At 44.6% G+C, this 143,642-nt stretch overlaps 1 protein-coding gene across 1 annotated transcript; it reads left to right on the top strand.

Annotated features, from left to right (window-relative positions):
- Positions 1-40,239: 40,239 nt before the first annotated feature.
- On the top strand, positions 40,240-121,268 carry LOC115480950 (actin-like). Its single transcript, XM_030219934.1, has 4 exons — positions 40,240-41,274; positions 61,019-61,101; positions 95,835-95,963; positions 121,136-121,268. Exons 1-4 carry the CDS (start codon positions 40,240-40,242, stop codon positions 121,266-121,268), a joined length of 1,380 nt encoding a protein of 459 aa, XP_030075794.1.
- The last annotated feature ends 22,374 nt before the right edge of the window (positions 121,269-143,642 follow it).

Consider the following 143,642-nt stretch of genomic DNA (forward strand, 5'->3'; position numbering starts at 1 on the left):
GCACTTTGTTAGCAATCATTAGGAGTTACCTGTGGATCTGACCTGTGTGCTATTCTATGATATGCTAGTCTAAATTTTATGGTGCACCACCACAGAGGGGGCATCGCCATGGAGGGGCATGGGCAGGTCGGGGGCACTCACAAGATTTAGGCACAATGTTATATAATATTGTCATTTACATGCCTAACTGCCATTAGTTAGGCACCAGAATTTATACCACCTTTCACCTAATGAGTTGAATGGGTAGATGTGAAGCATCTGTTCACACTTTCCAAAAATACTAGGACTAGGGGGCATGCGTTAAAGCTACAACGTAGTAAATTTAAAACGAATTGGAGAAACTTTTTCTTCATTCAATGTGTAATTAAACTCTGGAATTCATTGCCAGAGAATGTGGTAAAGGTGGTTAGCTTAGCGGAGTTTAAAAAAGGTTTGGACGGCTTCCTAAAGGAAAAGTCCATAGACCGTTATTAAATGGACTTGGGGGAAATCCACTATTTCTGGGATAAGCAGTATAAAATGTTTTGTACATTTTTGGGATCTTATCGGGTATTTGTGACCTGGATTGGCCAGTGTTGGAAACAGGATGCTGGGCTCGATGGACCTTTGGTCTTTCCCAGTATGGCAATATTTATGTACTTATGTAGGTATAAGTGCCATGCCCAAAGTTAGGCACGAGATGTGTGCTAAGCTAGAATTCTGGAATGGGCACTCTGCGCAAAGCACCCTTGCAAAATGCTAGCTTAGCACAGATCCTTCCGGCACCTAACTTTGATAATATCCAACAATAACATCACCTTCAATTTTTATCCACAAACCTATACCAAAATTTTATTAAACATAAATAAAACCACAGTCTAATAACATACAAATCCATAATAGTTGGCCCCTTGAGTTTCCCCAGGAGCAGTCAACAACTGTGATTGGCCCCAACATGATCTTCACAAATCTCGTGCAGCAGGTAAAAGGTTACATTTCACCCAAGTCCCTTTAACAAAATGTTCATTGAACATTCACTTCACTGACGATGTCAATGTCTCTCAGTTGTTGCACAATATCCGGACTAAAATCTTCAAGGGTCGCTCTAAGAACTTTCAAATTCAAAGGCCATTCCAAACACTTTCCAATCACCATTGTTCAACAGGAAGGCTCAACTAGAGGCCAAATACGGTATCAGTACTCAATTGACGCTAATCCTGTCCAAACTCTCCAAGCTCAGGTTCTACATGATATCATGTTTCGCACAAAGCATCTTCAGGAGCTGGAGCTCAAAAGTACACTTTAAACCACCTCAGACCATACAGCAGTGGAGCTGTAAGTTGGTGAATGGCACAAAGCCACCCACCAGTAAGCCACCTAACTTTGGGTGCTATTTACTAAATTCCTCCCCAGAATGTGCAAAAGGTACAGTTCCACTATGTCAATAATTTAGCCCAAATTCCCCTCTCTTTGAGAAATACACTTTTACCAGAAAGGTAATGGCAGATTGCCCAGATTTCTAGTCAATGTCCATTAGCACATACATTAACCTGCCCTTTTTATCTTTTATAAGATGCTTGGGGCTGATATTCAGACTTCGGGAGTTAGCCCAGCTAACTCCCGCAGTCACCGCTAAACCCGGATATTCAATGATGGGCCATTTCCGGTGACTGGCATTGAATAGCTGGTTTATTTTTTGACAGTTAAAAGATACCCAGCTATGTTGATATTCAGACTTAGCTGGTTAACTTCTAACCAGCCAAAGATATCCCACATATTCACGCAGACAAATATGGCTGCTAAAGGGGGCTGGAAATCAGCGGATAGCCGGTTATGTCAGCCGATATAACCGATTATCTGCTAGCCGCTAACCAGTGATATTCAGGGGACATTATGGGGCATCTAACTGGCTGATCCTGACCAGTCAAATGCTTTTGAATATTGGGGGGTTTGTGTCATGATCATGATTGTTGAGTTTAACTATCAAAATCTTGGAGGGGGAGGGGCAGCTGCAAGCTATGGACCTACTACTACTTATCATTTTTATAGCTCTACTAGATGTATGATGTGCTGTACACTAAACTCGTATGAGACAGTCCCTGCTCAACAGAGTTTACAATTTATCCAAGACAGGCAAACAGGACAAATAAGGAATTAGGGAATTAGTTATTATGGGAATGATTAAAACAGACATAGGTACTGAAGAGGTGAATAGGAGTTATACATGTTAATTAAGATTGAAGATCCTCCTACAGCGCCAACCACTCCTGCACTGTCTCTTCACGTGTAAGTTGCAAAATCACTGCTTTCATGGGGAAGTACAAGCCACTGGGTTTGTGCTGCTCATTTTTTCCATGTACTTTGTAAATGCCTGTTTGCACTGTGCAGGTTGGCAAATTTAGAACATAAGAGCATAAGAGTAGTCATACTGGGTCAGACCAATGGTCCATCTAGCCCAGTATCCTGTTTTCCAAACAGTGGCCAAGCCAGGTCACAAGAACCTGGCAGAAACTCAGTTAGCAGCAACATTCCATGCTACCAATCCTGGGGCAAACAGTTGCTTCCCATGTCTGTCTTTCAACAGCAGATCATGGACTTTTCCTCCAGGAATTTGTCCAAACCTTTTCTAACCCAGACACACTACATCCTCCGGCAAAGAGTTCTAGAGCTTAACTATTCGTTGAGTGAAAAAATATTTCCTCCTATTTGTTTCAAAAGTACCTCCCTGTAACTTTCTCAAGTGTCCCCTAGTCTTTGTACTTTTGGAACAAGTAAAAAATCAATTTACTTCTATTCGCTCTACAACACTCAGGATCCTGTAAACCTCAATCACATCTCCCCTCATCTGTCTCCTTTCCAAGCTGAAGAGCCCTAACCTCTCCAGCCCTTCCTCACATGACAGGAGTTCCATCCCTTTTATCACTTTGGCCATTCTTCTCTTAACCTTCTCTGATTCTGCTCTCTTTTCAGATACAGTGACCAGAACTGAACGCAACACTTAAGGTGCGGACACACCATGGAGTGATACAAAGGCACCACAGCACCTTTGATCTCATTCACAATCCCTCCCTCCAATAATTCCCAGCATCCTGTTTGCTCCCTTGGGTGCCACCGCACACTGATCAGAAGATTTCAGCGCATTATCCATGATGACACCCAGATCTTTTTCCTGAGTGCTGACCCCCAAGGTAGATCCTAGTATCAGGCAACCATGATTTGGATTACTCTCTCCAGTGTGCATCACCTAGCATTTATCCACATTAAACTTCATCTGCCATTTGGATGCCCAGTCTTCCAATTTCCTAAGGTCTTTCTGCAATATTTCACAGTCCGCTCGTGTTTCAACAACCTTGAATAGTTTTATATCATCTGCAAATTTAATCACCTCACTCATCGTTCTGATTTCCATATCATTTATATATAAGTTAAATAGCACTGGTTCCAGTACAGATCCCTGTGGCACTCCACTCTTCATCCTCCTCCATGTTTTCTGTCCAATAACTAATTCCTAATCCATACCAGAACCTTGCCTCCTATCCTATGACTCTTTTTAATTTTCTCAGGAGTCTCTCATGAGGAGCATTGTCAAAAGCTTTCTGAAAATCTAGATACACTACATCAACCAGCTCACCTTTATCCACATGTTTATTCATGCCTTCAAAGAAGTGAAGCAAATTGGTGAGGCAAGACTTCCCTTGGCTGGACCCATGCTGACTGTGTCCCATTAAACCATGTTTGCCCATGTGTTCTGTAATTTTATTCTTTATACTAGTTTCCACTACTTTGCCCAGCACCGACATCAGGCTTACCAGTCTGTAATTTCCTGGATCACCCCCTAGAACCCTCTTTAAAAATCGGCGTCACATTGGCCACCCTCCAATCTTCAGGTACTACAGATGATTTTAATGACAGGTGTCACACCTGTGGCCGTGACCACCCTCATTCTTACCCTGTTTCTGGGAGTCAGTGGCTGTGCTGGCTTCTGCTTGTCTCTGTGTCTGTCTCTGTCTTAGTTTCTCTCTGGCTCTGTGTGCTGATTGCCCTCCTGAACCTCACCTGTGTGGGCTATGCCTCTTCCAAGATGGCTGCCGACTCCTCTATGCCAGTATCCAAGATGGCTCCCGCTGTTCCTTCCTGTGGGCTGACTTCTCTGTGTGTCAAGCCTCTGTTTGGAGGCAAGGAGATTGCTGCAGCTGTGCCTCTGGTGTTGAAAGGCTTTATTAATCACTTAGAGTCTGCAGCCCTTGCCTTTGCGTTTCGTCTAAGGGCCCTGGTATGTAGAGTGCTCTGTACACTGCTACAGTGTTTGCTCTGTGTGAGTTTCTATGTTTGACTAGCTAGCTTGGGCACAGCTTTGCTTGTTAGCCTGTGTACAGCTTTGCTAGTTCTCTGTGTATGTTCCTAGTGTATGACTTGTTAGCTTGGGCACGGCTTTGTTTGTTAGCTTGTGTACAGCTTTACTAGTTCTCCTGAGTTTGCTCTGTGTAGGTTTCCAGTGTATGACTTGTTAGCTTGGGCACAGCTTTGCTTGTTAGCCTGTGTACAGCTTTACTAGTTCTCCTGAGATTGCTCTGTGTATGTTCCTAGTGTATGACTTGTTAGCTTGGGCACAGCTTTGCTTTGTCAGCCTGTGTACAGCTTTCCTGTGTTTGCTTAGAGTATGTTTCTTGTGTATGACTGGTTTGCTTGGGCATAGCTTTCCTATTAGCTTGTGTACAGTTTACTAGTCTTTTGTGTTTAGCCTGCTGGTTTTCCCGTGTGTGTTTTCTTTTGCTTCTGGAGCTTCAGCCCTTGTTCAGTCTGTTGCCAGTACTCCTTGATACTGAAGTTCCAGCCATAGTCTTGTTCCTTGACCTGACCATTGCTTTGAACCTGCCTGCTGCCGGAACCCGGACATTCTCTGCCTGTCTGCCTTGCTTTCGCCTAGGTGCCTGGGGGCACTTCTGGATCCTGATTCCTGCTGTTCCTGCTTGCAAGTTCCAGTTCCGGTTTTTCCTGTAAGTCCTGCCGGCTGCCCGAACCTGAGGGCTCAACCCTCGGGGAAAGGTGGTTAAGCGTAGGTGAAGCCTAGGTCCAGTGTGTTCCATCCAGCGGGTTTCACTCCTGTATGTTCCAGTCCAGTGGGGCCACTTCAGTGTGTTCCAGTCCAGCGGGCTCCACTCCAGTGCGCACCCGTCCGGTGCGTTCCAGTTTTGTGTATTCCTGTATAGAACTCCAGTTCGGGGTTCCGGTCCAGTCTTGTCTCGTCTCTACCTTGAAGGTGATCTTGCCTGCCACTGCCGCTCCATGGTAGTGGCCCAAGGACTCACGAACCCAGTGCTCCTGGGGAAGAAGCCTGACAGTATGCCAAGGTCCTCGAGAAAGCGACAACAGGTTACATATCACCAACAGCAGATCAGCAATTTCATGCTTGAATTCTTTGAGTACACATGCACTTCTGCATGTCTTCGTACTTATTTTACAAAAAGTTTATTTATTTATTTATTTATTTTATTGCATTTGTACCCCACATTATCCCACCTATTTGCAGGCTCAATGTGGCTTACAGAGAGGGGCATAATCGAACGCGAACGCCTATCTTCATGGGCATCTATGTCCGAAAACGGGTACGTGAAGAGGCGAGACAGATCGTATTTTCGAAAAAATGGACGTTTTTCAGCTGGGCGTTTTGTTTTTTTTAGCGATAATGGAAACTAAAAACGCCCAGCTCAAAAACGTCCTAATCTGAGCCATTTGGTCATGGGAGGGGCCACTATTCGTAGTACACTCGCCCCCCTGACATGCCAGGACACCAACTGGGCACCCTAGAGGTCCGTGCGGTGGACTTCAGACAACGCTCCCACATGCATAGCTCCCTTACCACAGGTGCTGAGCACCCAACCCCCCTCCCCCAAAACCCACTACCCACAAATGTACTACACTACCATAGCTCTTAGGGAAGAAGGGGGCACCTACATGTGGGTACAGTGGGTTTTGGAGACCTCCCATTTACCAGCACAAGTGTTACAGATAGGGGGGGTGGGCCTGGGTCCACCTGGCTGAAGTGCACTGCGGTACCCACTAAAAGTGCTCCAGGGACCTGCATACACGCAGGCCTCTAGGACTTGTTGCTGCTATATAACATTGGCACACCAGTTGACACCTGAAGACTAATCTCTCCAAAAACGTCCTTTATTGGAATAAGCACGCTTACTCACAGTTAACTGCAGATCAGAGGTTGTGCCTCACTGGCAACGAGTCTCCCTGGTACTGAGATTAGCAGTAGGTCAGAGCTGGCAGAATGGTGTACAATGCCCTCTTTCAGGCACATTCAAGGTAAGAACTAAGTTCTGTAACGTGGCTAACACGTGAAAGGGATCTAAAGCTGGCTTACAAAAATGGCCACTACCTCATGGACTACCGGAAACAAAACAGGACACACTCTGACCCAGTAAGCAGAGGGAAAAGCACCATGGGAGTAGAGCCTACCAAATACCAACATCGTGAGCATTTGCCACAAGCTGGTGGAATCACGGAGCCCAATACCCTACACCCACCACAATGATTGCTGATGTGACTCTGCAGTGCACATAACAGAAAAGGTGTCACACTCACCCGAGAGCCACATCAGAACCAGGGAAAGGCTGTCATAGGATAGAACACATTCTGCTGTCATGGAGGCTGGCATAGAGGCTGGAAAAAAAGTTTTTTTAAGTGGGGGTTTTTTTGGTGGGAGGGGGTTAGTGACCACTGGGGGAGTCCAGGGAGGTCATCCCCGATTCCCTCCAGTGGTCATCTGGTCAGTTGGGGCACTTTTTTGGGACTTGTTCGTGAAAAAAAAGGGTCCACAAAAAGTGACCCAAAATCGCGATAAAAACGCTTTTTTTTTTTCGATTATCAGCTAGACACCCATCTCTCCTCGGCCGATAACCACACCCCAGTTCCGCCTTCACCAGGCCTCCAACACGCCCCCGTCAAATTTACCCGTTTCTGCGACGGATTGCAGTTGGAAACGCCCAAAATCAGCTTTTGATTATACCGATTTGGGCGCCCATGGGAGAAAGACGCCCATCTCCTGATTTGGGTCGCAATATAGGCGTTTTTCTCTTTTGATTATAAGCAGGAAAGTGTTGTTATGAGTTTCAATTTCAGCACAGCCTTTTGTAAAATAGCTCCAGAATTGAGCATGTCCCAACCTGGACATCTCAGTTATGATCTCAATGTCTATTAATAAACATATGGATAAAGATGAGCCAGTTGATGTAGTATATCTAGATTTTCAGAAAACCTTTGATATAGTCCCTCATGAAAGACTCCTGAGGAAATTAAAAAGCTATGGTATAGGAGGCAATGTTCTGTCGTAGACTGGGAACTAGTTAAAAGATAGAAGACTGTGAATAGGGTTAAATGGACAATTCTCTGCATGGAGAGGGGTGATTAGAGGAGTAACACAGGGATCTGTATTGGGAGCAGGGTTTCTAAACATATTTATAAATGATCCAGAAATGGGAAAGGAGGAGGTGATCACATTTATAGATGACACGAAAATATTCAAAGTTATTAAATAGCATGCAGACTGTGAGAAATTGCAGGAGGACCCTTAGAGATTGGAAGGCTGGGTATCCAAATTGCAGATGAAATTTAATGTGGACAGGTGCAAAGTGATGCACAATGGGAATACCACCTCAAATTGTAGCTGCTTAATGCCAGATTCCACATTAGGAGTCATGACTGAAGAAGATCTAGCTGCTTTTGTGGAAAATACATTGAAAACATCTACTCAGTGTGTAGTTACATCCAAAAAATAAACAAACAAAATGATAGGAATTATTAGGGAAAAAAGAGAGAATAAAACAAGGAATAATGCTCTTGTATTGCTCCAATGGTGCAACCTCACCTTGACTATTATGTGCAATTCTGGTCATCATGTATGAAAAAGATATAGCATAATAAGTAAAGGTACAGATAAAGGCAACAAAAATGATTAAGAAGAAGATGGAAGAATGTTGATATGAGGTAAGACTAAAGAGATTAGGGCTCTTCAGCTTGGGAAAGAGAAAGATGAAGGGAGATAGAGCTCTACAGAACACAAATTGATTAATCTTTTAAGAAATAGAAAATATAGGGGACACTCTCTGAAGTTACATAGTGATACTTTTAAAACAAATAGGAGAAAGTACTTTTTCACTCAATGCGTAGTTAAGCTCTGCAACGCATTGCTGGAGCAGGTGGTAAAAGTAATTAATTTAGCTGGATTTTAAAAAGGTTGGATAAGCTCTGGTAAAGTCCGTTTTTTAAGGTAGACCAAGAGAAAGTCACTGCTCGTCCCTGGAGGTAGGAGCTACGTTTTGCGATTCTGCAAGCTGTGTTGGGTGGCAACATATTACTGAGTAATACATTACCAGTAATATATTACTTTTAAAAGTAACAAGTAATTGTAATGATTGCTTTCATGCAAATCTAATGAAATAACTCTAATCATTACTTTTTCCACTAACAAGTAATATAATATCTCATTACTTTGTATAGTCACAGTAACTTAACATTACTTTTATTAAACAAGTAAATAGTAAGTGTTATATATTACTTTTACAAAATAACTTGGGCAATGATGTTTTCAAGGTACTTGTGACCTGGATTGTCCACTGTTAGCAGCAGGATACTGGGCTAGATAGACTGACCCAGTATGGAAATTCTTATGGCCTTCTCTCCAAGTGCACAGAGTTTCCAGGTGCTTTTTGGCTAGGATCAGGCGACCCTCAGGGGGAGGAATGCTGGCTTCGGCCTAACCCCTGGTAAGCCTTTCCTCAGCTGAGAGGTGCCCAGCTCTACCACCGGCTGCCTTTCAGGTGCTGTGGAGGACTTGCAGCTCATCTGCATATCCTTACAGCCTTCTCCGGGGTGACACCCAGGTCCACTCCGATCCACTCAGGGCCTCCGCTCTAGGTGCCCAGCGCTCCCACCAGGTGCTGTGGAGGACTTGCAGCCCTTCTGCATTTCCTCACAGCTGTATCCGGGGTGACTCCAGTTCCACCCCGATCTTCCCAGGGCCTTCTCTCCAAGTGCACAGAGTTTCCAGGTGCTTTTTGACTAGGATCAGGCGACCCTCAGGGGGAGGAATGCTGGCTTCGGCCTAACCCCTGGTAAGCTTTTCCTCAGCTGAGAGGTGCCCAGCTCTACCACCGGCTGCCTTTCAGGTGCTGTGGAGGACTTGCAGCTCATCTGCATATCCTTACAGCCTTCTCCGGGGTGACACCCAGGTCCACTCCGATCCACTCAGGGCCTCCGCTCTAGGTGCCCAGCGCTCCCACCAGGTGCTGTGGAGGACTTGCAGCCCTTCTGCATTTCCTCACAGCTGTATCCGGGGTGACTCCAGTTCCACCCCGATCTTCCCAGGGCCTTCTCTCCAAGTGCACAGAGTTTCCAGGTGCTTTTTGGCTAGGATCAGGCGACCCTCAGGGGGAGGAATGCTGGCTTCGGCCTAACCCCTGGTAAGCCTTTCCTCAGCTGAGAGGTGCCCAGCTCTACCACCGGCTGCCTTTCAGGTGCTGTGGAGGACTTGCAGCTCATCTGCATATCCTTACAGCCTTCTCCGGGGTGACACCCAGGTCCACTCCGATCCACTCAGGGCCTCCGCTCTAGGTGCCCAGCGCTCCCACCAGGTGCTGTGGAGGACTTGCAGCCCTTCTGCATTTCCTCACAGCTGTATCCGGGGTGACTCCAGTTCCACCCCGATCTTCCCAGGGCCTTCTCTCCAAGTGCACAGAGTTTCCAGGTGCTTTTTGGCTAGGATCAGGCGACCCTCAGGGGGAGGAATGCTGGCTTCGGCCTAACCCCTGGTAAGCCTTTCCTCAGCTGAGAGGTGCCCAGCTCTACCACCGGCATTTTTCTCTTTGTATCTAATATTTTTCCAGTTGCTAAAGTACCTTAATCGTTTATGGCCCCTATTCACATTCTCTTCCTAGCTCTGTCCCTTCCTAATCTTTTCCCTCACCCCCTACCTCTCTCCGCTACAGGAACTCACTTCCCATCCATTGACTTCATCACCTCACCTTCTCTCCTACCCTCTTCCTCCCTCTTGGCTTTTAATCTCCGTCTCTTTCTTCCCTCCATTTTGCCTTCCCCATTCCACCTAAATACCTCTCGCCTTCGACGCCTTCGTGGCCACACCTCTCCTACTCTCCTTCGCTCTCTTTTACTCCTTCTCTTACTCTCAGCTGGTGACATCAATCCCAATCCTGGCCCTCCTCACCAACTATTATCCAAACTCTACAGATCTCACCGTGACCTCTCTAACCTCATCTCTATTCCTCTACTCCCCTCCTCTTCTCTGCCCTTCTCTTGCGCCCTATGGAATGCCCGCTCTATCTGTAACAAACTCCCCTATATCCAGGACCTCTTTATCTCGCGTCACCTCCATCTGCTCGCCATAACAGAAACCTGGCTCTGCCCTGATGACTCTGCTTCAGTCGCAGCCCTCTGCCATGGCGGTTATCTATTCTCACATACTCCTCGCCCTGCTGGCCGTGGGGGTGGTGTTGGACTACTTCTCTCTCCCTCCTCCAGATTTCAACCCCTTCTTCCACCTCAATCTCACTGTTTTTCCTCCTTTGAAGTCCACTCTTATCTGCCTTTTCTCTCCTCTGCCTCTTCAAATAGCGGTCATTTATCGTCCCCCTGATAAGTCCCTTTCATCCTTTCTCAGTGACTTTGACGCCTGGCTTGCCTTCTTCCATGATCCTTCCTCTCCCTCTCTCATCCTTGGTGACTTTAATATTCCTGCTAATAATCCTTCCAACTCTTATATTTCCAAGTTACTCGCTTTAACGTCCTCCTTTAATCTCCAACTATGCTCCACCTCCCCCACTCATCAAAATGGTCACTGTCTTGATCTCATCTTCTCCTCCAACTGTTCACCCTCTAGTTTCCTTGCCTCTGATCTTCCCTCCTCTGATCACCATCTTATAACTTTCACACTTAAATCTCCTCCCTCCCAGTCCCATCCTATCCTATCTAATTTATCTAGGAATCTTCACGATATTGACCTTTCATCTCTATCCTCCCATGTTTCAAACCTCCTCTCTACTGTGGCACCATCCACGTCTGTCAACGAGGCTGTTCCTTCTTACAACAATACTCTATCCTCTGCCTTAGACACTCTTGCACCTTTGATGACCCGCCCTGTAAGGCGTACAAAACCCCAACCTTGGCTGACTTCTAATATCCACTACCTACGTTCCTGTACCCGCTCCGCCGAACGCCTCTGGCGGAAATCTCGGGCCCTTGCTGATTTCTTACACTTTAAGTTCATGCTGACCTCCTTCCAATCTGCTCTTTTACGTGCCAAACAGGATTATTATATCCAACTGACCAACTTTCTTGGCTCTAATCCTCGACTTCTCTTTACCACATTGAACTCTCTCCTCAAGGTGCCCCCTCCCCCAACTCCCCCTTCATTATCTCCTCAGATCCTTGCTGAATTCTTTCACAACAAGGTTCAAAAGATAAACCTTGCTTTCTCTACCTCACCAGCTCTCCCTCCACTAGTCCGTCCCCCTCTCTCTCCTTCCCCTCATTCCCTTTCCTCCTTTCCTGAAGTTACTATTGAGGAAACTACACTTCTCCTTTCTTCCTCAAAATGTACCACCTGTTCCTCTGATCCCATTCCCACCCACCTTCTTAATGCCATCTCTCCTACTCTTATTCCTTTTATCTGTCACATTCTCAACCTCTCATTTTCCACTGCGACTGTCCCTACTGCCTTTAAACATGCTGTGGTCACACCTCTCCTTAAGAAGCCTTCACTCCACCCTACTTGTCCCTCTAATTACCGACCCATCTCCCCCCTTCCTTTTCTCTCCAAATTACTTGAGCGTGCTGTTCACCGCCGCTGCCTTGATTTTCTCTCCTCACATGCTATTCTTGACCCACTACAATCTGGTTTTCGCCCTCTCCACTCAACCGAAACTGCGCTTACTAAAGTCTCCAATGACCTATTACTGGCTAAATCCAGAGGTCTCTATTCCATCCTCATTCTTCTTGATCTTTCCGCTGCTTTTGACACTGTCGATCACAGCATACTCCTCGATATCCTGTCCTCACTTGGATTCCAGGGCTCTGTCCTTTCCTGGTTCTCTTCCTACCTCTTCCTCCACACCTTTAGTGTTCACTCTGGTGGATCCTCTTCTACTTCTATCCCTCTGCCTGTTGGCGTACCTCAGGGTTCTGTTCTTGGTCCCCTCCTCTTTTCTAACTACACTTCTTCCCTTGGCTCATTAATCTCATCCCATGGCTTTTCCTACCATCTCTATGCTGATGACTCCCAAATCTACCTTTCTACCCCTGATATCTCACCTTGCATCCAAACCAAAGTTTCAGCGTGCTTGTCTGACATCGCTGTCTGGATGTCTCAACGCCACCTGAAATTAAATATGACCAAAACCGAGCTTCTCATTTTCCCCCCCAAACCCACCTCCCCGCTCCCCCAGTTTTCTATTTCTGTTGATGGCTCTCTCATTCTCCCTGTCTCCTCAGCTCGAAACCTTGGGGTCATCTTTGACTCTTCTCTCTCCTTCTCTGCTCATATCTAGCAGATTGCCAAGACCTGTCGTTTCTTTCTTTACAACATCCGTAAAATCCGCCCCTTTCTTTCCGAGCACTCTACCAAAACCCTCATCCACACCCTTGTCACCTCTCATTTAGACTACTGCAATCTGCTTCTTGCTGGCCTCCCACTTAGTCACCTCTCCCCTCTCCAGTCGGTTCAAAACTCTGCTGCCCGTCTCATCTTCCGCCAGGGTCGCTTTACTCATACTACCCCTCTCCTCAAGACCCTTCACTGGCTCCCTATCCGTTTTTGCATCCTGTTCAAACTTCTTCTACTAACCTATAAATGTATTCACTCTGCTGCTCCCCAGTATCTCTCCACACTCGTCCTTCCCTACACCCCTTCCCGTGCACTCCGCTCCATGGATAAATCCTTCTTATCTGTTCCCTTCTCCACTACTGCCAACTCCAGCGCCTTCTGTCTCGCTGCACCCTACGCCTGGAATAAACTTCCTGAGCCCCTACGTCTTGCCCCATCCTTGGCCACCTTTAAATCTAGACTGAAAGCCCACCTCTTTAACATTGCTTTTGACTCGTAACCACTTGTAACCACTCGCCTCCACCTACCCTCCTCTCTTCCTTCCCGTCCACATTAATTGATTTGATTTGCTTACTTTATTTATTTTTTGTCTATTAGATTGTAAGCTCTTTGAGCAGGGACTGTCTTCTATGTTTGTGCAGCGCTGCGTATGCCTTGTAGCGCTATAGAAATGCTAAATAGTAGTAGTAGTAGTATGTTCTTATGTAAAATGGGTCTTTATATACTCTTTGAACACATTTTTATATTCTTTCAAGATGTTATAGTTTCTTGTGTGAGGGGCATTTTCTGACCAAATCTTAGCTTCCTGACTGAGGAGGGAGGTAGGGTAGAACGTGTACAAATTGTGGCTAACACTTCTGTCTATTGTACAGATATGGCTTTACAATGTAGCCATACCCTTTATTTGAACTTTTATTCCTACAATGTGTTGAGCATAAAACTTGGATCATTTCTTGTTGCTGCTAGTTCTTGCATGAAACGTGGGAAAACTGAGAAAGAAGGAAAGGCAACATCATTTTCCACTTTGTATCCTGAACTTCAAGAGATCCATTTCTCCTCAAAGTTGTGCGGCAATTTCACCAAGATTGGCTGCTTCACTCAAAAGACAGTGTCCAAATAGTTGAGGTCCAGGACGTACAGGTTGGCTTTGTCTGCCTCAAGTTCTAATAGCAAGTTTTATGGGTAGTTTTGTTCATGATTTTAGTGAACTATTGATTCACTTAAGAACAGCCTCTTTGATTTTTTTAATGGGCTACCAGAACACAAAGAAACAGAGTGCACTCAATGCGATGACAGAAGCATGGCCTCGCCGAGATGACATCTGCCATGCTCATGATGGGCAGAAAGAAAGAAGCAAACTCATACTGGCACCATTCTGAAATTTCACGGTACTTAGCAAAAATAAAACTCTTTCTCCCTCAAATGTTTTGGCTTTCACTATGAATAAAGTCAAACATCAAACATCAGCCAGTATTGCAGGCTTGTGTACCCTGAGAACGTGCAAAAAGTACAGTTTCACTGAGTCAATAGCCAACATTTTCTTCCCTTTCAGAAATATATATGAGAACATAAGCGTTGCCATACTCAGTATCTTGTTTCCAAAATTGGCCAATCCAAGTCACAAGTACCTGGCAAGATCCCAAAACAGTAAAATAGATTTCATGCTGCTTATCCTAGAAATGAAAAATCAGAGAAAACAAAAAAAAAATTTAATTAAAAGCAAAAAAATTTTTGTCACACAAGGTTCAAAAGTGGATCACACATCGAGGAAGGTTGGGGGTAGTTTATGATTAGATTTGTCACTGAATAGGGGTACACTGTACGGGTGATAAGAGACTAACCCCTATGACTATATGAGACTTTCCCCGAATAACCTATCTTGAAACTTTAAGGTGCTTTTGCCTTTTACTCTACTATTTTTTGTTTTGTATGTATGAGAGTTTTAGTAGATTGACGCCAGTTTAATTTGACAGTATCCTAGAAATAAGCAGTGGATTTTTCCAAGTCCATCTTAATAATGGCTTATGGACTTTTCTTGTAGGAAATTATCCAAACCTTTTAAAAACCCTGCTAAGCTAACTGCTTTTACCTCATTCTCTGGCAACAAATTCCAGAGTTTAATTACACGTTGAGTGAAGAAATATTTTCTCCAGTTAGATTTAAATTTACTACTAAGTAGTAGGTTCATTGCATGCCCCTTAGTCTTAGTATTTTTGGAAAGAGTAAACAAGCGATTCATGTCTACCCATTCCATTCCACTCAGTAATTTATAGACCTCTATCATATCTCCCCTCAGCCATCTCTTCTCCAAAAAGAAGAGCCCTAGCCGCTTTTCCCCAGATTCTATATAGCATGCCTAGAGATCGGCACCGAAATCAGTGCAGATTCTATAACAATGCATGTAATTTAAACTTAACAAGCTAACGAGTGCTGAAAACAGCACTTAACAAGCAATAATGAGCACTAATTGGCACTGATTAGAATTTAGGCACACAACTTGCTAAGTGTATTCTGGAATGATGTGCGCCAAACTTCTAACATGTGCAAGCAAAAAGGGGCATGGTTATGGGTGGGCATACTGAAATGTATGTGTCTAGTTATAGAATATGGCCAGTGCGCCTAAATCTACGCACTGGGATTTACACCACATTTTTGTTGGTGTAAATGGATGCACCTAGATTTAGGCACTGAAATATCAACTAAGCGTATTCTATAATCGTTGCCTAAATCTAGGCACTGAGTATAGAATACGCTTAGCAGGGGCGTAGCAGACTTTGGCGGGAGGGGGTCCAGAGCCGAGGTGAGGGAGCACATTTTAGCCCCCCCCCCCGGTGCTTCCGACACCCCCCACCGCTGCCAGCACCACCAACAACAACTTTGACCCCCCCACACCTGCCGTCGCCTATCTTTGCTGGTGGGGGACCCCCAAGCCCCGCCAGCCGAGGTCCTCTTCTTCCTTCATTTTGTTTCTGAGTCTGACATCCTGCACGTACAATGTACTCACAGAAACAGAACGAAGCCTTGCGATCTGCAGGGCTTCGTTCTGTTTCTGTGAGTCTGACGTCCTGCAAGTTGTACGTGCAGGACGTCAGACTCAGAAACAAAACGAAGGAAGAAGACTTCGGCTGGCGGAGGTTGGGGTCCCCCGCCAGCAAAGGTAGCAGACGGCGACGGCGGGTTGGCAACAGGAGGGGGGGTTGAGAGGGTTGTCGGCAAGGGGGTCCAGGGCCAAATCTACGTGAGCCCAGGCCCCCGTGGCCCCATAGTAGCTACGCCCCTGACGCTTAGTCGGCACTGATTTCAGCACCGATTTTTTAGGTGCCATGTATAGAATCTCCCCCTTTATTCTTTCCTCATAGGGAAGACATCCCATCCCATTTAGCATGTTCCTCGCCCTCCTCTGTACCTTTTATAATCCTGCTATATCTTTTTTTGAGACGCGGTGACCAAAATTGCACACAGTATTCAAGGTGCGGTCGCACCATCACCGATACAAAAGCATTATAGCATTCTTGTTTCTGTTTTCCATTTACCACAAGGGTAACAACAGATCTCCCACAGACATAGTCAAGATCCAGTAGTAATTTTAGCAAAGGGTGGTGAGGTCCCATGTATACAGCATGTAACTGTTACTCTGTTATTGCAGAAAATAGTGTGAAACTGATATTCTGCACATTTTGGATCAAAATGTTGTATTTTATCCATTACTTTTGTTTTTGCCACATGAAATGGTACAATTCACCATTTGGAGTTTTGCCACTGATATTTCTGTACCTTCCTCCCTGGCACACACTGCTTACCTCTTATTCCCCTGTGTGATCCATGTTGACCTCCCAATAGTTTGGGCACACATGATGTCACTCAATTGCCCTCCTTAGTAATTACTTTCCCCTCCTCCAGGCGCTACCTTCCCCTTGTTACAGGCACATGCTTCTAGAACTCCCAGTATTGTCATGGAGACATTGTAAGCTAGGGGTTTGGTGCAAGTGGAAGTTAGCTGACTAGGATTGATATTCAGAGCCATACCCAGACTGCAAACCGAGCATAGTTAGGATTGCACTAAGGGGCCCTTTTACTAAGCCGCATAGGTGCCTACGTGTGCCCAATGCGCGCCAATTTGGAACTACCGCCCGGCTACTGTGTGGCCTGGATGGTAATTTCATTTAGTACGTGCATCCAGTAGGTGTGCCAGAAATTTTCCAGCACGCAGCGCTAACTGGGCAGTAATCGGTATTGTATGCACGCTGACTTGGGGAAAATCCACTGCTTATTTCTAGGATAATCCACTGCTTAATACTACGATAAGCAGCATATAATACATTGTACTATTTTGGGATCTTGCCAGGCATGTGTAACCTGGATTGGCCACTGTTGGAAACAGGATACTGGGCTTGATGGACCTTCGGTCTGTCCCAGTATGGCAATACTTATGTTCTTATGTACTTACTTATGTTCTTATGAGTCAGATGAAAGCTAAGCAGGAGGGGAGAGGAAGGTTATGTTTTTACAGGTCCATTCTCTATAATATGTGACTTCACAACGCATCTCCTCACCTATTATGACCCAGTCTGAAAAAAGAGCATCATCAATGGATCTGAATGATGCATTTCTAGAATGTGCAAGAGTGAGAGAATTGGCCATATCTCAGAGAGTCTACCAGGTAGGTCAATGGCTGCTTTCCAAGGATTAACTGTTTTTGTCTATTTGTAGGCATGACATCCATATTTCCAGGTTCAGGGCCAGCGATTTGATTCCTCCCCCCCCCCCCCCCCACCCCATTTCAGAAATCAAACTTTAAAATTTCTGATGTTCAGACAAAGTTTCATTTTTTGGAGTCAGAGACCTCCTTGTAATTTCACAGTCAACCCAGTTCAGAAGCTAATTTTTTTTATAAAGAATGGACAAGGAAATCAAGCATTTCTATCTTCTTATTTGTCCTTCGTCATTATTTGAGGTTTTATAAGGATATAAACCTCCAGACTGAAGTTAAATGGCCCTCTGTATGCTGTTTCCATTTAGAAATCCCCTTTGTCTTGAGTTCATTAACCCCTTCATTACTGGTACAGAATCTGCCGGACTTCCAGCCTAGTTTGAGTCTCAATCTTTTGAAGAATAGTTTAGAGGGAAAGCCCAACAAACAAGATGTAGATGACACCTTTTCACTGAATTCTAGGGTTGCCAACTGACTTCACTTTTCAGGACAGGCTGATCCAGGTCTGGTTTTACCCCACTGCAAGCAGAGAGTTGTGTAGCTCTAGTGTCTTTATTATTTTTCACAAGGAAAACAAAACTACAAGTCCATGCTGCCAAGAAATTAAAACTAGGTCTGGATCAGCCTGTCTTGAACCTGTGAAGGCGGATGGCATTCCTACCAAATTCACTCAGCACACTGGTGACCAGTTTTGGGGCTTGGTTTACTAACCAGCTTATTTTCGAAAGAGAAAGACGCCCATATTTCGACCCAAATCGGGAGATGGGTGCCTTTCTCTCATGGGCGCCCAAATCGGTATAATCGAAAGCCGATTTTGGGCGCCTCCAACTGCAGTCTGTCGCGGGAACAAACAAAGTTGACGGGGGCGTGTCAGAGGCATGGTGAAGGCGGGACTGGGGCGTGTTTATCGGCAGAGGAGAGATGGGCGTGCTCGGCCGATAATGGAAAAAAGAAGGGCGGCAGAATGAGAATTTGGGCCGTTTTTTTTTTTACCCTTTTTTTTCACGAACAAGTCCCCCAAAAGTTCCCCAACTGCCCAGATGACCACCGGAGGGAATCGGGGATGACCTCCCCTGACTCCCCCAGTGGTCACTAACCCCCTTCCACCAAAAAAAAAAGAACTTTAAAAACTTTTTTTTGCCAGCCTGTATGCCAGCCTCAAATGTCATACCCAGCTCCATCACAGCAGTATGCAGGTCCCTGGAGCAGTTGTTAGTGGGTGCAGTGGACTTCAGGCAGGTGGACCCAGGCCCATCCCCCCCCTACCTGTTACACTTGTGCTGGTAAATGGGAGCCCTCCAAACCGCCCCCTTCACCCATAATTGCTATGGTAATGGTGTAGAGTTGTGGGGAGTGGGTTTTGGGGGGGGGGGTTGGGGGGCTCAGCAACCAAGGTAAGGGAGCTATGGACTTGGGAGGTATTTAAATTTTTTTTGTTACTTTTTACAAGTGCCCCTAGGGTGCCCGGTTGGTGTCCTGGCATGTGAGGGGGACCAGTACACTACGAATCCTGGCCCCTCCCACTACCAAATGCCTGGGAGTTGTTCGTTTTTGAGCTGGGCGCCTTCAGTTTCCATTATCGCTGAAAACCGATACCGCCCAGCTCAAATCTGCACAAATCCGATGCATTTGCCTGGCACCAACCGTATTATCAAAACAAAAGATGGACGCCCATCTTTTTTGAAAAAACGGTCTGTCCCGCCCCTTCCCATACCCGTCCTCGGAGATAGGCGCCCACGGAGATGGGCGTTCGCGTTTGATTATGCCCCTCTAAGGGGTCCTTCTACTAAGCTATGGTAAACATTAATGCATGCTTACTGCAGCAGAAATTGCCTCACCATGGGGCATACTGAGAGGCCCTTTTACAAAGGCGTGTAAGGGCCTACGCGCATTCAGCGTGCGCCAAATCAGCATTACTACCTGGCTACCATGTACCCCAAGCAATAATCCTGAATTTGGTACGTGCCAAAAACACAGGGCACTTACCTGGTGGTAAACGGCATTCGACGTGTGCTGCACGCATGCGGTAGCCCAGATAATGTGTGAGATCCTACCGCCAAGCCAATGGGTGGCAGTAAGGTCTCAGGACGAAAATGGACACACGCTGGTTTTTATTTTGCCGCACATCCATTTTCCGGCTCCTTAAAAGAAAGGCTGTTTTTCCAGGACTCGGCAAAAATTGGCCCAGCACACCCAAAAGATGCGCTCGCACTGCCGCAGGCCACGTTTTGCTGTAGCTTAGTAAAAGAGGCCCCCAGGTTCTTGTGCATGTGCTACCCATGCGGGCAGAGCTATATTGCCACAGGCTGACTGATTAGCGAGAGGTTAGTGCATGAGCCCTCACTGCCTATATAATGGGCAGTGGCAGGAACTCACGGACTAATGGGAAAATTAGCATGTGGCCATTAATGGGGAAAATAGAAAAATCAGTCATTATACCCTGACAGTAAAAATGGCCTTATCATGCGGGAATAACCTGCGTAAGAACTTGCTAAGGCCACTTTTTACCGCAGTTTGGAAAAAAGGCTCCTAAGAATTTTTTCCCCTGTAGACACAAGACTGGGAAAAACCCTTTCATTTATTGGACACAGTAACATAATATAGTAAGTGACAGCAGATAAAGACCTGAATGGTCCATCTAGTATGTCTCATTCATTCTCAATTATAGATTAAATCAACAATGAATATGATATTAAATACTTGATCGTGGCCTTTCTTTGTTGCTTCTGGGACATAGATCGTAGAAGTCCGCCCGGCTCTTTCCTTATGTTTCAGCTACTGGAGTTGCCATCAAAGCCTATCCCGAATCCATCATGTCATTTGCTGGACACAGACCATAAAAGTCTGTCTGGCATTGTCCTGACATTCCAAATTACCAACCCTTTGAGGGTTGACTTAATCTGTTAAAAGGATTACAAAACTCAAACACAGTAAAGAAGTCCAGTAATAAGAAGAATCAACAGGGCCATTGCAAGGGTGTTATAGTATTCCTTTCCATGCTTTATTTTAGACTGTACACTGCATTGGCCCTGTCTTGTCAGTAAAGGTTGTTTAGCAAATTTTAATAAACTATCATCTATTATACAAGACTCAGTCCTCCTTTTTAACTTTCAGATGCTTCTCTCTCCTTCCCCTGAGATTTTGATAATTCAGCTCAACAATCACAATCACCTCAACAGCATCCAACCCAGAATGATCCTATAAAAATGCATAATTGACGAGAATACTTTCAAATATTAAATTTTGTTACACACATAAGTAGGGCAATTTCCAAAATCCAATTACCTGGGTACATAAGCAATTTGAAAACTGCCCACCCTGCCTGTGGGTAAAAGATCATATGGTCAGTTTTTTGAGTGATCAGCTTTGCTTTCTTTTGACAGCAGCTACTCATTACTGCCCCCTTCCCTTAGTAACTGCCAGTCTAGGCAACCACCTAGTTTGCCTAATCATTAAGCCAGCCCTGAGTGTCACCTACAGTTTATTAGTAACCTAATACAGTACTCACTATAAGCTTATTCAATCACTGCCTTAAATCTTGCTTGGTATTGAAGCACTCTAAGAGTTGTTAACCTAATAGTTTTCCTATGGGTGCCTGGTATCCTAACCAGATTGACTATATTTATTTATTTAGATTTTGCTCATACCTTTTTCAGTAGTAGCTCAAGGTGAGTTACATTCAGGTACTCTGGATATTTCTCTGTCCCAGGAGGGCTCACAATCTAAGTTTGTACCGGAGGCAATGGAGGGTTAAGTGACTTGCCCAAGCTCACAATGAGCAGCAGTGGGATTTGAACTGGCCATCTCTGGATTGCATGATGGGTGCTTTAACCACTAGGCCACTCCTCCACTATAGGGAGATATTCAAAGAGCTGCTGTGAGGTGAAGATAACTGGTTAAAATCAATTGGTTAGCTTTGGGTGTTCAGCTGCAGAAAACTAATTAGCGTTGCAGCTGAATATCTGGTTATGTTTAACCATACAAAGAGGGTAAATTTATGTTTAAAAAAATTTGGTGCAGAAATGCCACTTATAAAATTAACCTATCATAAAAGATAAAATCCTTCCCAAATAAGAAAACTGTAGTCCAAAATACCTTACAAATGCATGCATGCTGTCTCTCAGTAACGAAGATAGCAAAACAGCTAACCATAGCGCCATGGTTTAACGACGATCTCAAGGAACTCAAAACCATCACAAGAAGGCTAGAAAGAGCTTGGAGAAAACGAAAGGATGATCAACACTACTGTGCATGGAAGCAGTCACACAGGAAATACAAGAACGCTATTAGACAATCTAAAAAGGCCCGGATTATACAGACCTGAGACAACTTTATTTTTACGTTAATAAAGTAACTGATACCGCTCCGCTCACAACTAGCAGTATAGGCACCCCAACTGCAGCAGATCTGGCAAAATTTTCAAAGACAGTCATAAAGTTGCAGGGCTCTCTACTGCAGAACAATGTAGGAGTAAGTGATTTTCTCAGCGGCCTAGACCCTGGCCCGAGGGAGTATCACTCTTTGCGCCTCTAACAGTTGACTCTGTTAAGCGGGAACTGCGCAGATTTTCTAGTAAATATTGCAAATTAGATAACTGCCCAAACTATTTGCTTAAATGTGCACCTCCCTGCTTCTTTACTGATTTGATGCTGCATCTAAACTTTATGCTTAGTAGGAATCTTTTCTGAGGCCTCTGGAAATATTCTACTCACCCCTATCCCTAAAGACGCCAAGAAGAGTAGCAAGGAACTTACAAACTATCGGCCAATTGCATCGATCCCGCTGCTTGTGAAATTAATGGAGAGCATGGTGAACAAGTAACTCAATGAGTACCTGGAAAAGTTCCACATTTTCCATGAATCGCAGTCAGGATTTTGCACCCTCCATAGTACAGAAACGGTGCTCGTCATGCTCCTCTCAAACTTCAGGCAGGAGATAGCAGTAGGGAAAAGCATTCTACTGTTGCAATTTGACATGTTAAGTGCCTTCGACATGGTGAACTGCACTATTTTACTACAGCTCCTTGATTATTTCGGAGCCAGTGGCAATGTACTAAATTGGTTGAAAGGCTTTCTGACCTCCAGATCCTACTGAGTCAACTCCGGAGGAAATTTATCACCTTCTTGGCCAGCTGAATGTGGTGTACCACAGGGTTCGCCACTTTCTCCAACATTATTTAACTTAATGCTAACTCCTCTAGCCGCAGCTCTTTCAAAACTTGGTCTCAATCCGTTCATTTACGCGGATGACATCACAATCTAAGTTCCTTTCACAAACGACTTAGCTGCCAACATCAGTCTTGGATTACAAACTGTACGTGCATGGGTGAACTCCTTTAAATTAAAGCTCAACACAGAGAAAACTCATTGCCTTCTACTCACGTCACCTTACACCAAATACAATCCTACCACCTTAACTGCACCTGGGCTTGACCTACCAATCTCTGCGTCTCTGAAAATTCTAGGAGTAATGCTTGATTGAAATCTAACTCTGGTAGAGCACACCAATGCAACCGTCAAAAAGGTATTCTTCTCTCTTTGGAAATTGAAGCGTATAAAGCCTTTTTTCCCTAGAGAAGTATTCTGCAATTTAGTGTGGTCTCTTGTTTTGAGTCATCTTGGTTACTGTAATGGTATCTATGCAGGTTGCATGGAACTGCTTCTTAAAAAATTACAAACTGCCCAAAACACCGCTGCTAGATTGATCTTTGGTAAATTGAAGTTCGTCAGCTCCAGACCATTACGAGAAAAACTGCATTGGCTACCTGTCAAGGAACGTATAACATTTAAAATTTGTGCCTTGGTGCATAAAATCCTCAACAGCGAGGCTCCAGCTTATATGGACAATCTCATTATCTTACCACCCAGGAATTCGTGCAAATCTTCTCGAACTTACTTGCATTTCCACTACCCTTCGTGTAGTGGCCTCAAGTATAAAACCAGCCACGCATCTACCGTTCCCTATATCAGCGCACGTTTGTGGAATGGTTTAACCAACTCAGTTAAAGCTACCTCCGAACAACAGGCTTTCAGAATATCACTGAAGACCGCTTTATTCAGGAAAGCCTATGCTACAGCCCTGCACTGCCTTAGTGCTTTCTGACCTATTACTGTTATGTGGCCGTATTGCATTCTTTATCACCTTTCTCTTTTCTTTCCCTCTGTCTTTCCTCACCGACTGCCTCGCCCTTAATGTATCTGTTTATTACTAGATTGATGTGTCTTTCTATACTGATGTTAGTCTAGAGATGCCCATAGAAATATATGAATCAATTTGAAAGGACTTTACAGTACTTTTCAATATGCACAGTCTAGATTCACAATAATCTTCATTTCTTCAAATTAACTTAATATTTAATTTGAAGAAATGAAGATTATTGTGAATCTAGACTGTGCATATTGAAAAGTTTGTGAGCGTTTGGGACAATATTGATGCACAGAAATATATGGGCATCTCTAATGTTTAGCGAGTGCTTATGTTTAGCATACCAAAAATAGTTACGTTCAATAACAAGCTTAACCAGGTCCTCTAAAACTTCTGAAGAAATTCTCTGTGATGCACCATTATGCTGCTGTAAAGTTCTAAGTATAGTGGTCACCACTCCCTCTTGTTGTACATTTGTGTAAAGGGAGGTAACATCCATCGCCACTAACCATGCAGAATTATGAACTTCACCAATTTCTTCTAAAGTTTGAAGCATATAAGATGAATCTTGTATATACAAGTCAATTGACCAAACAGATTCCTTTAAAACACAAGTCAATTGCTTGTAAATTATATTGTATTGCAAATTTTAAATTGGGATCTTGGGAGTTAAGCCATTGACCATATTCCATTAGATCCTCCAGAGATTAAGACAATAAGAAAAATATGCCATCCAAAAAAATGCTTCCATGTCAGAACTGATGCAAATCTTGATGTTTTCTACACAATTATAGACTCAAAGTCTGCCACATACAATGCAGCCACAGATGGAGACAAGGTAGCTCCCATAGCCACCCTATGTATCTGTTCATAATATTTCCTAGCATATCAAAAATAGTTACGTTCAATAACAAGCTTAACCAGGTCCTCTAAAAATTCAGAAGAAATTATCGTTTATTGTTTATTTATTTACTATACCGTTTCTTATTGCATTCGCAAAACAGAACAGTTTACATCATGAAAACTAAAATTTATATTAAAAAAACATAAAGAAATCCATTAATTTGATAGGAAAGCACTGCAAGACACTAACATTCATACTAAAAATATATAGACAATAAACAACCATCCATGCCAAAAATATAATTAAACATATTACTTATTAAAATGTATTCATTCTGTCTTTTTTTTCCCTTTCATCCCTGTGATGTACCATTATGCTGCTGTAAAGTTCTTAGTGGTTACCACTCCTTCTTGTTGTACATTTGTGTAGAGGGAGGTAGCATCCATCGTCACTAACCATGCAGAATTATGAACTTCACCAATTTCTTCAAAAATTTGAAGCATATAAGATGAATCTTGTATATACGAGTCAATTGACAAAACAGACTCCTTTAAAAAACAATCTACAAATTTGGAAAGAGGTTCAAGTATCAAATTCCTTGTTGAAACAATTCGTCATCCTGTAGGCCTCTTCAAATCCTTATAAACTTTGGGAAGAACATATTGTAACCAGGTACCTCTAAGTGCAGCCAAGGATAGAACAATCTCCTCCAGCCAAGGGCTCCTGGTACAGTCCAGAAATAAATGTCCACCAGCAACTTCAATCTTAAGGACTTTATTCCATGCAGGTTTCTAGTAGACCTGATACACAGTTCCAACGGAAACATTCACCTTCAATCTTAAGCACATATAAGCCACCTGAAAGTGTGTGGCAAGTAGTCCCCTTTAAGCAGTAGGCTATTAGCACATATAAGGATTCAATACAGGCTCACAGTCAGCTCCAGTCTGGGCTCTTTATCCAGTGCACAATAAACAGTAGTTCAATTCCAAACAGAAGCAGTTCTTTCAATTCATCATCACAGTTAAATCACAAAGCAGCAGTTTCTACCTCCTACTCTCTTTACCTTCAGGAGAGTTCAATACTTTAGGGACTCCTCATACCCAAGGGATTTCACCCTACATCATCTTCAGTGGTAAATTCAATACTTTAGGGACCTCCCTTACCCAAGGATTTTTAGCCTGCAAATACTTTTGGGACGTCCTCATACCCAAGGGATTTCAGCCTGCTTCAGTACTTTAGAGATCTCTCTTACCCAAGGGTTTTCAGCCTGCAACTGCTTCTCTCCCCTTTGCTTTTCTCCCCTGGGACTCCTTCCCACCTGCCTAATAAATTCCTGGCTTCTGCTCTCACAACCAATCATTCTCCTTCCATTAGCTTCCCCCACACTCATACCAGCTGAGTTGAGCGTTAGACTAATGATGAGCTCTTGCACACAGGGTTTCCTAACTCTCTTCTCCCTAGTGGCAGCCAATCTACACATCCTGCCAGCTTACACCCATGTCTTCCCCTATTGCAGCTAGGAGTCCAGTCCGTGTTTTTCATCTCACCCCCTGGCTTCTTGCCTGCAATGCCTTCTGGGACTTGTATTTCGGACTGACATTGCCTTAACCCAACTATCCTGGATGTGACTTCATCACAACATATATATAAGGAGTTCGTGGCTGTCCTTGTATTAAAAAAGTAGTTTCCTTCAAGGTCAGCATGCCTCTTTCAAAAGCTAGATTCACCAAAGATGCAATAGCTTATCTCAAAGCAGGCACAGGGTCTTCCTTCCACATCCGATAATATCTAGTACAGTGCACTCCATTTAAGTGCACGTTGGATAAGTGCATGCTCTGTTTAACTTCATGCCGTACTTCAGTCCCGTTTTTGGCGCCATCAATTTCTATGGGGACAACCTTCGGTTTAGCGCACCACTGAGAAGTGCAAGATTCGCTTATATGCATGGTTTAAGACCGCTCCCCTGCAGGAAAGACTCCGCATAAGCGCATGCACGGAATATGGAAGCCAGTTGGCACGTGACAAAGGGGTGCTAAATTTGAAATCTCGTTGGTTAACTGCCACAGGCAGAATAAGCGAAAGAAAGATGTTAGAGTGTACACTGGAGTCATCATCAGCATCGCACAACTGTAAGACTTTAACACTGGCTGAACAAATAGAAGTTCTTAAAAATTAGAAAACAAACAAAGTCAAGCATCTATTGCTAAAGAATATGGTGTCAATCCCAGTCAAATTTCACGTATCTTGAAGCAAAAGATCAGCTTCTGGAAGACTAGCAAAACAATACAAATCCACACTGAAAACGAAAACAGGTGGGAAAAGCTGAGGATGTAGAAGATGCACTTCTTTGGTGATTTTCTCAAGTCAGGAGCAGACAGTTTCCTGTCAGTGGTCCACTGCTTATGGAGAAAGCTAACCAGCTAGCTGAAAGTCTTGGACTAACTGAATTCAAAGCCACTGCTGGATGGTTGGAAAGATGGAAGGAGAGGAACAACATAAAATTCAAGAAACAGCATGGTGAAAAACAAGACGCTGATGACTTTGGTGTTGAAAATTAGGTTATTTCAGTTCTTCCTACCATCTTGAACAAGTTTGCACCTTGTGACATTTTCCATGCTGACGAAAACGGTCTCTACTGGCGAGCAATTCCTGATGGAACACTTGCATTCAAACAAGCCGAAACTACAGGAAGTAAAACGTCGAAAGAATGACTGACGATCCTCCTTTGCTGCTATATGGATGGGAGTGAGAAGTTGGAACCCCTCGTCAATGGAAAGAGCAAACAGCCCCGTTGCTTCAAGAATGTTAAGCGACTTCCTGTGTCATACGAGGCTAATGCAAATTCATGGATGACTGGGGAAATTTGGAAGCAGTGGCTAAAGAAGTTAGACACTAGAATGCGGGCACAAAAGCGTCAGATTTTGTTGCTTTGTGATAATTGTGCTGCACACAGTGATGATGTCAGGCTGTCTAACATCAAGGTGGTCTTCCTGCCACAAAACACTATCTCTATGATCCAACCGAAGGATCAGGGCATAATAGCCAATTTCAAACAACATTATCGGGCTCTTGTGCTACGTCGTCTGATGAGCATTATGGATGACCAGACTGGCAAGGATAAACGTGCTGTTGAACTGGCTCGTAATCTATCACTGTTGGATTCCCTACATATGCAGAAAGAAGCCTGGAACCGTGTTACACAAGCAACCATTGTGAACTGCTACAAGCGGGCAAGCTTTGTTAAGGATGTGGAGAGGGATGAAACTGATGCAGCTGTTGCAAGCGTGTCAGATGAACAGGCTATTGACATCCCAGCTGGTGTTACTGAAGAGCAATTTCATCACTATGAAGCTGTTGATTACGATCTACAAACAGCTGACGACAGCACTGATGTCGAGATATGCGCCTACACACAGGCAACGGCTGATGATGAAACAGATGATGAAATGAGCAGCGAGGCACATGTTGACAAAATTCAACAACCTCCTGTCACTTTTGCAAGAGCACTGGAGAGTCTCAACACCGTGCGGGCCTATCTGGAGGCCACTGGATGTCAGTGCTATGACAGTTTTTACCTTCTGGCAGACGTAGTCTATTGAACTCACAGACACAAGAGTGTACAGAGGACTATCACTGACTACTTCAAGTAAGCCTAAAGTCAGTTAACGGAGACTGTATAACGTCAGTTAATGGAAACTGTATACTATACGTATAATAAACAGTACTGTACATATGTTTATCAGATGTCAAGCTTCTTCGGGTCACAACGGTTAAGTGCACGCTCCAGTTAACTGCATGTATTTCTTTGGTCCCAGACCCTTGCACTTAAGCAGATTGCACTGTATTTGACAGCTAGCGAATTGCCTCTGTATCATATTGTTGTCTAGTCTGTAATACAGTGGCACCTCCCTTGTCAGCTCGAACAACCAAATGATCATTTTCTCATAATGAACATAAAGCACACTGTTCAGCTCTAGACATGTTATGCTTCATTTTAGAAATACAATTATCTTCTTCCAAAATCTGTAAATCTATTAGGACCAGATCTCTACATGTAGCGATTATTGGGTCCATCACCTCCAATGGATACCATTTTGAGACCGGTCTGCAGACAGAAATATCAACTGTAGCAGGATAATCTGCAAAATACATTCTCAACTGAAATTTCTTCAAATAATGAAAACAGCCACTTGTAGATTAAACGGATCATATCTCACGGCTGGTACAAAGTCTAATCCTAAATCTAGGACCATCCTTTGATTTTCAGATAGCTTAAGTAGAGTGGTGTGGTAGCCGTGTTAGTCCACTTTTAAAGGTAATCAATAGAAATCAAACAAAATAAAACATGGAAAAAAAATAAGATGATACCTTTTTTATTGGACATAACGTATCAAGAAATGTATTAAGTTATGTCCAATAAAAAAGGTATCATCTTATTTTCTTTTCCATGTTTTATTTTGTTTGATTTCTATTGATTACAGATAGCTTAAAAAAGAGACATTAATTACTGTCGATTCTGAGTATTCCAAGTTCTTACTATTGGTCCTCCTGTGGAAGGAGGGAGGGAGATGATTTAAAGTGAGTTTATTATTATCTTCCTGATGTTTTGAAGTAAGAGTGCTGGCTATTTTATATTGATAACTTATAAAATGAAGCCAAACTGGTGCATACATGTAGAGTAGGCATGTTAAGAGGAAGAGTTTGGGCAGGGCATGCGTGAAATCACGATTTACTTTAATACATTACACACTAATCCGAAGGATACAGAGAGGCAAAGCCAAGCCGCAGTAAAGTTGGAGAAATCAGAAAAAAGCAGGTAGAAGAATCAACAAGTGGCTGATAAGTAAGGAATTTATTTAAGAAGTAATCTTTAATAATGAGGTGTGTTGCATGTTGTCCTACCGCATAGGTGTTTTAATCATCGCCCAGCATGTTTCAGCGGATGAACTGCCTGCATCAGAGGGCACATTCAATCTTTGTAATAGGAACAAATTAAATCAATCAGAAATATATACATAATAAAATTAATCAAAACATAAATCAATAAATTTATTATTAATATATACACAGAATGGACACATGCACATTGAAAGTAACACTACTAAAGTGTAACACACATGCAAATTAGATTAAAATAAGGTAGATAAAAATAATAAGGGGGAAGGAAAGGATATTACCTTGAGACAGGTACTTCAATACACAAAAATGACCTACACTGGACTCCATTAGGCAGGTGTGAACTGCTACAAAGGAATTGCAAATCTCAGTCACTGCTGTTTCCACAGATTTTAGCTGGGCAAGTTGGTGGGGAGAAATTCCCAACCAGTAAAATTATGGAGTTATAATCCATTTTTACCTGCTTACATCTTTTGAATGTTGACCCTTATTGGGGGAGGGTAATTCTACACAAAGGTGCCAAGAACATGCATAGAACACTGCCATATACAAATGTAAGTGTTCATGCCTAACAAATGTCTTATACTCACCTCACAACATAACACTAGCAAATTCACCACAATAAACACACCAAACCTGTCCCTTCCCGTCTCAGACACCCTGAAAATTCTTGGAGTTACCATTGATCGAAATCTTACTCTTGAAAGTCATGTGAAAAATACAACCAAGAAGATGTTCCACTCAATGTGGAAACTTAAAAGAGTAAGACCTTTCTTCCCAAGGACCATCTTTTGCAACCTAGTACAGTCAATGGTGCTGAGTCACCTAGACTACTGCAATTCACCCTACGCTGGTTGTAAAGAGCAAATCATCAAGAAACTTCAAACTGCCCAGAATACTGCAGCCAGACTCATATTTGGAAAAACAAAATATGAAAGTGCAAAACCCCTAAGAGAAAAGCTACACTGGCTTCCACTCAAAGAACGTATTGCATTCAAGGTATACACTCTCATTCATAAAATCATTCACGGAGATGCCCCAACCTCCATGTTAGACCTAGTAGACCTGCCCCCCAGGAATGCTAAAAGATCAACCCGCACATTCCTGAATCTTCACTTCCCCAGCTGTAAAGGTTTAACCAAACTAACAGAAGGGATGGTAACCAAACAACTCACAAACTACTTAAACAAATTCTCAATACTACACGACTCCCAGTCAGGATTCCGGTCTAACCACAGTACGGAAACGGTACTAGTTACTCTCATGAATAAATTTAAACAAATGATTGCAACTGGCAAGAACATAATACTTCTACAATTTGATATGTCTAGCGCCTTCGACATGGTTGATCATGGAATTCTACTACATATCCTCGAGTACTTCGGAATTGGAGGCAACGTTCTCAATTGGTTCATGGGGTTCCTAATCACACGATCATACCAAGTGATATCTAATTCGACAACATCAGCTACATGGATACCTGAATGCGGAGTCCCACAGGGATCCCCCCTCTCACCGACCTTATTCAACTTAATGATGATACCCTGGCGAAACTACTATCAAACCAAAACCTTAACCCATACATATACGCAGATGATGTAACGATCTACATCCCATTTAAACAAGATTTAAAGGAAATCTCCAATGACATTAACCAAAGCCTACATATCATGCACACATGGGCAGATGCATTTCAGCTGAAACTCAATGCAGAAAAAACCCAATGCCTAATACTTACCTCGCAACATAACACGAACAAATTCACCACCATTAACACACCAAAACTGAATCTTCCTATCTCGGACACCCTAAAAATTCTTGCAGTTACCATTGATCGACACCTAACACTTGAGAGTCACGCGAAAAACACAACCAAGAAGATGTTCCACTCAATGTGGAAATTAAAAAGAGTAAGACCTTTCTTCCCAAGGACCGTCTTCCGCAACCTGGTACAATCAATGGTACTCAGTCATCTAGATTACTGCAATGCAATCTACACTGGCTGCAAAGAGCAAATAATCAAGAAACTTCAGACAGCTCAGAACACTGCAGCTAGACTCATATTTGGTAAGACTAAATATGAAAGTGCAAACCCCTGCGAGAAAAGCTACACTGGCTCCCACTCAAAGAACGCATCATGTTCAAAATATGCACCCTAGTTCACAAAGAGGCATATTTTCAAAGCACTTTGGGAGGCTAAGTTCCATAGGTTTCTATGGAACTTTGGGAGGCTAAGTGCTTTGAAAATATGCCTCAAAATCATTCATGGAGACGCCCTAGCCTACATGTCAGACCTGATAGACTTACCACCCAGGAATGCTAAAAAAATCATCCCGCACATTCCTTAATCTTCACTTCCCCAACTGTAAAGGTCTAAAATACAAACTAACGCATGCGTCAACCTTTTCCTACCTGAGCACACAATTCTGGAATGCGCTACCGTGCAACTTAAAAACGTTCTATGAACTAACTAACTTCCGCAAACTACTGAAGACCCATCTCTTTAACAAGGCATACAACAAAAGATCAACAAATATAAACTCCTATACATACATCCAGAACTGCCTTCCAATATTTGCTTGTCAAACTACTATCATGTTTTATCATTATCATGTTACCCAAGATCCTTCTACTATACTAAATGTATATTTTCTTATATATTTCCATTATTCATGATGTATTGTAAGCCACATTGAGCCTGCAAAGAGGTGGTAAAATGTGGGATACAAATGCAATAAATAAATAAATAAATACAGACTAACGCATGCATCAAGTTTTTCCTACCTGAGCACACAGCAATGGAATGCATTGCCGCTTAACCTAAAAACTATTCACGAACTAACCAACTTTCGTAAATATCTGAAGACCTATCTCTTCAACAAGGCATACCACAATGATCAATAACTGTAAATGTAACACTTCTCCACTTTACCTATACTTGGAATTGTTTTCCTCTCATATCTGTTTGCTTAATCTTACATGTTCTCTATGTAATACCAACTGTTATCTAATCTGGTATGTCGAATGCCATAACGATACATTGTAAGCCACATTGAGCCTGCAAATAGGTGGGAAAATGTGGGATACAAATGCAACAAATAAATAAATAAATATATGAACACATACATCCAGTTACACTAAGCACCAGTTTGCATGTCAAGTGATTCTTAAATGGCAACTCTCGCTGTATCAGCCAAGGTCGGTGCTGGGCTGGCTTGTACGGTCTGAGTCCCGCATATAGCAATCCGGTTTAGGATGGGCTGTAGAAAGCATCAACAGAAACTCCAGTTATTTGTAATGTGAGGACAGTGCCGGGCAGACTTTTATGGTCTGTGTTCCGCAAATGACAAGATGGATTTGGATAGGCTGGCATGGGCTTTGATGACAACTCCAGTAGTTGGAACATAAGGACAGAGCCGGGCGTATTTCTATGGTCTATGTCCCAGAAACAGCAAAGAAAGACCATGATCAAGTATATAATATCATGTTCATTGTTGATTTAATCTTGAATTGAGAATGAATGTGACTGTTGGGCAGACTGGATGGACCATTCAGGTCTTTATCTGCTGTCACTTACTATGTTACTAGCATTTTGTACAGGAAAGTAGGTGCCTACTTTCCTTTATAGAATAAGCTTCAGATATGCAACTGTTTATCAAAATTGCCCTCTATATGCTGCAGTTTTTGGAGCACTCTTTCTACACTTGAATACCTTACGTCAAACTAAGTGCTCCTTTTACAAAGCCACATTAGCGATTTTGGCTCAACTTTGTAACAGGAGCCCTAAATAATAACAGACTGTCAAGGAAAAGAAAGAAGTAATAGTTAGACCATACAAACCATCTATGAGCTCTGTTTTCTTATTTTAGCCAAAACAACAAAAAGAAGAGAAGGGAACCCTGAACCAAGATCAGAATTGGCTTTGTCTTATTACAGTCCAAATGTTTTTCCAAGATCAGATGACAACACCTTCTCACACATCTCCAAAACAGGCTGAGAGCGATCAGCTTTTAAACATAGACAAAAAATGGAAGAAAGTTGTTCACTCTGCAGTTCCAAAGGAGGGGGCGCAAGCTGCCTCCACATCAAATAACCAGATATCAGCCTTTCCAGTAAAAAAAACTGTAGCAGTTGTGATAGATACTGGTACTGGAATAACCAAAGTTGGGATGGCTGGTGAACCAACACCAAGTTCCCTTGTCTCAACAGTAGTGGGGTATCCATTGAAGAAGTCATTAAAGTGTGGGAATATTCGGGAGCCATTTTATGTAGGAAAGCTAGCTTTTGCTCAGCCTGATGTCAAGATTATAGAACCAGTGAGAAATGGTATTATCATAGACTGGGAAGCAATAGAAACTATTTGGAGGTATATTTTCTACCATGACTTAAAGACATCTCCTGAAGAGCATGCCATCTTGCTCTCAGATCCACCTCTCAGTCCCACCACAAACAGGGAGAAGCTGGTGGAGGTCTTATTCGAGTCCATGAATAGCCTTGCTATGTATGTGGCCTATCAGTCTGTATTGTCCACTTATTCTTATGGGAAAGTCAGTGGTTTGGTCGTGGAATCAGGCTATGGAGTTAGCCATACAGTACCAGTTTTTCAAGGTTATATTCTTCCCCATGCCACTGAGAGGATGGACATTGCAGGGACAGACTTGACCACTCACTTGATGAGACTTCTGCAAGAAACTGTATGTATGTTCAATGAGAAAACCAGGCACATTGTTGAAGACATAAAGCAAAAATGTTGTTACGTTGCTTTTGACTATGAACATGAATTAAGTCTCCCAGAGAATGACTATTTGGTGGACTACAAACTACCTGATGGCCAAGTTATCACCATAGGAAAGGAGAGATTCCAATGCCCAGAGATTTTATTCAGGCCTCCTCAAATGGAGGGGCTTTCTCTAGATGGTATCCACAATATGGCACAAAGGAGCCTACAGAAAGTTCCAGTGGAGTCCATGAAAGAGATCCATGAAAACATTTTTTTGTGTGGAGGATCAACCCTCTTTGAAGGATTCACCGAGAGGTTCAGTAAAGAGTTCCTTCAGCATCAATCACAGCACAAATCAACTGTCCTCTCTGTACCTGAACGAGAGTATTCCACTTGGCTTGGAGGCTCTATCTTAGCATCTCTAACATCCTTCCAGTCTTGTTGGGTTTATGCACAACAATACAAGGAGCATGGTCCACATATTGTGTATCGCAAGTGCTATTGAAAAATCAAAATCATAATGATTGCTAAAGGGAAAAAAAGTATATTTCTCCATTAGATGTCCAAGAAATAAAGAAAATTGCATTTATGATAACTTATAATTCTGACTATTTGTTGTGAATGGACTGAATATTCTTTATCTAAAGATAGAACTGTAGTACTACCTATCTTCTCAGCTTGTCTCTTTCTTAGCTTTTTTGTTCCTTTAACTTTATTTGCATATACGATCACTAATTCTCATTTATGTTTTTCTTCAAAGATAATATATTTCCTAAATTATTGCATCTCTTTTAGCAGCAGGGGACAGGAAAATTATTCAGTGTTATTCTTATTTTCTGAATGTGGTAGTCTTTGTCATAATCATCTGCTTTTGTTCTGATTTTTTTGGACTTCATAATCTCTCCTCCCTAATGTTTCTCCAAACATGCCCTGTCTGATTAAAGTCTTCCCTTTTATCTTTTTCCTGCTTTATGGTTTATCTACTCACTTTCATAACAAATGAACTTCTTATGCTGCTTTTGTGCAAATAACAGGCCAGTCTTTTGGTTGCTTGCTGCCATCACTGACTCTTCCCTTAGCTTTGCCAGACTACCTGCCTTCTCCTTTTGGATAAGTGGTTTCAGGGCCGGTGCAACCCGGTAAATGCGGTAAGCATGGCGGGGGGGGGGGGGGGGGGCGCCGACCTCTGGAGGGTGCCACAAGCCATGCTTACCGCTGCTGGGTGGCTCGGGGTCCCCACATACCCGCCCTCAGCTCCCCAACAGCCCTACTTTTGTTCCTGCTGCCCTGCTTTTAAATCTTTTATTTTACCTCAAGTTGCAGCAGGAATTAAAAGCACAAAAGTACATAAGTATTGCAACACTGGGACAGACCAAGGGTCCATCAAGCCCAGCATCCTGTTTCCAACAGTGGCCAATCCAGGTCACAAATTCCTGGCAAGATCCCAAAAAAGTTCAATACAAATCATGCTGCTTATCCCAGAAATAAGCAGTGTATTTTCCCCAAGTCATTTTAATAATGGTCTATGGACTTTTCCTTTAGGAAGCCAGCCAAACCTTTTTTAAACCCTGCTAAGCTAACTGCCTTTACCACATTCTCTGGCAACGAATTCCAGAGTTTAATTATATGTTGAGTGAAGAAAAAGTTTATCCAATTCATTTTAGATTTATTACTGTGTAGCTTCATTGCATGCCCCCTAGTTCTAGTATTTTTGGAAAGAGTAAACAAATGATTCACGTCTACCCGTTCCATTCCACTCATTATTTTATAGATCTCTATCATATCTCCCCTCAGCCATCTTTTCTCCAACCTGAAGAGCCCTAGCCACTTCATCCTTTCCTTATAGGGAAGTCGTCCCATCCCCTTTATCATTATCGTCACCCTTCTCTGTACCTTTTCTAATTCCACTATATCTTTTTTGAGGATGGATGTTGCGGAGAAGAGGATGGGCAGGTGGGGCTGGGTTTGGAACTGGTACTTGGGGGGCTGAAAAGGGGGGCAGGTGGGGGCTCAGGCAAGTCACTGGACAGGGAGAGAAATATAGGGGGCAAAGGAGAGTTGCTGGACATGGATGAGAGAGGAGGGCAGGGGAGAAAGGAGAAATCGCTGACATGGTGGGGAGGATAGGGGCAAAGGAGAAACACTGGACATGGATGGGAGGGGAGGATAGGGCAAAGGAGAAACACTGGACATGGATGGGAGGGGTGGACAGAGGAGAATCGCTGGACATGGATGGGAGGCGATGGCAGGGGAAAGAGGAGAAATCACTGGACATGGAAGGGAAGGCAGAGGAGAGAGAATTGCTGGACATGGAGGGATGGAAGGGGGCAGGGGATAGAGGAGAATTGCTGGATATGGATGGAGAGGAGGGAAGACAGAGATGGAGTTGCATATGGATGGAGGGGAGAGAGGAGAAATTCTGGATATGGATTGAGGGGGAAAAATGCTGGACGTGGATGGAGGAGAGGGAAGATAGAGGAAGGAGATACTTATGGATAGCAGGGAGGGAAGAGAGAAGAAGGAGATGTATACTGATGTAGATGAGGATAAGGGAAGAGAGGAGAAAACTGCACATGGAGAAAATACGCAAAAGCTGGATCCACTCTATACCTCCTCCAGTCAAGTCTGCAGAGGATCCAGCTTTTACTTATGGATGTAGGGCAAGAAATGAAGAAGAAAGGAGGAAAGTAAAGAAATAAATGGAAAGGAAGCCCTGGAAACGGAGTTAAGAGAACAGTTAGAGAGCAGCAGAATTAGAGACTGGGACCAACATGATCAGAAAAACAAAGTCACCAGACAACAAAGGTAGAAAAAAATCATTTTATTTTCATTTTAGTGTTTGGAATATGTCCAATTTAAGAACTTACATCTGCTGTCTTATTTTGCAATGTTTAGCAATGTGTTTCTTTCTGTTTTTCTGGTATTATGCTGCATGCAGAAACTGGCTTATTAGGATTTCAGGTTAATTTTTGAAGAATTTGAAGTAGGGCTATCTCTGCTCTGCATATGTGACTGCAAGGCCAAGTGTCTGAATAGGAATCTGTTTGTTAGGTTCTGAGATTTTGATAACATATTGTTTCAGATTTGGCAAGACTGTTCTCCTAATTCCTGGTCTGTATGCTAATTTGGTTTGTGTCATTTTGAGTATACTGGAGCTGTAACAGCTTACAGACATTATTTATAATGAAGAGAAACCCACAAGTTATTTTTCTTTTCCTATACTGTAATATTTTCAGTGATGTCTGTTTATGTGCGCCATGGCTAGTAAAAAGGATGTAGCTACTGTGGGTGTGGCTACTGTAGGGGCAGAGCCATAGTGATCCTGCCCCTGGATGGGTAGGGGACGCCGACTAATAGGCTGCAGAAGGGCGCCAGAAACCCTAGCACCGGCCCTGAGTGGTTTCTACCTGAATCTAAGCAGAGAAAAACTGCACTTTTCCTTAGCTTTTGTCTCATTCTGTCCATATAATTATTTCAATATACCCTACCAATTTATACTCTGGAATCCACTTCCTAGGCAAGTAGACACAGTTACCTTTTATCATTTCCTTCCAATATTTTTAAATACCAGAACGCTGTCATTTCAAAAACAGAAAACATAGTAGATGATAACAGGAAAAGATTAATTGGCCTACTTGACTTGCCCATTTCATTCTGGTCTACACTCCTAAGGAGGTATCTCAGCTACCACAGCACCTTGTTCACATATAGGATATTGCTTCTTATTGAAGCCAGTTTTTTTCCATCTTTCTCTTTGGATCCCTACCATCCTGTATTGATGGGCATTCAGTGCTAATCAGTAAACTTTTTAGCGGTCAAAATAGGTCTGCTATTTATGCAGCCTATTTTAACAGCTAAACATAGCTGGCTTGGTATGGAATATCCAAGTCTAACCAGTTATGTTGTGCGATATAGCTGGTAAGCGGCTAGCCACTAACTGCAGATATTCAGCGGAAGCTAACTGGTTATCTTTTGCTGAATATTATCAGTTAGGCATTAAGGGGCCCTTTTACTAAGGTGCGCTGAACAATGGCCTGCGCTAGTGTAGGCACATGTTTTGGACGCGTGCAGATCCATTTTTCAGCATACCCGTAAAAAATGCCTTTTCTTTTCTTGGACGAAAATGGACGTGCGGCAAAATGAAAATTAGCTCGTATCCATTTTTGGTCTGAGACCTTACCGACACCCATTCACTTAGTGGTAAGGTCTCATGCATTAACCAGGTGGTAATTGTCAATGCGCATACAATGCCGATTACCGCCCGGTTAGTGCCATGTGCAGGAAAATCAAATATATTTTCCAGCATGCATAGTGGACGCATGTTAAAAATTAAATTACCGCCCGGGCCATGCAGTAGTCGGGCGGTAGTTCCAAATTGGCGCTTATTGGGCGTGCATAGGCACCTACACAGCTTAGTAAAAGGGTCCCTAAAACACTGTTTAACCGGTCAGTGGCCATTCCTCACTGCTTAAATAGTGCTGAATATCGGAGGGAGGGGAGGGAATTACAGGCTAGTAGGTAACTAGAAGACAGACACCGAGGCTTTGTAGTGATGATCTTCTGGCTTAGAACAGGGACATAATGGTCCAGAGAGATTCTAAACTAGAATTACTGGAGTGGATGCTGGTAAAGATGGAGCAACAGATGGCACAGTTAGATGAACAAATGCAACTGAATCATGCAATGGTGCAGGTGATATGCACACTGACCTGCAGAATGGGAATGCTATGTGAGAGGATGACCAAAAAGTATAATACCAGAGAATACTCTAACTAGGAGATAATGAAGTGAGGGGATTGACCTAGAACAGTTCTGGGTGACTAAGAACTATTAAATAATTAGTAGAGAGGTTCTCAGAGTGGTGAACTCACCCAAAGCGAGGCACCACAATAAAGTGACGCCTCTTAGGGTGGACATGTTTCTCTATCATGGAACTTCTCGCACATATATTTTTTGTAACAAATTTTTTAAAGCAACACCACCTGTGTTCACAACAAAATATAACTTAATGTGTAAATGCTTAACTGTCACAAATCTCAGAACCGAACGAGTCGATCCTGTCAGAGGATGAAGCATATCCCTACAGCCAGCCCACTGTGACCACCAGCAAGCCCCCATGGCTAGGCATACCCATTAGTGCTGAGAAGCATTATGCCATAAGAGCTGTCTCCAAGAGGTCTGTGACTGCCATTTGGTCAGGACCAGCTCCAAAGATTCCAGGGAGCAGACATGCCTCACCACCCACTATGCAGCAACAAAAATATCACAGTGTCTTGCCACACTATCACCCTTGGTCTTCCCACTGTTTGCTGCTGCAGCCTGGGAGGCTGGAATGGATACTGGGGAATCTGTTAAAGATTTATATATTGCGTAGGTTTGTGTTCTGGAATATTCTATTTCAGATTAATAGTGCCATCTGCTGTAAGGTGGTTTAATTTCTACACCAGTGAGGGAGTGTTCCTAGGAGCACCTGCCACTAAACCACTCATTCCCTCACACCCACTCATTCATTCCCTCATATATTCATGCCAGCTCGCACAAATGAATGTATCCACCTGCAGGCACAACATTTTATTGCTACTGATGAAAATGAAACATGTCTATGTACAATGCTTCTCGCATGTACTTTACAACTTGGTCTTTTTAATTGCAAACCAACAGCAGTTTTACAAACTCCATTATCTTTACTGGCCATGGAATTGTTAGTCCTTTCTCAGTGTAGAGGCAGGCATCACTTTAGATTTAATTTCTGAGTCAAAGACCTTTATAGTTTTTTTAAAAATCTTTTTAGTTTGTGCATCATAATTACAATGGCTCTTTAGTTAGACTTTTACATTTGCATCTCCATGATTGATGTATTTCACTAACACATGGCTGCAATTTTTATTTTGGCCCCTCTGTGATTTAATTTTACGTCACCATTCCTATTATTGCTTCCACTTTTGTGGTTTGTTTCTGTCTCTTTTGGTGCTTACCATGCCAGCTCACCTGAAAAGTAGAGATAAGGGTCAGAAAATTGAAAAGGAACTACCCACAACTACTTTGTTGACCTTTAATTGTTTGAGTTTGTCTAGGACACTGGAAGTCATAGGAGGGATGTGTCATATTGAAGGCTGAGTTAGGTTGTCATTATTGTGTCATACTGAAACCAATAGAACATCTGTGAGAATTCTGTAATAGTGAGTAAAGTGGCAAAAGCTAGTGAGTGCCTGAAGAAGGTATCTGCATATTTGTTTTGCAAATTAAAACATTTTTTTTCCATAAGCTGACAAAGTGCTATGACCAACTAGCTTGTGAATAAGCAGTGCAAGTATTTCAACATGAGTACCTTGATTGGAAAAGAATATCCCTTTCATGAATCTAATGCAGTGGTTCTGGATATGGGCTCTGGAAGCTGTAAGGCAGGGTATTCGGGTGCTGCTAATCCAAGCAGCATTGTGGATTCAGTGGTTGGATACACGCTGAAGAAGTCGTTAACAACTGGGGAGCCAAAGCAAGAAACGTGGATAGGCAGGGCTGCAAGGATGAAATCAAACTTGATGTTGGTGGAGTTTTTGAAAGATGGTGCCATTGCAGACTGGGAGGCAATTGAAAACCTGTGGAGATACATTTTGTATAAGGAGCTGGAAGTGTTGCCAGAAAAACATGCAGTACTCCTTTCAGATTCTCCTTACAGCCCTATCACTCAAAGGGAAACTATGGCCGAGATCCTCTTTGAATATTTTAATGTCCCTGCTATGCATGTGGCCCACCGGCCAGTCCTAGAAATGTATTCCTATGGATGTACTACAGCTTTGGTGGTACACAGTGGCAGTCAAATTACCCAGGCTGTGCCAGTGCATGAAGGATACATCCTGCCACATGCTATTGAAAAAATGGACTTGGCTGGTCTGAGCCTGACTACTTATCTGCAGAAGCGTTTTCAAAAAGCTGCCCCTCACTTGAATTTAATACCTAATTACATCATGGATGATGTCAAGCACAAGTGTTGTTATATCGCCTTGGACTTTAAAAAGGAGTTAAATCTGTACAAACAAAATGACTTAATACATTACAAGCTCCCAGATGGGCATGTTCTGTGCCTTGGGAAGGAGCGGTACAAATGTCCCGAAACTCTCTTTACACCTTCAGTGTTTGATGTTCCTCTAAATGGCATACATTATTTGGTAGCAAGTAGCTTAAAGAAGATTCCATCTTCAATCAAAGAAGAAGTGTTTAAGAATATTTTGTTGAGTGGAGGTTCCACCATGTTCAAAGGTTTCTGTGAGAGGTTTTGTAAGGAAGTACAGAATGTTGTGTCAGATACCTTCTCCCCAATGATCTACTCAGTTCCAGAGAGAAAAGATTTAGCTTGGGTAGGAGGTTCTATCTTGGCTTCTCTGAATTCTTTTCAAACTTTTTGGGTCCATCAGGAGGAATATAAAGAAAGTGGTCGATCGATTGTACACCAGAAGTGCTACTAAGTGGTAGCATCAAACTGTCAATGAAATGAAAGGTTTCTGCATTAGGCAATAAAGTTGCAAAGTTGAGAATGATGTGAAGGATGGACTTTCTTCTAAATATAATCAAACACTATGTTTTTTTTCATAATCAGCTTATTCAGTGAGGTCATGTGTGCACTATATATTTCACATTTTCCTTGCATTTCCCTGTTCTGTTTTGATCTATTTCTTAAACATTGAAACAGAGAATGTAAGGGTAGAAAAAGATCACATAGTCCATCCAGGTTGCCTATCCACAACAACTGCTTATTCCTACAATTCCTATCACTCCCTCTGAGACTCTCTGTGTTGGTCCCATGCTTTCTTGAATACTGTCCTCATCTCCCGCTTCCTAAGCATTTATACTATAGAGATATATAAATGTCTGACATAGATCTCCCTTCTCCTGCCTTTCTTCCAAAGTATATGTACTGTGATCTTTAAGTCTGTCCCCAGGTTTTGTGATGAAGACTGAAGACCCTTTTACTAGCCACCTTCTGGAATGATTCCATCCTATTTATATCCTGTTAAAGGCACGGTATCTGGAATTGTATACAGTACTCCAAATAAGGTCTCACCAGAGACTTACAAAGAGACACTATCACCATAGCCTCCCCAGCTGCAAGCAGACCTGTATAGCACAGGAATAGTCAGAATTAGCTGCTGCAGTGCAGCCTGCAGCGGGACCTGCTGTCACTACCTTCGGGTTTCTGCATTGGGCAACAGCCGGCCCCACTGCCCTGGGACTCCCTTTGTTCTCCTCTCCCCCCAACTCACAAACTAGCCCTGTGGACAGCAGTCTCAGGTCTCTACCCACTCTAGCAATTATTGCAGGACTGCCTCAGGACTTGGCCTTCCCCCTATTACGCATCCTGCCTCCTCTGACGCAACTAATTTCCTGCTTCCGTGAGGGTGGGATGCAACACAGGAAGAATGTCAAGGCCTACTATGATAGCTAGAGTGAAGACCGCAGCAGAGAAAGATATCAAGGCAGCCAGGCAGGCAAGTATCAATTTGATTTGGATTTATTTCAGACTGCTTCATTGAGGGAGGGGGAGGAGGAGGAAAAGAGTAAGACTAAGGCCAGGGACAGGGAGAGACTGGAACGGGGGGGAGGGGGGGATGAAAATGGAGTGGAACTAAGAGGGACAGCATGCACACCTGGTCTGAAGTTGAAGACATGGAAGGGATTATCTACTGCCAGTAGGTTCTGACTGAAATGTACCTAAACTTTAACTGACTGACAACCCCATCATGTAGTCTTTGAAATTCTATTGATTAATTAGGCAAAATTTAAATTTAAAGGATGCACAGACGGGTCTGAAGTTGAAGACATGGAAGGTATTATCTACCTCTACGTCATGAACTGCATGTGTTTCACAATGGCAAGAAAATACTCTGTATTCTACTGCTATTAGGTTGATTTCCATCCAAGCGTCCATTGATTTCTAAAGTGTACCACAGCCTGTAGTGCATCAGGAAACCATAGACATAACAGCATGGCAGTCCCAGTACAAGCATACACATTTTAAAGCCTTTTCATTAATCAGTTTACCAAATGGGTTGTGTAATGTTAATAAATGTTTATCAGATATAACTTTCTGAAGTGATTGAATCACTTGCGGATACTTATAAACAACATTATGGTACAGCGTGAAAGTCATTATCTGGAAGGAAGTTTAGAGCACGGGCTAAGAACCAGAGGTGCCTGGTTCAAACCCCATGGCAGTTTCTTGTGATCTTGGGCAAATTACTTAACTCTACTGTTGAAAACACAAAACATTTTACACTAATACGTCTCTTTATCTTCGATCCTTAACTGTTCTCTACGTCCCAAGTAGAACTCTGAGATCAAAGGACTCAAATACAAATCAACCTATGCATCCAGCTTCTCCTATATAAGCAAACAACTATGGAACGCACTACCAAACACCGTGAAAACAACATATGACCACCTAAACTTCCGGAAACTACTAAAAACTCACCTGTTCAAAAAGGCATACCCGAACGATCCAACTTAAATGTCTCAACTCTGCAACACAACAAAACCAAAGCTCTCATTGGACATAAATGAACTCTTCCTCCTCATGATTCCTAAATCTGTCTGTCACGCATGAACTTTGCTCTACCACAACCTCATTCTGTATTTGTTCATACCGATATTGGCGATCGCCTCTACAGTACTATGTAAGCCACATTGAGCCTGCAAATAGGTGGGAAAATGTGGGATACAAGTGTAACAAATAAAATATCACAGCATAGACTGGTCATTCCTCCTATTACTGGATTTCCATTCAAAGAAGTGCATTATTTTGTCTGGCATCTGCTTTATGGAACCAGCTTCTACAAATATTCAGGAAACAGAATCTTTGCCTAAATTAAAAAAAAAACAAACTGAAAACATAGGGCCTCTATGGAGGGGCTGGCATCATCTACAAACACTTTTTTCAATATATATACTGAAGTCTTCACTGTTTAATGTTGTTGCCACTTTATTCTTTGACATATGATGCATATCTAATATCTACATTTAATAAAAGGTATTACTTGTGACTATTTTACTTTTACTTATTTTTGTGTGTGTGTGTGTGTGTTGTCAGACAATTATGGATGTAAGCCCCACCCCTGACCCCGCCCCTTTCACCTCTCAAACAGTTGGGCCACCGACCACCTATGACTATCACTTCCTTATTCCTCCTAGCAATTTGTCTTCCCCTGCATCCATCATCCTCTTGGCATTTGCCATTGCCTTACGTCTGTGGCCGTGACCACCCTCAGACTTACCTTATTCCTGGGGGTCAGCTTCCTAGCTGGCTCCTGTTTCTTCTGTCTGCCCTTTCTGAGCTAGCTCTGGCTCTCTGTGCTGGCTGCATCCAGCAGCATGACACTAATTGCCTCACTATACTGCACCTGTGGGTGTTGCCTGGGTTAGCTCTCTCTCTCTCTCTCTCTCTGTGTGCTGGCTACTTCCAGCATGACTCTAATTGCTTCACTACACTACACCTGGGTGTGGGAAGCCTCTCTGTGTTTCACTGTGCTTTCGGCCTGCTCTGTGGTTTGTGCCTGAACAGCCTCCGTAGTTGCTTAGAGATTGCTGCAGCTGTGCCTTTGGTGTTGAAGGGCTTTATTAAGCACTTAGAGACTGCAGCCTTTGCCTTTGCATTGCCAATGCCTCCGCAGTGCCTTAGGTCCCGAGGTTAGTGTGCTGTTTGCACAGTTAGCTTTCCTTGTCTTTTCTTGTGGGCTTCCATCCCTTCTGCTTTGCGAGTTACTATCACCTGTGGGCCTTGCCTTCTGGCTCAGGGTATTATTGCTCTGTGGGCTTTCAGCTCTTCTGTGTTTATTGCTCTGTGGGCTTTCAGCCCTTCTGTGTCTATTGCCCTGTGGGCTTCCAGCTCTTCTGTGTCTATTGCCCTGTGGGCTTCCGGCCCTTCTGTGTCTATTGCACTGTGGGCTTCCAGTCCTTCTGTGCCCATTGCTCTGAGGGCCTCCAGTCTATCTGCGTATATCCATTTTACCTGTGGGCTTCCAGGCCTTCTGGGTGTATTACTGCGGCCTGGGGGTTTCCAGCCTTTCTGTGGGCTTCTAGCCTTTCTGGGTGTATCTCTCTGACCTGCAGGCTTTCAGCCTTTCTGTGTTTATTATTCTCTGTGGGCTTCTAGCCTTTCTGTTATCCCTGTACAGTGGTGCAGCAGCACACTGTCTGAGTCTAGTTCCGTGCCCTGTCGCCCTCGTGTATCCCAGACCCAGGGTGGGTCCTCTGGATCTTCAGTTCCTGCCTTATCCTGCAAGTCCTGCCAGCCACCTGCACTTCGGAGCTCAACTCCGGAGGAACGGTGGCTAAGTGCAGGTGAAGCTGTTCCTGTTTCGTCTGTTCTAGTTGCCTGCCTTGTACTACTCCAGTCCAGAGTTCCAGTACTGCTCTTCTGTGTTTCCAGTCCTGAGGTGGTCTTGCCTGCCGCTCCTCGCCAGTGGCCCAAGGGCTCACGAACTCCAGTCCTGCCTCGAGAACCTGACAGAATGCCAAGGCCCTTGAGAACGCAACACTTATGTACTTGTTTGGTTACTTAAGACCATCAGAGATTATCCCCAGATATCACTCTTCTGTAGTGTACAGAAGATCCTCACCACACACCATATCACTCCCTTGGGGCTTTGCATCTCAAATGTATGATCCTACTTGTTTGGCAGCCAAAATCATGCTTGGCTCTATCTCTGATCCACATTATATGGTTTCCAAGGGCTCTTTCAAAATAAAAATCCTGGTGCACTCTCTCCTTTCACCAACCAAAACCCCTTAAGGTGACAGGTACAAGTACCAATGTTAGGGGTAATTTTATACAGGTTTTTCATTATGTATAATTGCAGAAAAGGGCTTTTATGAAATTGCACAGCTATGCACATCTATAAAGTCTGTATACTGAAAGATTGCACATACCATTATGCAAGCAGTGTATAGACATTCCCAAGGGTGTAATTTGGGCATTTGAGTTGTAATGTATGCATGTATTTATAAAATACACTGGGACACACATAGAACATGCATACAAATGTATATCAGCCTTGGAGCAGATATAAATTTGTGCATGGGAATTTGCACACTATTGGAGCTGGTTCTGGGTGCTGATTTAATCAAGACATGTAGGCGTTTATGTTACCATTATAAAGTAGTATTCAAAATAGGGATTTTTTTTACCTTTTCACCTAGGTACTCTGTTATTAAATTACCGATGTTGTGATGAATACAAATAATTGTAAGACTTCCCTAGTATTTCCTTTTAATGTGTTCTTTGGAATCTTATACCTTTGTACATTCTACAAGATAACTCTTATAAAATTAAAAAAAAGCATTGAAAACGTACTGTATGCAACACCCCATGGAATGAATATTACTAAAGTGATAGATTTTTCCAAAGCCCTGGGGGGAGAGAACTCCCTGGGTGGGAGGAAGCCCAGCCCATGGGGAGTAGCTTTGAAATAAAATGCAGAGAAATAGTGCCCTGGTACTGAAGAGTGACAGGGAGGGAGGAGTTTGGAAGGAGATAAAGCTAAAGTTATGCCCTTTAGGGGTGTCTTTTAGTTGCCTGTCATCTTTTGTTGCCTGATGGTCCCCTGCCAAGAGACCAGGAAGAGAAAAAGAGCGAGGACTGCTTGCAGTAAAGGAGGGTTGTGGCTCCTGAAAGTGGCAACCGGTAGTTTGTGTGTGCTCCGGGTAGGCAGAGGAGAGACCCAGCCCGGGAGTAGGGGATTGGAGTCACGGAGAGCTTGGTCCTGAGACCAGGGTTGATCTAGAGAGGGGTCACACCACTGGAAGAGGGTCAGACCAGCAGAGAGGGTCTGAGCCCGCAGAGACTGAATTTGTGCTGAGAGGAGAAACAGCCACTGAAAATAGCACCGCCTTACAGGATAGGCATAGACAGGAGAAAGTGTACATACCTGTAAATATAACACCAAGTATCTTGTAAATATAATTCAGGGAAGAAGTGGAAAAGGGAGTTCCCTTTTGGGAATAACAGCAAGGAATACTTTGGATTGATAATTTGCCAGTTGCAAGAGTTCAAATAAAGGTTTTGCAGTTGTTTGAGACTTTTTGAGTACTGCCTGGTTTGTAGAAGAGAGAGACCTGAGGGAACAGATCAGCTCCAGAGGACAAAGCACAGCCTCTCAAACCCACAGATCGCTAATCCGGACCATAGACCCACTTCCAAGCTTGACTGAATGTGTGTTTGAACTGATAAGTGAGGGGAGATTGGCCCTGAATGTGAAACTGACCTGACATCTGTTTTGTGGCCCGGGGCCTGAGCTAGCGTATGGATGAGACCCGGATTACATGTATTACTTTATTAAAGTTTTCTTTTAAGATTTTTGTTGATTTTTAATAGAAAATAGGTATTCTTTTAATCTACTTTGACTGTGCTTCACAAGCAATGATTAGTTGTAAAAAAGACTGGCTTAAACTCTTCTGGCTTACACCTCCGTAAGTTCAAATCTCTTTATCTTCTCTTTTCTTCCATGAAACATAGGACAACTTTTTCTAAGGCTTATTCAAGAACATTCCTGATCAGGTAGATGTCTCAGATCTTTTTCTTTACTGATCTGACCTCCAAGTGCTCCAGTAATGCAACTTGCAAAACACTTTTCAGAACACTCCAAACTCCTTCCTCTTTTCAAGGTTCTCTGACCTCTAAGGGATGTCTCTGTAGAAACATTTCCAAAACTTCTCTTTACTTCTCTGGCTCACTGAGCCACCAGGGGTAATAATATAAAATCCTCAAATGTCTCAGAAATATCTCCCTCTTCTGCTTTTTAGTTCCTGAGCCACCTTGACTCTTAGGGTCCTCTCTTGTTAGCCAGTTACTCCAACCAAGAGTGTCAGCCCTATCCAGGTAGATTTTCAGTTTGAAGACAAAAATCTTCCAAGCATTTTGGATTTCTTCTTGTGACCTGCAACCTCCTGGCCACAGAACTTCACTCCAGAGAGTCTGGCAACTCCAGCTGCTGTTGAGTTCCAACCCTCCTGTGGATAGAGAAGATGGGAAACTAGAAAAGATCTCTTTTTCCTTTGTCCTTAGACTAGTTTGGTGTTTCAGAACCTGACTTCTATTAGCCCAGGAACTCACCTCATGAATTCTGTGCCTTTTAGAAGAATGGCATTAAAAAAAAAAAAAAAAGGAAAAGACAAAATCCCTCCCATTCACTGGGTTATAGACTCTTACCTGACATACTACTACTACTACTACTACTACTTAACATTTCTAGAGCGCTACTAGGGTTACGCAGCGCTGTACAAATTAACGAATAAGGACGGTCCCTGCTCAGAAGAGCTTACAATCTAAAGGACGAAATGTCAAGTTGGGGTAGATGAGATTTCCTGAGAAGAGATGTAGTGATTAGGTGCCGAAGGCGACATTGAAGAGGTGGGCTTTGAGCAATGATTTGAAGATGGGTAGGGAGGGGGCTCAGCGTATGGGCTCAGGGAGTTTGTTCCAAGCATGGGGAGAGGCGAGGCAGAAAGGGCGAAGCCTAGAGTTGGCGGTGGTGGTGAAGGGTACTGAAAGGAGGGATTTGTCTTGAGAGAGGAGGTTACGGGTAGGGATGTAAGGGGAGATGAGGGTAGAGAGGTAAGGAGGGGCTGCAGATCGAGTGCATTTGTAGGTGAGTAGGAGAAGCTTGAACTGTATTCGGTATCTGATCGGAAGCCAGTGAAGTGACTTGAGGAGAGGGGTGATATGAGTATATCGGTTAAGGCGGAAGATAAGACGTGCGGCAGAGTTCTGAATGGACTGAAGGGGGGATAGATGGCTAAGTGGGAGGCCGGTGAGGAGTAGGTTGCAGTAGTCAAGGCGAGAGGTAATGAGAGAGTGGATGAGAGTTTGGGAGGTGTGCTCGGAGAGGAAGAGGCGAATTTTGCTAATGTTATAGAGGAAGAAGCGACAGGTCTTGGCTATCTGCTGGATATGCGCAGAGAAGGAGAGGGAGGAGTTGAAGATGACACCGAGGTTGCGGGCAGATGAGACGGGGACGATGAGGGTGTTATCAACTGAGAAAGAGAGTGAAGGGAGAGGAGAAGTGGGTTTGGGTGGGAAAACAATAAGTTCAGTCTTGGCCATGTTCAGTTTCAGGTGGCGGTTGGGCATCCAGGCAGCAATGTCGGATAAGCAGGCCGATACCTTGGCCTGGGTTTCCGCAGTGATTTCTGGTGTGGAGAGATAAAGCTGGGTGTCGTCAGCATAAAGATGATAGTGGAAACCATGAGAAGAGATCAGGGAGCCTAAGGAAGAGGTGTAGATTGAAAAAAGAAGGGGCCCAAGGACAGATCCCTGAGGAACTCCAACAGAGAGCGGGATAGGGGAGGAGGACGAACCATGAGAGTGTACTCTGAAGGTACAATGGGAGAGATAAGAGGAGAACCAGGAGAGGACAGAGCCCTGGAACCCAAAGGAGGACAGTGTGTCAAGAAGTAGGTTGTGATTGACAGTGTCAAAAGCGGCGGATAGGTCGAGGAGGATGAGGATGGAGTAGTGACCTTTGGATTTGGCGAGGAACAGGTCATTGCAGACCTTAGATAGTGCCGTTTCTGTCGAGTGTAGGGGGCGAAAGTCGGATTGAAGCGGATTGAGGATGGCATGAGTGGAGAGAAAATCAATGCAGCGGCTGTGGATGGCGCATTCAAGTATCTTGGAGAGGAAGGGTAGGAAGGAAATGGGGCGGTAGTTGGAGGGACAGGTAGGGTCAAGTGATGGTTTTTTGAGGAGTGGTGTGACCACAGCATGCTTGAAGGTGTCCGGGACAGTTGCAGTGGAGAGAGAGAGGTTGAGGATATGACAGATGGTGGGGGTGATAGTAGGAGTGATGGTGATAAGTAGGTTGGTGGGGATGGGGTCTGAGGAACAGGTGGTGGATTTTGAGATGGAGAGGAGATGGGCGGTTTCCTCTTCGGTGATAGCAGGAAAAGAGGAGAAGGAGGCCTGGGTAGGTTGGTTGAGAGAGTGGGTTATAGGATGAAGAGGAGGAGAAGGTTTGGTGGTGAATTCGAGGTTGATCTTCTGGACCTTGTCACGGAAGTAGTCGGCCAGAGATTGAGGAGAGAGTGAGGGGGGTGGAGGGGTGGGAGCGGAGGGCACTTTGAGGAGGGAGTTGAGGGTGGCGAAGAGATGACGTGGGTTAGAGCTGAGGGAATTAGTCAGTTGGGTGTAATAGTCCTGTTTAGCGAGGAATAGGGAGGATTGGAAGGAGGACATCTTCTCATTTTACTGTCTCCTCCACAGAGGCATAGCTAGGTGGGGTGCAAGGGGAGCAGCTGCTCCCCCAAATGGATTTTGAATAAAATAGTGCCTATGCAGATCAGGCCTTCAGCTTCTCACTGATGTCTATTTTGCAAAAAGACTGCTCTCCCTGACATCAAAACCTGGCTATGCTTCTGCTCCTCCCATGGCATTCCTAATAGGGGAAACCATCTAGATATATATACTCTCATCCATTACATCGTAAAGGTACCAGGGACAAGTGACACCCAACAGCACACAGACACCATTCCCATCAGATACTGAGTTAATGTCTAAGGCAAAATACACCACGAAGAGGAATTAGTCTGGAGTTTTCTTACTCCTCCTCATATGTTATTTTGCTGGCATTAAGGGGGAGGCAAGCCAGCCTGCCCTTTTTTCCTTGGGTAAACAGCTATCTACTTGTGGAAAAGAACTGTGAAAACTGCCCTCCGTTTTGGTCCCCAAGACAAATTAGGCAATGGGAGATAAAGCGACTTACCCAAGATAACAAGGCGTGTCAGTGAGAGATGTGGGATCTGAACCCTGGTTTCTCTTGTTTATAGGTCATTGCTTCTTAAGCATTTTGCCTCCTCTCTCATGCCTTTTGCTTCCTCCACTGTCAGTCTCTCTGTTCCCTGTTCTAGGCAAGGCCTGTCATATTTTTCAAGCCAACCTAATTTTTAGCTTCTTTCCTGTGGAATGAGCTCGTCCCTGATGTCCAGGATGCCACCTCCCTATCTACTTTCAGGTCTAAATGTAAAACCTATCTGTTTCACATAGTTACAAAGTGCACTGGTGGACTACCATTAATGTTGTATCATTGTAATTAAGAAGTTTGCTGTATGCTTGCGGTTATGGAGAAGTAAAGCAATGAGATTCAAACTGGATGGAAAAGCGAACAGCTACAGAAATGTAGGATAGAACATAAGAGCACATGGAAAATAACAGATGAAATATACGACTATTAGTATACCACTAATCAAAAGATTTCATGAGCTAGAGAAGAATTAAAAAAAAAATAAAGAATTGGTCAAAAGGTCATGCATCTGTTCTCAGTAAAATCAGCGGAAAATGTAACATCATTGATGACACCTGTGTTGATGCGCATGGCTTCTCAGATTGAGTCAAGTTGTGGGCACTTTAAATTTCCCCTAGAAGTTTCCAAAGGAAACAAATTCTTGCTTGTAGCAGCCTGGAGATCCACAGAACAGATGGCCTGACGGTATCTTACCGCCATGTGGTGTCACTGTGGCAGGGCAAATTACCTTCCACAGCTCTGGTTTTAGTGTCTACCCTGACATCCCCAGGGTATTTATAATTTGAGCAGAAAGTGTTTTCATTTCTAAGCAAGAAAATAAGACCAGAGTTCCAGATTGCAGCTGCCTCCATATGACTTATATCTGCTTCTGCTGGCCTTCCAAAATCTAAGTTAATCCTTAATCAACTTTGAGTCCCAGTTTTGACCCAGTTTGCTAAAGACCTAAGATAGTATTAACTGATGGTGTTAACTTTGAGCTAGTCACATATTTATGTAATATCTTGCTGAATATCAACATCTCTAAATGGGTCTGATTTATCTTGACCAGAATGAACCTAACCATTAGGCAAGACTAAGTACTTCTACTAGCAGGGAGGGCGGGCAGTTTTCAAATAGCCTATATTATTCTGGAAGGTGTGGTATTGGAGGGGCATGAAAGACTATTCTATAACCTAGGGGGCACACACATTTATATGTGCATTATGTATATAAATGTTTAGAATAATGGCAAAAGTGCACATGTATGTATGTAAATTCAAATATTCTGCCTAAGTGCTATTTTGAAAATACCTGCTTAACTTACATGTCCTTTTACTAAAGCGCGATAACAGATTTAGTGTGTGCTAAATGCCATGCATCCCACTGGATTCCTATGGGCTGCATGGCATTTAGTAAATGCAATCATTAAGGTGTGTTAAATCCATTAGTTGTGCATTAGTTAAAGCCAGTGGCGTAGGAAGGGGGGGGGGGGGGGCGGGAGGGGCGGTCCGTGGGGGGTGCCGGCCCCACTGGTTCCCTGCTCCCTCTGCCCTGGAACAGGTTACTTCCTGTTCCGGGGCAGAGAGAGCAGGGAACCAGCGGGGCCGACGCAGCTCTGAGTGACGTGCACTCAGGGCGGATCGGCCCTCCCGCAGGTAAGAATGCGGTCCGGGGGGGGGGTGTGTGCTCGGGGGGGGGGGGGGGTCGCGCCATGCTGCACCCGGGGGGGGGGGGGGGTGCGCAGCGGCGACCCGCCCCAGGTGCCATTAGCCCTCGCTACGGCACTGGATAAAGCACCACTTAATGTGTTATTTGCAAGGAGGGAATGCACAAGGGTGAAGCATGAGTGTGACATAAGCATGGCTCCCACTTACATGCATAATGCAGTTATATGTGTCCCTGCCACACTTAGGCACTTGCTGTTAACTCCAGCTCTATGGGTGGTGTAAATGAAGGCACATAGGTGCATCAATACTGTGTTACCCTAGTATTCTATAATGGAACCTAGGTACCTCCTTCTGTGCACCCTAGGGACATCTAAATAGAAATGTCCGGTTATAGAATCTCTCCCAAGAGACTTAAAGATTAATAGGGGAACAAGCACAAGGCTGAAGATTTGGCTAGACATTTGCATTGCTAGGAGTGGGCCTGGGAGGGCACAGGCCCATCCACTTTGAGCTGAAGCCCACCCAGCAGTGATCTCTGATGTGGCTGGTGCAGTTCCCCATGACCTGCCAGCTGAAGACTCCCAGCATCTCTCACCTCCTCTCCCCCACTGGCGTGCCAGTATCTCTTAACTCTACCCTCTCCCTACTCCACTTTCCTTCTAAAGCTTCAGTTCTTCTCCGGTAGCAGCAGCTACACTTCTCCCACCAGCCCAGAGCCTTCCCTATGATGCAACTTCTTGTTTCTGCATAGATGGGACTAGGAAGTTGCACCAGAAGGAAGGCCCAGGGATGGCGCAAGTAGTAGGTACAAGTTGCCGCTCACTACCAGTGAAGAACTGAGGCTTTAAAAGGTACAGAGGGAAAGAGGGAAAAGAGCTGAGAGATGCCGATCTCCTGGAGGAATGGGGTTCTTGTGTCCACCCACCTTGGACTCAGGCCACCCAAAATTGGGTGTCTGGCTACACCCCTATGGCTAGGGCTCCTAACAGCCTTCTACTGGCCCTGAATGGCACTAGAATCAGAGATGATGAATTGAGAATGATCCAGTCTGGGGTATGGTTAAGGAGGGAGTGTGATATGGCCTTAAACATACTGATCCATTCATTCATTATCAGTTAGACTATTGTAATACACTCTACACAGTTCTCAGGGCCTATGATATTCGACAGTTATAACTAACCCAAAATACAGCCATAAAACTGATAACAGGTGCAAGAAAATTTGATCACATTGCACTCCTTTTGAAATCAGCCTGTGGGTTAGCACTACCACACCATATTGTCTATAAGACAGTACTCCTGGTGTACAAGATTCACTGTAGCGGTGAGCCCCCATACCCTTCTCAGTTGGTAACTCCCTATTCTACTTCAAGAACCCTAAGATCCTTGACTCAAAATCAGTTAACTGTGCCTTGTTTTGAGAAATTTTCCATGAACGTACAAGGCACACAATCTTTTCTGTCCAAGGTTCACTACACTGAAACAAATTGCCTCAATCTCTTCGACACTAGACATTGCTAGAATACTTTAAAATAGAACTTAAAACCTTCCTATTTGCTGATATCTACGGCTCTGTCACTTGAAGACAGACTGCCATATTAGTCCCGAGATGAGCCCGAAAGGATTATACCCCATCCTTATGTATTATCCCATCTACACTATTATTATTGTAGTTCGTCCTCCTCCTTCCCTTTATGTCATGTCCAATCTCTCCCTCCCTTTTTTTGCTTCTTTTCCACCCTTTCTTTTGTCGCTTCTTTTTAGAGTGCCCAGAAATTGCAGTATAATGGGCAGGATAGTAAATTCCTAATAAACTTGAAATTGAAGTGTAGATCCAGGACTAGCCCTGAGCATTATACACCTTTATATATGTATGTAAAATTAATTCTTCTCTTTCCTTCATGAGTGGTGCAAGGATAGTTTTGGGAAGTCCTTCTATAAATGCATAGAGACAGTGGTGATTCTCTACCAAATCATGCCAGGCCACTGACCCAGAATCTTTTGTTACCAACCCGGAATTGGTTTAAAACATGCTTCTCTTTTACCACTGCAGCTGGAGTTGAGGATGGAACCCTCTCTTGGCCTGACTCAGGGGCCAATGCACAAAAGTTCCCATAAAGCACTGCTCAAAACAAATCACATGCAAATGCAGCTATGCGCATGCCCTGAACAGATGTGCTGTGGATGGGGCTCCATGGCAACTTTTTTTTTGTAGGATTTCAGCAGGTAATGAGATAAATTTAATCTTAAGAAACAAGCAAGGGAGGAAAATCAAAACCAATCCCTGGCTTCTCAGTGCAGGAAGGACAAAATCCAGGGGTCTAGAGAGCTTTGGCAATCACTGCAATCCAGCCCATGGTTTGCATTTTTGTGGGTTGCCCTTGGCAGCAGGCAGAGCTGCATTCACATGCTGCTGGGATTCTCAAACTCCCCCCCCCCCCCCCCTCCCTGAAGCAGGCAAGCCTCTAATCTGAGGTGGATTTCCCAGGAGTTGGCAATCGGTGGCAGCACATCTTACTGTCCTACTCCGGCCGCTACCTCAGGTCTTTCTGGAAGTGTGGGGCAGGAGATGGCAGATTGGATACCTGTTTCCCAGGATCCAGGACCCAGCTCTGCAAAGGTTTCTCCCCTAGAGGAAACTCTCTTGCATATTCCGATTCCCCCTGGTTGTGATTTGAAGGGTTGATCTCTGAAAGAACAGAGAACAAGACTGCCATCGTCATGCTAATGACAGCTCATGACCTCCCGTAAAAATTCCACGGTAAAAGGTAGGGGCTGCATTTCATGCATCTCCTGTAAAGGGCTGCACATCGCTCGGAATACTCATTTACATTGTAATCAGCTAATTTGCCTACGATTCTCATTGTATGCTGCTGTGAAATGTAAAAAGGTCACTAAGCCCCTTTGTGCATGACTCGCTAAACCAGCTGGAGCCGGTCAAGAATGCACAGAAGACCCGGTAAGTTTAGTGCATTAGGCCCTCAGTACCATTGTTTTTAGAATATTATCACTGCATAGAGATCTCTTCATGAGTTTAAGCGGGGATTAATCGTCTATCTACTTATGTAATCCTACAAAGGCCTTTGCTTTCCTCACTGTAGGGATTCTTCCAGCTTTATTTTTCTGTTTTCACATAAGGAAATACTGAAACAGTGCATTCTTAGGTCGTAATGTCAGAAAAGTCCACCGGAACATACAGTGCTTGATGGTTTTCATTCTTAAGACTGATATTTTTTTCTTTCTTTGTGTAGCTGGATGTGTGCTGGGGTAAGGGTCCTACCCACCTAAATTTTGTCTGGGCAAACTGTAGCCTGTTCAGAATTTAGCCAGACAGAAAAAGACAATGCTACAGGCTTTCTGAGGGCATGTTTAAATGCTGGCTGTTCAGCACTGATACTCAGGACTGGATAGCCAAAGTTATCTGGGTAAGTTGAGTCTGGTCAGCCAAAAAGCAGGCCTACCAATACAAATAATCAGCAATACCTAGATAACTTCCAGTAATGGCTCTATAGCTAAATATTCAGCATCGATATCCAGGTATCAGCTGGTGCTAAATATGAGGGTATAGATTCAGGGGTCCTTTTACAAAGGCGCGCTGAAAAATGGCTTGCGGTAGTGTAGGCGCGGGTTTTAGGTGCGCGCCGATCCATTTTTTAGCGCACCTGTAAAAAAGGCCCTTTTTTGCCGAAAATGTATGTGCGGCAAAATGAAAATTGCCACGCGTTCATTTTGGGTCTGAGACCTTACCACCAGCCATTGACCTAGCAGTAAAGACTCATGCAGTAACTGGGCTATAATGACCTACACGTGCCAAATGCCACTTGGCGCGTGTCCATTACGAGCACCCGAAAATAAAAAATATTTTCCAGATGCACATATCAGACGAGCGCCAAAAATGAAATTACCGCAAGAGCCAAACGGTAGTTGGGCGGTAACTCCATTTTGGCACGCGTTGGGTGCGCGTAGACACGCGGCTTAGCAAAAGGGCCCCTAAATGCCTGAACTGGCATTTCAATCCAAAGCTGACCACAGTATTTAATTATCTGGGGTGAGTGGGGGGGATGAATTTTGAAGTCAGAGAACAGACAAACCAACTTTAGGGAAAAAATATAAAAATCATCTGACTGAATATCAGAGATATTTGAGCACATGGCCACCTGGTGGCAGTGTGGACATCTCATAAATCCTCTATTTCAATATGGTGGGGACTGGTGTCAACGAGTCTATCCAGGGGAATCACAGCACACACAATTCATATGGAAATCTGCTGCCAGCAAAAAACATTTCTCAAAATGAATACATGAAATCCAACTTGTACCTCTGTGTTGCCTTGTTGTCTGGTTATCGTGCAGAGAAATTGTCTTACAACAGATGCATTTGTGGTGATTCTACTGTGGGAGGTGGGGAAAAACAGAAGATAGGTAAATAACGCCTGCTTAGCAGCATATGTGAATCGCAGTATATTATAAAACAGTTCCCACTACTGTGTCACCACCATCCATTTTCATCCTTCACTGGGACTTTAGCTGACATGTTTCATAGGGGCCCTTTTCCTAAGCCGCACTAAGGCTAACACACAGGTAGCGCGTGCTAAATCGACACAACTGCCAGGGTAGTGTGGGTGCCCGGCGGTAATTATGAAATTAGTGCGTGCCGTTTCCCGCAGTTCTACCGCAGGGGGCGGTGGTGTTCCCAGCGGTAATCAGCAGTGCAACCACATTGCTAACTGATTACTGCATGAGTAGCGTGAGCCCTTACTGCCAAGTCAATAGGTGGTGGTAAGGGCTCAGGCAGTAAAATAGCCACGCACTACTTTTAATATTAGTGCACGACCATTTACTGTCCTATTAAAAAAGGCCTTTTTATACGCTGTGGTAAAAAATGACCCAGCGCTCTAATTTCACGCATTCAAACTAGCGCAGCCCACTTTTTACCGCAGCTTAGTAAAAGGACCTCTTAATTAACAATGGAAATTAGCCTTTTGCTTCCCAACAAAAACCTATGAAGATCTATTTTAGAAAGAATGTAGAAATAGGAACTGATACACCCAGCTTGGGATGTGTGCAATTCTCACAGTATTTTAGAAAAGAGATCTGCCTACGACATAGAATCTTTTCTAAAACACATGCAGGAATGCATCCTAATACATAAAAATGCAGCAGCGACATCCAATTTACAATTGTAAACAAGGAAAATTTCAATGAAGAAAATGCATCAATTTATATGCGTAAGTAGCCGTCACTTATTTATTTATTAGTAGCATTTGTATCCCACATTTTCCCACCAATTTGCAGGCTCAATGTGGCTTACATTTGCTGTAATGGTGGTTGCCATTTCCGGGTAACAGAATTACAAATGGTATTGCGTTAAGGTGCATACATACATGATAATATACATGGAACATAAGATATATGGAACAGATCATGATATATATATATAGCATGTTCATACATACATGGTAAAGAAGAATAAGTTATGGTATTGCATGAAGGCTCCTGAGTAATAGATTGGGTTGTAACATACATTAGGTCATCGACTATAGAGAGACCCTATTCAACATAAGGTTTAAAGTGGTATTGCTTGATCATTAGTATCAAAGAAGTTAATCAGTCATGTGATAAGAGTTCGGTTTTGTATAGATCGTGTATAGTGGTGTTTCAGAACTTACCTGTGTAAAGGGCCCTTTTCTAAGCTACTGGGAAAATGGCCCTGCAGTAACAACGGGGGCCATTTTTCTTGAACTCCAGGGCCCTTTTTACTACAGCGGGTTAAAAGCCCCTAAGAAAATGGCCATGTGGTAAGATTACTCTTACTGCATGACCATGTGTGTGGGGGGGGGGGGGGGGGGGGAAGCACTTACCGCCACCCATTGAGGTGGCGGTAATGCCTCCCACGGTAACCCAGTGGCAGGGGCATAGCCAGACTGGCAGGAGGGGGGTCCAGAGCCCGAGGTGAGGGGGCACATTTTAGGCCCCCCCCCCCCGGTGCTGCCGACCCCCCCCCCCCCCCCGGCACTGTCGCCACCACCACTTTTTTACCCTCCCCCAGGCGCCCCTCCCCTTTTGACCCCCCCTTCCCGCCACCGCCAGCCCTCCCCCACCGCTGCCGCCGTCAGGTACCTGTGCTGGTGGGGGTCCTACATGCAGGACGTCAGGACGACTCACACAAAAACAGAATCCTTCCACATCAGCTGCAGCAACGCGGCGGCCTGGAGACCGGCGCTGAAGAGGACCGGCTGGCGGGGGTTGGGGACCCCCGCCAGCACAGGTACCTGGCGGTGGGGGAGGGTTGGCAGCGGCAGAAAGGGGGATCAAAAGGGTTGGTGGCGGGGGCCAGGGCCAAATCTAGGGGGGGCCATGCCCCCGTGGCCCCACATAGCTACGTCCCTGCCCAGTGGTCACCAGGCAGCACACAGTGGTGCCCAGTTGCTGCCGAGTTAGTACCGTGCTATAAAATAAAAACATTTTTCTGGCATGCTGGAAATGGAGCATGCTTGAGGAGCAAATACTGCCGGCAGCCTTGTTGGGCCAGCAGTATATCTGGTTTAGCGTGCGGTAAGCCCGCATTGGACTTACCAATGCTTTGTAAAAGGGCTCCTAAGTGTCCACACTTGCAGGTGTACATCTGCATCTTCAAAGCCTACAATGGGAATGCTCCTAATTAAGTAAAGAGGCCACAATCTTTGTTTAGTTTCAGTTTGGAGTGGTGTGGTGTGGTAACTGTGTTAGTCCGCTTTTAAAAGTAATGAATAGAAATAAATCAAAACGTAGACAAGAAAATAAGATGATACCTTTTTTATTAGACTAACTTAATATATTTTTTGATTAGCTTTCGAAGGTAACCTTTCTTCTTCAGATCGGAAATAAGCAAATGTTGACAAATCTGAAAAATAAGGGTTACCTTCAAAAGCTAATCAAAATATGTATTGTTAGTGCAATACAGTGGCATTCTGAGGGGCGCTGACACCCGGGGTGGATCGCCCCCCGCCCCCCCCAAGCACAGCGCCCCCCCCCCCCCTGTGCAGCGCGATCCCCCCGGTGAAGGGACACCCCCTACCCCGGCGAAAGAAATAAATCAAAACATAGAAAAGAAAATACAATGATATCTTTTTTTTATTGCACCTGCGGCGGACTGCCCCCACCGCCCCCCCCCCCTTGGTACGCCACTGGTGCAATAAAAAAAAGATATCATCATATTTTCTTTTCTATGTTTTGATTTATTTCTATTTATTACAATTTGGAGGGGGAAATAAACAACAGGGAATTAAGAAGGAAACCTTCCTTAGGAGTCCTTTTACTAAGGTGCGCTGAAAAATGGCTTGCGGTAGTGTAGACCCCTGTTTTGGGTGCGCACAGGATCATTTTTTAGCTCACTGTAAAAAATGCCTTTTTTAAATTTTTGCCAAAAATGGACATGCGGCAAAATGAAAATTGCCGCACGTCCATTTTGGGTCTGAGACCTTATCACTAGCCACTGACCTAGCGGTAAAGTCTCACGCAGTAACCAGGCAGTAATGACCTATGTGTGTCAAATGCCACTTGACGCACTTAGCTGACATGCACCAGAAAAGAAAAAATAGTTTTTGGATGCGCATAGTGGTCGCACACCAAAAATGAAATTACCGCAAGGGCTATGCGGTAGCTGGGCTATAACTTGGAATTGGCGCGCACTGGGCGTGCATAGGCGCTTGCGAGGCTTAGTAAAAGAGCCCCTTAATCCCTCCTGTAAAGGGCTGGCTGAACCGAGCACTTTTTAAAAACCTGTATGTGCAACGGAGCAGCTTTAAATCTCAGCATTGATATATTGGGACATAAACATGCATTCTCTTTCCGAAATGGGGAATACACATGTAGATTTTGGTTCCGCCCAACCCCTTCCAATTGCAGCTCTACATGTTTAAATACAGACTTTGTAAAACTGGGTTTTACATGTGTATGTGATCCCCATGTGGAAATCCAGCATCTAAAGGTGTAAATCATGAGCAGGGCTTCTAAAATAAGGGTCTAAGTGTGAGATTTTTGTTTATTGATCCCCCATAGTTTCCTCATGTTCCTTTGGGCTTCTGATGTCAGTAAAGGAGAACGGTGTCAAAGCTGAGTAATTTGGCTCTCTATATAGAACTACAATGTGTGCCACAGTAGGACCAATGACCCAAACACTCCCACTATTGCAGTACCACATTTAAAAAAACCCCATTAAGTTCATCCTTAGCTCAGATAAAAAGGCATCCCTCAACATTATTATTCTTTTGTTAATTTGTTGACCTTTATTTCTACATGGAAACTTAAACCAAACTCATTAGCAGTTAAGAAGGAAGCCAGAAGTGACTTATAATGTACTTGATCTGTATAAATCTAAACCGAAAATTTGTGAAAACAAGAAACCTCCAAACCATAAGTTGGGTGCTCACTAATTTATACAGGGTTAGAAAGACTGAATCACACCCTTTCATACCCTTTTGGAGTTTAATTCTCAATGAGCTTGATTCAGCCACATGTAGGATGTATGCAATGGTCCAACTAGCTTTTTTTTTTTCTTTTTGATTGTTTGAAGCTATGAAACACAGTAAACAAAGCCAAGCATTGCTTGTGGTGGGGGGAGGCTTGCAATTGCATTGGCATGTGATCATTGCAGGTCTGTGACAGCTTTGTTCAAAATCTGCTCCAGAAGTCTGGTAAAGCAGCAATGGAGATAAGGAAAAAGGAGTTCCAGATCGAGTGGCTGCCTTATGGAGACTTGTGGCTGAAAAGGTAAGCCTCTTACATAGAAGAGAAGTAGTAGCCAGGATGGAGTTATTCTCAGCTCTTGGTTTTGCAAAAAAGACTTGGTAGGGCTAGTCCAAGGGTATCTGACACCCTTGGCAAACTTTGAACTATGCCCTCTTCTCCCCTTGTGTAGACCAACATCTCCTCTTCCCTTTCTTACCCCCCTCCCCCTCAAGAGTTTTTCCCCTTCTCCTCCCTACCACACTGCCAGGTGCCCAGCATCTCCTTTTCCTCTCCCTACTCCACCACCTGATGTCCAGCATCTGTCTTTCCCTCTCTACCCCTTTCCCAGGTTTCCCTCTCTGTCTAGCCTAGTGTCTCCTGTTCTCTTCCCCCATGCCCAGTATCTCCCTTTCTCTTTGCCCTTCCATGTCCAGCATTTCCCCTTCTCTTCATCCCTTGTCCTGTGTCTAGCACCTCTCCCACATTTTGTATTTATTTATTGGGATTTATTAACCGCCTTTATGAAGAGATTCACCCAAGACAGTGTACAGCAGATACACTTTAACATAAAACTTACAATTTTGTTAATAGCATAACAATAGTAAAATAACCAAGCATAAACATAAATACAATAACTGAAGAAAACTTGAAAACAGTAAATTGAAATGGAATTAAAAAACCAGAGATAAAATACAATGTTAGCATAATACTTATACTACACCTAATAAGCATGCATTAGACCATTCAACTAACATAGATACGATGCTAAAGATATTTTACAATATGGCTTACCATATAGCCGAGGAACCAAGAGCAGATATATGATGGGAACAAGATGTGTGGTACAGAGTCAGTGGGGATAATTTGATGGTTAGCTAAAATCAAGGCAAGTTCTTTGTATAGTTAAGCAAAAGATAAGGAACTGATCTAAGTTACAGCATGTGTAGCAAGCTAGTCCAGGTGCAGAATGGGTGTCACTCTATGTATTAAAGGCTTGGGAAAAGAGCCAGGCTTAAGCCTTGCCCTTTGCCCCTTCCCTCTACCACAGCCACAGCCTGGTAGCCCTGCAGTCCTATAAAGGAGTGTACATGGCAGGAAACAAACAGAAGCAGACCAGGAATCATAGAAAAGTGCAAAGTTATTTTAAGCAAAGCACGCGGCATGGCCACATGTCACCTCGAATACACACGTTGCCTATGCCTGACGACTTTGCTCTGCCATGTGTCACCTTATTGGAAAGAGGAAGTTTCATCAGAGAGGGCAAGATGTGGCAGATGGAAATCTCTGGGCTGGGCACAGGCAAGGTGTGTAATCGAGGTTGCCACTGTTGCTGCCGGCACCCTCTAGAAGTTTGAAGGTAGGCTTGGGGGGGGGGGGAGGGTTGAGAGAGAGGGCTGATCCTGGATCATGGGCAGTGGGGAGGTAAAAGAGATGGAGAGATGCCAGACTGGGAGTTTGGTGCCCTTTATCTCCCATATCCTGAGACAGTGCCTCATTTTGTCTATAAGTTGAGCCAATCATGTTGTAGGGCCTCTGTACATAGGTGCATACTCAAAATCTGATGGGTCCTGATCCCTCCAGCAGGGCATTGAGAGGGACCCATCAGAGCTTTTGCACACACCTACACTCAGAGGGTTTGTGCCATGCATGCAGCTCCAGTGCGGTTGGGAAGAGGTAGGGTGACAGCAGTGAAAGTGGAGGAGGGTCAGGATCAGGCCTACCACACTGCTGACCCTGAACTCTTTCACCCTAGATGGATTCCAAGCCCATTTTGTGGCAGGGTGGTCCCTGGTCTCAGTCTTGAAATAGCTGGCTTTCAGGACCAAGGTTAGATCTAAAGGATGAAACTGAACTCAGAGCAAAGCGGTTTACAAATCTAAAATATAGTCAGAAAGGAGCTGCATAAATCAAAAGAAAAGGATACAACACACCAAAATATTAGCAAAGTGAAATACAAAAAAAAAAAAGAAAAAAAATGAAAAGAACCAAATGGGTTCTGCTTAAAAGTAATGGGATGCAAATGAGCTGCTTGCAAAAACAGTGAGCAGCTCGGCAGGGGAGAAGCCAATTGGTCACCCAGGCATGCAGAGAACAGCCAATCACTAAGCGTAGCTGCTCTGTGCATGCTACAAACATCTTTCATATATGCATACAAGCTGCATGTATGAAAGCAGTGTAGATTTTTTTTTCCAATTTTTTTTTTTTATCACCACCACAGCTGTCTCCTCTGGTGTAAGCAGCACTTGCTTTCCTGGGTGTGCAGCCAGACCTGCCCGATCTGCCCCTTGGCAGCAGTACAGCCAGGGAGCTGGTGTTGACTCTGCAAGCAAGCAGGGAGAGAAGCAAGGGAGAGCAAAGGGCTGCTTGCGTGCATGCTTGGCGAGAGGGGAAGCGGGCTCTAGAGATGCCACAGCTCTCCTCAGACATCCAGGCATCTGCAGAGCTGAGGGTAGACTCAGTGGTAATAGGAAGGAAACAGCAGTACCAACAGCTCCTTACCACCCATAAAAATTTCATCCTAAAGGTAGGCGGTCCTTTCTGTGCATCGCTAGGAAAATGGCTGTGCATCACTCGGAATACACATTTGAATAGTAATTAGCTCATTAAAATAACTTTGCATACAATTCTCATTTGCTGCTACTGTGACAGGAAAAGAGCCCGCAGAACCCCTTTGTGCATGTCTTGCTGAACTCTGTGCTTGCTAAATGGGCTAGAACCTGTTTAAAAAGTACGTTGCTGGCTCATTACGTTTTGTGCATTTGGGCCTCCATTTCCTCTGAGTAAAGGTACACTGCTGCTGAACCTGAGATCTAATCATGGACTCAGTTCTGGTGACCACAGTCCAGTTAACTTGCAAGGAAATATCTTGTCCTGGTTTGACAATGAAAAATCTTTATAGGTAGCCAAAGGGGCAAGTGCAGTTTAGATATATAGGCGGGATAAGATCAGTAGTACAAAGTCATTGAGATATGTAGATGGGTAGCTAAACTGAAGGCACATTATGGGGTCAATATTCAAAGTGATTTAACCACCAGGCAGGAGAGGCTCCTGCCTGGTGGTTAAATCACTTGTGCAGGCTTTCTACTGATATTCAGCAGAACTTAACTGGTTAGTGCCAAAGAAAATTGGCATTAACCACTAAAACCATAGCCACAGGGGTGGCCCAAGACAATCTGCTGCCTGAGGCAAGGAATGAGCTGCATTTCCGGCTCCTCCTCCGCCTCCCCCAGCCATGATCTGACATCTTGCCCTTCCTTCCCCAACCTCCTTTCCTGAATTTACCTTTTCTTTTCTTGTTTTTCAAAAGGCAGATGTGGAAATAGCAATTCCCATTGACTGCCCTGCCGCCAGTCCTGTCCCCTTCTCTCTACTGCAGCCCGCCTCTGAGGAAACAAGAAGTTACGTCAGAGAGGCGGGCCACAGTAGAGAGAAGGGGCCGTGACCGACAGAAGGTCAGCCTATGGGTCTGACTATCGGGCCCCAAATGTCCTGTCAAGTCTGCCCATTCATACCAACTACTAAGCTGTATAATCCTTTCTTCTCCCTTAAGGATCCTCTGTACTTGTCCCATGCTTTCATAAATTCAGATACAGTCCTCATCTCTACCACCTCTGCTGGGAGGCCATACCATGCATCCATTACCCTTTCCATAAAGAAATATTTCCTTAGATTACTCGTGAATTTACTTTCTTTCACCCTCCTCCTCTGCCCACTCATTTCAGAGCTTCTTCTCCCAGAGGTATTTAAATGTCTCTATCATGTCTCCCCTCTCCTGTCTTTCTTCCAAAGTATACATATTGGTATCATTAAGTCTGTCCCCATATGCTTTTTGACAAATACACTGATCATTTTTAGTACTGCCCTCTGGACAGATTACATCCTGTTAATACCTTTTTGAAGCTGCAGTCTCTAGAATTGTACACAGTAATTTAATGAAATCTGATCAAAGATTTATATAGAGGCACTCTCACCTCCTTTTTTCCTGCTGGCTATTTCTCTCCCTATGCATTTAAGCATCCTTTTGGCTTAAGATCATCAGATACAATCACCCCCAGGTTCTGCTCTTCTTTCATCCCTTAAATCCCAACTGCCAAATTGTAGACCACTACTTTCTACCCTATTGCAGATTTTGGTATTATCCCCATAGAGAAAAACTTTACCCAGTAGCCCTACTGCAATATCATTTCCAAAATTTTAAAAAGAACTGGATCAAGGACGGATCCCTGTGGCACACCATTGGTAATGTCTTCAGAATGAACATGATCTAATACTATCTTTTGTTGCCTCACACTCAGCCACTTCTAACCCAGTCAGTCATCTAGACTATTACCCTGTTTCCAACAGTGACCAATCCAGGCCACAACTACCCGGAAGAATCCCAAATATTAGTAAGACTCCTTGCTACCAATCCCAGGGCAAGCAATGCCTATCTCAATAGCAGACTATGGACTGTTCCTCCAGGAACTTGTCCATTCCTTTTTTAAATCCAGATATACTAACTGCTATAACCAAATCCTCTATCAATGAGTTCCAGAGCTGAAATATTCATTAAGTGAAAAATAATTTCCTCGTATTTATTATAAAAGTATTACCATGTAACTTCATTGAGTGCCCCCTAGTCTTTGTACTTTTTGAAAGAGTAAAAAATCAATTCACTTCTACTTGTTCTACACCACTCAGAATTTTGTAGACCTTAATCATATTTCCCCTCAGCTGTCTCTTTTCCAAGCTGAAGAGTCCTAACCTTTTTAGCCTTTCCTCATGAGAGGAGTTCCATCCCCTTTATCATTTTGGTCACCCTTCTTTGAATTTTTTCTAATTCTGCTATATCTTTTTTGAGATATGGCGACCAAAATTGCATGCAATATTCAAGGTGAGGTCATACCATGGAGCGATATAGAAGCATTAAACTATTCTTCTGGGCTGATATTCAGGGCAATATAAGCGGGCTGAAGAGGCACACTTAAATTGCCTGTCCTTGCCCAACCACCGATATTCAGCAGCACTAAACTGGACAGTGCTGCTTAATATCGCCTCTGACCCCCCCCCCCCCCCAAAAAAAAGTGGGTCAGTATGGGGTGGGCCAGGGGGCAAGTTGGGGAGGAGCCAGGGCTTATGTGGGTGCCGGCAATATTCAGCCGATGTCCATATAAGCTTGTGGGTAAATTTAGGATAGCTCAAAAGCTGTCCTAATTTCACCCACTTAAGCTTATGCAGGCCCTGGCTGAATATTGGGATGGGACCTGCAAAGCTTTTTTTTTTTTTTAACTGAAGCCCTCTGAAGCCACTGATGCATCCCCCTCTTCTGCTCCCCCTAGCCCGTGGACACAAGCTACTCCCCGTCCTCCAAATGCTCCCCTACCCCCAACCCCAACACCTCTGTAGTTAAAGTAGTCCCCCCCCTTAATAAATGATTTTTAAAAAAGTAGTCCCCCCCGGCCTACCATGATCCCTGGTTGTTCAGTGGTGGTCGTTGGGGGCAGAAGCACAGCCTCCTCACTTCTGCCCTTTGTGGCACCTTCCCAAAATGGCTTCTATAACTCTCGTGGCAACTCACGGTACAAGGTAACAGCAGCCATCTTTCAAAGGTGTTGCAAGGGGCAAGAGTGAGAAGTATCTGCTCCTGCCCCCAATGACCACCATGGATCAAGTACGGATGTGTTGGGGTAAGGGTGGGGGGCATTTAGGGGGAGAGGAATTGGCTTGTGGCCACAGGCTGGGGTGGAGGGGATGCATCGAGGGCTCGGGGGGAGGTGGGGTTACATTTTTTTTTAAAGCTTATGAGGGTCCTGTCTTGATATTCAGCTGGGCCCGCATAAGCTCCACTGCCCAGCCGATCCACAAGTAACCCCAATATTCACTGCCAGTGCCTAGATGTTGACAGGCACTGAATATTGGGGGCTAATTTAGCCGGCGACGGTAAGCATTTAAAAGATGCTGACTATCGTTGGCTGAATATCGGGGGGGGGGGGGGGGGGTCTTATTTTCCATCCCTTATTTCCTAGCATCCTGTTTGCTCTTTTGGCCGCTGCCGCACACTGGGCAGAAGATTTCAGTGTATTTTCTATGTTAACACCTAGATCTTTTTCTTGGATACTGACCCCTAAAGTGGTCCCTAGTATCAGATAACTATGATTTAGATTATTCTTCTCAATGTGCAACACTTTGCATTTGTCCACATTAAATTTCATCTGCTATTTAGATGCCCAGTCTTCCAATTTCCTGACATTTTTCACAGCCTGCATGTGTTTTAACAACTTTGAATAGTTTTGTGTCATCTGCAAATTTAATCAGATGACACCAGATCATTTGTAAATATGTTAAATAGCACCGGTCCCAGAACAGATCCCTGTGGCACTCCACTGTTCACCCTCCTCCATTGAGAGAAATGGCCTTTTAACCCTATGCTCTGTTTTCTATCCACTTTCTAATCGACAACAGAGCGTCCTATCCCATGGCTTTTAATTTTCTCAGGAATCTCAAAGAAATTAAGCAAATTGGTGAAACAAGACTTCCCTTGGCTGAATCTGTGCCGATATTTTCCCATTAAACCATGTTTGTCTATCTTGCTTATAATCGAACGAGAAAAACGCCCAAGTTCCGACCTAAATCGGGAGATGGACGTTTATCTCACAAAAACGAATAAAGCGGTATAATCGAAAGCCGATTTTTGGACGTTTTCAACTGCACTCCGTCGCGGATGCGGACAAAGTTGATGGGGGCGTGTCAGAGGTGTGGCGAAGGCGGAACTGGGGCGTGGTTATCTGCCGAACAAAGATGGGCGCATTTCACTGATAATGGGAAAAAAGTATTTTCACCCTCAAATGTCATACCCAGCTCCCTGGCAGCAGTATGCAGGTCACTGGAGGAGTTGTTAGGGGGTGCAGTGGACTTCAGGCAGGTGGACCCAGGCCCATCCCCCCTACCTGTTACAATTGTGCTGCTTAATGCTTATTAGTCGTCCAACCCCCCCAAACCCACTGTACCCACATGTAGGTGCCCCCCTTCACCCCTTAGGGCTATAGTAATGGTGTAGACTTGTGGGCAGTGGGTTTTGAGGGGGATTTGGGGGGCTCAACACACAAGGGAAGGGTGCTATGCACCTGGGAGCTCTTTTACCTGTTTTTTTTTGTTTTGTAAAAGTGCCCCCTAGGGTGCCCGGTTGATGTCCTGGCATGTGAGGGGGACCAGTGCACTACGAATCCTGGCCCCTCCCACGAATAAATGTCTTGGATTTATTCGTTTTTGAGCTGGGCGCTTTCATTTTCCATTATCGCTGAAAAACAAAAACGCCCAGCTCACACATTGTTGAATAAAACATGGGCGTCTATTTTTTCCCAAAATACGGTTCGGTCCGCCCCTTCACGGACCCGTTCTCGGAGATAAACGCCCATGGAGATAGGCGTTTTCGTTCAATTATGCCCCTCTATGTGTTCCATAATTTTATTCTTTATAATAGTTTTCACTATTTTGCCTGACACTGAAGTCAGGTTTACCGGTCTGTAAATTCCTGGATCACCCCTGGAACCCTTTTAAAAATCAGTGTTACATTGGCCACCCTCCAATCTTCAGGTACTGCGGATCATTTTAATGACAGATTACTGATCATTAACAGCAGGTCAGCAGTTTCATGTGTGAGTTCTTTCAGTACCCTGGGGTGCATACCATCTGGTCCAGGTGATTTACTACTCTTTAATTTGTCGATTTGGCTCATAATGTCTTCCAAGTTCACCAGATTTCTTTCAGCTTCTCTGCAAAGAATTTATTCAGTCTCTCTGCTATGGCCTTATCCTCCCTGAGTGCTTCTTTTGCTCCTTGATGACCTAACGATCCTGTAGATTCCCTCACAGTCTTTCTGCTTCTTGAGAAAGTTACTACTATGAGTTTTTGCTTCTATGGCAAGTTTCTTTTCATATTCTCTTTTAGCCTTCTTTATCAATGCTTGTATCTAACTCACTAGGGCTTATGTTGTTTCTTATTTTCTTTATTTGGATCCTTTGTCCATTTTTTTGTCTAATATTTTATTAAACTATTTATGTTTTTGATCATTTGTATGTTGTTTTTCTTTTGTTGTGAAACCCCACTTGCCTTTTATCTTTTATAGGACGTTGGGTGGGACACCTCCTGTTTTGTTTTCAACTTTTAATGTGCAAATCCCAGCTTTTTCTTCTCTGGAAGCAGAGTATGTTGCACTCAAAACTGCATGGTATAATTGAATGTGTGCTATATTGTATTGGGTTCATTTACATTTCTCTCATTTATTAGCATATTTTATACTCACTGATCAACTAAGAAGTCTGAGATGCAAGGCATTGCATTACAACCTTTATGCTCAAGAATCCACTGGCCATCAATTAGATCATTATACTTGAGCAGAACCACATTGGGCACTGGCCAAACTTTTCTGGATGCACTCCAACCCCAGTATAGCAGCGCAGCTACCAGTCAAGTTGATTGTCAGGGAGAAAACACAGCATAATGGCATAGAGTTACCATCGGTTTATGCCACTGATGATTCTGGCCGTCCCCCCCCCCCCCCCCCCCCCATCTGACGTCACTTCCTGTTTCTGACATACGGAACCAGCAGAACCATCAGTGGTCCGTGACATTATGCTGCCTTTTTTCCCCTTCAAAGCAGCTGGATCAGAGGAGAAGAAGGGAGGGAAGAATGATGTTGGACTGGAGTGGGCCCTGGACTCAAGGCTGCTTTTGTTATAGGATCCTGTTAAGCTGGATCTGGGGTAGCTGCCCCCTCTGCCCATAAATAAAAACAGCCTTATGCTTGAAAATCCACTAAACATCTTAATTAAAACACAAATGTCTTACAGCTGCAAAGCACAAGGTTTACCCTCTGATCAGGTGCAGAGTTATAAATGCAAAAAATAATAACTTTCATATATGAAACTAACAGGAAGTAAGCATTAAACATAGACCTTTGATATGACACATAACCCCAACTTGTATTGAAACAAAAACTTACAAAGGAATTGGAAACTTAACAGCAAGATCAAAGTGAGAGTGACTGCTGTCCGTGATACTTGAATGGTTTTATAGTCTCTTGAGAGCTATCATAGAGTAACTGAGGGAAATGGCGCCCGTACTGTAAAATCATAGAGACAAACCTTGTATTACTTATGTCACATTAACAGGAGGGTTTTCCAAATATGGGAACAACAGGCAACCAAAAGCCATTGGCTGTAAAGTTGGTGCTTTTCTTCTGCCAGAACATGCCAGGTACCAAACTGGATCCTTTAAGCCAACCTCTGCATGCTTGCCCCACTTGTTTGAACTTGCTTCCTTTTCTGCATTTCAGTTGGAGTGAATGTTGAAAACCCTTGCTGGCCCAAACCCAATACTTTTCTTGTTAGAAAATTACCACTGGAAACTTTGATTCCACCCCACCTCTGGCTCAACAGTGGAAAAAAGTGTTTGCAAGAAGATAATCTTATCTCGAACAGCAATCATGGCAGATCCTCTGGTCTAGCTTCTTTTCTAAAACCTATAATCTTATATACAGTGTACCCCAAGGCTCAGTCCTACAGCCCCATTCTTTTAAATATTTTTCTCTCACTCTTGGCACTCTTTCTACAGACCTTAAAAGTAAAATTCTTCATGTATGCTGACAATGTTCAGGTCCTTTTTCCAATTGAAAATTATACTGCAGAGACAATTAATTCAATCTCAATGAAACTTACATTTGTCTCTGATTGGTTAGCTTGTAACAAACTAAAACTGAATTAATTCACAACCACTGCTTTGCACTGGCCGCTAACTGATTCTCCAGGCCATTCTATAACCTCTATGATCAGTGACATACAAATTCCAATTAAGCATTGCATAAAATTCTTAGCAGTAATCATTGATTTCATTTGAAATTTACTGAGCATATTTCTGCTGTTGTGAAGAAATCCTTGTGATGAGCCAGACCTGACTTGTGTGTTCTTTCTTTGATATTCCTTCTCTCCATCTTCTCTCTTATCATCTCTTGTTTGGACTATTGCAACTCTTGTTTTATGGTGTTCCACAGATAAACTACATTGACTTCAATTAATTCAGAACACTACTGTAAAATGTATTTATGGTGCAAATGTATACAACAGTGTCTCTCCCTTATTAATTGCTGAATTTTGTACATGTAATATACAAAATTCTTCTCCCATTTCGTATACACTATGCAGGTATCCCTTTGTTTCTCAATAGTACATTAATTCTCAACTTTCCTATGTGTGCCCTATGCTCCCACACAACACAACTTGCTCATAGTTCCATCCCACCTGCAAATTGAATCATATTTAGCTCGGTCATCGAGTTTCTCAGCAGTGGCTCCATCCCTTTGGAATGCGCTCACTTCAGATTTGAGGCATAATGTTAAAATGTTTAAATCACTCTTGAAAACTCTATTCAAGCAGGCTTTTTTGGTTACATTCTGCCACTGATACAACTGCCTGTTTGAGTATCATTTGCAGCAATCCTACCCTACTATAATGTTTGCTCCTGTTTTGCCTTCTTTTTCACTATTTATTATATGAATCTTAAATTTGATTTTTATATAATCGACTTTGTAACCTAGACCATCCTTCCCTTTAATTCCTTCTCTTTAATGTCTCTTTGTATCATTTTAATTGTAAACTGCTTAGCTGTTATGATTTTGTGGTATATCAAATAAATTTGAACTGTGAACTATCTCAATGAGATTATGGGACCTATGAGTAAATAATATTGTGGCACAAAGAATTGTAAGGAGTGTCCTGCCCTAGTAATTTTTCACTTGTTTGGATATTGATGTTTATTACTATTCTGTAATTTCACATACAATACAAGCAAAATGCAGTGAGAATGATCACGTACATGGACCAGGATGGCAATAGCAAATCTTTTATTGTGAACATGGAGCAAAAGTCTAAGCTTGTAGATACAATGTGGGCCATGTTTCGGCTAAAGCCTTCCTCAGGAGTCCACAACATGCTCAGAACTGGACATAACAAGAAACCACCCCTGATCCACAGCTCACTTCCCTGCTCTCACTAGATGCTGAGTGAGACCAGGGAAGTGAGCTGTGGAAACAGGGGTGGTTTCCTGTCATGTCCAGTTTTGAGGTTGTTGTGGACTCCTGAGGAAGGCTTTAGTCGAAAAACGGCCCACATTGTATCTACAAGCTTAGACTTTTGCTCCATGTTCACAATAAAAGATTTGCTATTGCCATCCTGGTCCATGTACGTGATCATTCTCACTGCATTTTGCTTGTATTGTATGTGAAAAACGGCTGTCTGACAAGCTTTGACTTTTGTTCCAAGTTCACACTTCAGATAAATAAATAAATAAATAAAGGCTTGGCTGTTGCCATCCTGGTACATAAGTATTGCCATACTGGGACAGACCAAAGGTCCATCAAGCCCAGCATCCTGTTTCCAACAGTGGCCAATCCAGGTCACAAATACCTGGCAAGATCCCCAAAAAGTACTAAACATTTTATACTGCTTATCCCAGAAATAGTGGATTTTCCCCAAGTCCAATTTAATAATGCTCTATGGACTTTTCCTTTAGGAAGCTGTCCAAACCTTTTTTAAACTCTGCTAAGCTAACTGCCATTTGCATGGACATTCCCACTGCTTTTTGCTTGTCTTGATCCTTCTGTAGGAGTGTTTGGTTCTTCTGCTTGCACTGGATTTCAAACACAATGTCATTTAGTTCCATTTTACTGAATTCCACTGTAGTCATTTGAAATGGCTATTTTCAGATACTTGGGATTAAATATAGTAAAGGGTTTTCCCATTTTTGTGCCAACAAACAGGCTGGAATTGACACCTTTCACTAGTCTTATGTAATAGATTTGTCACTTTCTTTCCACATTGTTAGCTCATTCTGTACTTACCAGTTGAAACTAATCACAGATGTATAATGTAAGTCCAATACAAGCTCTCATCTACAGTCTGTTGGCCTTTATTAAATACATGACTAAGTAGACTAACATGATGACTACATAATTTGTACCTATGCGAAAAAAAAAGGCTTAGAACATAAGAACATAAAAATAACCATACTGGGTCAGACCAATGGTCTATCTAGCCCAGTATCCTGTTTCCAACAGTGGACAAGCCAGGTCACAAGCACCTGGCAGAAACCCAAATCATGGCAACATTCCTTGCTATCAATCCCAGGGCAAGCAGTTGTTTCCCCAAGTCCGTCTCACTAGCAAACTATGGACTTTTCCTCCAGGAATTTGTCCAAACCTTTTTTTAAAACCCAGATACGCTAACTGCTGTTACCACATCCTCCAGCAAATAGTTCCAGAGCTTAACTATTCATTGAGTTGAAAAATATTTCCTCCTATTTGTTTTAAAAATATTTCCATGTAACTTCCTTGAGTGTCCCCTAGTTTTTGTACTTTTTGGAATGAGTACAAAATTGATTTACTTCTACTCGTTCTACACTACTCAGGATTTTGTAGACCTCAATCATATCTCCCCTCATCTGTCTCCTATCCAAGCTAAAGAGCTCTAACCTCTTTAGCCTTTCCTCATATGAGAGGAGTTCCATCCGATTTAACATTTTGGTCGCTCTTCTTTGAATCTTTTCTAATTTCACTATATATTTTTTGAAATAAAGCGACCAGAACTGAATACAATACTTAAGGTGCAGTTGCACCATGGACCGATGCAGAGGCATTGTAATATTTTTGGTCTTATTCACCATTCCTTTCCTAATAATTTCTTAGCATCCTGTTTGCTTTTCTTGGCCGCCACCGCACACTGAGCAGAAGATTTCAGCGTATTATCTACAACAACACCTGGATCTTTTTCTTGAATGTGACCCCAAGGTGGACCCCAGCATCAGGTAACTATGATTCGGGTTATTCTTTCCAATGTGCATCACCTTGCATTTGTCCATATTAACTTTCATCTGCCATTTGGATGCCCAGTCTTCCAGTTTCCTAAAGTCTTCCTGCAATATTTTGTAGTCCGCACGTGTTTTAACAGCCTTGAATAGTTTTGTGTCATCTGCAAATTTAATTATCTCACTCGTCATTCCGATTTCCATATCATTTATAAATATGTTAAATAATACTGGTCCCAGTACCGATCCCTGTGGCACTCCACTGTTCACTTAATAATACATTTGGCTCTTATTCAAGATTTATTTTTCCATAAACACAAAATGGGAAAAAATCATTTTCAAATGAAGTATTTATGCTCTTCTTATTCTAAGCAAAGAGAAGGGAGAAGGGAGAGGAAGAGGGAAAGGGAAGGGCAGTGCTAAACATTTTACATCTCAACATGGAGGAGTAACATCGTAGCTAGAGTAGTGGGCTTGAAATCCAGAGGTGCCTGATTTAAATCCAGTTGCTGATCCTTGTTATCTTGGGTAAGTCATTAAGGGGTCCTTTTACCAAGCTGAGGGAAAAAGGGCTCTGCGCTAGCAACGTGGGCCCTTTTTCCCGCACACTGAGCCCGTTTTACCGCAGCAGGTAAAAAGCCCCCAGAAACACATGGTCATGTGGTTACCACCGCCCAAACCATTTTCAGGGATTTTCTTTTTCATTGGGCCAGCAGTAGTCCCTATTCCCAGAAGAGCAAGCAGTAAGCCCGCGTTGGGCTTACTGCCGCTCTGTAAAAGGGTCACTTAACCTTCTATTACATCACGTACAAAATTAGATTGCGAGCCCTCCAGGCACAGGTAAATAATACCTGAATGTAACTCACCTTGAGCTATTAATGAAAAAGGTGTAAGCAAAATTCAAAGAAACAGAGTAGAGTGGAAGAGTAGCTTAGTGGTTAGAGCACAGGCCTGGATATCCAGAGGTGCCCAGTTTAAATCCCACTGCTGCTCCGTGTGATTTTGGGCAAATCGTTACTCTATGGCCTCAGGTACAAAATTAATTGTGAGCCTTCCAGGGATAGGAAAATACCTAGTGTACCTGAATATAACACGCCTTGAGCTACTACTGAAAGGGGTGAGTAAAATCCTAATAAATAATTAAACATTTTGCACCTCAGAGCAGTGCTAAATGTTTGTCACAGCTGTGGCCATGCCCCTGCGTCCAGACTCCCCTTTTTCCAGTGATCTGGCTCTGTGGCTTCTCTGGACTGCTTCATCCCTGCATTGATTCATCTGCTGTCTGCTGTTCCTGCTATTCAAGTCTCGCTCTGGTGTTTCCTGCTATTCAAGCCTCGCTCTGGTGTTCCTGCTATTCAAGCCTCATTCCAAGTTGTGACATCATCAGCAAAGTCCTTTATAAAGCACCTTGGAACTCTCATGCCTTTGCAACAGGTCTTTTAACCTTGTCTTCGTGTTTGGCTTTATTTCTATGCCTTGTTTCCAGCCTGGCTTTGTTTCTGCGAGTCTTGTCCCTAAATGCTTGTTCTTGTGTTTCTGAGTCTTGTACCTGAAAAGTCTTTCTTTTGTAAACCTTGTTCCTGAAGCTTTACTCCTGTGTAGTCTTGTTCCTGCTTACTGTGTTTCTATGAGTCTTGTTCCTGAAAGCCTTGTTTCTGTGCGTCTTGTTTCTGAACCTTGTTCCTGAAAGCCTGGCTCTTTAGCCACACCCTGCTCTTGGTGTCTGTTACAGTTTGACTCTACCTCTGACTACTGTTTTTAGTCTATCCCTAGCCCTGCTCTTGACTCTTGCTACAGCTAAACCCTGTTCCTGCTTTCTACTATTGTCAAAGATCTGTTACTGCTTTCTGCTAAAGCCAAAACCCTGTTTTAGTTTTCTGCTAAAACCAAGCTCTGTTCCTGTTGCCAAGCCAAGACTGACCCTGAATCCTGTTCCTATTGCCAAGTCTGTCCCTGAATCCTGTTTCTGTCGCCAAGCCAAATCTGTCCCTGAATCCTGTTCCTGTTGCCAAGCCAAGTGTTCCTGAATCCTGTTCCTGCTGCCAAGCCAAGTCTGTTCCTGGTTCCTGATCCTGCCTAGCCAAGTCTGTTCCTGGTTCCTGTGCCTGCCAAGCCAAATCTGGCTACTGCCTTGTCTATAGTCTTGCTTCTGTTTGTTCTTGTTGCCTAGCTCCTGCCCTGTTTTGTCTGCCGTGTTTTATGCCTAGCCTTGCGTTGTCTCATTCAGTCCAGTCCTGTCTGGATCCAGTCCTTGCCTGGTCCTTGTCTTGCCTTTTCTGGACCCAGTTTTAATCTAGTTCCATGTCTTGCCTTGTTCTGCCTTGCCTTGTATTGCCTGGGTCTCAGTCCCAGTTTTAATCCAGTTCTGAGTCTTGCCTTGTCCTGTTTGGGTTCCAGTTCTAGCCCCTTTGCCTTGCTTTCCTTGTCTTGTCTGGATCTGGTCCTTGTCTTGTCTATTGTACTTTGTTACCTCTGCCTTGTGTTGTCTAGTCTCCTGGTTTATTCTAGTCCTGTCTTGTCTAGTCCAGTCTTGCCTTGCCTAGTCCTGTCTTGTTCTGACTTCTGCCTTGTGCCAGCCCAGGTGACTTGTCTGCCTCAGCTCCGGCTGCGGTCCAAGGGCTCACTATACCTGAATCTGTGACATTGTTTTGCACACACTATAAATTTTGTACCACCACCACAGGCAGTGCTAGATATTATCCACTGCAGACACTGAAGGGACACCAGGGATACCATGGGTACCTCACGGACGCTGTGTACTTGTGGCAGAAGGGCATGATGGCATGGGCTCATGTGGGCCATTTTCAGTTTCATTGGCACCCTTGGGTACACTTCTCTATATGATTCACATTGCAACATTTTGAGGCATTGCCATTCATGTGCCATATGTTTTTGATGGGCTTTTTGACATCATGGGCTGGGGGCAGAGCTATGTCAATTTTACAATAAACTTATACATTCAGCCCTGCATTTGTAAAATATGTTATAGGCTCTAGACAGTTTGGCAAAAACATCTATATTCAGGCTTCCACAACTTTTTAAAAATAGTATTTAGTATTGAATATTATAATTCCTAGTAATGACTAGTCTCTTCATGTAATCTGCAGTAAACGTTTATAGGTATTCTGAGGAATATAAGAGATGAGATTGTATTATATTGTATATTTTGTGCTCAGACTTATCTAACTCATGTATGCATAATACTTCAGACCAAGTTGAGGGGGAGCCAGAAGACAGAGGAAAACAGAGTAAACCACACACCATTCAGTATACTCTTTCCACAATCCCAGACATCTGTGTGCACTTTAGGACTGGTCTGTTGTGGCCTAGCCTGTGCCACTTTGAAGATGGGAACTGCACAGCCTACTCAAGAGAAATGGGGCAGCATCAATGTCCTCATTTGCCTGGGGCACTGTGTTCCACGGCAACAGTTCTGATTTGTCTCTCTATTGAGGTAACTTCACCAGCTCATTCTCCTTGTTAATTCACATGTATGCAGAACCAGTGATGCAGTAAATTGGCATTTACAGAGATAAAAAAACAAGGCATAGTGCCCCTTGGGTGCACGGAGCCGCCATTAACATGGTGCCGTGCTCCGAATGAGCCTGCGCAAAGTTAGGCATCAGGGTGGGTGCTGAGCAGCAGGTGGATTTTTTCCTCTGTGCACTGGCACCCTGCTGAGTGAGGAGGAGGGAAAGCTGGGGCTTTATAACCCTCAGGAAGATCCCGAACACTGTCTTTTGCTGGCATTCGGGGAAAGGCTGCAGAACTACCTGTGCAGACAGTGCGAGGAGGATCCCTGAGGTGTTTGCAACAATCCTGCACTGTGAGGTCAGAAACAGTGTGAGCTGTAGCATTGGCATCGCAGGCAGATTTTTGAAAGGAGCAAGGGACGTGGCAGGAGAGTCACCATTCGCCCCACATGGCATCTTCTGGAACAGCACGTGAGGAGCAGTGAAGAACGCCGGAGCGAGCAGGACATGGAGGGAAAGTCCACCCTACACCCCGCTCTGCATTTTCTGCAGCTCAGCGCAGAAGGGGCAGCAAAAGGTAAGCAGACTGTTCATCTCCAAGCCAGCTCCTTTTGAATACTTCTTCCCTTGGTTCCACTCGGCACACACACACAAAAAAAAAAGAACCGAGAGAGGTTGGCATTGGGGGGCCTATGGGAAATGAGGGAGGGGCAACCTTTTCCCGATGGAGGATGTCTCATGGGGTGCCCCTTGGGAGTGTTTAAAAAAAAGAGGGTATATAGAATAGAATAAAATAAATAGTGTGAAGGATCCCTCCGCTCCTCTCAGGAAAACTGTGGCCTCCAGCCCAAGTTCTCTATATGATATTCCACTTAGGCACAACTCCCTGTAATCCTCTAGGTGTACCCTCCGACCTGAGGTATGTCAGCAGTACTATTCCAGCACAGCTCCCGAGATATCTGCCAGGGAAATTATCCCAACAGTTTCAAGAATGCAATCTCAAAAAGAAACAGTTTAGAAAAAGTAGTTTTTAATAATGCAGTTCCAAAAGCAAAGCAGTTCAGGAATCTCCACAGCTTCAAAAATGCAGTTCATAAACCAACAGGACATGAATCTCAGCAGTCCCAATGATGCAATTCAAAATAAGTAATCCCAAAAGCAAAAAACGTTCCACAAAGAAAAACAAGCAGTTCAAAGAAAACAAGCACTTCCAAACAGGCAGTTCAAACAGGCAGTTTAGAAATCCCATCAGCAGTTCAGAGGCAGAGAGCTCCCAGGGGTCCCCTCCCTCCTCTGGCCAGCTCTATCTCCTGGCTTCCTCCCTGATAGTCACTGCCTTCCCTTGTTTACCAAGACCCTGCACCAAGCGGTTACCTGCTGTCTGAACCTTTTACTTGTGGATCTTGCCAGAGCTGCAATCTCCATCGGCTCCTCTTGCCTCACTTCTTCCTCCTTTTCTTCTCCCTTTCATTCCATGGGCTCCTTGCCCCACCCATTCCCCAGCTGATTCTCCTCCCCCTGATTAGCTCTGCTTAGAGGCTCCCCCTCCATTCCTGGCCTCCCCTCCGTGTCTTGGGTTTCACCTTTACCTGCCTTTCCCTTGGGCTCCACTGGGAGCTGCTGGGATAGGAAATCTTTGATTCTGTTGTAAGACTTCCTCAAGGGCTGCTGGGAATCGTAGTTTTTACCCTGCCCCCAGCCCTCTGGGGAAAATGATCTATGCTTTCTCCTGACGTGGAACTCCATGAGCTAAGAATCTGGGATGTCCCCTCCTCTGGGCCTTATCTTCTCCTCCGCCGGTACCCCCCCCCCCCTCTATGTTCCCTTATCCCCTTCTTCATAATAGATAAGAGTGTACTGTTTGCTGCACAGATGCCAGCATATGTGTTGTGTGTTGGCCTCCCCACTCCCCTCTCTTCTCCCCCTCCCCATCCTTGCCAGGTAGGATTTTGGGAAGGGAAGGAAATCATATATGGAAGGTCACACTGGATGATAGTGGCGGCCATCTTGAAGGCTACAGGGCCATGGGTAGCTCCTCGGGCAGCCATATTGGGAAGGTCAATTAGCAGGGCCATGGGGACTAGTGGTCATTTGGCAGCAGCGGTGGCCATATTGGAGAGGTAAAAAAAAACAAAATTCTAATCGCAGATATTGGCACTGTCAGCATAAATAACAGGGTATGAAAAGTTTATTATTGTATGACTTAATAAGAAGTTGACTAACTATCTTTGTTTCAGTTTGTTTAGATTTCTTTATTCCTCAAAATCCCCCCCCCCCCCCGAATCAGAATGGAAGCAGTTAACTCGATGGCTGATCATGGAATAGCGGGGTCATATGCAAGAGGTCGAGAGAACCTGTGGACCACAGCCTGCAACTCCCGGCCATGAGGGGATTCCAGTTGGCACTGGAGTGAGCAAAATGTCAGCGTTGCAGAGCCTCCTCCGATGGCCCGAACTACTGTAAGCAAGGGCAAGGGCACCACAAAGGGGAGCAAGGACAATTTTCCAAGACAGACCAGCATGACGGCTGTGGACGAGATGCCAGTCAGGAAGCAGGGCAAGAAAAAGAAGAGTGCTGCAGCAGTGCACAAGAAAGGGACACAAGGAGGAGGTGGAGCGACAGTGGGAGCAAGTATTGCAGACTTACCCGATACCCCACATGAGGCAGCTTGGAGCACACCACCGGCACAAAGTCCGGACACCCTGGTTTATTAGCCTAACCCCTCTTTTTACCCAGGCTGTGCAATGCCACAGCCAATTGCGCAAGGGGCCGTTGCCTCTTTGGCAGGTAATCCCGGGCCTATTACAGGACAATGGCAAGCTCTTCCCCCAGCCATAATGCCTCCATATAACTCAGGCTGGGCCCATGGGTGTAGACTGGGGGGGGCGAGGGGGGCAATGCCCCCCCAAACGACGACGAGGCGCCGCCGCGCCAGTAGTTTAAAAAAAAACACAAGCAGGCAGGCACGCGCTGCTCCTCTCCGTCTGCTTGGCTTCCCTGCCCTCTCTGTCTGTGTCCCACCTTCCTCTGACATCATTTCCTTTCGGGCGGGACGCAGACAGAGAGGGCAGGGAAGCCAAGCGGACGGAGAGGAGCATGTCCATCTACTCCCTCTCTTCCTCCCTCCCTCCGGCGCAGGCAGCAGTCTTTTTCAGCATTCCTGGCAGTGGTAGCGATGTACACGCTGCCTTCGGCTCTGCCCCGAAGCCTTCTCTTCAAGTTCCTGTTCCCGCATAGGTGGGAACAGGAACTTGAAGAGAAGGCTTCCGGGGCAGACCGAAGGCAGCATGTACATCGCTACTGCTGCCAGGAATGCTGAAAAAGACTGCTGCCTGCGCCGGAGGGAGGGAGGGAGGAAGAGAGGGGGGGTAGATGGAGTCACGATCTTGGACCTCGCGGGGGGGGGGGGCAGCAGAAGGAAGATGGGTGGAACTGGGAGGGGTGGGGAGCAAAGGGAAGATGGATGGGACTGGGAGGGGTGGGGAGCAGAGGGAAGGAGCAAGAGATGGATGGGACTGGGGGGTGGGGAGCAGAGGGAAGGAGCAAGAGATGGTTGGGACTGGGAGGGGTGGGGAGCAGAGGGAAGGAGCAAGAGATGGATGGGACTGGGAGGGGTGCGGAGCAGAGGGAAGATGGATGGGACTGGGAGGGGTGGGGAGCAGAGGGATGGACCAGGAGATGGATGGGATTGGGAGAGGTCAGGCACAGCAGAGGGAAGGAGCAGAAGATGGATGGGACGGAGGGATGGTGAGCAGAGGGAAGGAACAGAAGATGGATGGGACTGGGAGGGGTGGGGAGCAGAGGGAAGGAGCAAGAGATGGATGGGACTGGGAGGGTGGGGAGCAGAGGGAAGCCTACTGGAAAGAAGACACTGCATAAAACAGAAGACACTGGGACCAAAGCGAATAGAAAAACTAAATGATCAGACAACAAAGGTAGATAAAAGTATTTTATTCAGAATTTATTAATTGAAATATGTCAGCTTTTTGAAATGTGCATCTGTGATATTTTGTCTGTAAATTTCAATTCCTTCCTCCATATTAGCATATCCATTTGCATATGTATATATGCAAATGAATATGCTAATATGCTCCGCCCATCCTTTGCCCCCCCAAATGAAACAGTCAAACTACGCCTATGGGCTGGGCCTACCCTCCACACTTTCCGATATATGGAGCATGGTTGGGTTATGGCCTTGCGTAGCATCAACCCCAGGCACCTGGCCTCGCATGGCCCCCTGGTCAAGCTGTAGACACTGTCCCAACCCCATTGCAGACAACAGTCATTGGCACTCAGGGCCCTGGATACATGCCTTCCAATCCTACATACCAAGGGCCCGTGTTATAGCCATCTACACGGTGGAGGTAATACAGTGATGCCATCAGCGAAGGCCTCGGTCTGGAGAAAGAAACTGGGCATAACAGTTGTTATGCTATTAACGTTCCTGGGGCTGGTACTATACAAGCACCCAGGAGGGGGCATGTAACTCTGTTAACCCAGATGGACTCTCCACCTACCTGCCCCATTGCGAACACACAGGATTACATAGCATTGAGGCCAAAACGGGGGGGAACCCTTTTTAGTATATCAGGATGGCTCCCCGCTCACTTTGTACCATTTCATGGCAGTATTGCATAAATGTCTACAGAAGTTGGGACATAATCTGAATAATTTTGGAAGCCACTTATTTAGGATAGGTGCTTCCACCAGTGTGGCGGCCGATGGTCTCCCACCGACATCAATCAAAAGGACAGGCAGATAGAAGTCGGAGGCATATAAAGTATGTTAGGAATGTGCTCCCAGACAATCATAGGGCCTATTGATGTTGACAATCAACCATATATTTTCTGTTTCAGGGGCTGAATTCAGGACAAAAAGCATGTGGATTGTCGTACACTCTTTTATCAAAGGAGCTGCGCACTGAGCCGAAGCAAGATCTTATGGCGCCCACCTGTGTTTGGCTCCTAGGGGCATTAGAATGCACTGGATGGGAGTTGGAGGAATGAGATGGGCACAGCTGGTCCCATTTCTCCTGCATAGATCGGTCGATTTGGCCCCCCCTGCTTGCTATGGTCATACATCTGGAAGGAAATGACTTGGGGGCACAGTCTTGCATTGAATTGGTGCAAATGGCTAGACTTGACTTGTCCGTCATATCACAACTTTTCCCCCATACCCTGATAATTTAGTCCAATATCATCCCCAGATTGTGTCACAAGCAATGGAAATTATGGGGCAGAGCAAGGAAAAAGGTGAACAGCAAATTGCAGCATGGGTATTTCAAATGGGTGGCCTGCAAGTGTCACATACATGGGCTGAGGACCAATGTGAGGGATTCTTTTGGAAGGACAACGTGCACTTGTCCAACATTGGGAAAGACCTGTTTAATAATGATTTGCAGAACATACTTAAAGATGTATTCTTGGCACCACTGACCGCAGTGGAAGGGTTGAGTGCCCGGGGCAAGTAATTCTACCCCGGGCTGGTGGCAGGTATACTCAACCCTTATGTGAGATAAGCTATGCAGCTGGGACAGCTGTGCTTAAGGTTGAGCCCCCTTGCTGAGTGGCGGAAGATCTGGTTTGCTGCTTGGCGAATTATCAGTCTTGCTAATGGCAGCGGACTGGGATTGGCATGTTAAAGCTTGAAAGTTTTTGGTTGACTTGGGTATACTAATTTTGAGTTGGATTTAAATAAAGCTGCTGTCAAGTTGTTGCTATGTTTGTGAATACATGAGTCCTGTTGTCATTTATGTGAATCAATGAGGTTTTAGGCAGGCTTGAGAAGTCACGGCTACAGGGATCAAGATGGCGTCCGTGGGAGGGAGCGTTGTCTGAATGCTCCTGGAGCCTAGCCGATTTGCCCTGCGTTTGACTTCTTTTTACCTTTAAAATGGTGAAGAGAAAAGTGAAAGTGGGAGTTAAAGCCGCTTCTAACCCCGCGAATACCTTAACGCCGAGTCAGTCGACTTTAGAAGCTTACGGAATTCAGACTCCTGGAAGCCAGGTGCATGCCCAGGTCGGATCCCCAGAGCAGCTGGGGGATCTTGGCATGGAGGCGGAGGCGTCGTCACTGAGTCCGCCTAACCAGACTGTCCCTCCGAAACCGGGTGGTGCTACGGGGCCAACTGGAGAGCCTCGGTTGGGATTTTCTGAGGCGGACAGCGGCCCAGTTGGATTCTCGACGCCGGAGGACTTGACTATACAAAGGAGTGAGAGAGATGTTGATTCCTCCCCCTCCTTTACCCTGGCGTCTGCCCCGGTGGGTCTCGGAGTGAAGGTTAAACCAGCAGTCGTGACTGTAGAAACCCTCTGGGAAGTCATTCACACTACGAATGCATGACTGCTTCAGCTCTTTTTAAATCTGAAGTGCAAGATTTAAAGCAACATCAGCAGATCTTGGAAATGAAAGTTCAAACAGAGGAAGAAAAAAGTGAGTTTAACTTGCTTGAGATAAAAAAAATTACAAACTGCTGTTGGTAATATAGTTGTAGAACGAGAGATGGCACAAAGGAAGATTGAGTATTTAGATAATCAACTTAGGCGTAATAACCTAAGGATTTTGAATTTCCCAAAGGTGCTGTTGATATCTCCGGTGGAAATGCTAAAAAAATATTTCTCCGATGTTTTAAAAATCTCTAAAGAACTTTTTCCACCTATAATAAAAGCATACTATATTACTGGTTATAAAAAACCTGCAGTGGAGGCACCCGAACTGAACTTGACCCAAGTGCTTGAAACATCCTTAGAACTTGTCACTGAACGGACAACGCTTCTTGTGTCCTTCGCCTTCGAGGCTGATCGTAATAATATTTTGAGATTGTACTTCAGATCTATTTCAGCCCATTTTTATGGGTCAAAAATACAATTTTTTCCAGACATTAGTAAAGCTACTCAAAAAAGGAGACGAGAGTTTTTGGGGCTTCGGCCCCGAGTTCTCTCTTTAGGGGGTACTTTCAAACTTAAATTTTCATGCAGATGCCTTATCTCCTTAAATGAGAATTATTATGTGTTCTTTGACCCAGATAAACTGCGCCAATTAATTACCACGAAAGAAAGTGGTGGTGCGCTAGTATTGAATACCCCAAAGGCAAGCTGAAACCGCTGGCATGTTTCTGGCTTCTACCCTCTCAATTTATTGATTTGAGATGTATCTCATTTTTTACCTTATACCAATTGCTTTGTATCTTGATCACAATTTAGTGGACTAAGTACTAAACAACTTTTCTTGGAATCCTTGCTTATTTAAAGGAAGAATGTAAATTTTCCTATGCAATTTCTTGTATTGCCTACATTTATGTTTAATGAATGTATTATTTTGAAATCATAAATAAATAATAAAAAAAAAAGAGAAGTCACAGCTACCTATGTTTCTAACCTGTATGGAAATTGTCCTCTTGCATGAAAGCATGCAAGGGCTTTCATGTCAAAGGGAAATAATGTGGGTGGCTAGCCTTTGAAAACCAGCTGCAATATACATGGCCTAAAAGTACCATTCTACAGTGCAAGCCACGTAGTCTATTGGAAATTGCTTCATGCACAAAATTTAGCAGAAGTGTGCTTACCCTTGCTCTAAAAAACCCAAATCTTTACAGTGAATTTTAAATAAGGTTTCAAAAGTCCAACAATTCTCTTTCAGTGGGTTTAAGGTTTGTAGGAACTCAGTCAATGTCCCTGAAGGAATCAGTAAATAGTAGGAAATATGTGCCACTTCAAATGAAACAGATTAATGTTTTAATTTAATTTAATGTTCAAGACAAAAAGCAGTAATAGCATGCATAACAATGTAAAATTGAACATTTTAATAAAATCAACATACAATATCATAATCCTAATAACAGAAGTTACACAAAAAAATAAAAATTCATAAAACATATAAAAAGCAATCCTAACAATGTCAGTAAATACATGTAACCCCCACTTTGAGGTGGTGTAGGCAGTTGTCTAGATTATGCTCAGGATAGGTGGACAACAGGGGTGCGCACTATTAATTATTTGTTGGGACTAGGATATACCTAGGAGGCCGAGCAAGCTCTGCACCAGACTTCATACTTCACACAATGATGGAGACCACACCAGTTCTTTTGCTGAAAACCAGAACCGTTACTGTCCTTCAACTGATGAGGGTACAACTTCAACCATTTCAACACAGATGGCCAACTATATGCATTAGCTTTCTCCTCTCCTCCAAAAGCACAACAATTGCAAACAGATCCTCCTTGTTCTCCTTGTTACACAAAAGGTATGGCGAGGGCTTGGCTTGCATGGTTCACTTGCTGTTGCATTCTTAAGTAGATCGTTATCAAAACTCAATTAGTAACACAGGCTCCTTGGTATCTAGGTGATGCACATTGTGGCTCCGCAGCAAGGCTGTTTCAGATGTTAAACAGATCTTTTCTTCTCCTGCCTGCTATAGTTAGAAGTACAGGCTGCCTGGATGACTCCATAGGTACCCTGAATGAAACCTCTCTCCTTCCCTGGACTGGACTAAATAGGGGTGGAAAGGTTCCCCATACATTCCCACTAAAACAAGCCAGCAACCGAGTTTTGGGTCTGTTACTAGTTCCTTGGTCCTTGAATCCTTGCCCTTTAGCAAGTGCCTATTAGTGCCAGCTCGTGGGAGTAAGACAGGCTGATTTTGCATTCAGATCAATGCATCAGGCTGAACAGGAGGGATCTCCCTCTTGGCATGGGTCAAAGGCAGGAGATGGAACTCAACAAATTTGGCTTAGGGAGAGGTAACTGCTACCACCAGACCCTTCCCCAAATTATCATAAACCCTCCTATTGTTCCATCAATTTCCAGAGGCTTCTACCCTCTCTGGAAACTTCTAGTGTGAACATGTGACTTCCTGACAGGTGCTGGAACAGGAAAAGCAACAGGTTCACAGCAGGGGCGGATTGATCAGGCAACCGGGCAGTGCCCGAGTGCCCAGAGGCTCTGCCCGGTTGTCCGTCGCCGCACACTATACCCATCCACCTCAGTGTGCCCTCCTTGGTTGTACCTTGAAGGGCCCTGGTGGTCTAGTGACCTGTGTGGGGGCAGGAAAGAATCCCACTCTTTGCTGCCCACTGCCCTATTTTCAAAATGGCTGCCGAGATTTCCTGCTATAGTCTCGTAGGTCTTGGCAGTCCTGCAAGACTACCGTGGGAAGTCTCAGCAGCCATTTTGAAAACACTGTAGCAGCAAGAGGTTGCCGTCATGCTACGACAGCTCCAGATCTCCCAGAATATTTTGCACATTAAAGGTAGGCACTTATTTCTGTGCACTGCTTGGAAACAGCTGTGCATTGCTTGGAATGCTAATTTTAATACTAACCAGCTTGTTGTAATGCATGCTCATTTTAATACTAATCAGTTTGTTGTAATACATGTGCATAGGGTTATCATTGGCTGCTACTGTGAATGGTAAGACCGGCACATAACTCTTTTGTGCATTACTCACTGAATAACATGAACGCTACACTGGCTAGAAGCAGTTTAAATCAGATGTTGCAAGCAAGGTAAGCTTTGTGCATCAGCCCCTGAATGAACTGTATACAACATAGAGAATTGAAAACAGCACAAACTGCTGTTGAAATTCTCATGATGTTACATGCACATATCTATGTCAAAAGTAGAAACAAGGGGTTGATTAGTCAAAAGATTTGTCCAGGGAACTTCAAGAGTTATCTGGACAAATCTTTGTATTTCAAATGTCCCCTTGCATACTGCGTACATTTTATGTGGCTCGAAATTTGGCTTGAGAACATTTTTCTTTAACTGATTCAGATAACTTTAATCAGATACTCTACTGCTGAATATTGTCCCCTCACTGTCCTAAAGTTAATCAGATAACTATATGTGGTTGACTTTAAATGAATGCATCAACAGCCTAATTTAACTGGTTAAATAAGCTGAATATCCAGTTATAAATAAGAGGAGAAATAGGCATGCTGAGAAACTTATTCAGAAAATGCTGATATTAAGTGTTGCTGGTGGGGAAAATCACTGTTCTGAAGGGTTAACTAGGCAACTTTATTAGGTTAATTTTAGGAAAGTATATATAGATACGTTTTTTCAAAGCACTTAAGACTTACAAAGTTCCATAGAAAAGTTCCATAGGTTACTATGGAACTTTGTAAGTCTAAGGGGCACTTTTAGTAAACCATGTAAGCATGTACGTGCGTCAATTTGGAGTTACCGCCCAGCTACCGTGAGGCCCGGGTGGCAATTTCATTTTTTACGTGCGTCCGCTACACACGCCGGAAACCGCGTGGTAATTGTCATTCTACGTGTATAAATGATTACCGCACGGTTACCATGTGAGACGTTACCACTAAGTCAATGGCTGGCAGTAAAGTCTCAGACCCAAAATGGACATGCGCCAATTTTTATTTTGCTGCATGTCCATTTTCTACAAAAATTTTAAAAAAGGCCTTTTTATAGGCGCGCTGAAAATGGATCTGTGCACGTCCAAGACACGCTCCTACAATAGTGCAGCCCATTTTTCGGCTTACCTTAGTAAAAGGGCCCCTAAGAGCTTTGAAAATGAACCCCTTCATGTCCATATTTAACAAAATAGGTCTGTTGAATATCTGGTTAATCCTGCTAACCCAGATATGTTCCCAGTGAATATCAGCCTCTAATATTGTATTCTAGTAGAGCAAACAATTGATGCTAAAATGAGACAAACAGTTTTAAATCCTTCTTAGCCGCTACGGGGATCGATGCAGAAAGGCTCACAGTAGAGCCATGCGTAAATGTCTAAGCATGTGACTTCTACTGCTAATTACATGCAAACTTTATGTGCGAAAAACCTGCAACAAATGTAGGGAGAGTATGCGGGACACATGCGCAGAAGATTTTGCGGTCAGCACAGAAGTTTGTGTGCATATCCAAAATCAAAACAGAAGTGTTAGTACACATTGGCGCTCATTTTTCTGCTTCTAAATATGAGCCTTGCCCTTGACATTTTTGAGAGGCTCATATTTAGGTGCAGAAGAACAAGTGCCTATCTAGTTTATTTTCAAAAGGGAAGAATACCCATCTTCCGACACAAATCGGGAGATGGGCGTCCTTCTCCCGAGGTCGCCCAAATCGGCATAATCGAAAGGCGATTTTTTTTGCGTCCTCAACTGCTTTCCGTCGCGGGGACGACCAAAGTTCACGGGGGCCAGGGCCGTGCCTAGGGTCTCTGGCGCCCCCCTGCAGACTATCAGTTGGCGGCGGCGGTGCCCCCCCCCCCGTGAAAATGATCGCTCACCACTTGCCACACTGACAGGAATTGTCAGCAATATTCTTAGAAACAAATTGCTATACATTGCAAAATAAGATAGCAGATGTAAATTCTCAAAGTGGACATATTCCAAACACTAAAATGAAAATAAAATGATTTTTTTCTACCTTTGTTGTCTGGTGACTTTCTTTTTCTGATCATGCTGGCCCAGTATCTGATTCTGCTGCTATCTGTCCTCTTAACTCTGTTTCCAGGGCTTCCTTTCCATTTATTTCTTTCCTTTCCTCCTTTCTTCTTCATTTCTGGTCCTCAGCTTCTGCCTATTTTCTTCATCCATGTGCAGTTTTTCTCCTCTCTTCCTTTCCCCTCATTTCATCTCCTTCATCTCTCTTCCCTCCCCTCTATGTCCAGCAATTTCTCCTCTCTCCCTGAGCCCTGCCCTCCCATCCATGCTCCTCTGTCCCCTGCCCCCTCCATTCATCCTTTTCCGGCAATTCCCCTCTCTCCCTGAGCCCTGCCCTCCCAATCCATGCCCATCCATGCTCCTCTGTCCCCTGCCCCCTCCATTCATCCTTTTCCAGCAATTCTCCTCTCTCCCTGAGCCCTGCCCTCCCAATCCATGCCCATCCATGCTCCTCTGTCCCCTGCCCCTCCATTCATCCTTTTCCAGCAATTCCCTTCTCTCCCTGAGCCCTGCCCTCCCAATCCATGCCCATCCAGGCTCCTCTGTCCCCTGCCCCCTCCATTCATCCTTTTCCAGCAATTCCCCTCTCTCCCTGAGCCCTGCCCTCCCAATCCATGCCCATCCATGCTCCTCTGTCCCCTGCCCCTCCATTCATCCTTTTCCAGCAATTCTCCTCTCTCCCTGAGCCCTGCCCTCCCAATCCATGCCCATCCATGCTCCTCTGTCCCCTGCCCCCTCCATTCATCCCTTTCCAGCAATTCCCCTCTCTCCCTGAGCCCTGCCCTCCCAATCCATGCCCATACATGCTCCTCTGTCCCCTGCCCCCTCCATTCATCCTTTTCCAGCAATTCCCCTCTCTCCCTGAGCCCTGCCCCTCCCATCCATGCTCCTCTGTCACCCTCCATTAATCCCTATCCAGCAATTCCCCTCTCTCCCTTCCATGACCCCCCCCCTCACATCCATGCTCCTCTCTCTCCTCTCGCTCCCATGTCCCATCATGTCCCAGTTGGCCTGGCCTGGCCCGCCCTCTTCTCCCCTCCCCCTTCGCATCCATGCTCTCGTCTCTCCCCTGCCCTCCCGCTCCCATTGTTCAACTGTCCACCCTCTTCTCTCCCCCCAACATCCCTTTTCTTTTTTTTCTTTTTAAATTTGCCTCCGTGGCGGTTCCGGCAGCGCAGCGTCAGTGAAGGAGGCGGCACTCCTGACGTCTCTAGCCTTCCCTTTGCTGTGTTCCGCCTTCTTCTGACATCAAGGAAATGACGTCAGAAGAAGGCGGAACACAGCGAAGGGAAGGCTAGAGACGTTGGGAGCGCCGCCTCCTTCACTGACGCTGCGCTGCCGGAACTGCCACGGAGGTAAATTTAAAAAGGAAAAAAAAAAGAAAAGGGATGTTGGGGGGGGGGGGGGGGGAGAAGAGGGCGGGCAGTTGAACAATGGGAGCGGGAGGGCGAGCGAGGTGAGCATGGTGTGGCGGTGCCCCCCAGAGGGAAGCGCCCCCTTGCCATGCTTACCTCGCTTACCGTGTTGGCACGGCCCTGACGGGGGCATGTCGGCAGTGTACCAAAGGCAGTGTACAGAGGCGTGGTTAAGAGATGGGCATCCTCGGCCGATAATGGAAAAAGAAGGGCGTCCTTCACGAGCATTTGGTCGACTTTACTTGGTCCCTTTTTTTTTCATGACCAAGCCTCGAAAAGGTGCCTGAACTGACCAGATGACCATCGGAGGGAATCGGGGATGACCTACCCTTACTCCCCCAGTGGTCACCAACCCCCTCCCACCCTAAAAAAAAAAATTAAAAAACATTTTTTCCAGCCTCTATGCCACCCTCAAATGTCATACCCAGTTCCCTGACAGCAGTATGCAGGTCCCTGGAGCAGTTTTTAGTGGGTGCAGTGCACTTCAGGCAGGCGGACCCAGGCCCATCTTACCCCCACCTGTTACACTTGTGGTAGTAAATGTGAGCCCTCCAAAACCCACCCGAAACCCACTGTACCCACATGTAGGTGACCCCTTCATCCCTAAGGGCTATGGTAGTGGTGTACAGTTGTGGGGAGTGGGTTTTAGGGGGGGGGGGTTGGGGGGCTCAGCACCCAAGGTAAGGGAGCTATACACCTGGGAGCAATTTGTGAAGTCCACTGCAGTGCCCCCTAGGGTGCCCGGTTGGTGTCCTGGCATGTGAGGAGGACCAGTGCACTATGAATGTGGGCTCCTCCCATGACCAAAGGGCTTGAATTTGGTCATTTTTGAGATGGGCGTCCTCAGTTTCCATTATGGCCGAAAACTGGGGACGACCATCTCTAAGGTCGACCATCTCAACATTTAGGTCGACCATCTCTAAACTCAACTAAATGTTGAGATTTGGGCGTCCTCGACCGTATTATCGAAACGAAAGATGGACGTCCATCTTGTTTCGATAATACGGGTTTCCCCGCCCCTTCGCCGGAACGTCCTTAGAGATAGATGCCCTTAGAGATGGTCGTCCCCGTTCGATTATGCCCCTCCACGTGTGCTTTCACTTTCAGTTTTGTTCAGACAGGCACACATGTTTGTTACTTACTATCTGCGCTTAAAACGTGAATGAACTTCCTTCCGCTTGCATAAGAAGATAAAAACAGCACTTTAAATCAGGAGCCATTTCGAGTTGGCCCTGAGCTAACCTGGGTGGGCCATTCCCACCCACACCCCCTTCCCCTTACATACATACAGTTTTATTTAAAACTTTTCTCTTCACCCCTGCTTATCGACATCTCTCTTCCCCCCTCCACAGTCTACCTACAAGCCATCAGCAGCAGCGATTCCTGTAAGCAACCTGCACTGGTACTGCAGGCTTCCCTTTGTAGCGTCTCTGCCAGTGAAGAAACAGGAAGTGATGTCATCGAAGGTGGGATGCAGTAGAGAGAAGCCAACAGGGCTGGCGCAGTTTGCCTAAAGGAATTGCTGAAGACGATGGCTCAAAGATAGACTAGGGGCGGGGGACAGAGAGAGACAAGCAGCTGCCGTGAGAGAGAGAGAAAGAGAGAGGAGTGAGGAACTACCAATGAGGTGCTTTGGGGGACACTATTCTGGGTGGGCCTGAGGCAAGAATGGATGGGCCTGTGCCCACCCAGGCCCACCCATAGCTACGCCATAGCTTTAAATGTGAAAGAATTACAAGAAATACACTCTGTAAAAACCTTCTACGCCTCCCCAAACCCTAGCAGCGTTGTGCATGCATCAAAAGTAAGTGGCATACGCTCTGCATTAAACAGATACCTTAATTAGCTCGATAGCATGCATTTTAATGCAACTTGAGCTGTGTCCTCGTGCACAATTCCTCTGTGTATCACTTTGCACATACAACCAAAGATCAGCCCATGGGAACCCTGCAGTCGTTTTCTGCATCTGCCCTACAGTATAGCCCAGTAGAGCTGCACTGTAGGAGGACCACCTGCTCCAAACTCAATAGGTCCTCAGTGGTTCTCAAGAAGGAGTTTTCTGCACTATCTGAGCTCAATGCCCCCATTCACTGCCTCTATCATTCTGCCATTCTCCTAATGGCCCCTCTGCATGAGATCACTACTTCTTAGCCTTATTATCCTATTCCTGTGCCCATTTATGCCTCTTGCTTCCCCCCCCCCCCCTCCAAGCCACCTCCCTTGTAGACCCATACTGATAGATGGTGCACACTCATCCATCCCTTTTTCAAAAGTGGACGCATCTAACACCAACAGCTGTTTCTGAGCACTCCATAATAGCAGGGTCCTCTTCTGCTCTCACTCCAGGCATCCTGATGCACCTGTTGAGACAAAACATCACTCCGCAATCCTGCTAAGCTTGCCTGGGCGGATAGGCCCACCAGCATCTCCAACCTGTGAATCCTCCTGGGAGAGACAAGACATGGGTCAAAGTGGGGACTGGACAAGTGGAGAGAGGAGGATGGGGTCCTGGAGAAGATGAAGAGGGGAATATGTAGGACAGAGAAAGATGGAGAGTAGAAGAGGATTGATAGGGGAGCTGGAAAGTTAAGCTCTGGAATTGTTGCCAGAAGATATGGTATCAGCGGTTAGTGTATCTGGGTTTAAAAAAGGTTTGGACAAGTTCCTGGAGGAAAAACCCATAGACTGATATTGAGATAGACACGGGAATAGCCGCTGCTTGTCCCTGGGATCAGTAGCATGAATCTTTCTACTATTTGGGATTCTGTCAGGTACATGTGACCTGAATTGGCCACTGCTGAAAGCAGGCTACTGGGCTAGACGGACCATTGGTCTGATCCAATATGGCTATTCTTATGTTCTTATCTTCTTAAGGAGTGTCCAGAGATGCTGGATTGACAGGGAAATAGAAAGGGGGGAGTATTAGCTGAGGACTGAAACAGGAAGACAAAGAGGAGGAGCAGCAGAGTCAGACAGATGGAGAGAGAAGGAGGATTGACAGGAGAGACTGAAAGAGGAGTAGGAGGAAGAGAGGAGATGGAAAAACAAACAACCAGTGGAAAATATCTCTTTACCATAGGCATGTTTATGTCATCTATGAAGACTGTATGATTAGAGATACCTAGAAGATAGGCCTGTGTGTGGGCTAGCATATACATAAACCAGGGTGATCTGGTATTTGACAAATTACTTTCACAATGACTGGAAGCCTCATAATTTGAAAACTGATGATCTCTGAATGTGGGTAGATCAGAACAATGTTTTAATCTCTACTGCATCAGTAGAAATTGTGAGACAGAAAATATTTACTGAGTCTATCCATAACAACTGGAGCAAGACCAGACACCATTGTTCTCTTCAAATGATAACATCTGTAAAAAGTTTTATTTTATATACAGAAACAGAGACGGATAAGGGGAAATATGATTGAGATCTACAAAATCCTGAGTGGTGTAGAAGTAAATCAATTTTTTACTCATTCCAAAAGTACAAAGATTAAGGGACACTCCAAAAGGGAAGGGAAATGGGACTTGATATATTGCCTTTCTGTGGCATTTTGCACCTACATTCAAAGTGGTTTACATATATATAGGTACTTACTTTGTACCTGGGGCAATGAAGGGTTAAGTGACTTGCCCACAGTCACAAGGAGATGCAGTGAGAATTGAACTCAGTTCCCCAGGATCAAGGTCTGCTGCACTAACCACTAGGCTACTCCTCCCTTTTAAAACAAATAGGAAGAAATATTTTTTCACTCAACGAATAGTTAAGCTCTGGAACTCTTTGCTGGAGGATGTGGTAACAGCAGTTAGCGGATCAGGGTTTAAAAAAGGTTTGGACAAATTCCTGGAGGAAAAGTCCATAGTCTGCTATTGAGTCAGACAAGGGAATCAACTGCTTGCCCTGGGATTTGTAGTATGGAGTGTTGCCATGATTTGGGTTTGTGCCAGGTACTTGTGACCTGGCTTGGCCATTGTTTGGAAAACAGGATACTGGGCTAGATGGACCATTGGTCTGACCCAGTATGGTTACTCTTATGTTCTTAGAACTACCCTGTTTACTAAACCATGCAGCAATGCTGACACAGCCCATTCAAAGTGAATGGGCTGTGTTGGCATTAGCACAAGGCAGCTGCTAGTGTGGCTTAGTAAACAGGGGGGTATGATAGCAGATAAAAACCCCAAGGCCCAACTTGTCTGTCCAGTTTCATTCAGGTGCAGTGCCTAGATCCCAATCAATCTCTGGTTTGTGCCTACTTCTTACATTGGGAAGGACTGATTTCATATTGGGAGTAATTATTTGCGTTAATTGTTTGGTTTTTGTTTTTTTTAATAAAAATTATATAAATTGAATTAAAATTACAAAACAACAACAAACAAACAAACAAACAATATGGGACCCTCTATGCTTATCCTAGATTTTCTTGAATTCTGTTACTAATTTTGTTTTCATCACTTCAATTGGAAGGCCATTCCGTTTATCCACCACTCTTCCCGTGAAGAAATATTTCTGTCGATATGATTCCGGTTACTTATTGTACCCATAAATGTTAGTATGCAAAGTATATGCATATTTTATAAAGTAATGTATAACGTTAACCCCTGCAGCAATAACAGTTCTACTGTGTATGCTTCAGCGGTGCAACTCGCAGCTAAAAACTTCAAGCAGCATCCTCATTTAAGACATCAGCATCCTCATCGGCTCCACAGAAAGATTCATTTTTAATTTTCAACATTCATAGTGTGATTATCTTCTTAAATAGTTTAGTTGTAAGTTTTACTAAAAAGGAATAATTTGATACTCATCTATACGTATTCGCCACCATCAGGCTGGGGACTGAATCCAACATGATTCATGTTTCACTCATAGAGCTGTTTCAAGGAAGTCCCCTTAAAAAAAAAGGGAAAAGCTTAAAAACTCAACTTTCCCTTTACTGAATTTAAATATTAACTATAAGGTCAATCTTACTAGAAATATACTTTAATAAAGTCATAGTGCCAGCTCCAGCGGTCAATACTTTAACTACAAGAAGATGGTGGTGTTCTTTAAAGCCCTTTAAACTCATTTGCTAACATCATTCACAACAAATCCCTCCCACCAGAGAACCTCCCAGGTTAAGCCAAAGTCATCCACTCTGTTTCTGAATTTAAACCCTGGAGGGCTACAGTATTGACTTTGAAAATCCACCATTGTTCTCTATAATTCAGCCTTTTCTGTTGTTGTTGTTGTTGTTGTTGTTGTTGTTGTTGTTTTGGGGTTTTGTTATTATTGTTGATGATGTTGATGTTGTTTTTGAAAAAAGCTATTGGGGACACTTAGAGAGACATTTGGCTCTGTCTCTTGAAGCTTACCCCTACTGATTGTTTTGTACACACTTCTGAATTTCATACCTTATGGGGGTAATTATATAAAGCATATTCCATGTGTAAAGCATTTTTTCTAATTTCATTCTTTTTTCATTTTTGATAGGTTGATCTACTGATGGCATCTGACATCATTGTGATATAATATGGGAGTCATCTTGGATGAACTAGTGTGGATATGACAGTCAGTATGGTTTAGAAGTACTGTCGATAGAAGTACGTGACTGTGAATGAAGTATGTTGTTATGTGCATATGAAGAACTTTTTGTGATTCTTCTTTTTTCCTTTAGAAATGCTTTGCCGACTGAGACCCTGAAGAAGCTAAGCGAACCTCTGGCCATCGTTGACCCGGGGGCAAGTGAAAAGTTGGAAGAGTTCACCTGGATTTTTATCCTGCATATTACTCTTGTTCTACTAAGGTAAGTGCTTTTCTACACTTGTACTATCAGTCAATAATAACGGACAATGAATGTTGGAATACTCTAAGGATTGCACTATCTAGATATATTGACAAAAATTGTTAAAAGAAATTGAATATTTTTGGAAGGTTTTTGCCAGTGATGAAGTGAAGATCAGTTCAATCACAATAGCTCTTCAGATCTTTCTGATTTTGAGCTTTTTGAGGCTTTTCCTTCCTTTTTTACAGAAGTTTGATTTGGGTAGTATATTCATGCTGCATATGTTTTCATCACGTGGATTACTTTGTGTTTGTTTATCTTAGCATGCTTATTTTGTCCAGGGCATTACATGAGAAATTAAGAAGATTATTCTCCGTAATCCCATATAGTTTAATTAATTCCACCTTCAAAATGAATCCAAGTTAAAATTGCTGCCTCAGTACTTAATTGGTGATATTTACATGTATAGGTTTGTATAATATGGCAGCTACACATGAAAGTTGTAAAATCGCCATTTCCATTTGTAAGTGCCGACATCTCCATGTGGAAGTTGTCGAAATTCATGTTGTTTATTTATTCAATTTGTATTTTTGTGTAAAATGGCTGCTCCTGCTGCATGTACCAGCAAATACACGGGCACTCCTACAAATATTTTTGAAAAGGTTCTTTATTGGCAGAGTCTTTTCTAAAATATCTCTAGAATTAAGCAAATCCCAGGCTAGATGTCTCAATTCCAATGTCTACATTTTTTTTTATAAAATGAGGCTTTATATCACACTCTGCCATCCACCAAAATGAAACCAGTGTTAAGTTTTGTAGCTGGTCAGATCCATCCTATGGGTTCACCTTGGGCTATCATTTTTTTAAGGTGCACAGCAGGGGCACATCTGCACAGATTTTGCCCTGGACCCCCCTACTGCCATTAACCCTCCCCCGCCTACCGCCATCAACCCTTTCCCCGCCTACCGCCGTCACCTACCCCCGAGGTCCGCTTCCTCCTGCCGGTTTTTAAAAATATTACTTCAGCTGGCGGGGGACCCCAACCCCCGCCAGCCCAGCCGAGGTCTTGTTTGAGTTCTTCATCCTCGTGCTGTGAAAGCTGCATCCCTTCCAGTTGGACGGAGTCTGATGTCGCAGCACGTTGATGTCCTGCACGTACAACGTGCTGCGACGTCAGACTCCATCCAACTGGAAGGGATGCAGCTTTCAGAGTACGAGGATGAAGAACTCAAACAAGACCTCGGCTGGGCTGGCGAGGGTTGGGGTCCCCCGCCAGCTGAAGTAATATTTTTAAAAACCGGCAGGAGGAAGCGGACCTCGGGGGTAGGTGACGGCGGTAAGCGGGGAAAGGGTTAATGGCGGTAGGGGGGAGGGTTAACGGCGGTAGGGGGGGCGGTGGCCGCCGGGGGGGGGGGGCTATAATGTGCCCCCTCACTCTAGCCCCTGCCCCCCCTACCGCCAAACCTCAGATACGCCCCTGGTGCACGGTATCTGTGGCAGATGAAAAGGCTTCACTTCTCAGTGGCCAAGAGAAAAGTAAAGTGGAAGGCTTGAGGGGAGTGTCCTAAATTCAGTACCTCAGAGTGCTGGTACCCTTGCAGAAATCAGAACCTCAGAATGTGAAAGGCATGGCATAGTTTCCTACAAGCTCTGGCCTTTGTCAAACTGAGAACTTAACTTGCTTAGTGGAAAGTGTTTCAGCTGAGTACAAAGAACGGTGTCAATTATTCCTCTCTATCTAGAAAGTTGTATGCTATTTATGTCTCTTATGCAATCAGCTCTGTTCAGTTTCGAGAGCCAAAAAAGCAAGCATTATATAATCCATGCCATAACTCTGTGCCACTAATTACAGCATCTAAGGATGTGGGTGCTGCATGATTTGCATCTTTCAGAATGCTTCGGTAACGGACTAGAATAAATGGTATAAAGGAGAGATGACAGCAGAGAGAGACCGTATTGGCCTATCTAGACTGCTGTTTGAGAATCTTCTGCTTTGGGTAGACAAACACATAAATTACCATATGCAATCCAACACCAGCTTCAACCTATCTGTTTGTTTGTTTGTTTGTCTGGTTGGTTGCTTTTTTTTTTTTTAATCTGACCTATCAACCCTTTAACTATCACTGCTCTGAGCTCTCCATGCCTGTTCCAAGCATACTCAAAATGTGTCAAAAGGGCTGAACATCACTTCTACTGGCAGCAGTGGTGTAGCTAGAGGGGGCGCAAGGGGAGCGGCCGCTCCCCCAGTCAGATTTCACATGAAAACGGCGCCTACCTCTGCTGGTGCTGGGTTGCCACCACACAGCAGCATGGACTAACATCACTTCAGCGCTTTCGCTTTCACTACCCCCTTGGTCCCTCAAACCTGCTTTCTTTAGCGGCGCCCCTCCCTGCTGCCCTGTAGCGAACACAGGCTGCCTGAGCCGGCACCAAATGCTTCCTTCTGCTTCGCCCCATGACACAACTTCCTGTGTACACAAGGGTGGGACGCGGCAGAGGGAAACATTCGGTACTGGCTCAGGCAGCTTGGTATCGCTGCAGGTGCTCCCTGCTAAAGAAAAGCAGGTTTGAGGGATTGATGGGGAGGAACAAGGAGGGTAGATTGAGAACAGGAGTTGGTATCAGCCAAGGAGGTTGGACAGAAACAGAAGGCAAGGTGAACCCCCCTCGGAACCCTGCAGTGTTCCCTCAGTCGGCTTTACTGTTTGCTGCATGGGCGGCAAACAACCAGTCCTCCTCTGTCTTGCACCTAAAAAGGGGTTCCCAATTGGCTGGACACGATGTTGTCCAATTTACATAGAGTCTGAGTTACTCCCAGAGTCAGCCAATCAGGAGTCTCCTTTTAGGCGCCAGATAGGGCTCCCTGACCAATCACAGCTGCACTTCTGCAGCAGCTCAGCCACATGAAAAAACTGTGGCTGAGTCCACAGAAGTGCAGCTGTGATTGTGAATGCAAGTGAGTGATCCGGTCGGCACACAACTGCTCTCGGGAGTCGAGTCACTGTTTGCTGCTACTGTGAACGGCATGGGCAAGGCACTGAGCGATTCGGTCAAGGTCAGCTCTCAGCCCAACTGCTCTCTTGGGCCACTTTCTCCCCCCCCCCCCCCCCCCCCCCCCCCGCCACACTGAAGTATGGAGGATCATCCAACTTTATATGAAAGAATAATGGTTACTTAAATATTCTTGTTAATTCTTCTTTAATTATAGTAAGTAACTATTACTTTATATAATTCAATGTTTATTATGGTGCTGTATTACTTTGACATTGTAATATATTACTTGTCATTTATTTTGAAAAGCTATAAATAAAAAATAATAAATAAATAAAAAAGCAAGTACTTCCCTTTTGTGTGTTTCTTCTTTCCCCACTTATATTTTTCTTTTTCAGGGGGTGGGGGGGGGGGGGGTTCCTCGTGATGCATGTGCTGTGGATTGGTGTATGGTGAGTGTGTCTGTATTTTATTTTAGCAAGTATAATACGGATCATGTGAGGGTTGCTTGGTTGTCAGACTTCTATGGAAGGTCCATCTAAGTATTTTTTATGTAGATGGGTTACGGGTGTGGGGAGGTCTAAATTGGGATGTTTAAGGATTTTTTTGTTTTGTTTTGTTTTGTTGAAGGGTTACAAGAACAAGGACCCTCTAGCATTTGTTGCTGTGAGTCTGGGGTTTAGATTTGTATAGATTGGGATTTAGGTTTCTTTTTATTATCTTCACAATTGAACTTTCACTTTTATTTGCTGTTACTGTTCATCTGCGCAGCTATTAATTTTGGTGGTGTTACCTCTTGCATACTGTTTTTTGCTATTTGCTTGTGCTATGGTGCATGTTCTCTGACAAAAATGATTAAATCTAGATAAAGTGGTACAATTTTGACTTTTGTTTCTTGAGTTGGAACTGTGATTGAGAACTTAGTTTGTGGTTGAACGCTTTTTATTTCTGACACCCTGATGATTTCTATAGATATTATTTTTGCGCTTATATGTTTGCCAACTCATATGATATAATGTGCATTGCTTAACAATCACTCCTTTGTTTTTTATTTGTTTTGGGGGGTTTTACTTGCTATTTATTTTCTAATCAGCCATGATATGTTGATGTATGGAGCTCTGGGTGTTGGTTTGGGAAGCCATCTAAACCTTTTAAAGACTTTTTTTTAATTAACATTTATGTGTTTTTGGTTTGCTTAGAACTTTAAGTATAGATAAGGAGGTATGGTAACATGATGCTGCTCTACTCCACACATCTCTATCATTAGTTTTTATATGGCCCAGGCCCAAGGTTAAAAACAACAACAACAACAAAACAACAACAAAACATATCTAAATTAAAAACAATATGCTGCAAAACGTTGTGATCCAACAAAACTAAAATAGAACCTTTTGTCCTGAATCAGGAATAGTATTTACTTGATAACCCTGATTCAGGCCAAAACATTCTATTTTAGTTTTGTGGACCACACCATTTTACTGCATGGCCATTGGGGGGGGGGGGGGGGGGCTATAAACTAAAAAAAACCAAAACTTTCGTTGCAAATTTTATATATCTACATGAAAAACAACAAAGTGCTTGGTATAATGGGGGGGGGGGGGGAGGGTAAATATTCTACAGTTAACCAGAAATTTGTCCTGTTACGTCATATTGTGTGTTCCACAGATCAATTTTCAAAAGCGTTTAGCCACCTAACTAAGGGACTTAGAAAGTTAAGACTGAGCCCTGACTCAAGTTCTGCACCTTTTCAGCTGTGGGCCTCAAGTTCTCCTCACCATGGAATGAATAGCTCTGTTGCTGAAAGCAAGAACCATTTGTGGTAGCAGCCCTTCAGATGTTGGTCAATTTAGATGCTCATATGTCTTTATTTGTAATTTCATAAATAAAAAAAATAATTACAAAAATTCTTGCAGACAGGAGGCAGGGCTAGGTGGTGCGGGGCTAGACAAGGGACCGTGGGGGAGTCCCACTGAAGTGGTCTGTACAGTGCCCTGCAATTGCTAAGACTGGCCCTGTAGCCCATTATATGAAATAAAAATTAAATATCACTACATCTTTAAAAAAGTGTAGTTGATAGAAACAGCCGTTAAAAACTTTGTATTTTGTGCTAATTTTTCTACACTATTCTATACAATACAGATTACGAGAGTTCAGTGAGGATATCCTGTTTTTTGATGGGTTCATCTTAACTGTTATCACAGTGGAGTGGAGGACTGGCCTAGTGGTTAGGGTGGTGGACTTTGGTCCTGAGGAACTGAGTTTAATTCCCACTTCAGGCACAGGCAGCTCCTTGTGACTGGGCAAGTCACTTAACCCTCCATTGCACCCTGTAAGCCACATTGAGTCTGCCATGAGTGGGAAAGCATGGGGTACAAGTGTAACAAAAAAAAAGAGAGGGTATTACAACGTACAAACAAAAAAGCAACACTGGGCCTTCAAGAAATAGGTAATAGCCATCCATCTCTTTCTTGAAGCACAATAAAGGACAGCTATTATCTCTTTCTTGAAGTTGGGTCATTTTCACAATAAAGGACTGATATTATCTCTTTCTTGAAAGCCCAGTGTTGCTTTTTTGTTTGTTCATCTTAACTGTTGTAATCTGCCTTGGGAAGCCTGGTGTTGTAAAGATAATGGAATATATTGAAACTAAATGGAAGTAAAATTAAACTCTCCTTTCATTGGGGCTCATGGAATCACATCTTCACTTCATGTTTTGTAGAAGGTTACATTTTAGATACATAGATTATTCTGTTTTGAGCAAATTTCACAGACAAGTGGTTTTATAACTCAAAATAAAATATTTTGTTTCATGCAGATTTCTTTTGTTTAAACATGACTAAATGAGCTATAAGCCCCTAATTCAGCCCATTTGTTTTCTTACATTTTGTTCTTGTGATGACTGTACATGAGGAATTGTGGTATTGAATAAATAAGTTTGTTTTTGTTCCTAGTCATGCATCCAAATGTTATATAATCCTTTCAAGAAAGCCAGTTAATCATTTATTAGTGGAATATAACCATAGAGGCATTGTATGGTTGCATTTTCAATATACTAGAGCCCAGCTAAGGAACAGGTTATTTTGAGTTAGTCTTCACTGGACCAAACTTGCTTTCCTTGTGCCATCACCATCCTGCTGGATAGGCAGTGTCTTAAAAGGTGGAGGAGAAAGGATTTTTTAAAAAATATTTATATTCTACATTATCCCAAGCAAACTTGGGTTACCACCCTTAGGATTTGCCTAAAGCAAATATGTAATACTTGGTAGCAGTAATGAAACAGTGATGGAATATTCACATAACAAGCAGCCTGAGCAAACGGATTTATTTTCCACTGATCACACATATGCCTATGAGGATTTTAACCGTTCCGTCTCTCCCGGCCCTTCAAGTCTCGCACTGTGCCTATTTTACAAAAGTCTGCTCCCCCTGATGTCAAAACCTGGCTACGCCTCTGGCAGGCCCTTTCAGGCCTTGTTGTCCTACATTTACATTTTATCTTTATTTGATATACCGTGAAATCAAAAATATATCAAAGCAGTTTACAATTAAAAACTATAAAAAGCAGGATAAAAACAAGACAGAAAACAAAAGGAGGCCTAACTTACAAATAATTAAGAAAAGTGTGCTAAAATAACACAATATGAAGATAGATAATATATAAACAGTGCAAGACAGGACAACGCTGGAAATCGCAGGCCCCAGCAGGGAAGGCTTGACCAAATAATAGGTTTTCAAGGCTGTTTTAAATTTCATGAGTGAGGTCTCCAGGCGAATGCCCAAGGGTAAACTGTTCCAAAGTGTAGGTGCCATGATACTGAAATAGGAGTTCCTAGTAAGAGATTTTGTTGTGAGGAATGAAGAGTTTGAGTTGAAAAATATGCTATAAATATAATAAACAAAAACGAATGAACCTGGTGAGTGATGGCAAGAATTTAAAATGGTATCTGATAGGAAACTGGGAGCCAATGTTCTTTTGCCAACAGTGATTTGACATGATCATATATTTTGCACGAAAGAGCAGGTTAACAGATGTATTTTGGATCAACTGTAACTTTCTGAGAGTTGATAATTTTGAGCCATGAGATATAGAATTACAATATTCTTAAATTTGAAAGCACTAAAGAGTGGGAAATGAGACAGGGATTGGAATGATCGAAAATTAAGTGAATATTATGCAATTGTTTGAGTATAAAAATATTTTTTCATAAGATTAGAAATATTTGTTTATTTATTTAGCACATTTATACCCCACATTTTCCCACTTAGTTGCAGGCTCAATGTGGCTTACACAATACCGTAGAGGCAGGCTCCGGTTCGATAAAATACAAATACACAATATAGTAGTAGGCATATAAGAAACATAAATAAAAGCAACAAAGAAATAAAGAGGGAGTGGTGAAAAAAGTCCAGTACGGTCCATAGTGTCGCAGGAAGTAGAAAGTTAATTTGGGTGGGGGTAGGCCTTCTTAAACAAGTTGGTTTTCAGTGACTTCCTGAAGTTAAGATGCTTGTGGATAGATTTCACAGTTTTGGGCAAAGCGTTCCACAGTTGTGTACTTATGTAAGAAAAGCTGGATGCATAAATTGATTTGTATCTAAGTCCATTGCAGTCTGGATAATGCAAATTTAAGTAAGTTTGGGATAAACTGGTGCTGTTTCTGTTAGTCAAAGATAAGTGCTTATCTAGAGTTATTCCTAAAACTTTAATGGAGTCTTGAAACAAAATGGATATACCATTGAGTAGTAATGAATAAGAAATGGATGCAGATATAGACCAGGGAAATAGATTTAGAAGGTTTAATTTGAGCCAAATGTTCGAAAACCAGCTAGCAATTTCCTGTAATTGTGGGGAGATAATGGATGACAGGTCAGCTATTGAGGAGGACCAAAACCAGAAAAGCACAGTACCCAAAATATGAAGGGGATAAAATAATCTACTAGGTCAAATGCTGCAGAAAGATCTAAAGAGATCAAGAGAACATTCTTATCTCTAAGTGATAAAATCCGTAAGACCAAGGAGAGCATGTTCAGTGTTATGACCTTTATAAAAAAACAGTTTGCGTTGGATGTAAGGCATTGATTCCATCCAAATAGTGTGAAAGTTGAGCAGACAAAGGCTCTTCAAGAACATTAGAAAGACATGGTAAATTTGAGATGGGATGATAGATGCTATTTAAGGATCAGCTTTAGGGTTTTTTTTAACTGGGGTGAACAATCACATTTTTCATGATAAAGGGGATTCATCCTCCCTTAAGCAAGTAGTGACAATAGAATGCAGAAAAAGAAGAAAAACTGTGAGAAACTGTTTTAAAAGACAAGTAGGATCCAAGAATTCATAGCTTATATTTGCAAGACCAACATTTAATCCAACATCTAGGATCCTTTCCTTGTCTTATTACCAAGTTTTGTAATAATCCCCATCAGTCAACAAAATTAGCCAGGCTATTGTCCAAAAAAAACCCAAACCAAACAAACCCCAACAACAAACATAGCCTCCCCACAGTCATTGAAGTTTTCAGTTTTAACTGTGATACTTCCAGTTAGGTTACTCTAGCCATCTTGGAAGACAGATGTGGTCATACCAAGGCTGTTAAGAGTTGTAACCGCTGCAAATGTCTTCTTGGAAGCCAAATACAATCTTATTTCTGTTGAGGGTTGTAATTGCTATTCGATATAGGTTTTCCCAATATTTCCCACTACTATTACTGTTTTGACTTTTGGGTTGCCAGCTAGTCTGTATTCAGTTTGCCAGTCTGATTTTTCTCTGGCCAGGAGAGCTGCCAGCACAAATTGAAAATCAGCAAATAAAAGCTGGTAGCTACTGCATTTGTAGCTCACCTCTTCTCAGATTCTTATACAGTTGATTCACTAAAGTGCAATCAGCTGCAATAACATTAATACAGGCTAAACCCCATGTTAATTGCTGGTAAATTCATTAAAGTGTGTGCATTCCGCATTAACCTGCTTTAGTAAATAAGCCTCTACAAGAACTATTTTAGCTTTTTGAGATGAGCTGCCTTGGGTTTACCCAACTTGCCAGGGCAGGGGCTAGATAGTAAAATCTGGGCAACAGTGGAAGATATGGTGTAACTATTCTGCCAAAGCTGATTCTGTGCATATTATATGAAAAGAGTAACTTACTGGTTAGCCAAGTAGGTTGTGAACCAGGGAAGCCAGTGTTCAAATCCTGCTTCCCCCATTGACACTCTAGTGCTTATTTTAGAAGTGCCATTCGCATTTTGGATGTCCATAAACCAGCATTTAGACATCTTTCATAGACTTCTAAGTTCTGATGTTACAAACTGGGGATATCTAAAACTGAAGAACATCCAAATGGCAAAGGAGCATGGTCTCAGCATGTTTTGGGCGGGACTAAGGTGGGCCTTCTCATTTCAGAAGGGAATGAACCTTTATGTCCAAAATAATGGACATCAGGAGTTAGACCTACTAGCCGGGACCTGCAGGTTTCAGAAAGTGCTTCTATTGAGCAGTGGTCCACTGGAGGGATTAGGGGAGGTCACCACCCTCCAGTGGTTGGTGCCTCCTTCCCCCTCCCCTGAAAACCAAACTGGCTGGGAATACCAGGCTATGTGACAGCTTTGGGAGAAATAGATGTCTCTATTTCTAAAATGGCTGACATAACTGTTTATGCTGCAGCACATAAACACCTATGTTGACATTTCATAATATAGACGGAAGTTCTTGTGCTGCCACAGAGATGTTTTTTCTTCCTGTGTTGCTCTACTGATATTTTAGATGTCTAATTTTCTAAAAGAGATGCTCATGTTGCGCATCACCACACATGACATCTGTTACAGAACAGGCTTTAGCAGATCATCATCTAAGATACTAGTGGAACTTCAGAATCCTGACCTTGATATCTAAATTATGATTTGCATGCCCTTTCTGAAATACTGCTCTTTGTGACCCTAGACAATTTGCTTCTCCCTCCTTTGCCTCAGGCACAAGGTAAAATTATGTATAATCATACCTGATAATTTTCTTTCCATTAATCATAGCTGATCAATCCATAGACTGGTGGGTTGTGTCCATCTACCAGCAGGTGGAGATAGAGAGCAAACTTTTGCCTCCCTATATGTGGTCATGTGCTGCCGGAAACTCCTCAGTATGTCGATATCAAAGCTCCATCCGCAGGACTCAGCACTTAGAGAATTACACCCACGAAGGGACACTCTGCCCAGCTCACCACCGCCGAAACGGGGGAGGGGAATTAACCCAGCTCATCCCCACACAAGTGGGGGAGGGGAATCCGTCCAGCTCATCCCCGCGGAGCGGGGGAGGGACACCACGCCCGCCGATGCGGGGGGATCTGGCTTATCCTGCAACCGCAACCGCGGGAGGAGCTGACTGACCCTAACACCGCCGAAGCGGGAGGGGTACAAAGCTGCCCTACAGCCGCACGAAGCGGGAGGGAGTGCCGGCAGAATTTATGTCTCAATCCAGCCCCGTAAAACGGAGGGGAGAGGAATGCAGCAGCTCACTGTAACACAAACTCGTCTCAACTCTTGAAGAATCCAAGTGAAAGAACTTGAACACGAAGTCTTTCTGAAATAACTGAAGACTAAACTTGAACCTGAAATGCAACCAGAATAAAAACAGAACAGATATCTGGGAGGGGCTATGGATTGATCAGCTATGATTAATGGAAAGAAAATTATCAGGTATGATTATACATAATTTTACCTTCCATATCATCAAGCTGATCAATCCATAGACTGGTGGGATGTACCGAAGCAGTACTCACCCAGGGCGGGACATTGAAATCCCTGACCTCAACACTGAAGCTCCAAACCGGGCCTCCGCCCGTGCAGCCACAGTCAAACGGTAATGCTTGGAGAATGTATGAGCCGAAGCCCAAGTTGCCGCCTTGCATATCTCTTCCAAGGAGACGGATCCGGCCTCTGCCATCGAGGCCGCCTGAGCTCTCGTGGAGTGAGCCTTCAGCTGGATAGGCGGCACCTTCCCCGCGGCCACATAAGCCGCTGCAATGGCTTCCTTGACCAATCTTGCCACTGTAGGCTTAGCAGCCTGCAGACCCTTACGAGGACCTGCAAACAGGACAAACAGATGATCCGATTTCCGGAAATCATTGGTCACTTCCAAGTATCTGAAGATGACTCGTCTCACATCCAGATATTTAAGAGCAGAGTACTCCTCTGGGTAGTCCTCCCTACGAAAGGAAGGGAGACAGAGCTGCTGATTCACATGGAAGCGAGAAACAATCTTGGGCAGGAAGGAAGGCACTGTGCGAATAGTCACTCCTGCCTCAGTGAACTGCAGAAAAGGCTCTCGACATGAGAGCGCCTGGAGCTCGGAAACTCTTCTGGCTGAAGTGATAGCCACCAAAAAGACTGCTTTCAACGTCAGGTCTTTCAGAGATGCCCTCGACAAGGGTTCAAAAGGCGGCTTCTGCAATGCTCTTAGCACCAGGTTGAGATTCCACGCAGGCACCACTGAGTGCAGAGGAGGGCGCAGGTGATTAACTCCCTTGAGAAAGCGCACCACATCTGGCTGCGAAGCCAGGGAAGCACCCTTCAGGCGGCCCCTGAAGCAAGCCAGAGCTGCTACCTGGACTTTAAGGGAACTGAGCGACAGGCCTTTCTCCAGATCTTCTTGCAGGAACGCCAACACTGAAGAAATTGGAGCAGTGAAGGGAGAAAGTGAGCCTGCTTCACACCATGCTGCAAAGATACGCCAAACCCTGGCGTAAGCAGTAGAAGTAGAGCGTTTCCTCGCTCTCAGCATAGTGGCGATGACCTTGTCTGAGAAGCCCTTCTTCCTCAGACGCTGCCGCTCAATAGCCAGGCCGTAAGACCAAAGGGAGAGGGATCCTCCATCACCACGGGACCCTGATGTAACCGGCCCTGCTCCACTGACAGCCGCAGAGGATCGTCGACTGAGAGCCTGATCAAGTCCGCATACCAGGGACGTCTGGGCCAATCCGGACCCACCAGGATTACCCTGCCGGGATGCTTTGCCACCCGGTCTAGCACCCTGCCCAACATGGGCCAGGGCGGGAACACATAGAGGAGCTCTTGTGTCGGCCACTGTTGGAGAAGAGCATCTACTCCCAGGGATCGAGGGTCCCGTCCTCTGCTGAAAAAGCGCGGCACTTGGCAATTGGCCGATGACGCCATCAGATCTAGGCTCGGCTGGCCCCAGCGCTTCGTGATGTCCAAGAACGCCTGAGCAGATAGTTGCCACTCTCCGGGCTCCAAGGTATGGCGACTGAGAAAGTCCGCCTTGACATTCATGACTCCGGCAATGTGGGCCGCTGAAAGCTGCTCCAGGTTCGCTTCCGCCCACTGGCAAAGACTCATAGCCTCCTTGGCTAGAGGGGCGCTCTTGGTACCTCCCTGGCGGTTGATATAGGCCACAGCCGTGGCATTGTCCGACAGGACCCGTACAGGCTACAACACCAGTACCGGGATGAACTCCAATAACACCAACCGAATGGCTCTGAGTTCCAGGAGGTTGATAGACCACTTGCCTCTGCAGGAGACTAGAGCCCCTGCGCTGTCCTTCCCAAGCAGTGGGCTCCCCAGCCCATCAAAGAGGCGTCTGTCGTGACGACAATCCACTCCGGGGTCACCAGAGGCAATCCTGCAGACAACTTGTCTGTCTGCGTCCACCAGCTCAGCGCCTTGCGCACTGCTGGGTCCATGGGAAGGCGCACAGCATAATCCTCCGACATCGGAGTCCAGCGCAGCAGCAGAGATAGCTGTAGTGGTCTCATATGAGCCCTGGCCCAGGGCACTACTTCCATCGTGGCCGTCATAGAGCCCAACAGCTGCACGTAGTCCCAAGCCCGAATAGGAGAGGCTACTAGGAACTAGTCCACCTGAGCCTGAAGCTTGACAATCCGATTGTCTGGCAGGAACACTCTGCCCACTTGGGTGTCGAATCGAACTCCCAGATACTCCAGGGACTGAGTCGGGCGCAGCTGGCTCTTCTTCCAGTTGATGATCCATCCCAGGGAGCTCACAGGAGCAACTACCCGGTCCATAGCTTTGCCGCACTCTGCATAAGAGGGGGCTCGGATCAACCAGTCGTCCAGATAAGGATGGACTTGTACTCCTTCCTTTAGCAGGAAGGCCGCTATGACCCCCATTACTTTGGAAAAGGTCCGCGGAGCAGTAGCCAACCCGAAAGGGAGGGCTCTGAACTGGAAGTGTCGTCTCAGGACTGTAAAACGCAGAAAGCGTTGGAGAGGAGGCCAGATGGGAATATGCAGGTACGCTTCCTTGATGTCCAAGGAAGCCAAGAACTCTCCTGCCTTCACTGCCGCTATAACAGAGCGGAGAGTCTCCATGCGAAAGTGCCTCACTTTCCAGGCCCGATTGACCCCTTTGAGGTCGAGGATAGGCCGGACAGAACCTCCTTTCTTTGGAACCACAAAGTAAATGGAGTAACGTCCCTTGCCAATCTGATTTTTTGGCACCGGAACGACCGCACCCAGGCGGATCATGTTGTCCAAGGTCTGCTGCACTGCCACAGCTTGACCGGAGACTTGCAGGGAGAGAGTACAAACCCGTCTCTTAAGGGTTGGCAGAACTCTAGCTTGTAGCCGTCTCTGATGACTTCCAGCACCCACGCGTCTGAAGTTATAGTGGTCCACTCGCCCAGAAACGAGGACAGCCGTCCTCCAATCTGCACTGGGGCGTGGACCAAGGCCCCGTCATTGGGTACGAGACCCTGGGGGAGGACCGGAGGGAGCACCTCCGGGACGGCGGTCTCTGCGAAAGGAATGCTGCTTGGGGGAGAAATTCCTCTTGAAGGAAGAGGGGGCAGAGGAAACCGACTTGCCCGGGCGGTACCGACGGGCTTCCAGCAACCGTCCTCTGGAGGTACCGGGACGAGTACTAGCCCGAGCCCTGACCTCTGGTAATTTCTTGCCCTTAGACGTGCCGAGATCGGTCACGATTTTGTCCAGCTCGACCCCAAAGAGCAGCTTGCCTTTAAAAGGCAATCTAGCCAGGCGGGATTTAGAGGCGTGGTCAGCAGACCAATGTTTCAGCCAAAGCCACCGCCGCGCAGAGACTGTCTGAGCCATGCCTTTAGCTGAGGCTCTCAAGACATCATACAGCAAGTCTGCCAAATAGGCTAAGCCCGATTCCAGGGCCGGCCAATCAGCCCTCAAGGAAAGATCCGAGGGGGAAGCCCGCTGCACCATAGTCAGGCACGCCCTGGCCACATAGGAGCCGCAAACTGAGGCCTGCAAACTTAAAGCAGCTGCCTCAAAGGACGACCTTAAGGCCGCCTCCAATCTTCTGTCTTGGGCGTCCTTTAGGGCCGTGCCACCTTCCACCGGCAACGCCGTTTTCTTAGTCACCGCAGTGATTAAAGAATCCACGGTAGGCCACAGATAGGCCTCACGTTCACTCACAGCCAAAGGATAGAGGCGGGACATAGCCCTAGCCACTTTAAGGCTCGTTTCCGGGACATCCCATTGAGCCGCAATTAAGGTGTGCATGGCATCATGCACGTGGAAGGATCTAGGCGGGCGCTTCGTCCCCAGCATAATGGCAGAGCCAACAGGGGCTGAGGGAGAGACGTCCTCCGGAGAGGAAATCTACAAAGTGTCCATGGCCTGTAAAAACAGGTTGGGCAAATCCTCTGGGCTAAAAAGCCGCGCTGCAGAGGGGTCATCTGCTCCATCCGAGCGGGGATCTATCTCCTCCAAGGAATCCGCAAAGGACCGTTGGGAGACCTCAGACACGCTGCCCTCATCTACATCGGAGGAGACAAAGTCCTCCAAGGCCTGGAAATCAACCCGAGGGCGTTTACCTCTGGGAACCTCAACCTCTTTATCAGAAGAGGGAGAAGGGGCAGCGTTGTGCATGAGGAAAGCCTGATGCAGCAGCAAAACAAACACGGGGGAGAAACCCCCCAGACTGTGCACTTCCGCAGCCTGGGCAACAGCCCTAGACGCACTCTCAACCGGCGCTCGCAATAGCGGGGGAGAGACATGCTGCGCATCCAAAATGGCGTCCGGCGCGAAACTCCGCGAAGGAGCCGCGCGGGAAGAACGGCGCTTAACTTTAGCCGCTTGTGCCGTCGCCCAAATTAAGGGCGTTCATGGCATTAATGTCTCCAACCTCAAGGGCGGCCCACGAAGAAGCCGTCCGAGCCGCGTGGCCGGCCAAGATGGCGGAGGCGAGGAGCGGGGGATGGGCGTTTATGGCGGGAAAAAACCGCCACGCCGGAGGAACGACCGGGACATTCATCGGTCACTAAACTGTCACCCATCAAGGGCGAATCAGGTTGTAAAACCCCCGCATCCCCTCTAGAAGCGCTCCAGCGATCCGGGGAGCGACCCTTTGCGCCCTCGCCCTCCGACGCCATATGCCACGAGGAGAAGAATCGGGGAACCCCCTGCCCGCTATAAAAAGGTAAAATTACCTGCTTGCCGCTCCGAGCTGTAACGAACTGGTGTCCCAGTGAGTAGCTGCAATGAACGTTTAAAGAAACGTCGAATTAAACGCCTTTAAAGACGTTTAAAAATTTTTTTTTTTTTTTTTTTTTTTTTTTTTTTAAACGGAGCCAGCGGGAGGGGGGAGAAAAGGAGGGACCTGGCACCACCAGGTTTGCACTTGCTCAAAAGAGCCCTCAACCCCAGGCCTCAACAAAACCTAAGGATTAGGCTTGGAGGCCTAGCCAGAGCTGCTGCTGTGTGTGACCACCACCTGCTGAGATAGAGAACATACTGAGGAGTTTCCGGCAGCACATGACCACATATAGGGAGGCAAAAGTTTGCTCTCTATCTCCACCTGCTGGTAGATGGACACAACCCACCAGTCTATGGATTGATCAGCTTGATGATATGGAACTTAGATTGTGAGTCCATTTGGGCAGACAAATAACTGTGTACCTAAGCGTAACTCACCTTGAGCTTGGATTTGGAAAAGGTGAGTAATAAATCCAAATGCTATGGTGATCCATGATTTGAACACTTTTGTGGAAAAGTGTATTGTAAATAAGAGTTTACACAAATTCATGTTTTGGCCAAAGGCCTTCATCAAGAGTCTGATCTCACAAATCGTTCTCAAATAAAGCGATCCTAAACATGCCTATACACCTTCATGAAGATACGGCCAAAGGGAAGAAAAAGTCGTGTTGCGCAAGCACCCAGCGACATCAGGAATGAGTTTACTGTGGTAAGCCTGTATACACATGTTTAAGATCACAGTATTTGAGAACAAGTTGTGAGATCAGACTCCTGATGAAGGCCTTTGGCCGAAACACAAATTCGTATAGAGTCTTTCTTTCAACATAATAAATTATTTTACATCACCAGGAATCATCTGTTGGGACTTGTCTTTGTCACTTTTGCTTTTATGTTTTTTCTATTTGCGTTTTGAAAAGGTTATTTCTTCTTTGTTTTTTGGAGAAATAAGAGTTTGACTGATTTGTTGGGGGTTGAAGTTGCTAGTCTTCAAAATTCTGCTGCCACATAAAGAAACATCCTCCAGAGATATTCAGGTAATAGGAGTGTGCAGGCCAAAAGCTGTCATTTTGTTAAATTTCCCGTGTCATTGATGAGATTTTTCATTTTACTGAGATTTTTAAAAATGTTTTTCTGTTTCCGGAGCAATCATTGCTCAAATAGTGCACGTTATTGCCCACTACTGAGCAATAGTGCACACTAGTTGACTAATAGTGTGCACTATTAATGGTACAGGAAGTGAAACATTTTTTTTAGGGGGCTTCCTATCATTTTGGGTAAAACTTATATGAAATTATATGGGAAATTATATTTCTCATGTCATTTCAAACAAATGTATATCCCTATAGGTAGCAGCTAATTTTCTTCTTCTGGTGCTGCTGCTATAAGAAAAGGCATTTAGACTACTGTAATTAAGATGGAATTTATTTCTGTCCTGGAGTGATAACCAATGGTCTAGCTTTACTGGGCCTGATATTCAAAATGGTTTAAGCAAGCAGGAGAGGCTTCTGCCCAGTTAAATCCCATTGAGCTGGCCAGATAAAAATATTCAGCAGCACATAAGCAGGCAACACTGCTGAATATTGCCTGTTACCACCGTGGCACTGTCTGGTTAGTGCCAGGGTAGTCCAGGGATGGAACTTGGGCAGAGCAGGCACACTTAACTGGTTAGCAGTGATATTCAATCTGCTAATCAGTTAAGTAAGTATAATCCGGTCCTGCTATCCTGGGTTAGAAGGGGCTCAAGAGGCACTGCTTGTTTTTATCACTTACTCACTCTGGTCCCGTTAGCTTATCCATTCAGGAACCACATGACACTCAGAGGATTAAAAGAAACTGGAACATTTATTAACTTCTTAACTAATTGTTTCCACTGCATTGGTCTTCATACAGTTCAATTATACTTCATATTGCTTTCCAGGTGGATCATAAGCAACAATACATTTCTGGGCTAATACACGTGCTTAGCCCTCATGCCTGTCCTGCAGCTCAGTCAGAACCCAGAGCAGATTTCACACTCCCGATGTACTTCAATACAATCTGGACTGGACTTTCAGTAACTGCATAATCCCTTCGGGCTGCCACTCCAAAGGTCTCGCTATCAGCCAGAGGTAGACTGCAATTCCACCCGGGCCCCAATTATGGCCGGACTCTCCAATCCACTGAGTTTCTGGTTCCTATAATGGCTGATGCAATATAACAGCTTACTGTCCAGATAATCAATCCACTGGTTACAATGCTACAGGACTTCCCCTTCTCTTGCAATGGGGTCATCTGTCAGGGGAACTAACAGTAACACTTACCTCCCACACCCAGAGCTGGTTACTTTAGCAAGAGGCAGAGCCAGAGACAGGTTCCTTTCCCCACGGGGCTTCCCTTATATATTCTCTGAGCTCCTCCCAGGTCCTCCAGCCACTCCCCCAGTGACCTGCCACCTGGGGCTCACTCTATCATGTTCTTAAACAAACCATGGGTTACATAAGCACATAAAGTTAAAACAGCAAAAAGGCTGTCCTAACTTTATCTGCTAAGCCAACCAGACAGTGGTCTGAATTTGGCTTATGACTACTCTTTACTAGGATATTCAATGTCAGAGCCTGGACATGGCCTGGAATTGAATAAATAGCAATACAGAAGAAACAATCCTCACAAACCAGCTCAAACATTAAAAAAACACAGAGAAGATGACAATGAAACCACTCAGTCAGTAATGGTGCTGTAAAACTTTAATCAAAGCAAGGCATGACTCGACACAGGCCTGTGTTTCGGCCACCTGGCCTGCATTAGGAGTCCAATGCCACCGAAGTTGTCAAAACCAATACTATATCCTCCATGAACAGTACAGGTAAAAAATGTCAGCGATCATGCTATAGTGTCACTTGTCTTAACTATCTCTCATCAAGCCTCAAAAGGACACTTTATTTCCACGAATGAATACAATGGACATGTGGAGCAGAATTTTAGAAAGGATGCTCAATTAGAATACGGATGCCCAAGTCCTTACATCAAATATGGATATCCATGTCTCATGCAGTGGTGTAGCTATGGGGGGGCATGGGGCCTGGGCCCCCTCAAACTGGCTGGCAGGGGGTCCCCAACCTCCGCCAGCTAAAGCGTCTGTTCCGCGCTGGTCTTACATTGCTGGCACCCTGTCCTGTTTTTCAGCACCGGCAGTGGCGGTGTGGAGGGGGGAAGCAGTGGCAGGGAGGCAGAAGTGGCGGCAGCGGGGAGGCAGAAGCGGCAAGGGGCAGAGGTGGCAGAGGGAGGGTGGCAGCAGGGAGGTGACCAAAATGTGCCCCCCCCCCCACCTTGGGCTCTGGCCCCCCCTCCCCTTCCGTTGAGCTCTGGCTACGCCTCTGGTCTCATGTATTTTAAAACAAGATCTGCAGATATACAGCCTGCTCTAAAATACAGAAAAATGGATGTCCAAGTTCTGGTTATGACCAGCATGAACATTCATTTTAGAAACTGAAATGTCCAAACTATGAATGGGGCAAAACAAGGGACATGGACGTCTATGTGGCAGCAGAAGAACATCCATATTATAAAATGGCCAGACATGTCCATGCGAAGGAGTAGTCTAGTGGTTAGAGTAGCCTACAGAGAACCAGGGTCGATATTCAGAGATTTAAATTCCACTGCAGCATTTTGTAATTGGGGGGAGGGGGGGGGTTGTTGGGTGAGTCTTCTAGGGGCAGGAAAATATATACCATGATTTCCCTTACCCCATTCAGTGGATAATGCTCAGTTGGAGAACCTTTCTTTAACCTGGATGTGCCAAGTACCAGGTCTAAATAAGGACATCCATTGTTTTGAACATGGACGTCCCTTCTCCTTCTGCAATTGGAGCTGGACATCCATCTTTTGGCCCTTCCCTAGTCCCACCCAAAACACACCCAGACCACTCCCCTTTGCCACATGGATGTTCAGAAGTTTTAGAGGTCCGTATTCTAGCTTTAGAAAATCAGCATTTGGACATCCATGCAATATGGATGTCTAAATTACAGTTTTCCTATGTCCAAAACACAAATAGAGCTTCTAAAATAAGCATTAAAGAACACTCCTGTTTGGTGATGTGGGGAACATGGCCAGTGGGGAACTCCCACTGGCCAAAAAAAGATTTATATACGTGATAGCCTTCTTATTGACAGTAAACTTTGACACTGTTCCGTGCAGTGCTGGCATTTTGATCACCTACCTCTTAGTGCATAGGTTCAAGGGGCGCACAAATGGGCAGAGAGTGGGTAGCTTATAGAATACTATAAGTTATGTGCACTTCAGGGCAAAGTTAGCCACCAACAGTTGCAAGTACCATTGACTTGTTGTAATTGTTGTTACGTAACTTTAGGTGCACCAACAATGACTTACACTCATATTCTATAATGGAATCCTGGTGCCCAGATGGTACTATAAAATCGGTGCTATGCTCATGGCATTAGGTCACCTATAGAACTTATAGAATTGTCACCATACTTCTTTATAGAAAGGGTGGTGCATATGTAGAATGGCTTCCCAGTGGTGATGGTAAAGCCGAGGATAGTATCTGAATTCATAAGTACATAAGTATTGCCATACTGGGAAAGACCAAAGGTCCATCGAGCCCAGCATCCTGTTTCCAACAGTGGCCAATCCAGATCACAAATACCTGGCAAGATCCCCCAAAAAGTACAAAACATTCTATACTGCTTATCCCTGAATGTAGTGGTTGCAGTTTCCCAGCTTCAGGATGGAGGCATCTTCTGTGGGCATTGCTGCTTCTTACTGGGCCTCTTTAACCTAGCTCTGGTCTGGCCTTTTATACTTCCTGCACCATGCCCTCCTGGTTCCACCCCTCCTGTCTCAATTCCGCCTTCGGCAGGACTAGGAGTTTTTAAGGCGGCCCTGACACTGTGAGAGAGTGTTCTTAAATGGAAGTGGCAGAGTCCTATATAAATGTTTCTTCTTCAGTACAAGTCTAATACTTGGCTTGATTATGTGAAATTTTCATTTAAAAAAAGTAAAAAAAAAAAAAAGGTAATCTGTCCAAGATCACAGCATACAATCATGTCAGAAGTATGGCTTGATTCCCCACCTATTACTCTGATTATCATATCTAGAAATTTGCTAGAGCTGATTAGGAGTATCTAGGTTTAAAGAAATAACACTGGGTCTCTGGCCGGTAATTCCAGGAGTTTTCTGGATTTGAGCCTGCTACTGCAGAGAATACAGAGAAGGCCTGCCTGGTGCTGGGTGAAGGGAGGTGTGGCCCCAGCACTGTGGGGAAATAATTAAGACTGTGATTAAATAGAAAGAGAGGAGGAGGCCCACTGTAGCAAGTAAGAGCAACCTGTTACCACATCAGTACAAAGAGGGTAGAGAAACCGAGGTCTGCAGCAATCTTTTACAGTCCTCAGACCTTGTTCCAGTTTCTAGGCAATGCCTTCTCCTACATTACATTAGGTAGGCCAAAGGAAGAATTAGAATGAAGCTAGGCAATGGTACAGATGTTGTCAACACAAAACAAAAAGCTGGAAAAAACTGCAGTTTAGCAAAATGCATGAATTATTACTCACTTTATCATTCCAATTTCCTACAATGATCTCATATAAACTTATTTATAGAGAGGAAAAGACCTCAGTAGTCCCAGCACACTCATAGACTGTCCCATTTGCAATTAAGAGATCATTCAGCATAGTGTCTCTAGGACACGGGCGGGCTCATTTTCAAAGCACTTAGCCTCCCAAAGTTCCATAGAAACCTATGGAACTTAGCCTCCCAAAGTGCTTTGAAAATATGCCTCTTTATGTAATCATTGGTCAAAAACCTCCGATTTTTATGTCCATGCTCACCACTCAACTTGCTAATAAATACCAATCTTTGTGTTTTATCATGTGAATTGTCCACTCTAAATTTAAAAAAAATCTTTAATGTGCCTGTACAAAACAAAAAAGCATTATCTTCAATATATCTTCCCGACGGAGGCTCTTCGTTTCACATACAGCTTCCTCAGGGGATCAAGTAAGTGCTTGCCATTAGACTTCACTAGATATTTATAAATCCACGCTCACTCTTGGCAAAACTATGACCAACTCTTCATTAATGCGCCCTGCGGGGTGGCACAGAATGTGAAAGGTGATTAATGTTGTTGTTTTTGCACAAATTAATACAGTTAGGGTACAGACTTAAAGAACAACAACAAAAACAAGATACTGCCTTCAGAATTTTAATGATGAACCATCGCTTTTCCCTCCACTGGTTACATAAAGGCATTTTTCAAACCTTTTCAGTACGTTTCTTTATACATGAAATATAGTTACAGTAAGTGCTTCATTTTTTTCATTGGAGGTTCTCTTTGCCTCTGTAAAACCACTTCCTTTTTTGTGCTAAATTAATATGAGACTTTCAGGCTGGAGAAAGACAAATCTACTCGTGGTCAAAAGCTAAATTTTTAATCTTGTGATATCTAGATGATAAAGCTTGACTTCGTGTTCATTTTCTCATAGACTGCTCACAAAACCTGATGTTTACTGGGGGTTAAGTCAGCTCATTGTAATGAGATGGAAGAGTAATTTGGTGTGCAAAACAGAAAGTCACCACTTTGGATATTTTTCAGGTCAGACCAAATGGTCAATGTAATTAATTTATTTTATTTCTTTAACACATTCTGCAGCCTGCTTCTCCATCGCTAAAAACATCATTAAAAAATTAACATAAGACATGAATAAAGCATAAAACAAAAAAATACGAGGCCCTTTTGCAAAACAGTGGTAAGCCTAATGCGGGCTTACCGCATGCCAATTTGGAGCTACCACCTGCCCAACGCGGGCGCCAGTGGTAGTTCCAGCCCCAGTTCGTACCATTTCCTGTGCTGGGGAAAATAGGGCTCGATTGTTTTGCATGGCAGTTACCCGGCGGTAATCAGACAGCACCATTTGCTACCTGGTTACAATCGAGTTAGAACGGGAGCCCTTACTGCCACCTCCATGGGTGGCAGTAAGTGCTCCCCTCTGCATGGCGATGTGGTAAGAGCAATCTTACCGCATGGCCATAGCTATTTTCAGCCTTTTTTATCTGCTGTGGTAAAAAGGGCCGCAGCGCTCGGCAAAAATGGCCCCTGCTGCTCACACAGGGCCCTTTTTACCGCAGCTTAATAAAAGGACCCCATAATTAATAATAACTACAAATTAAGGAGTCCTTTTACTAACCTGCAGTAAACACTGAGGTGTGCTTACCACAGCTTAAAATGCCTCACCACAGGGTGCACTCAGGTGTCCCACGGTAATTTTGACATTGATACACACTACCCATGTGCTAAAAAACTAGATTTTATTTTTAGTGCTGGGGGTGAGTCTGGGGGCACAGAGTAGGCGTGTTCTGAGCTAATTGGTTAGCGCAGCTACATTGAAGATTAGCATGTGGTTAGCATCGAGCCCTTATCACCTACAAAATAGGTAATTGAAGGGGATCATGCACTAATGTCTATACACTAGGAGTAGTAGCCTAGTGGTTAGTGCAGTGGACTATTTTATCCTGGGGAACTGAGTTCGATTCCCACTGCAGCTCCTTGTGACTCTGGGCAAGTCACTTAACCCTGCATTGCCCCTGGTACAAAAATAAGTACCTGAATAATATGTAAACCGCTTTGAATGTAGTTGGAAAAACCTCAGAAAGGCAGTATATCAAGTCCCATTTCTCTTCCCTTCCCCACTAATGGGAAAATTAGCATGTGGCCATCAATGGAAAAACTCATAAATTCAGCCATTTTACCCGTGCAGTAAAAATGGCCTTAGCACACAGGAATGACCCACGTAAGCAAGTGTTAAGGCCACGTTTTACTGCAGTTCGGTAAAAGAGCCCCTAAATAAGGGTAATTGAAGAGTATAAATAAAATCAGAAATCAGCCTGCAAAATACACTTCATAAAGCCAGAGAGTAGCCTCTCCTGCCTACTTAAACCGTTTCCCACTGCCTAAGTGGGGATATTCAGCAGCACTTAACTGGACAGTGCCGCTGAATATCCCCACAGACTGCCCAAACTAAAGGTGAGCAGGTCAGGGGCTGGCACTGGGGAAGAGCCTGGGGTTATGCAAGTGCCAGCAATATTCAGTGCCAGCACCTGCATAGCTAAGCGGCCTAATTTAGGACAGCTCAAAAGCTGGTGCAACTGCCTGAATGCGGTAGAAACTTGCACATAGGGTTACCATATTTTGTCCCCCCAAAAGGAGGACACATGCCCCACCCCCACCACACACTCCGCCCCACCCCCTTTCACGCCCTCGCTCCACCCCCTGTCACATTTTCCCCTCCTCCCTGTCACACACCCTGTCACCTCCCTCCCCGTCACCCCCTCCCCTTACCTTACTACTGCCCTGGTGGTCTAGTGTCCTCTTCGGGGCAGGAAAGAGCCCCCTCTTTCCTGCCCAGAGCACTGCCCTGCATGCATCCTTCCTGTTGGTGATCTCAGCGCCGATTCAAAATGGCCACCGAGAGTTGAAGTCTCGCGAGGTCACGTCGACTCTTGGCGGCCATTTTGAATCGGCGCTGAGATCACCAACAGGAAGGATACATGCAGGGCAGCGCTCTGGGCAGGAAAGAGGGGGCTCTTTCCTGCCCTGAAGGTGGAAGAGGTCACTAGACCACCAGGGCAGTAGTAACTAAGGGGAGGGGAGGCTAGCAATCTGCCTGTTTGTCCGGATTTCTGGACAAATGGGCAGATTGGCAAAACCCGCCCGGTTGCCCGGACATGTCCTCAAAAAGAGGACATGTCTGGGTAAATCCGGACATATGGTAACCCTACCTGCACACCTTACAGTATTTATGTAACACAGATAAGTAGGAGTCCTGTTCATTGCCTGCCCATGCTGCATCCTTGTGTATAGCCCCCTTGCATTTACATACTATGCCTTATATGCATGCCTTACAGAATAGCTCTTAAACACCCTGCTAGCTTCTTTCACTGGTACATGTACACTAGGTGCCGGCCCAAGGCAAGATGCCACCTGAGGTGGAGCTAAGAATCGGACTTCCCCCCAGGCCGTGATGTTTCGTCATGTTCCAAACCTGGCAGTGACAGCGATTCCCATACGCTGCCGTACTGCTGGCACCCGTCTCTTCCCTTTACTGCGGCTGCCTGAGCCTCTAACAAAACAGGAAGTTACATCAGAGAGACGGCCGCAGTAAAGGGAAGAGGCGGGTGCTGGCGGCAGGGCAGTGTATGGGGATCTCTACCGCTGCCGTGTTTGGAATGTGATAAAACAGGTAAATGCCGTGAACGGGGGGGAGGTGGCCACTCCCCGAAGAGTGGAGAGATGCCGCCCCTGAAGAGTGCCGGCTGAGCAGTGGTGTGCTGGAGCAGGCTCTCACAGGCTCTCGAGAGCCGTTTGTTAAGTTTTTAAGAATTTTGGGAGCCGGTTCTCCATGGTTACTTTAACAAATGGATCCCAAAATGTGGGCTTGGGCCCCTCCTGAATTCTCTTTTACTTTGCTGGCGAGAGAGAGCCCCCTGTTAACAATTTACCAGCACACCCCTGCGGCTGAGGCCCCCGCCTCAGGCAGCCTAATGGTCAGGCTGCCCCTGTGTACACTTATGGGCATAAGTGCTATTATTCTATACATTTATACCTGCAGGAGCTATGCAAATCTAAGTGCCCAATTACAGAATTGCCCTTCACAAATGAAAGAAAGCTAGAAAATTCAATAGATTCAGTCAGTCTATTCTCTTAGATACTAGTTTTGTTAACTTCTCCCTTTTTTTTCAGTAAGGCAAACTTTGAAAAGAAAACTTCTTTCCACGAAGTCTGCTTTAGCAGTATGATTTCTCAGAATAACACTGGCGTGAAGACACATGTGTTGCATGTGCAGATCAGCTTTGTTTCTGTTCTTATGACCTAAGTGCCCCTGCCATGAAAGCAGAATTACTACTCCCTTTATCTACATCCTGCAGATATCTTTTGAGAGGATTCAGGGCTGTAGTTCATGGCAACACCCCTCCCCCCAACCTATCTCACTGATAAGACTTCCCAAGCAATGGTTTCTGCAATGTCCTTGCCAACTAACAGTTTGACTTTTACATAACCAAAGGAAAGTTCTTCCCCTATTAAAAAGAGAAGATAGGCCATGGGCCAGAAGGTGATCAGATAGCCCGTGCCGTACAGGGCAAGCTAAGTCAAACAAAAACACATAAGATGTGCCATGCTGAGTCAGCCCAATGGTCCTTTGAGCCCATCATCCTGTCTGTGACAGTACCTAATCCAGGTCATAAATACTCCACAGGATCCAAAGAGCAGATCCATTACTTGTTGGTCACTCCCAAGGATAAGCAGTGACTTTCCCAAGTCTAACTGGCTAATAATGGTTTATGGACTTTTTTTTTCTACACAAATATACGTAAAATAATGAGTGGAGTAGAATGGGTAGACTTGAATCACTTGTTTAATCTTTCCAAAAATACTAGAACTAGGGGGCAAGCAATGAAGCTACAAAGTAGCAAATTTTAAACGAATCAGAGAAAATGTCTCTTCACTCAACCTGTAATTAACCTCAGGAATTCATTACCAGAGAATGTAGTAAAAACAGTTAGCTTGGGGGTTAAAAAAGGTTTGGATGACTTCCTAAAGGAAAAGTCCGTAGACCATTATTAGGAAGCCATCCAAACCTTTTTTAAACCCTGCTAAGTTAACCCTTCTTTGCCAGCCAAAGGTCCTTCTTCCTGCCTAGTCCCACTTCCTGTGTGAAGTACTTCTTGTTTCCACAAACACGGGAGGGGACGTGGCAGGAAAAAAAGACCAGTGTGGCAGAGCAGAGTTAAAATCCCGGAACACAGGACAAACAAGTAAGCAGGCCCAGTGGGAGGGGCGGCAGCGGGAGCCCAGAGGGTGTTTTAGCTTTGTTTCTCGGTGGCCCTACAGGTAGGAACCATTCTTGTCCGGATAACTCCTTTTGAAAATTGACCCCTTAGGGGTTTTCTTTCATTTTGTTTCAGTTTTACTTCATTTCTCTCAGCCAAAACAACAGAAATGAAGTACAAGAACAATGTTATGGTGTTGTTTCCAATAAATATGCATGAGACAGATTTGCATGCACTTCCTCTGTTGTACAGAGGGACCTGATGTAAAGCATACTCTACTCAGCAGATTGTATAAAAATCCATTCTGCTTTCAAGCAGCACATAAGGATGGACCACAGTGTAATTGTGACAAAAGCCCACAGGCACAGTCATTTAGAAAATTCATGTTCACTTTTTGGCGGCCTGAAACCTGCCATCATCTTGTACAGGAATGCATAGTACATGAAGGTTGTATTTGAGGGGTTTCATTTTTAATATCAAAATCACACATCTGGGAAAAGCTGTGAGGGAATGGGGAAACAGTAGACACACATCTTCCGCAGACGTTTACATGCTAATACATTGTTTGATAAGGGCAAAGTGGAAGTCAATCCAGAGTTAAACCATCCTAATGGGACTATTGGAATTAATGTTGTAAGGGACACATGCATGTGTCTCATGCACACACTAGGAGTGGCATCGGCTGCACATACTGTGGCAGGACATGTTTATCCACTTCTACCCTAGCTGAAATAATATTTAAGCACCTCTCTGCCATCATGTGCAACTTTCTTTAAATTAGTCCCCTTATTTTCTAACTCCTCTTACTCTCTTATATGTCTATATGTTTCATCTTTGCTTATACCCTACGCTGTCTATTAAAATGTTTTATTACGTATTGTGTTAACATTGTAAGTAGTATGCTACGCCATACTTTGTATTGTTATTTCAATATCTTTACTGCTGTAATTGTCTATTGCTTATGTTTGACTTATTCTTGCTGTACATCGCCTTGAGTGAATTCCTTCAAAAAGACGGTAAATAACTCCTAATAAATAAATCCTAATAAATAAAAATGCATGTGGAACAATTTTGTATATACATAAGCAGGCACTTTATTTATTTATTTAGACTAACTTCAAATGCCGCTGAGGCATAGCACAGTGGATAACAATAAAATGCCAAGAGTGTTACAGGGACCAGAAGAATAAGAAGAGGAAGAAAAACAGAAACAGAGACTGCAGAATCCTAGCATAGACTAAACATCAGCCAAATGCCAGTTCAAAAGGCTGGATCTTAATTGCTTTTTATGTTTAAATCTTTTTTATTGATGCACATCGACTTAAATTTAACATTAGTCAACATATTGCATAAAACCCAAAGACAGTCGAACGACTATACCAACAGATAAAGCACAGTTGTAGGTATTCTTATCATTTTCATTTTCTCCCGTCCTCCCTCCCTATGTCACATACCAGTGTTTGTTATTCCAATAAATATAATGTAACTTCACAACATAACTTGCATTTACCTATTCGACTTTGTCAAAACCCCTTCCCCCCTTTCACCAACCCCAACTCCCACCTTCTTCTTACCTACCCCTGTAACCCCTCCCCCCCAAATATCATCCCTCCCCATCCCCTTCCCCCCTCCCTAACCCTCCCTCCCTCTCATCCTCTATTTTAAGTCTCTATAAGTTCAATAGGTAACTCCTGGCCGGAGCTGACAAAGTGTTCCAGAAAGGGGACCATATCTGTTGTAACTCTTCCCCTTCACTCGAGTTCATGTCCTTGATTCCAATTCGTTCCATACGCATCAAGTGTATCATCTGTGTTCGCCATTGTGTCACTGTGGGATATTTATGCGTCAGCCATTCTTTCAAAATAACTTGTCTGGCGACCACAATAGCTTTATTGATGAAGTTTTTGTATCCTTTTGGGATCGGGTGTCTAATTCTTAAGTGACCGAATAATAACATTGGTTCACAGTCCCACTTATTCTGCCATAGTGTAGATATATTCTGTACCAAATCTTTCCAAAATTTGTGGATTCCTTTACAGGACCAAAACATGTGGCCCAATGTTGCACCATCTGATCCACATTTGGGGCACTCTCCCCATGGCGAGAGTCCCATATAAAAAGCTCTCCGGGGTGGTATATAAAGACGAAAAGCAAATTTATACTGTTGTTCCCAGTGTCCCACCCAGACCGAGCGTTTGGGAATGGTCAAGACAAATGTCTTAATTGTTTCTGTCGTTATGTTAACTTTCAAGTCTTGCTGCCAGTCAGCCTCCAACTTTTTATAGTTTGGTTCTGGCATTGTATCTCTGATGTGCTTATGATAAAAGGATAGAGGCACTTTCTGTTGTGACTCCAGTGAAAGGGCTGCCGAAAGTTCTTCTTGAATGTCCTCTGCCAAATGTTCCCAATTTAATGATCTAATATAATAAAACGCACCGTGAACGTTCTAATGAGGACAACGTTCTGAAGTCACTAAAACACTCTCTGAAGAAGGGTTCGTGGCGTTCATGGTGTGAAGCCACCCAGCCGTCTCTGCCCCGCCCTCGCGTCAAACGTCATGACGTCGAGGGCGGGGAAAACACACGGATCGCGAGGGCAGAAAAAAAAACAAACGGATCGCAGCCACGCACGGTGCGTTTTACTATATTAGATTTACCTCTGTGGTGGCGGTTCCGGCAGCGCAGCGTCAGGGAAGGAGGCGGCGCTCCCGACGTCTAGCCTTCCCTTCGCTGTGTTCCGCCTTCTTCTGACGTCAATGATGACGTCAGAAGAAGGCGGAACACAGCGAAGGGAAGGCTAGACGTCGGAAACGCCGCCTCCTTCCCTGACGCTGCGCTGCCGGAACCGCCACCACGGAGGTAAATAAAAAAAAAGAAAAGGGATGTTGGGGGGATAGAAGAGGGTGGGCAGCAAAGTTGAACACTGGGAGCAGGAGGGCAGGGGAAAAACAACAGCATGGATGCGAAGAGGGGGGGGGGGGGGGGAAGAAGAGGGCGGGCCAGGCTGGGACATGGGACAGAGAGGAGCATGGATGCGAGGGGGGGGTCATGGAAGGAAGAGAGGGGAATTACATGAAAAGGAAGAATGGAGGGGGCAGGGGACAGAGGAGCATGGATGGGCATAGATTGGGAGGGCAGAGCTCAGGGAGAGAGGGAAATTGCTGGAAAGGGATGAATGGAGGGGGCAGGGGACAGCGGAGCATGGATGGGCATGGATTGGAAGGGCAGGACTGAGGGAGAGGGGAATTGCTGGATAGGGATGAATGGAGGGGACAGATGGGCATGGATGGATATAGATTGCAGGACAGGCCTCAGGCAGAGAGGGGAAATGCTGGATAGGGAAAAATGGAGGGGCCAGGTGACAGAGGAGCATGGATGGGCATGGATTGGAAGGGGAATTGCTGGATAGGGATGAATGGAGGGGACAGATGGGCATGGATGGATATGGATTGCAGAGCAGGCCTCAGGCAGAGAGGGGAAATGCTGGATAGGGAAAAATGGAGGGGCCAGGTGACAGAGGAGCATGGATGGACATGGATTGGAAGGGCAGGACTCAGGGAGAGGGGAATTGCTGGATAGGGATGAATGGAGGGGACAGATGGGCATGGATGGATATGGATTGCAGGGCAGGCCTCAGGCAGAGAGGGGAAATGCTGGATAGGGATGAATGGAGGGGGCAGGTGACAGAGAAACATGGATGGCCATGGATTGGGAGGGCAGGGCTCAGGGAGATAGGGGAATTGCTGGAAAAGGATGAATGGAGGGGGCAGGGGACAGATGGCCATGGATTGGGAGGGCACGGCTCACACTCTCGCTCTCATATGCAATGTCTTTCTGACTCTCACTCTCACACACTCTGTCTCACACTGTATCACATTCACTCTCTATGTGCCACACAGTCACTCACACACTCGCTTGGTCTCATACACTCACTCTCACAGAGAATCTGTGTCTCACACACACTCTCTCTCTCGCCCACACACACACACTCTCTCTCACACTGTGTCTCACATACACACTTGCACACACTCTCATTCTCACACACACACTCTCTCACAAACACACTCACACCCAGACTCACTCTCTCTCTCACACACTCACACTTTCACTCTGACTCTCAGTCACTCTCACATACACTCTCCCAAACATACACACTCCAAGGAAAACCTTGCTAGCGCCCGTTTCATTTGTGTCAGAAACGGGCCTTTTTTACTAGTGTCACATAATGCTTTAACTGAGCATAATAAAAAATCTCTGTATCTGGCAATGCAAATTCCTCCTTCAGGACCGAGAAAGGTTTCATGCGTCCCTCCTCTGTAACCACTTGCAGTACATACTTTATTCCCCTTCTCTCCCATCTGCGAAAGACTGAGTACAGCTGCCCTGGGATAAATGCTGTGTTATCACATATAGGGAGGAATGGGGTTACATTTGGGGCAAATTTGTGCATACGACAGACCCATCTCCATGCTGCCCGGGCCGTCTGCATAATACCAGTTTCTCTCAGTATGTCTGGAATACGGGCTCCCGTCCCATGTAAGTAATTGCTAAAGTGTACCCCCGGCGTTAATTGCAATTCTAAGTCTGTGTTGGAATATTCTTGGGTAGATCTGAACCAATCATTTATGTGTCTCATGCCGCATGCCACATTGAAATATCTAATACTAAGCAGTCCCAGCCCCCCATATTCCACCGGGATCTGCAATGTCTCTATTGAAAGGCGCGCCCTCTTTCCCTGCCACAAGAATCGCTGTATCAGTGTATTTAATTTTTTCTCATCTGACCTTCTCAAATATACTGGTATTGTCTGAAGTACATACAGCCATCTAGGAATAATCATCATATTATATAACGCGATTCTTCCCCTCAGAGAGAGTGGCAATGAGGCCCAAGTTGTGAGACTTAACTCAGTATCTTTGATCAATCGACGTATGTTTTGGTCGTATAGTTTTGTAAGATCTGAGGGAATATGCACTCCTAAGTATTTAATTGTTTCTGCTGCTCTTTGCAGTGGCATGGTCTTGTCCTTAACTTTTGGGGTTTCTGGACCTAGCGTGAGGACATAGGATTTAGCTTTGTTTAATTTGAACCCCGATAGCTGGCCATACTGGTCTATGTTTTCCAACAGCACTTCCAATGATTGATCTGGATTAGTTAGAGTTATCATCAGATCATCTGCATAGGCTAATATCTTCACCTCTTGATTCGCTACTCTTACACCCTCGATTTTCTTTACAGCTTTCACCACTCTAATCAGCGGTTCCAGCGCCAATATAAAGAGCAAGGGCGACAACGGGCAACCTTGCCGTGTTCCTTTCTCGATTGTAAACTCCTCTTCACTGATTCCATTCACTATCACCCTCACCCCTGGGTTACAATATAAAGCCTTAATAGCTTGTACAAACCAGCCCTGTATGCCCATACTTTCTAAAGTTGAGAATAGGAAGTCCCACCTCACCAGGTCAAATGCCTTTTCCGCGTCCAAACTAATCACCATAGCAGATTCTCCCATGTTGTGGCAGGATGCTATTGCAAGTAGCAACTTCCTAACATTATGTGTTGCCTGTCGCCTCCGCACAAACCCCACCTGTTCTGGGCCTATAAGCATGGGTAGCCACTGGGCCAATCTCTCAGCCAGTACCTTAGCTAGCAACTTCACGTCTAAGTTTAATAGTGAAATTGGCCTGTAAGAGCCTACTTCATCAGCCGGTTTGCCGGGTTTGGGGATCATTGTGATAAGCGCCGTATTTGTATGTAGGGGAAATTCCCCGGTGTTTACTATCTCTTCATGATATTCCAAAAGTGATGCCAGCGCGTCTGGGGGTAACATTTTATAGTATTCCCCAGAATACCCATCCGGACCCGGGGCCGAATGTCGTTTTAGGGATTTCACAGCCCTCTGTATCTCCAACAATGTTATTGGGCTGTTTAACCCATCTAAACCTTCTTGGGGTATCTGAGCTAGTCCTGCTTTTTTAAGATACTCAGAGAGGTGTTTACTTGCCGGCCCCTGCTCTACCGAGTATAGCGCTGAAAAATACTCAGTGAACATCTTCCCAATTTCTTTCCTATCTGTAATTATATTCCCACGTATGTCCTTTAGTGCCGCTACTGACCTGGGTCCCCCCCAGTTTTTAACAAGCCTTGCCAAGAGTCTCCCTGGTCGGTTCCCGAATCTCTGCAACTTATATTTGTAATACAGTGCAGATTTGTTTTCTCTCTCATGCAAAAGTGAATTAAGTGCCACTTGCGCAGCCTTCACATTTTCTAGTGTAACTCGGGTTGGGTGTTGTATGTGTTTTTGTTTGGCTCTCTTCATTTGCTCCTCCAAATTTAGTATAGCTTGTGCTCTTATCTTCCGTTTTAGACTACAAAAGGCGATAATTTCCCCCCTTAGTACTGCCTTTGAGGCGGACCAAAACAGTATGGGTTGGTTATGTGCATGTACTTTATTATTCTCTGCATAGTCCTCCCATTTTTCTTTTAATTGCTTTTGAAATTGGGGATCCGTGGCCAGGTGAGCTGGGAATCGCCATCCCTTCCCTCCCCTCCCATTGGCCGACACTTCTAAGTCTATCCATACTAACGCATGGTCGGAAATCACCTCGGGACCAATAGTTGCAGTTCTTACTTGAGGGAACATTGTGCGTTCTACTAAAATGTAGTCTAATCGGGCTAATGTGCCATGAGCTCTGGACCTGTGTGTAAAATCCTTTTCCCCGGGATGTAATGTTCTCCAAACATCTATGAGGTCAAGAGCCTGAGCGAGGGCTTGAAATTCCTGTACTCTATATCCCGCATAGTGCTGGGATGTGGGGTTCGTGCAGTCAATCTCGGGATCTGCTACCATGTTAAGGTCTCCCATTATAACCAGTTGTTTATTGTGATTCCCCAAACAGTGACCTATAATTGTTTTATAAAACTGTGGGTCATGTGTCGTTGGTCCATATATTCCTACCAAGATGAATTCTAGGCCTTGTAACCACACTTGCAAAATTATATAGTTCCCTTGTACCCCTTTAGCCAACAATTGAGCTTTATAATTTAGCCCCTTCCGGAACAATACCGCTACCCCTCCTCTCCTACCTTGTGGAGTCGCCGCGAAGCTCTCCCCTACCCAGGACCTCTTTAATTTAGCATGTTCTATCTCCGTGAGTCGGGTTTCTTGTAGGCACACTATGTCTGCTTTGTGTCGCTTTAATTCCGTCAGTATTTTAGATCTTTTTATGGGGGAACTAATGCCTCCCACGTTCCAGGACACTAATCTGACCGGCATGATGCTGTTTGATTAATATAAAATGGGTTGGCCCCCTCTCTGGGTTTTCTTTTTAATTTGCTCTCATCCCTACCCAGGGTTTTTATCACTTGGGTTATTCTATATATTATCATAATGTTTGCTGGTTTCCTAAGCCAACCATGCCACCTCAGTCTTTCGCTTTGTATTTCCCCCCTTTTACATCGACTTTGCCTTACCCGTAACCAGGTTCCCTCTCTACTATACCAATACACGGACGAGTTCTCCCCCCCTTCCCCCATCACCTACCCCTTCCTTCGGTCTCCCTTCTCTCTTCTACCCCTTCCTGTTCCGTAAGCTACTTACGGATCTGGTATTCCGGATTTTGCAGAGGGATGCCCCCACTCGCCTCCAAACAATCAAAATAATTTCCAGTCACCTTTTAGTCCAATCATATGTTGCCGTTTCTTCAGCCCTCCAGATATATCGCTTATGGCTTTTTACCAAGTTTTGGGTCAGTTGTGAAGGCCTGCGCCTCTGCCACAGTTTGAAAGTGCTTCCATGTGTCCTGATGTCGTATCTTCAATTGTGCGGGATACATTAATGCAAATTTTACATTCTTTTGTGCCAATTCCGCACAAAGCGGGTGGAACGCCCGTCTCTGCTCTTGTACTTTCTGGGAGAAGTCTTGAAAAATCATTATCTTCTGTCCTTCAAAGCGTAAAGACTCTCTTTTCTGGCGGAATCCTTGTAGTATTTCCACTTTATGTCGGAAGTTCATGAGTTTTGCCACAACCACTCTGGGGCGCTGGGAATTTTCCAATCGGCGCCCTACTCTGTGGGCCCTCTCGATAACCAAGTGGCCTGTGGAATCAGTCAGGGCTAGCTCTTTTGAAAGCCAGTTCTCTAGCCAGTCTGATAAGTTTCTATCCTGTATCCGCTCTGGGATCCCCACTATCCTTATGTTGTTCCGCCTGGACCTGTTTTCTAGATCCTCCAGCTTAGCGGCATGTTCCACCAGCTGCTGTTGTAATTGGGCAATATCGGGGCCTTGTGCACGGGTGTCATCTTCGAGTGCCGCCACTCTCACCTCAAGGTCTCCCGTTCTAGTTTCCAGTCCATCGAGCCCAGTTTGAATGGCCTCCAGTCGTTTAGATAGTGCGTCCCAGCGCGGATCCATGGCGCGAACCACCGCTGCTGTTAGCTGTTCCAGCTGCATCTCCGTGAATGCCGGCGCCGCTAGCGTGGAGCCGTCCGCCATTTTGTTTTCTCCACCTCCAACTTTTCCCCTCGTTTTTATGCAGGTTTTCTGCGCCATTTCAGTGGGGGATTTATGGACGAATTTGTCCATGCAGCCGGTCACTTAGGTTTTCGATGGAGGACACTTTGTACGTGATGTGACTTTTTATTTACCCGATTTGGAGCGGGGGTTCCCGGAGCTTCAGACAGCTGCTGCCGCTTCGCTCACTGCATAACCGGAAGTCACTCTTAATTGCTTTTTAAAACTTTGGGTGGGAGGATTCAAAATGAATCGGAGAAAAGTTTTCTTCACTCAATGTGTAATTAAACTCTGGAATTTGTTGCCAGAGAATGTGATAAAGGCTTAGCGGGGTTTAAAAAAGGTTTGGATGGCTTCCTAAAGGAAAAGTCCATAGACCATTATTAAAATGACTTGGGAAAAATACACTGCTTATTTCTGGGATAAGCAGCATAAAATGTATTGAACGTTTTTGGGATCATGCCAGGTATTTGTGACCTGGATTGGCCACTGTGGCAATACTTACGTACTTATGTGTTTATGTACTTATTTCAAAGAAAGGGCCCCAAACATGCACAGCTCAAGTCCCTGGAAATCTCAAGATGGATACGTGAAGTGGAAAGGGGTAGGGCCAATAAGGAGGATTCAGAAGAGTCAAAAGCATCAGAGGGATCATATGGAATGATAAGATTGGCTAAATATGGAGGGGTGGCAGAATAAAATAGTGTGTACTTCTATGCAATATACATGTAGGCATTTCTGGGGACAGAGGCTTGATAGAATAGGGGTGGTTTCATCACTAACGTGTGTATTTCATAAATTATTCACACTATCCCCTGGATTATATATAGTGTCAAAATCCAAGCATATTCTATAACAATGTGCATAACTTAATTGGCTTAACATGCTAATCAGCGTTGATAACAGTTCTTAACAAGCAATAATGAGCACTAATTGACAATAATTAGAATTTACATGCACAACTCGCTAAGTTCATTCTGTAATGCAGTGCTCCTAACTTCTAAAGTGCGCAGGCAAAAAGGGGTGTGTTTATAAATGGGGAAATGGACATTTCATGGGCATTCCGAAATTTACACGTGTAGATATAGAATATGGCCCAGTGTGCCTAAATCTATGCACCAGGATTTATGCCACGTTTTCATTGGTGTAAATGAAGGCGTGTAATTTTAAGTGCTGAGATGTCAACAAAGTGTATTCTGTATACCGTGCCTAAATCTAGGCGCCGCTTATAGAGTACGCATAGTCAGTACTTATTTCCGCGCTGATTTCTTAGGCGCCATATATAGAATCTCCCCCTATGTTCTTAGGTTAAAAGCTGAGGTTAAAATTAGCCACCTTGGAAATCCCCTTCCAATCGGAAATTAAGATTCTTGGAGTGACACTTGACTCAAATCTGAGTATGGAGACACATATAAATGAAATTGTTAGGAAGGCTTATTTAAAATTGAAACTTCTACGTTGAATTAAACCATTCCTAGATGTTTCCAGGTTACAAACAATGCTTAGCTACAATTACAAGCCAATTAGATTATTGTAACATTGTGTTATGGGCATACCAGATTTGCAGAGGCACAGATTACAAATTGTGCAAAATGAGGTGGCAAAATTGATCTCAGGGGTAAATCTACTGAAAATGCCACCCCACTCTTTATAAGATTACACTGGCTTCTAGTGAAGGCCAGAATTTATTTTAAACTTTTATTATTTATTTTTTAAATTTTACATGGCTTGGCTCTGGACAATTTGTTACAACAATTGTGTTGCTAGGTTCTAGTTCATCTCAAGAAATCTGATTGACAATTCCATCTATTCTTCAATGCCGAAAATCTACAACAAGGAAAAGATCAATTGTAGGTTGCGGTCATGAACTCTGAAACAAATTACTGCATAGTCTAAGAGCAGTAAATTATTATTTCACATTTAGACGTCTCCTGAAATCTTATTTGCTTGATTATTACATATTGAGAGAAAAAGCTTTCTTTATGATCAATGTTTTGTTTAGCTATTGTTTTGATTATGTATTATTGGATTATAGTCCATCCTTTTATTCTGTTGTAAATCGCCTTGAGCCTCAACTGGTTAAGTGGAATCTAAATGACCATATTAGAAATAGATTAGATGTTCTCCCAAAGGCAGCTAGAGCTACCAACTAGGCCAAGGGTTCTCAACCAGTTCTCAGGACACACCCAGCCAGTCAGGTTTTCAGGATATGCACAATGAATATGCATGAGAAAAAACAGGTTGAGAATCCCTGAACTAGACTAATAGTTCTTTTAGAACTTATTTATGCTTGGCATCTGTAACTTTATTTATTAGATTGCAGTAGGTTATGTATTGTTGCGGCTGAAACCAAAACATTCACCGAAACTGTCTGAAAGCTTTTGGTTGCAATCAAAACTGCAGCCGAAACTTATCACCTGGTTTTGGCCATAGCGGAGAGACCAAATTAATTATTTGCCTTGGTCTTTATGGAAGAATATGTAAGAGATCTACCTGTATCAGAAATGGGTTTGCAAGGGTGATGATGCAGAGAAACTCAAAGAAATCTCGGTGAACCTGGAAGACAGATTGAGCCAAATCGACAAATTAAATAGTAATAAATCAACTGGACTGGATGGCATGCATCCTAGGGTACTGAAAGAACTCAAACATGAAATTGCTGATCTGCTGTTAGTGATCTGTGACCTGTCATTAAAATTGTCTGTAGTACCTGAAGATTGAAAAGTGGCCAATGGAAGATAAAGAGGGACTTTGAAAAAAAGATTGCGTTGGAGGCAAAAACACGTGGAGGAGCATAATCGAAAGGGGCGCCCAGGTTTTCCTGGTAAACAACGGCAGCGGGGGAGGGTTGACAGCGGTAGGGGGGTCCAGGGTGAAATCTGCGGGGACCCAGGCCCCTGTGGCCCCACGCAGATACGCCTCTGCTCACCAATCTATTACATTTCTTTGAAGGGGTGAACAAACGTGTGGATAAAGGTGAGCTGGTCAATATTGAGGGGCATAATTAAACAAAAACGTCTATCTCCATGGGCGTTTATCTCCGAGAACGGGTCCGTGAAGGGGCGGACCAAACCGTATTTTCAAAAAAAATAGACGTCCATGTTTTATTCGACAATTTGTGAGCTGGGCGTTTTTGTTTTTCAGTGATAATGAAAAATGAAAGCGCCCAGCTCAAAAACGAATAAATCCAAGGCATTTGTTCGTGGGAGGGGCCAGGAGTTGTAGTGCACTGGTCCCCCTCACATGCCAGGACACCAACCGGGCACCCTAGGGGGCACTTTTACAAAAACAAAAAAAAAAGGTAAAAGAGCTCCCAGGTGCATAGCACCCTTCCCTTGGGTGTTGAGCCCCCCAAATCCCCCTCAAAACCCACTGCCCACAAGTCTACACCATTACTATAGCCCTAAGGGGTGAAGGGGGGCACCTACATGTGGGTACAGTGGGTTTGGGGGGGCGGTGTGGAGGGCTCCCATTTACCAGCACAAGTGTAACAGGTGGGGGGGGGGGGGGGTGGGCCTGGGTCCACCTGCCTGAAGTCCACTGCACCTCCTAATAACTGCTCCAGTGACCTGCATACTGCTGCCAGGGAGGTGGGTATGACATTTGAGGGTGAAAATAAAAAGTTGTGAAACGGCATATTTTGTGGTGGGAAGGGGTTTGTGACCACTGGGGGAGTCAGGGGAGGTCATCCCCGATTCCCTCCAGTGGTCATCTGGTCATTTTAGGCACTTTTTGGGGCCTTATTCGTGGAAAAACAGGGTCCAGGAAAAGTGCCCTAAATTCTCGCTAAAAACGCATATTTTTCTTCCATTATCGGCGAAAGGCGCCCGTCTCTGATCGCCCAATAACCACTCCCCAGTTCCGCCTTCACCACACCTTCAACACGCCCCCATCAACTTTGTCCGCATCCGCGACGGAGTGCAGTTGAAAACGTCCAAATTCGGCTTTCAATTATACCGCTTTATTCGTTTTTGTGAGATAAACGTCTATCTCCCGATTTGGGTCGCAATATAGGTGTTTTTCTTTTTCAATTATAAGCTGGATTGTGTATCTGTATTTTGAAAAGGCATTTGACAAAGTACCTCATGAAAGACTCCAGAGGAAATTGGAGAGTCATGGGATAAGGGGTAGTGTCCTATTGTGGATTAAAAACTGGCTAAAAAATAGAAAACAGAGTAGGGTTAAATGGTCAGTATTCTCAATGGTGAAGGGTAGATAGTGGGGTTCCCCAGGGGTCTGTGCTGGGACCACTGCTTTTTAACATATTTATAAATGATCTAGAGATGGGAGTAACTAGTGAGGTAATTAAATTTGCTGATGACATGTGGAGGGGCACAATCGAACGGGGACGACCATCTCTAAGGACGCCCATCTCTGAGGACGTCCCTGTGAATGGACGGGGCATCCCTTATTATCGAAACAAGATGGGTGTCCATCTTTCGTTTTGATAATACAGTCGGGGACGCCCAAATCTCAACATTTAGGTCAACCTTAGAGATGGGCGACCTCAGTTTTTGCCGATAATGGAAACTGAGGACGCCCATCTCAAAAATGACCAAATCCAAGGCATTTGGTCATGGGAAGAGCCAGCATTCGTAGTGCACTGGTCCCCTTCACATGCCAGGACACCAACCAGGCACCCTAGGGGGCACTGCAGTGGACTTCACAAATTGCTCCCAGGTGCATAGCTCTCTTACCTTGGGGGCTGAGCCCCCAACCCCCCCCCCCCCAAGACCCACTCCCCACAACTGTACACCACTACCATAGCCCTTAGGGATGAAGGGGGGCACCTACATGTGGGTACAGTGGGTTTCGGTTGGGTTTTGGAGGGCTCACATTTACCATCACAAGTGTAACAGGTGGGGGGGGGGGGGCCTGGGTCCTCCTGCTTGAAGTGCACTGCACCCACTAAAAACTGCTCCAGGGACCTGCATACTGCTATGATGGAGCTGGGTATGACATTTGAGGCTGGCAAAAGATATTTAAAAAGTTTTTTTTAGAGTGGGAGGGGGTTGGTGACTACTGAGGGAGTAAGGGGAGGTCATCCCCGATTCCCTCCGGTGGTCATCTGGTCAGTTCGGGCACCTTTTCGAGGCTTGGTCGTGAAAAAAAGGGACCAAGTAAAGTCGGCCAAATGCTTGTCAGGGACGCCCTTCTTTTTTCCATTATCGGCCGAAGACGCTCTTCTCTTAACCACGCCCCGTCCTGCCTTCACTACGCTGCCGACATGCCCCCGTGAACTTCGGTCATCCCCGTGATGAAAAGCAGTTGAGGACGCCCAAAATCGGCTTTCGATTATGCCAATTTGGCGACCCTGAGAGAAGAACGCCCATCTCCCGATTTGTGTCGAAAGATGGGCGTCCTCTTTTGATTATGCCCCTAAAAGTTATTCAAAATTGTTAAATCGCAAGAGGATTGTGAAAATTACAAGAGGACCTTAAGAGACTGGGAGACTGGGTATCTAAATGGCAGATGACATTTAATGTGAGCATGTGCAAAGTGATGCAAGTGGGAAAGAGGAACCTAAATTATAGTTACATAATGCAAGTTTCCACATTAGGAGTCACCAACCCTCTGCTCAGTGTGTGGCAGCAGCTAAGAAAGCAAATAGAATGTTAAGTATTATTAGGAAAGGAATGGAAAACAAAAATGAGGATGTTATAATTCTTTTGTATCGCTCCATGGTGTGACCAAATCTCGAATATTGTGTTCAATTCTGGTCACTGCATCTCAAAAAAGATATAATGGAGTTAGAAAAGGTACAGAGAAGGGCAATGAAAATGATAAAGGGAATGGGATGACTTCCCTGTGAGGAAAGGCTAAAGTGGCTAGGGCTCTTTAGCTTGGAGAAAAGATGGCTGAGATGAGATATGATAGAGGTCTATAAAAAAAATGAGTGGAGTGGAATGGGTAGATGTGAATTGCTTGTTTACTCTTTCTAAAAATACTAGGACTAGGGGGCACACAATGAAGCTACAAAGTAGTAAATTTAAAATGAATCAGAGAAAATATTTCTTCACTCAATGTGCAATTAAACTCTGTAATTCGTTGCCAGATAATTTAGCAAAAGCAGTTAGCTTAGCAGGGTTTAAAAAAAGTTTGGATGGCTTCCTCAATGAAAATTCATTGCTTATTTCTAGCAGCATAAAATGTATTGTACTGTTTTAGGATCTTGCCAGGTACTTATGACCTGGATTGGCCACTGTTGGAAACAGGATGTTGTGCTTGATAGACCTTCGGTCTGTCCCAGTATGGCAATACTTATGTACTTATGATGTCTGTGTGGCCATATTTTTGAAAATGATGCAAGACAGACATTCATGTCTTTGGTTTTATCACAGCCATAATCGAATGTGAAATCTAGACTTTTTCCTGTTTGGTTATTGCTATGAGATGGACGGTTTTATTTTTGGACTTTATGAGCAGGACTTTTTTTAATGTAGATTTTTAAAAAATGCCCTTCCACGTTTCTGTACATCTACTTTGTATGTATATATACCCCTGGGCAATAAAAGCCAACTTGACATATGCAAATCACTTATAAAATTCTCCCAAGGTGGGAAGCCTTTAAGACTACATATAGATGAGTTACCATGACATCGAGAACTATAAGAAAAGTGGACTGGATGGGTCAAAATCAGGAATTAAGAACAGCCTTGAAAAGTTTCAGAAAGGAAATCTTTCTGTTCCCTTTAGCAGGAAAGAGCAGACTGCAAAGCAGATTCAGATAAAACAGTTTTAAACTGGATCAATTTGATACTAAACAGCTCAGAAAGTTTTGTTCAGCATCTGGGATGGAGGAGAGGGAGAGGGGAACAAGAGTAATCGGTCAGGTCAACTAGTAGAAGAACACGTTTAAAACGTATTTTTTTTGTGTTGAATCTGAGAAGAAAGATGGTAATTAATGATATAGAGGAAATGAATAGTTTCTGGTACTTTTCTCAAAGTGGATATTCTGTGACTTGAAAGCTAGATCCAAGTAATGCAATGTCGTGCTTGGCTGGCCTAGGCAAATTCTCAGATCTGAAGAATTACATACATTATACATCGGCATGATACTTACATTTGTGTGCATGATCTTTTTTGTATTTCTTCTATATTATTTTAAACCTTCTTCTGCTCTGCATGTGCAGTATTTGGAGAGATAATGATAAGAATGTCATAATGATTGATAGATTTGATATTAATTGTCACCAGCTATCCAAGCCTTGAAAACATCAAGTTACTGTCACATTGCATCTGCATGAAAAGGCCAGTTCTTGTCTTCAGCCACTCCAGGTTTCCTGTTTTGGTCATTCACTCAAAGGAGGAACACTGACAGACCACCGATGTGTCAGTCCCCCCTATGTGACAGATCGCTGATAAGAAGGCAGTAGGCTTGCGGCAAAACTGTAGACATATCAGAAACAGTGTCTCTGACTCATATGAATGTAGGTAAATTGTTCATTTTCCCACTCCCAGCCCTACTTCAACCCACCATCACTACCAGTCACTGTCTCCCTATACCACACCTACTCCCAGCGTCCCAAAATAGCCCCACAATCATACAGATGTAGAAAAGCTTAGACGGGTAGAAGTAGTAGTTTGTCTAGAGCAATGTATTTTCCATTATAATATGTGAGCCATGCACAAATGCCTCTAGTAGTTAATTTTGGCTTTCATGGAAATACCATGCACTCAAATAGGAAGTATTATTAAAAGGCCCAATATTCAGAGGTTTTGCCGGGTTCTTGAAGCCTGGATTGGCCGCTGTCAGAGACAGGATGCTGGGCTTGATGGACCCTTGGTCTTTTCCCAGTATGGCGGTGCTTATGTGCTCATGTGCCAAAGGCCCGATATTCAGAGGATTTATGCTCATAAATTGGCCGCTTTGAAATTTTACCAGGCCTGAGTGCGTAAATTTATACTCAAAAGGGCTGATATTGAAAAGGATTTAACTGGGCAGGAGAGGCCTCTGCAATATTCAACAGCACTTAAGTATTGCCTGTGAGTGGAATGGATCGGGTGGATGTGAAGCGACTGTTCACGCTATCCAAAAATACTAGGACTAGAGGGCATGAGTTGAAGCTACAATGTGGTAAATTTAAAACAAATCGGAGAAAATTTTTCTTCACCCAACGTGTAATTAGACTCTGGAATTCGTTGCCGGAGAACGTGGTACGGGCGGTTAGCTTGACGGAGTTTAAAAAGGGGTTAGATAGATTCCTAAAGGACAAGTCCATAGACCGCTATTAAATGGACTTGGAAAAATTCCGCATTTTTAGGTATAACTTGTCTGGAATGTTTTTACGTTTGGGGAGTGTGCCAGGTGCCCTTGACCTGGATTGGCCACTGTCGGTGACAGGATGCTGGGCTAGATGGACCTTTGGTCTTTCCCAGTATGGCACTACTTATGTACTTATGTACTTATGTACTTATGTACTGTCCAGTTAGTGCTGGGGTGGTCCAGCAACACTGCATAGGGAGATCGAGGACTTAACTAATTAGTGACGATATTCAGTCTGCTAACTGGTTTAGTTGATAAAGATAGGACAGTAAAAAGGCTATCCTAAATGTATCTGCCATGCTAACCATGTACCTGTCTGAAATTGGTTAGCTTCCAGGTGGCTGCTATAACCCAGATTTTCAAAGCTGGTGCCCAGATATGGTCCAGCATTGTATATTCGGGGCTTAGCTCAACCAGCTTAAAAACCACTGACCACAGCGAGCTGAATATTGACCCCAAAATTTCAGTAATCCCATAAATTTAGGACATAAAAAGCGGAGGCAACAGGAACAGATTTAGGGCAGGGAAAAAAGTTAGAAGCTTAGCACTGATTTTCAGCACCAGGCTCATAAATTAAGCTCAGCAAATGAATGGCAGGCCTAAATTTATAAGCATAACTTTATGCTTCTAAATTAAAGATGAATTTTCATCTGAAAATTTAGGATCATAAGTTTGATTGAAAATAGAGCAAAAATTTAGGAGCCTAACTAAGAGTATAAATTAAGGAGCTCAGCTTTTTTTGAATATTGGGCACAAAGTTTGTTTTCCGCCGAAGATTCTTTTATTTTGTAAAACATCTATATCTGGAGTCATGAAATTTAATATTCTTCATTTTGGAATGTCTATTTATTGATTAAGGGGTTAATATTCAATGTGGTTTAACTACTACTAATCACTTCTATAGCGCTACTAGATACATTCAGTGCTGGATATATTACATGCAGGTACTTTTCTCTGTCCCTAGAGGGCTCACAATCTAAATTTTGTACCTGGGACAATAGAGGGTTAAGGGGCTGCGGTAAAAGGGGGCCTGTGCTAGCATCAGCGCGTGTTTTTTGACATACACTGAGGCCCCCTTTTACCGCAGCGGGTAAAAGGCCAGGGTTTTTCTTTGAAAAGAAATGACCATGTGGTAAGCGAACCACTTACCACACAGCTATTTTGGTGAGGAGCCCTTGCCGCCACCCATTGGTGGTAAGGGCTTCCATGCTAACCCGGCAGTAACTGGGCAACACTGATTACCGCTGTTTAAACTTGAGTGCTACAAAAATAGGACATATTTTTGTAGCACTGGAAATGGCGTGTGCTAGGGGTGGGAACTACTGCTGGGCTCCTGAGGTAGCCCAGTGGTAATTCTGGATTAGCGCACGGAAAATACACAGTGGACTTACCACTGCTTAGTAAAAAGGCCCCTAACAGGCTTATTTTCGAAAGCGACGAAATCCATGTAATCGAAAGCGGCTTTTTTGACACCATCACTGCTTTCCCATCGCCGCGCTGGCAAAAGTTCAAAGGAGCGTGTCGGCGGCGTAGCGAAGGCGGGACATGGGTGGGCATGGGCGTGGCTACCAGATGGCCAGCTTTCGTGGATAATGGAAAAAAAAAGCGGCGTTAAGCAGTATTTCGCCGGGTTTACTTGGTCCTTTTATTTTCACGACCAAGCCTCAAAAAGGTGCCCCAACTGACCAGATGATCACCGGAGGGAATGGGGGATGACCTCCCCGTAGTCCCCCAGTGGTCACCAACCCCCTCCCACACTGAAACAATAAAACTAAAAATCTTTTTTGCCAGCCTATATGCCAGCCTCAAATGTCATACCCAGCTCCCTGACAGCAGTATGAAAGTCCCTGGAGCAGTTTTTAATGGGTGCAGTGCACTTCAGGCAGGCAGACCCAGGTCCACCCCCCCTACCTGTTACACCCCCCCCCCCAAAACCCACTGCATCCACAAGTAGGTGCCCCCCTTCACCCATAAGGGCTATGGTAGTGGTGTAGAGTTGTGGGGAGTGGGTTTGGGGGGGATTTGGGGGGGATTTGGGGGGCTCAACACCAGTGGCGTAGCAGGGGGGGCTGCCACCCGGGGCGGTTCGCCGTTGCACCCCCCCACCCCCGGGTGCAGCACGATGACACCCCTCCCCCCCCCCCCCCCCCCAACGACCAGCTCCCGCACCCTACCTTTAAAATGAATACCGGGAGTCGCGCCTGCCCTGCACGTACAAGAAATGTGGACCATCGGCTCTTCTCTCGCTCTGTCCCGCCCTTGCGGAAATAGGAAGTTGCGTCAGCGGAGGGCGGGACAGAGCGAGGGAAGAGCTGACGGTCCACATTTCTTGTACGTGCAGGGCAGGCGCGACTCCCGGTATTCTTTTTAAAGGTGGGGGGTGTCGATTCGCCGAGGGGGGGGGAGCTGGCAGGGAGCACCCCCTCCCGAGCAGACACCTGGGGCGGACCGCCCCTCCCACCCCCCCTTGCTATGCCACTGCTGAACACCCAAGGTAAGGAAGCTATGCACCTGGGAGGTATTTGTGTATTTTTTTTTACATTTTTAGAAGTGCCCCCTAGGGTGCCTGGTTGGTGTCCTGGCATGTCAGGGGGACCAGTGCACTACAAATGCTGGCTCCTCCCACGACCAAATGCCTTGGATGTCGCCGGGTTTGAGATCGCCTGCATTATTTCCATTATCGCTGAAAAACAAAACCGGCCATCTCAAACCCGGCGAACTCTGGCATGGCCGGGCTAAACCGTATTATCGAAAAAGAAGATGGCCGGCCATCTTTTTCGAAAATACGGTTCCGGCCAGCTGTTGCGCTGCCGCCAAAATAGATCACCGGCGACGTTCGATTATGCCCCTCCACGTGACTTGCTCAAAGTCACCGGCAGCCTTTTACCAAGCGGCGGAAAAGGGGGCCTGTGCTGGTGTCAGCACATATTTTTGACGTGTGCCGAGGCCCCCTTATACCACAGCGGGTAAAAGGTAGGTCTTTCTTTTTTTGAGCAAATGGCCGTGTAGCAAGTTAAGCAGTTGTCATGCGGCAATTTCAGCGGGAACCCTTACCACCACCCATTGAGGTGGCGGTAAGGGCTCCCGTGCTAACCCGGCGGTAACCGGTCAGTGTGTGGCACTGCCCTATTACCACTGGCTACACAGTGGCAGTAAAAAAATAATCATTTTTTTGTAGCACCAGATACGATGGCGCACTGGGGGTGGGAACTACCGCCGGGCTGTTGCGGTAGCCTGATGGTACTTCCTTTTTAGCGAGCGGTAAGCCTGTGTTGGGTTTACTGCCACTATGTAAAAGGGCCCCTTAGTTTGCTAAGATCGAAGCCCACTACAATAATCATTAGGCTACTCCTCCACTCCCTTAAACCATACTGAACAAGCTGATATTCAGCGGCACTTAACCAGGAAGTGCTACTTAATATGTGCTCTGACCGCTGCAGCACTGTCAAGTTAGTGCCAGGGCACTCCTGGGGTGTAGCTTTGGCAGAGCCAGATTTTAACTGGTTAGCAGCAATATTCAATCTGCTAACTGGTTAAGTAAGGCCAAGGGCAAACATTTACTGCAGTAAAAAGGCTGTCCTAACCTCTTCTGCCAAGCTAACCGGGCACCAGTCTGAATATCAGCTGGTGCTTGGTTAACTTCTAGATTTTATTTAATTTTTTTATAACCTGCAAGCACGAAAATTATTGAAGTGTGTAAATTCAGGCACTTTAGATATTTCTGTCCCTGGAGAGCTCAAAATCTGAGATAGTACCTGAGGTACTAACCGCACTGACCCAGATGTCCAATGCTGGTGCCTGGACATGGCCCGGCATTGAATATCCAATTTAGTCCATAGCTGTCTGTGGCAAAAAAACACAGGCTGAATTTTGGACCCTAGAGGTTTTTGGAGGTAAACTCATTTCTTCTGAGTGAGATTGGCCAGCTAGTTACTGGGAAATATCCATTCATTTAGTTTTTGGAAAAGTCTTTTCATGAAAGCACTGAGCTTTGATTTACCATATAAACATGGCACCCTTTTCTTCTGAGTGTGCAAAAAGAGGAGCCAGTATATTGTGAGGAATATGAGGGTGAGCGGGAGAATGAAGGCACATGGAGGAACGAGGAGGCTCGAGAGGAAGGGAGACTGGGTAGAGAAAGGAAGGAGTCTTTTCCCCTGGGGGATTGGAGAAAAGGAAAAGACTACAATTCCCAGCAGCCCCTGAGTAGGGCCCATGGTAGAAACAGGGACTTCAATCCCCAACAGCTCCCAGAGGAGGTCGGGAGAAGGGCAAGAGAAGGGAGTTGGAAAAACCTGTCCCAGAGACCCAGGATGAGGGAAGGAGTTCTGAACCTGCCCAATCAAGCAAATGGAGAGCAGCTGAGCAATGGATGTGGGGAGAAACCTATGGACTGACAAGGGGAAGAAAAGGGGGAGGAACTAGTGCAAGAGGAGCCGGTGGAGATTGCTGCTCTGACTAAACTGGAAGGAAAGGAGGTGAAACAGCAGGGGGCTGCTTGGGAAGAGAGCCTGGTCTAAGAAGGGAAAGGTGGCTATCCTACGGGGGGAGCTGAGAGAACAGGTTTACCATGGAAGGGTGGTGGTCAGGGTATAATGCTGGCCTGGTTGGGGAGGGTCCCTTGCCACTCTCCCTAGGTTG

Source organism: Microcaecilia unicolor, chromosome 11 (genome assembly GCF_901765095.1).
Source record: "Microcaecilia unicolor chromosome 11, aMicUni1.1, whole genome shotgun sequence".
In the NCBI taxonomy this organism is placed as follows: domain Eukaryota; kingdom Metazoa; phylum Chordata; class Amphibia; order Gymnophiona; family Siphonopidae; genus Microcaecilia; species Microcaecilia unicolor.

Bases quoted from the DNA above. Each gene is read 5' to 3' on its own strand.
- LOC115480950 (XM_030219934.1), top strand. From the start codon at position 40,240: ATGAGTACCTTGATTGGAAAAGAATATCCCTTTCATGAATCTAATGCA. The intron at 41,275-61,018 runs GTAGGAGGTTCT...AATCTGCTCCAG, and splicing joins AGAGAAAAGATTTAGCTTGG to AAGTCTGGTAAAGCAGCAAT. The intron at 95,964-121,135 runs GTAAGTGCTTTT...CTTTTTTTTCAG, and splicing joins ATTACTCTTGTTCTACTAAG to TAAGGCAAACTTTGAAAAGA.